This window comes from Ylistrum balloti, unplaced genomic scaffold (assembly GCF_031769215.1).
Source record: "Ylistrum balloti isolate Yb309-2 unplaced genomic scaffold, AGI_CSIRO_Ybal_v1 Utg370184, whole genome shotgun sequence".
Lineage (NCBI taxonomy): Eukaryota > Metazoa > Mollusca > Bivalvia > Pectinida > Pectinidae > Ylistrum > Ylistrum balloti.
In genome coordinates, this window is record NW_026782168.1 from 1143 (window position 1) to 145321 (window position 144179).

At 36.3% G+C, this 144179-nt stretch overlaps 10 protein-coding genes across 10 annotated transcripts; 7 read left to right on the plus strand and 3 right to left on the minus strand.

Annotated features, from left to right (window-relative positions):
- Window positions 1-1403: 1403 nt before the first annotated feature.
- LOC132551174 (uncharacterized) lies at window positions 1404-15159 on the plus strand. Its single transcript, XM_060215281.1, has 12 exons — window positions 1404-1643; window positions 4491-4561; window positions 4659-4775; window positions 5043-5120; window positions 6382-6421; window positions 7074-7352; window positions 7767-7861; window positions 8404-8532; window positions 9046-9120; window positions 10539-10574; window positions 14233-14383; window positions 14854-15159. Exons 1-12 carry the CDS (start codon window positions 1404-1406, stop codon window positions 15157-15159), a joined length of 1617 nt encoding a protein of 538 aa, XP_060071264.1.
- A 10415-nt stretch (window positions 15160-25574) lies between these two features.
- On the plus strand, window positions 25575-32269 carry LOC132551175 (uncharacterized). The gene is made up of 5 exons (XM_060215283.1): window positions 25575-25631; window positions 25890-25942; window positions 28633-28814; window positions 29423-30120; window positions 32111-32269. Exons 1-5 carry the CDS (start codon window positions 25575-25577, stop codon window positions 32267-32269), a joined length of 1149 nt encoding a protein of 382 aa, XP_060071266.1.
- A 1419-nt stretch (window positions 32270-33688) lies between these two features.
- On the plus strand, window positions 33689-48123 carry LOC132551187 (SWI/SNF-related matrix-associated actin-dependent regulator of chromatin subfamily E member 1-related-like). The gene is made up of 12 exons (XM_060215295.1): window positions 33689-33753; window positions 35983-36245; window positions 36753-36850; window positions 38382-38587; window positions 39231-39310; window positions 39625-39748; window positions 41320-41419; window positions 42434-42495; window positions 42870-42978; window positions 43917-44099; window positions 44481-44572; window positions 46816-48123. The coding sequence occupies exons 2-12, from the start codon at window positions 36046-36048 to the stop codon at window positions 46939-46941; spliced, it is 1380 nt and encodes a 459-aa protein (XP_060071278.1). The 5' UTR covers window positions 33689-33753; window positions 35983-36045; the 3' UTR covers window positions 46942-48123.
- A 3767-nt stretch (window positions 48124-51890) lies between these two features.
- On the minus strand, window positions 51891-61797 carry LOC132551183 (protein PBDC1-like). The gene is made up of 6 exons (XM_060215290.1): window positions 61749-61797; window positions 59748-59813; window positions 56689-56748; window positions 56193-56333; window positions 55907-56018; window positions 51891-53923 (listed from the first exon to the last, which is right to left on the minus strand). Exons 1-6 carry the CDS (start codon window positions 61770-61772, stop codon window positions 53817-53819), a joined length of 510 nt encoding a protein of 169 aa, XP_060071273.1. The 5' UTR covers window positions 61773-61797; the 3' UTR covers window positions 51891-53816.
- Window positions 61798-62371: 574 nt separating this feature from the next.
- On the plus strand, window positions 62372-74374 carry LOC132551197 (coiled-coil domain-containing protein 125-like). Its single transcript, XM_060215307.1, has 12 exons — window positions 62372-62798; window positions 64380-64441; window positions 66610-66696; window positions 67361-67420; window positions 67898-67983; window positions 68399-68436; window positions 68818-68859; window positions 69454-69617; window positions 71510-71617; window positions 72469-72664; window positions 73824-73954; window positions 74258-74374. The coding sequence occupies exons 1-12, from the start codon at window positions 62372-62374 to the stop codon at window positions 74372-74374; spliced, it is 1518 nt and encodes a 505-aa protein (XP_060071290.1).
- Window positions 74375-82201: 7827 nt separating this feature from the next.
- On the plus strand, window positions 82202-96417 carry LOC132551184 (KAT8 regulatory NSL complex subunit 3-like). The gene is made up of 14 exons (XM_060215291.1): window positions 82202-82299; window positions 84330-84509; window positions 84714-84872; window positions 85889-85979; window positions 86408-86491; window positions 86818-86919; window positions 87160-87297; window positions 87667-87882; window positions 89271-89342; window positions 89887-89961; window positions 90485-90706; window positions 91472-91582; window positions 92773-92950; window positions 93148-96417. The coding sequence occupies exons 2-14, from the start codon at window positions 84355-84357 to the stop codon at window positions 94803-94805; spliced, it is 3261 nt and encodes a 1086-aa protein (XP_060071274.1). The 5' UTR covers window positions 82202-82299; window positions 84330-84354; the 3' UTR covers window positions 94806-96417.
- A 765-nt stretch (window positions 96418-97182) lies between these two features.
- On the minus strand, window positions 97183-102297 carry LOC132551181 (small ribosomal subunit protein mS26-like). The gene is made up of 4 exons (XM_060215289.1): window positions 101645-102297; window positions 100280-100423; window positions 97649-97772; window positions 97183-97383 (listed from the first exon to the last, which is right to left on the minus strand). The coding sequence occupies exons 1-4, from the start codon at window positions 101872-101874 to the stop codon at window positions 97213-97215; spliced, it is 669 nt and encodes a 222-aa protein (XP_060071272.1). The 5' UTR covers window positions 101875-102297; the 3' UTR covers window positions 97183-97212.
- On the plus strand, window positions 102093-111068 carry LOC132551180 (pyridoxal phosphate homeostasis protein-like). The gene is made up of 8 exons (XM_060215288.1): window positions 102093-102501; window positions 104012-104119; window positions 104273-104308; window positions 104650-104722; window positions 106332-106466; window positions 106984-107126; window positions 108988-109086; window positions 109404-111068. The coding sequence occupies exons 1-8, from the start codon at window positions 102373-102375 to the stop codon at window positions 109572-109574; spliced, it is 894 nt and encodes a 297-aa protein (XP_060071271.1). The 5' UTR covers window positions 102093-102372; the 3' UTR covers window positions 109575-111068.
- Window positions 111069-111800: 732 nt separating this feature from the next.
- On the plus strand, window positions 111801-125093 carry LOC132551185 (probable tyrosine-protein phosphatase F54C8.4). Its single transcript, XM_060215292.1, has 10 exons — window positions 111801-111916; window positions 113712-113787; window positions 114780-114811; window positions 114983-115082; window positions 115435-115514; window positions 115726-115769; window positions 116286-116346; window positions 117017-117063; window positions 117526-117595; window positions 123768-125093. Exons 1-10 carry the CDS (start codon window positions 111900-111902, stop codon window positions 124720-124722), a joined length of 1482 nt encoding a protein of 493 aa, XP_060071275.1. The 5' UTR covers window positions 111801-111899; the 3' UTR covers window positions 124723-125093.
- A 4194-nt stretch (window positions 125094-129287) lies between these two features.
- Window positions 129288-138550, minus strand: LOC132551196 (tetraspanin-33-like). Its single transcript, XM_060215306.1, has 7 exons — window positions 138422-138550; window positions 134545-134733; window positions 133840-134034; window positions 132932-133066; window positions 130318-130371; window positions 130006-130143; window positions 129288-129565 (listed from the first exon to the last, which is right to left on the minus strand). Exons 1-7 carry the CDS (start codon window positions 138497-138499, stop codon window positions 129461-129463), a joined length of 894 nt encoding a protein of 297 aa, XP_060071289.1. The 5' UTR covers window positions 138500-138550; the 3' UTR covers window positions 129288-129460.
- Between the last annotated feature and the right edge of the window lie 5629 nt (window positions 138551-144179).

A 144179-nucleotide genomic window follows, 5' to 3' on the forward strand; every position in this document is an offset into this window, starting at 1 on the left:
GTTTCTATTTATAATAAGGTTTCTTTATAAAGGAATTACACGTGTTATTATGGTATCAAACATGTTATATTGGTATCACATGTGTTATAATGGTATCACACATGTTATTATGGTATCACACGTGTTATATTGGTATCACACATGTTATATTGGTATCACATGTGTTATAATGGTATCACATGTGTTATTATGGTATCACACGTGTTATTATGGTATCACACGTGTTATTATGGTATCACACATGTTATATTGGTATCACATGTGTTATAATGGTATCACATGTGTTATCATGGTATCATACATGTTATAAGTATATCACACGTGTTACCATGGTATCACACGTGTAATAATGGTATCACACATGTTATAATGATATCATACATGTGATAATGGTATCACACGTGTTATAATGGTATCGCACGTGTTTTAATGGTATCACACATGTTATAATGATAGCGTACGTTATAATGGTATTACACATGTTATAATGATATCATACATGTTATAATGGTATCACACATGTTATAATGGTATTACACATGTTATAATGGTATCATACATGTTATAATGATAGCAAACATGTTATAATGGTATCACACATGTTATAATGATATCATACATGTTATAATGGTATCACACATGTTATAATGATATCATACATGTTACCATGGTATCACACATGTTATAATGATATCATACATGTTATAATGGTATCACACATGTTACCATGGTATCACACGTTATAATAGTATTACACGTATTATAATGATATCACACGTTATAATGGTATTACGTATGTTATAATGATATCACACACGTTACAATGATATCACACGTGTTATTATGGTATTACAAACGATATTATGGTATCATATATATTATGATATTTGGCAACACCTGAGTCAAGGCAGTTGATTTTTTTTTAATTTATCCCCATCCAAAGAAAACTTACAGAAATGATATACAAATGACTGGAATTTTATATTTTCCATGAATTTCTACGGAAATCATCACCTAGGTATATTGTCTACCTTTTTGTGAAGTTGACAAAGATGATGCTTCTGTTAATAATTGGATGTAAATCAATCAAGAATGAAATCAACATACATTCCCCTTTCTCTTTATAGTTAAGTCAGAAACCGTCAGGTTCCGTGGGCCACTTGTTTGAAGACCTTTATGGACTGAACATTTAAAACATTTGATTGATTTCACTTTACAGAAACCTTCGCCTAAAGCTAACTTGTTAAAGAAAGCACGACCAGCCGATTGGTTTAGACTCTAGACTGTAATTCCTTTAAAGGGGGTGTTTAGTTCGGTTTGTTTTCATTGCTATTCAATTACGGTCATTGTTGATCAATCTAGGTAATACAAGGCGCTTAGTTCCGATAAGGATAAACATGAAAATGGCGATGGATGCTTACTTTTCCATTGGCAGACACAGTTCAATCAGCATCCGGAAGAGAAATGTGATGATGCTCTGTATTATAATGGTGATGCTATGGACACTACACTCGCTATCGTTTGTGGAGGAGGGTGAGACGGAGAAACATGTACAAGACGAAGAAGAAGCCTACATTAGAGATCTTTGGGACTTTAATGTTGTTCCCGACACGTATGGACAAATACAAATGGTGGACGATTCGGTAATGCTGTTTTTTATTTTCTAATAAGTATCGTATGAACACGAGGTAGTTTTAGAAGTCACTTTGTAAAGATTCAGAGATAAGAATTTAAATCTTGATATCTGTTTGAATGTCTAGGTTGACAGGTCGTGCGAGTTGTATATATATATACTAAATGTTTATATATAGAATCTAGTAAGTAATATCGACGGTATGGTCCAATATTGGTACTGGGTCATAACAAACTAATGTGCGTTGGATGTGTATTACTGAAATAGATATATGATCAATGAATTACTAACGACAGTACGGACAAGCGAATTGTCCAATTTTCAAGTCAACTTGCCCCTTTATCAAAACACAAATATTACATAAGTTACATAACATCGAACATAAAACATATACAAAGTTAAGAAGTTAAATAGAGAGCAGTGGTGTAAAATTTAGGTGTCTCGATAATCCCTTCGGCCATTGGATGCCGAAGGCCCTTTATAAGGGACAAAAAAACATCCTAAGTTGTTGTATGGAAGATGGTGATTTAAATTTAAACTATCAAAAATTGTTTTATATCAACCTTGGTATGTATAAATTCTATATATTGCAGACGTTCAAATTATATGAAGGATTTCACTTCCGTGTCAAATATGACAGAACAAATACCACATGACTGGAATCCCTTTTATTGCTTGGGCCCTGTTTATCTAAAATACCGTAAATACATGTAATGTGAACCAATCTTGATAGTTGTAATCGAAACTTGTCTTACCTTTTCAGTGAGATGGGAATATATATAGAAGATAACTGAAAACACAGCCCAATCAAACGACATAGACAAGGAGCACGTTCTATCTGTTTAAAATGTTAATAGTCAGTTATAAACTATTGCTGCATGTACAATAGAAAAATGTTTTTGTTTTTTTTTTAATTGTAGCTGGTGTAGGTATGTATTGTGATATGTACAATATTGTACATCATTTTTTCTGTCGGAAGTTTGCGTATTACTGGCGTGTGTGGTATTGTGAGATGCACATTACATGTATATATGCGTCCAATATTTCCATGTCAGAAATTTTCGCGCAACTGATTTAGGTATGAATTGTGATATACAGTAGATCTGTGTTCACTAGGGCAGAAGAACACACTACATTCAAAATACATTAATATGCTTTTTTTGCATGGTTATAGTGTTTACGTTAGCTTAGATCAAAGCTTTAAACTTGTAGAAAACACATTTTTAGTTGTCTATCAGAGCGAAAAATTTCCTGCCTAACCACTTGACAATATGGATTTAAATGACACACCATGTTTATTCGCGCCCCTATAATCATATTTCTAGAACGTGGTCTTTATTTACCAATATCCGTGTATGTGCAATTCTGTCAGAGACATTTGTGTGAATGGAGTTTAGTAACCTGGCTTAGCCATTGGCAATATTTGTGTGTAAAGAATAACGTTTAAATAGTGTCCCGTATCAAATGCATAATGTATGTTTACAGAATCACAAAAACTATACAAGACACGAATCCTGGACCGGCTATTAAACACAAACAGTTTAAGGCACGAAAGAAATTCTGTAGGATGTTGTTTAATAGAGGCCATCGATCACCAATCATGTTTGATAGAGAATTTCAATAGTATACAAAAAGCAAAGGTATGGGAATGGGGTGGGAGGGGGAAGCGACTCGTAAAACACCAATTCAAGGAATTAGCAAATTTTAGAACCAAGACTGAATAATTAGAAGTATCAATTTCTTTATCATATATCTATATAGAAAAAAACAAACGTTACAGCAGTTTCATTTTAACCACTAAATGTTTCCTACATTAGACCACGGACTTATATACACATAAGTCCGTGATTAGACCTAGCTTATCCCTAATCTTGAAAATATTCCAGTTTCCCTCCCTCCTTTGCTCCAGAAATGGATTCGACCAGGTATTATAGTTTTATTTCCGATCTACAGAATAAATGATTATAATGTATGTCGACACAATCAATTTTGATTTTTTGTTGTTGAAGAGAATTTTCACTTTTTTAAATGCTGTGTTGAGATACATTCTGATCTCCCAGAGTTACCGTTGCTGCAATAACAATCAATTGTTCTATTCAAATGCATGATCAAATTCTAGATCTTCTCGACGGTTTATTTATTTTAAACCAAATCCAGGAGTTTCTTTATTTGATATACTTCCTTGGCCAAATTTAGATGATTTCTTTGTAAATATAGGACATAGAGTCAAACGATGAGAAATTAGCCCATGAAATAAATGGCTATAGTTCACACCTGTCCAGTAAACCACAGGGGTTCTCGGTATGGAGTTTACTGGCGCGTCCTTCGAAATGTTATGTTTTTATTCAACAGATATTGTTAAACTGAATTATAACGCTGATTTTTTTTATAATAATCATTGAAGATGGTTATTTTTTGTTTGTGGTTTTAAACATGGATATTTATGCTATCACGGATTCAAATTCGAAATAAGTCCGACATGATACGATGTGTAACCTCTATGTAGGCTACAGCAGATACCTATATAACCATGACTGTACGGTCTATGAGTAAAATGGTTCTTACGAAGTCTATATTAGTAATTTGATGAAATAACTCATCCATGACTGGTCCTATTCTACCTGTGCGCTCAACGTGCCTACGATTCTATGAACCCTAATGGGACGTAACCCATGATATCCCGTAGAAATAGCTGCATATGTGCCTTTTGTTTCGAGCGTGTCAACAGATTGGGGCCGAGAATAGAGAGATCTATGCGCCAGATAATTATAACTGGCTGTGTTTAGAACCATCATATACTTAATGAAAAATTCTGCATTTACGTAATCTTCAAAAACATTTTTGTCGTTCTCAATAGATTGTAATGATTCCTGAGAGTTGGCAGCTAAAGATGATGGCGTTACCACGACTCGCGGAATTATATAAAAGGTGAGTTTAGGATATGTCAAATAATATTTCTGGATTTAGACTGAACACTTACAAACTTTAATAACGAAAGATGATATATTTTGATTAACTTTTACAGAAACATGAATAATCTTCAGATATTCTGTCCAGTCAAAGTTGTTTTTGGCGGAACCCATGACGGCTGGACCGTGTGTTCAACAGAGCAGCGATACAAGTGTGTCGCTTACCTCATCACGTAAGTTCATTATCGTAGAGAAATAAGGGCGTGGCTCCGATCTGGTTCCTGTCCATATTCACACGGAAATCATAACAACAAACAACACTATGACAACCGTAACCGTAAGAATGTTAATACTAGTTTATCATTGTCTTAACTCAACGACCTCTTAACAGATTTGGTTCATAGCTACTCTATAGTATCATAATATTATGTACTAATCCGAATACGTTCAGACATTTTTCCTGTTTGAGTCATTGATTTATAGCATTTTTTCTCTTCCAGGAGTAATCCAGGACCAAGTCGATTTTTGTCAGAACTCCGCTCCGTACGGGGATGTCATGTCTTCAAGATAGATCAAAAGTAAGAGCCGTAAGCGGCGTAGCGGCGTAGAACGCGAGGTTGGGGACAGGGGGGAGGCAATTGCCCCCTCACTTTTGCCCCCCACCCCACCCCCAATTTTTTCATTTAAACTTTTAAAAAGGGATCAATTTCTTCATTTTACTAAATAAAAGATTCACACAGAATTTTATTAAATTAATATTGCAAATTCAATTTTCAAAACGTTAGAAAAAATCCAGAGAATCAACTTTTTTCACCATCTGGGTCATTCCAGTGGCGTAGAAAGCGGAAACCGGGGGGGGGGGGGTGTGTGTGGGCAATTGCCCCCTCACTTTTTGACAACTTCCTACGCCACTGCCACTGCCATGTAAACCATGGATAGTGGCTTCTAAGTTGATCTTCGAGTGATCTAATTTCCAACAAAGAATATTTATGGTTACCATCTTGATCTCACAGTAAAAAGTCCCTTTGCACTATGAATTTAGCTGTGTTCGACGGTTATTAATATACCCGTATACCCGATGATTTCGTTATTGACATAGTTTTGGTTTAAGACCGTGACGATACTTAAAGGGTTGACTTAAATTTAAATTTTGTCTTTGTTCTCCTGTTCATATTTTGCCCTCTTTCCATGAATATGATAAATACTATGTTTAAGTTTTGTCATTATTATCTTGTTGTTTTTACCGAACAACACACGAGCATGATTATAAAATACAGAATGTAGTGGGCGTCATAGCAACAGTATCAGTGATAGTATACTACACACAAATTTGCATTTTCATTCCGGCAGTTATGTTTACTCTCAAATAGCAAGGAAAGTTTAATTCAACAAACTGTTTCCCCTGTGTTAAGTAATTGCTTGATAGGTTATATCATTGACTGGCTACCTTTTCCTTCAGGGGTAAATGTTAATTGTATACCATTCAGGAAAGCACGTTCATGTTCGAATAAACATTGCGAGATCACTATAGATTAGAAATACCCGAAACTTCCAATGCGTTATGGAGTGCCATTGTTGTGAGTGTTAAACTTTGGTGTAATTTGAACTCTCTGTGACAGGACTGTCGGTGGTAGGTGTCGACTGTCGGTGTGTGCTTAATGCTTTAAATAAAGGAGCATCATCACATTGCTCTCAGGTATATAAAAGGATTTAATAGGATATATTATGGATATAGTTGTCAACTTTTAACTGGCACTAAAGAAAGTCAAACTCACACATAATAAAATCACTTGTATCACAATAAAACATGATATTATATATAGTTACATCTATATTCAGGAACTGTTCAGAAATGACACTACGTCACATCAGGAAAGAGGTAAGTCATATTTTTACTGAATAGTGTTATATTATGATACAAGTACGGTCGAACCTCATTTTCTCGAAGTCGACGGGACAGTGGGAAAACTTCGAGTTATTCGAATGTTTCTTGGGAAATCTGGTAGGGACCGACGGAGTCTTCGTGTTATATGCGTTCGCGGTAACGAGGTTTGACTATGCAGTGATACGTTACAGAAATTTGTGGTTCGGTAAATATGTCTACTCCTTGCAACAACGATATATAAACCGCGGACTACAAATGCTTGGATAAACCTTATGGCATACTTTTTTGCACAAGTAAATTAAATTTAAAGAATTGTGTTACAATACAGTCGAACCTTGTAATCTAGAACTCGTATAACGCGACGATCCCGTTTAATTCGAAATATTCCGTCGGTCCTGACCAAATTTTATACAAAACATTCGAACTCACTAGAATCGAAGACTCGGATAACGAAAAGTTTTCCCTCGGTCTCACAGACTTCGAGATAATGAAATATTTTCTGCTGGATATGTAACTTTAAATGCTATCACGTTAAGATAGAAATACATTTTAAAAAATACTTTTTGAATACAATATATTGAATGAGACTTTAAATCTAAACAAGTTCATATTGTAATCAATATTGTTTTCCCTCCAATTCAAATAGCACAGAGTCATTGACATATTTGCCATTGACGTTGACGACTCAGAAGACATTTTGTTGGAGAGAATAATATCTCTAGGTGTGATAGATCGAGTGAAACAACTGTTAGTAACGTTACATGGTGACACGGAGGGTTTACTCAACAGTAGACAGTACCAGGATAAGCTTATTATACAGAGGGAGCTACTTCACCGAGGATTTCGAATATTCCATCGCACACGGAACACTCAGTGCACACATTGTGATAAAACTCCAAGACCTGGGTGTGTAACTCTCAATATGGTAAGTGTTTGTAACGCAACGTATCATCTTTTTGTTTGTTTATATATCTATATTCACATATATCGAAGACATTTGTCAATCTTTTGAAAAAGACCGTATGATAGTTACCAGATATTTGAGATGAGGTGACGTTGCTCATATATCTTGACACAATTCGATAAATTTCGTAGTTTCATAACTGATTACTTTTAGAACAGCTTCTAGTACGTGTACAGCACGAGTTGTTTGTTCATTCCTTTGAGGTTGCGGGTTGTAGGAGCTGCTAGTGAACTTTAGTCCTCGAAGTTTGCCGCAATCTGCTGGTCTCGTTTGGTCTTCGGCACAGTTCAGAATATATGCCGTGATAGAGTTGGTAACGCTGTAGAACTTCAATGTAAATTCCATGATACAGTTGTTTTTTTTTCCGTTCAACAGATGATGCCATCACAAGTGAAAGCCCCTATTGTGGTACCGTCGCGGTACTATCTTGGTAACCTTACCTCGAACCAACTTAATCGGTTTTATCACAGGTAAATTCACGTAGAACCAAAATTTATTTCATTTTCACCTTGGTAGTAAACCTGCCTGATTATGTGACTTTCATGTGAAGGATTATGCTTACTTTCTCCAGTGCCCTAATTATACTATGTCCTGACCAAAGACAACTCTTTAACGCCACATATGTTCGCATATACATGTGTCGACGTTTAGACATTTTCTTGTTTACACACGTTCACGTATACATGTGTCAACGTTTACATATATTTACATTTACATACGTTCACTTTTACACGTGTCCACTTTCACATGTGTTCACGTTTACATGTTCTCACGGTAACACATTCTCAGTTTTATTTACACTGCGATGCATTCAACAATTGTATTTGGTAAGATCACTTGACTTAACAAATTCAAACTTTCTTAATTATTTGTCTGTGATTGTCAATGCGGAGAGATCAATCCTTAGGTTTTCCCGTCATTTGTCAATAAAATATAATGATGTCTGATCATAGTTTTAATTACTGATATTGAATGTGTAGATAGCTTAATCTATTTTTTCCATTCTGTTAAGATATCTATTGACGACGCAGACATTTTGTAAGAAGTTGTCCCCCATGGGTGACCTTGCCAAGAATGGCTGGGACGTGTGTGTAGACCAGCTGTACAGTCCAACTGTACCCTGCCTCGTATACTCGTTTGGGTGAGTAGCACGCAAGAATGACATATTCAGTTAGATAATTGATGGAGCATTTAAGATCATTTCATCTTGACTTTTATCCGAAATACTTGACAATATTTGTGTATTGTTTTCATTTACGGATTTATACAAAAGACACGCAAGTGAAAAGCTTCTTTTTGGCGTTATCATTCAGGATCACATTATCATAATCGAGGTTTGTTATCAAGTTTATTCGCCCATGTAATAATTTTGCTTATATGTCACGATTGTAATATCATGATTTGGCAAATGGCATTTCACATGAGATTTTATGAAACTTGTCTCAAAATTTTAATTAAATTTTACTCATTAACGCTGGCAAACATAAAACAAAACTTCAAAGAAGACTTGTCTCATTATGTCTCATATAAAATGGTAAGTCATTGAGCATACATTTTGTAAATAATTTGCAAAACTGTGAAAGATGATATTCAAAGTAGCTGTATAATTGAGCTGTAAAGTAAAGCGAGCCAAACGACTCTTGTATGGTTACAGATCAGCTGATGACTGGCCGTTCGACAATGCAATGGCGAATCATTTCGGGTGTGAGGTGCACAGTTTTGATCCAAGGTAATATAGAATGTGTATGCTGCCTTAGTACGAAATATTGAAACCAAACAAATACAGCTTTGACTCCTTCAAACGAAACCGTAACTCTAACACATGTAACAAGAGCTTAAAGCGCATTTAACCTAGAACAGAAATGAAAAAATGACAAAAGAAAAAAACCGATTTGTTTCGCAGTTCATTGGTGACATATCGCACAGTCTGACTTTGAACTCAAAGGCATTATGGTCTTCCTACAGTTATACACTATTTTTTACCTTTCTCCTATCACACAGCGGCGGATTTCTATGTATAACATTATAAAATGTGGCATTACATATTTGGGATTATCCTCCTCTCACATTTCACATCAAAGTTTAAGAAAATTGTATAGAATATATACCACAATATTCTAACATGGTTATGTTTCCTTTGGATTCAAAGAGACTCAGCCAAAACTAAAGGTTTCAGAAGAGCGACCTCTGCCAAGATACTGCAGAGAAATTATTATTATTTTATTATTCGCAGCGAACTCAATTGACATTAGAAAAAGAGGGCATATAACTCGAAATACTCGAAAACCATTTTCAATGCGACCGTCTTAACCCCGAATCTATAGTGCGGCATCTAAAATTTCGTCAAGTCATGTTCATTGTCATGGTCTGATGTAAAACTGGCGGATTACATATATGGATTATTTATTTTACGGGGTTTAAGGTCCTCGCAACAGCCAAGGTCATAGGAGTATAAAAAAAGACAGAAAGATACCAAGTGTTGAAATAGGGACAGCAGATCTATTTGGTTTCTTCAATATCCCCAGTGTTTGAAGACATGGAAACGACATCCCATCCTCAACGTCACCCCACCCAATTAGCTGCTTCCTATCATGATGCGGTGAAACACAGTAGTCAGTATTTTTGGACTTTATAATGTCCCGTTACAGAAGACACTGGGGAAACCTCCCGAAGTTGTTCGACATTTCATCGCCTATTGGACAATCCAGCGAGATATAGCGGGTCAATTCTTACCCCGTCTGCTGCAGGAGTTAGCATCTTACACTCGCGAACTAGTCATATTACATAGCATGATTTGGACACGAATTAAAGATTCTAGTCGTCACACAAAATCATATGAGGACATATCATGTAAAAAAAAAATAAGAGAAAAATCCGTAATGTTTCCTTAAGGGAGTTGAACGAGACTTCATGTTACTGCCTTTGCAACCTCACAACGTCATGTACTCAAGAACTACATGCATGCCTTGCTGTATTTATGGCATAGGTTTAGTGCAATAAAAAAATACAGATATTCACAAAATATGACATCAGCTTAACACGACTGTCGTAAAATTAAACTACCTATAGCATAAAATAATTCCACTCACAGGGTCAATTTTACATATAATTACTACTTTTTTCTGAGGTGTGTTTCTCTTGTTTCAGATACCAAAATACAAAAATTCACGACAATGATACCAGGTAATGTACTTTGTTTAATATATCTTCTAATTTTCAAACGATATTCCCGAATGATGAAGATCATGGTTTTGTTCGAAGAGTAAACTTCATCATCAAGCTGGTGTTTTGACAAACACACGGTAACAACGCGTATGAATTGAAGCTTGGTATGAATAACCAAAAATAACGTTACGTACGAGTTAGAAATTGTTTGTGTTCATGTATGTACACACAATTCACAACATTCATAATACAAATGTATCACTGTAAATAAGTTATTTTTTCGAATGGGATTTATTTTCGCGTGGAGAGACAATCGCGAATTCAAATGCTTCGCGAATATTTGTACGAAAACAATTACTGATGACATGCATGTTGATTCGGTTACAGATATCAGAGTCTTGCAGACTCCATGTATCTAATAGCTTATCATTCGAGAATTTTAAGTCATTTCTAGATCAGTATTCGCGAACAGGTAAGTTCGTGAAATAAAGAATTTACAGTAAACACTATGTACATTGTATTAGCTTATGTGTGTGATTTTACAACTTTAATATTTTACACCTTCAAATGAAAAGGATTAACGAAAAAAGTTAACGGATTGCCTTAGTTCTATAGATTATTTAAGTAACCTAAGTAACGGTGAGGAAGCAATAGTGTTGCGCCGATTTTCAGATTGTCAAATTACAATTATAACAAACATCAGTAATCATTAATGGAAAAAAAGTATTCACATCCTTTGACAGAAAGGTCTCAACCCGAAGGGGTATTCTAAAGTTTGCGAAACACCAAGTGCTTAGCAACTTTATAATCTTTATAATTATAATAATAATAAGTTATTTTTTTTCTGTTACATACCTGTTTGTAATGGAGGACCGCCGTCCACCCCGCCAGACCCCTGTTCTGTCTCGGTCAAGGAGAAGAGTCAGGAGCCCTTCTTCTTGCCCCCAGGAGGTTTCGTGCCCTTCTTACCTTTCCCCTTATTGCCCTTGAAGCGTGGCTGTGATTTGGGCTGGGCAGAAGCCTGCCCAGCCGAAAACTTAGCCCTCTTCTTGGGAGGCGCTGACCCCTGCGAGGCGCTGGCCTTCTCGGAACGAAACCTCTTCACCAAGAGTGCTGAGGCGACCGAGTCCTCCTTCATATCCTTCTGGACAGAAGGGAGAGCTCCCCCGAACAAGGTAGAGCCAGAGAAGGGGGCAGTCAATAGACGGGAAAGATAAGGTTCCTCGACTGGGCGATTTTTCAAGACTGAAAATCGCCTAGCCAACACGATGTTGGCGAGCAGGGAGACCTGTAAGGCCGCCGATGCCCTCAACGCCGCGTTCAGGGCAGCTGTGAGCCTGTCCTGAATGTCGGCCTGTTCCGTCTCTGGTACCCGACCCTCAGGCAAGTCAGATACTTTGTATAGACTCACTGTCAGGACGTCTATATAAGACAGAACTTGGATGGAAAGGCGCAACATCCTCTCCATCCTGTGGTGCTCTCTAGCCTCGAGCACCACCTGGTCCACCGATTTGCCGGGCCAGGCAGCCAGCTCCCTCGACTCCAGCTGTGCTGGTTAAGGGGCCAGTTGCCCGTCATGTGTGGCGTAGACAGCGGTAGAAGCCTCTGACAAATCCCCAACACCGAGCTGCAGACCGGTAAACCTTGGGGTGCGGGTAGATGAAGAATTCTTCTCTAAAACCCGTGCTCGGGCGGTGGCCAGAGCCGAAGACACAATGGTGCCTTCTGGCAGAGTCCGATCAGTTCGAACGGAAGCCCGAGGAGCCACCAAAGAACCTAGAAGGGTGGTGGATTCAGGCACCGACGATGCAGTAGGCGGTGGGCGTACCTCCGACCCCAGAATCCGAGAGATGTCGGCCCGTAGGGCCCGCATCCCCGAAAGAACATGCTGAGCCTCGGTTTCAGCAATCTCGGAGCCCCCTACCTCCTGGGAACCCTCCTGGTCGGAAGGGTCATCTTCAGATGACTCGGACGGATCAATTGCCGAGCACCCAGGAGACAGATGGATAACATCGTCATCCTCTGCCAAGCCCATGCCCTCAGCGTCCATCTCCTCCTCGCTAGCGACAGAACTCGCCCTGGGAGGAACAGGGGCCGCCAAAGGAGCCCTCTCCGGAAAGGGGGACTCCTCTATACGGCGATTAGACCCCTGAGGGTATGGTAACAGTCCCGCGGGCTGGGAGTGACCCCATAACTGGCCAAACTGGCCTGCCTGAGCCTGGGGCTGGACACCCTATCCAAAGGACCAGGATGAACCTCCACTCCCACCAGGTGGAAACCCAGCCACGTACGGGCCGAGCCCGTAACCGCTGGGTAACTGCTGGTACCCATGACCATCCGCAGGTTGGCCTGGGCGGCCCGGGATTGAGTGACCGCAGGCACCCCTACACCCCGAGCCCGGGGGAAAAGGCGACCGGAAACCGGAAGCCTGACCTTGGACCCCAAATCCCTCGGGGAAGCCCCCTGGGAAACCCTGCACCGGAAAATCTGGACTAGAGAGAAAAGCCCCAGATCCAGAGACCTGTGAGGGTAGGAACCCAGGCCCCGCACTGACACTAGGATTAGTGAACTCAGTGTCACTAATCCTCGTAGCCACTGGCAACCCTGACAAAAAGTCAGTGGCCCCTGACCCCATACCCGAAGGTACCGGTCCGACGTCAAGACGGCCCCCACCAACGACGCCACCTGGCGTGCCGAGGTCCCTGAAAGAATCAGAGACCTGTGACCGAAGTCCCTTTCCGACGGTAGCACCGCCGGCTGTCGGGAGCTACCGGCCGATGCGACCCTAGACTTCGCCGAGTCAGGGTCGGGCTGCTCCCCCCTACACCAGGACGCGCCTGGACAGGGGGAGCCACCCCCTGCTCGAGGGCGGAGCTTAGAGCGAGAACACCCCCAGCAGTGACAACCTCACCCCTCGGCTCAGGGCCGGGGGTAGAAGACCTGGATGGCTTACGTCTCTTACCGGAAGATGAGGACGAATCCCTCTTCCGGCGAGAAGTTCGCCGACTGGACAGGGGAACCTTTATAGCGGACCCGGCGTGCAAACAAAGTTCGCACGGCGCGGTCTCGCTGCAAGGCCGGCATAAGGGACAGGCATCAGGGGGGTCCTGCTCTCCATAGAAATGAGAACACCCATGTGCCGAACCACGACGCAGCCCTGAACTATCCATAATTGTTACGATAATAAATAAGCAAATAACAACAGTTATTAATACAAATAAACGTAACAAAACTAAATGGAGTGAAAAAACAAAACTCCAACAAACAAATACGAACGAAAGCAAAAGCTAACGAAACGTAAAAAAGCTAAACAAAAAATGCGGTCGAATAAATAATACGACCGAAAAATAGCGAAAGTCTGCAAAAGACTGTTAAAGTTAACGATGGGTTTAAGCAACAAGCCGATATATAAATACTCGGCTATAAACTAGACTCAAGCTATAAGGAAAAGGAAGGCACTCAGCTGGATTATAGCACGTCCGCCCGCTCCGGTAGCCATAAAGATAAGAGGAAGGGAGATAACTCTATGTTCATGACGTGAAGGCTCATGGTCGTAGGGAGAGCGGGATTTTTTAATCTTTTGTTTTTGGGATACAAAGATGGGTGTAGGTACCATATTTGCATACTAAAGTTATGGTAATTATTACTGAAATGAAAATGTGTTTTGTATTGACAGCGATCTCATGCCGAGTAACAACAGGGCAGGAGCCGTACGTTACCACAGCGTCGCAGTCTGGGATAAAGATACCCGTATAAGGCGGCCGGACGGACAGACATGGACGGCACTCACATTAAAATCAATTAAGAGAAAACTTCGACATTTGAATGTGAGAACATTTCACTTAATTCTATTGATCCTTCAGTACAGCCCTTTCAGGTGAATTTTAATATAGACTATAGTCTAGTCACAACAGCGACCACCAGAAAACGAGAATGTTATGTACATATATGCCAATATCTCCTTCAAGTGGGATTTCTCCTCAGTACTCCGTTTTCCTTTCAAAATTATTATAAAAACACAGTCATTGTTACATGTTCCGAATTGACTTCATAAACGTTAAATAAAGCACACCGATGGGCCCACCAATCCTATGCGACCAAATGTCAAATTGAGAAGATTTTTATTTCTTTAGAGCATCAATATTTTCTCTCAAAAAAAACTCATATGCTTAGCGCATAATCCTAAATGATTCTGCCTGACAGTTTAGAAATTACTAACCATAACCCTCTGCCATACTTCATGCCATGTTTCAAAGACGATTCTAAACCTTCTGAACAAGTGTTGCGTTTATTTCAGAGACAGATTGATGTGTTACGAATTGATATAGACTCGTCTGAATGGAAAGTGTTGCCGTCATTGATCAGCACAGGGTTACTAAGAGAAGTAAAGCAGCTATTTTTAGAACTTCACGGGGACGTTGATGACGGAGCTGACCAGTACCTTGAGAGACTTTTAGTTTTACGAAACCTTCACGATATTGGCTTCAGGTCGTTTTGGGCTCAAGCGAAACCGGACGATAGGGACCAATATACATCTCAGTTAACTCGAACTGTAGTAACAAAAGTTTATCAATTAAATTTGATAAATATTTATGTCGTATGATTCGTAATTTTAACTACAAAAATTGAATTATGATTTTAGAATGGGATGGTGAGAATGTGTTTTTATTCAATTATGTTATTACTGATAATCACGGTAAATGTAGATACAATACTATAAGTAATTACAGTCGAACCTCGTTATCTCGAACTCGTATTACTCGAAGACCCAGTTTAATTCAAAGTATAAGGTCGATCTCTGCCTAACTTTACACACTCATTTAATGCAATACTCCATGGTCCCGCCGAGTTCCAGACAACGAAGTTCGTCTACATTTAAAATTTTAAGTACTTAACTTATTTTCTTACTTTCTTTTCACTAATATTTACACAAATAATGGTCCATGTGTATGAAGTACATATATATGTTTGAGACTAATATGTAGTATAGATATTTAGCCGTTCAACGTCAATATTTAGTATATACAATCGTAAATGTGCTGCATAATTGTGTAGTTGTTTTTTACTTTCTTTACTTACTTTGTGTTTCTGCGTCTTCAATTTATCTGTGAATCTTGTCTTATCAAAGCTTTATTTTCCTCCTAAGATTTTTGTTTATTAATGCCACTGAAAATATAATAAAATAGATGTTGAAAGAATTTCTGGATTACTTTCTTCTTTCTCTGTAGTCCGTGATGGTGTTTATGGCTCATATCGAGAGGACGTGGTCTTCTTTTACAAAACTATATCTGCTGAATGCTTTCGGGTTTTTCCGGTGTCTGTATGTTATGTCCTTTTTGGACATGGTTTTCAATTTTTTTGTTTCCTAAATCATATATTGACTACTGTCTGTCTGAAAAGACAGGAACTCTAATTCCATCTCTAGTCGCGTAAATATTCTTTAGTCAGATGTTGGTACAACCAAAGTAGATCGTTTCTGGCCCAAAGGTAATCGCTGCAGGAAATGGTATTCGTATAATCAGTATCATGGGAATGGTAATAACGTTGAACCTGATGATGAACAGTAGCGATCTTTCTCTATTTCTGCTAGTAGTCGTCTTTTTCATGGCTTCTCTACGTCTGATGACCTGGAATGTGACCGGTATCATGTCGTCAGCCTCCTACCTTCATGATGCCCTGCAGAAGCAAGATGTCGACATCTGTGGAATCTCCAAACACTGGTTATTTGACGAAAATGCTCACTTACTTAACAGTATGCACCAGACTACCCGTATTTCGCAGTTTGTGACTTCTCGACGCATGCTCTATCTGATCGTAAAACGAGAAAGGGTGGTGTTGCCTTTGTGTGGAAAAAGAACATCTCGAGTCGTATGACTGTCGTTGACTCAGATGACGATCATATCGTTATCTTGAAGCTGGTCTCTAATTCTAGAGTTTGGCATCTAAAACAAGTGTATCTACCTTACACGAGCTACGGTTCAGATATTTTTAACGGCTACGTTGACAAGTTAGACTCTTTGTGTGCCTCGTTTTCCCTACAAGGTTCTGTCATCATCATGGGAGATTTTAACGCTCGCCTCAGTGGCCCTCGCATACCAAACTATCAAAATTATCGAGGTCTCCGTCTCCAACGATGTTTAGACCGATATCAGTTGAGTGCTCTGACTTCTTCCTCCATTTCCTCTGGACCGTTATATACACATGTACACTCTGATGACGGCATTTCATCTCTTGTTGATCATGTGATAATCGATTCACCAAAAACTGACCTCATATCAAACTGTTATATCGGCGACTAAAATTACTTGGACGTCTCCAGTCACAGATCAATCTTCTGTGATGTTCTTTTTCCCACCGCATCGTCCGTAAAATCTCCTCAGATTGAACGCAATGTTTTCAAGTGGCCCTCTGATGGCACTTCTTCAGGTACTGAAGTCTATCGCGATAATCTTCATCATAACGCAGACCAATCGCATCAGTCTTCAGTTATACACTATCTTAGACATCGACAGTTATACAGACCTATTGACTAAAGGTATTTAGGACATATCCTTATCGTCTCTCCAAAAGAGGGAGTTAAGAAATTCTTGAAACCCTATTGGAAAGGAGCTGAAGGAGTTACATCGCGATATGTGGCGATTGAGGTGTATTTGGGATGACGAAGGTCGTCCTCGTGATCCTAACTCTCACTCCTTTTGCTTATACAAGGACGCGAAACGTAAGTTCCGGCGTAAATACCGCCAGTTATCAGAGAACCATCTTACTACTCTGAATTCCGATATTGAAGTAGCGGCGGGTATGAATCAAAAGTAGTTTTGGTCTCTGGTGAAATCTCGTGCTAGTGTTGGATCTCGTGGTTCAGCGGGAGCTGAAGTTATTTTTGGGAACCAGACTGCCAGAGACTCTGCTGCTTTAGCGTTGCACTGGGGGGAGTATTTCTCCGGTATTTACTCCCACTATACTGACCGCTTCTTTGACAATGACTTTAAGTCATCTGTCGAATTCGAGTTGGCAGAATTCCTACGCCATGATGCTCCAGCAACACGCTCTTCCGAAATAACTTTTACAGTGGATGAAGTTAACCTTACCTGTAAAAGCTTCCTCTTGGAAAAGCTCCTGGCATTGACTCCATTGTATACGAACACCTAATGTATGTTTGCCATTCACTTTATCTATGTCTTTGTACATAATTTAATGCTTTCATAAGGTTTGAATATGTACCTGTGTCACTCAAACATGGTTTGATTTGCACGTTATATAAAGGTCATGATAAGCCAAAGAATAACCCAAATAGCTACAAAGCGAATTCTTTTCTACCCATTATTCTAAAAGTGTAAGAAAAACTACTCTTGATAAGATTAGAGTCTATGAACCTTTTTCATGTAAATTCATTACAGCATGGTTTTCAAAAACAAGCTAGTAGCTCTATGACTTCATACATCGTGCAAGAAACAATCGCGTACGCTTCTGAACATGATAGGAAATTGTTCACTTGTTTTTTAGACGCGTCTAAAGCCTTTGATTGTGTTTTTTTTAAACTATCACGTTTGGGTTTTGACAGAAAAAGTGTTAGTATGATTATGTCTTTACACAAGGATATGTATAGTGTTGTTGTGCTGCCTTTGCTGTGGTAGTTATCGCCCTTGATTGAACTCTTTTATATTGTCTCGCGCTAAATCACAATCGTCTGCTTTGATTTTGTGCTCCACAAAAATGTGCTTTAAATATTGTTTGAGCATTTACCCAGGCTCACAGTGTAAGTATTTTGTCTCCCAATATCGCCATATCATTGTCGCTTACCAAATGTTTCATAGTAAGTTTGTAAATTTGCTTATTAGTGAACTTTGAGAAAGAGTTTAAGCCGGTATTTTCCACCTTCGTTTTAGGTAGCGTTAGTGATATAAATGTATAATGTTTTCAACGCGCTATTTGCGCGTTCTTGTGATTGATTTTTTAAATATATTGATTGATTAATGTGTCCTCAGATCGATACAACTTGTATTACGATCTCATAAGCGAGAATGTGATATTTTCTCTATTTTCGCATATTGTTTACCCCAAATGAATTACGTGTTAAAATCACGGTGTATGCAATTTGTGTGACTTGTAGTTTAATGAAGCTCTATTATATCGTCGCGTTATTTCGTTGATAATTTTAGATGCATCCATATTGCATTTTCTGTCAGTTAATCATTTATTTGATTATTTCCTATGACGTTAATTTCAATTCAATTCGAAAGTTATTTTGAAGGTTACACCTTCAAGAGTTTGACTATACTTTTGTAGTATTGAGTGTGTTATGTAGTTCCTACATATATTTGTGAAAAGGCGTGTAGTTTCTACATATTTTTGAGTGGTTTGTAGATTCTACATCATTATTGATTTGCAAGTCTGTGTAAAAGTAGTTCCTACATTGTTTTTTATTTTTATCTCTTTGTAGCTTTTTACCGCTCAAGTGTTCAAGTATGCTCACGCCATGTATCCATGTTACATGCTGAATAAAGATAGTACTACGTCAGCTATCAGGCTTTGCGTACTGAATAAAGATGGTTATACTTCTACTATCAGGCAGATTAGTTGTTATGTATCAAAACTTTGTGTCTGAAGTGTTCGAAATAAGCCAGGGAACACGTCAGGGCAGTATTATCTCCCCTTGGTTCTACTCTGCTTATATCAACGATTTGCTGAATGATCTTAGTAGTTCTGTATACTCGCTAGCTATATCTGATGTTAATGTCACGTGCCCTACGCAAGCACATGCTATTTGTCTTCTGTCACTTACCAAACACAATTTAGATATGCTTATAGATATTTGCTGCAAGTATAGTTGTAAATGGAGATTTAAATATAATGCCTCCAAATCAGTAGTTGTTGTCTTTAACGAAAGTAGTTATGTTCGGTCACAATCGTATCGTACTTGGTATCTAGGTGACAATGTTGTTAATCAAAGCACGTGGGTATTAATTTGAATATCTAAACCAAGTCGGCCTGATGTCGACGATGTTATCCACAAACTACGAGGTCAGTGTTTTGCTCTACTGAATTGTTATTTATTTGGTCCCAGTATCAATCCCTTGACTGGAGTCCATCTGTATTTGTCTTTTGTACTCCCTAGAGGTATGTTTGGTTGTGATCTCTGGAACTCTCTCTCCAACTCTGATTGGCGTCGCCTGGAATCAGCAATTTATGTGCAAAATAATGCAAAATTTCCCACTTCGTACTAGGTCTGATGTAGCATTGGGAATGTTAGGTTTATCTTCTATACATCTTTACGTAGAGCAATGTAAGCTTCGTTTTTTTCGGGGCTTTGTGTAATATCAAAACAACTTGTACTTCAAAGCAACTCTTTTTGTTGCGTTTACACCAAAAACATCTTGGGGTAAATAACGCTAAGAAAGGTTTCATCAACAACATTTGGGATGCTTTACACAAATACAACTTCCGAGACATCTTACTTGATTTTCTTAATTCTGGGAAATTTCCATTGAGACTTAGTTGGAAATATCTTGTAAAAAATGTCCTTCTGTGTAAAGAATCTGACGACTGGCGTTTACGTACAAACAGTTCATTAGAATTTCATAGATTCAAAATTCTTCATCCTGATTTGGTTCCTGCAGTAATTTGGTCATTTTCTAAACGCCATCCAAATTTTAACAGGACATGTAAAACTGTGGCAAAAATGTGGATTGCCCGTCCTACTTGTGAACTTTTATGTGCTCGATGTAAAGGCACTTTTGAAGACGCAGTCGCCCATTGTTTACTTGACTGAAACTAGTTTTGTGGACAAATATCCAGTTAATGTGTATGTGTCATTTGACAAGGTGTACAGAGATGTCCAGATAGCGGCCCTGTTGGGTGCTCCCAGTGAGGACATTTATGAATCATTTTATGACGATTCATCTTTGTTTACATTTTTATTAAAGATTGTCTTATGTTTTCTGAAAAGGCCTACAGTATGACTTTTCAGTAAAGGCCATCTCCTATCTTATGTTTGATGTGTTCTTCTAGAAATCTCCGTTATTGATGGATTGGTTATTCACATTCATTGCCAACAAAAGTGATTAGTATAAGCTGACATAACTTGTTTCGCAATTGTTGTAAAATAAATGAAGTTTATATTTAATATTTATATACATATATTCTTGCACTTTTTTTTTCTTTTTTTTTTCACCTACATTTATCATAATTATCTTTTTTTGTTTTGTAATTGCTCTTTAATTTTGGAGGAAATAAAGAAATGATGATGATGATGATGATGATGATGATGATGATGATGATGATGATGATGATGATGACAGGCTCCTACGGACACAGTGTTCAGTGTATGTATGGTGCTCACGATATGATGTTCATTGTAAGATGTTCGTTGTATGATCACGTTATGATGTTCACTGGATGATGTTCACGGTATGAATTTCACGGTATAATGTTCACTGTATGATATTCACTGTATGATGGTCACTGTATGCCATTCACGATATGATGTTTACTGTTTGATGTTCACCGTGTGAGGTTCACGGTATGATGTTCACGGTATGCATTTCACGGTATAATGTTCACTGTATCATGGTTACTGTATGCCATTCACGATATGATGTTCACGGTATGAATTTCACGGTATAATGTTCACTGTATCATGGTTACTGTATGCCATTCACGGTATGATGTTTACTGTGTGAGGTTCACGGTATAATGTTCACTGTATCATGGTCACTGTATGCCATTCACGGTATGATGTTTACTGTGTGAGGTTCACGGTATAATGTTCACTGTATCATGGTCACTGTATGCCATTCACGATATGATGTTTACTGTGTGAGGTTCACGGTATAATGTTCACTGTATCATGGTCACTGTATGCCATTCACGATATGATGTTTACTGTGTGATGTACACTGTTTGATGCTCACGGTATGAATTTCACGGTATAGTGTTCACGGCATGATGATGTTCACTGTGTGAGGTTCACGGCATGATGATGTTCACGATATAATGTTCTCTGTATGATGTTCACGATATAATGTTCACAATATGATGTTCACGGTATGATGGTATTCACTGAGAGATGTTCATGGTAAGATGTTCATGATATAATGTTCATGGTATGGTGTTCATGATATTGTGAACTTTTATAAATTATGTTGATAAATGCTTCATGAATGCTGTCAGATGAATTGTATCTTTATGGCGTTTAATTAAGAAATAAAGATATGTCAATCAAGCTGAAAACTAGCAGTAACTCACCAGATATGTTTACAGGTCTCGTAATTAAACATTTGTGAAGTTATTTCATCTGTGTCACTGCTTGGAACACAATAAATGCCTGAGTGCCCATATCAAATGCTAAATAAGGACAGAGGCGGTAAGGGTGAGCGACAGCGAGACATTCTGACAGAAAGATAGAGCAACGGACGAACAGACAGAGAAACAGAGAAGGGTTAGCATCTTTAATTCAGCAGAAATAAAGAACTCCCTATTCTTAACATGATCAATGAAGCACTATTTCTTTGCACGTAATGTACGATACAAGAGGGCGTGTGTTTAACAATTCCTTCTCGCTTAAGGTCGATGTCATTCAAATACACAATGTGATTCAAAACAATGCGTTTCGTGTTTTGATTTTTTTATGTTTTCTTGTACAACAAATAATTACATATATATTAAATGATAAGTTATCGGCACAATAAAAAAATCATATAATAAAATCGACAGTGATGGAGTATTTCATAAAAAGTTACCGACAAAATAGTTTAATAATTTATTATATAATATTATAAGTTATCAACACAATAATATGATAAATTACCATAAAATAATGTAATGTATCAACACAATAATATAGTGTTACATGATGATATGATAAGATAACTACGGAATGATATACATGTATCTTGAAATAAAATTTCTATCAAAAATGACGTTCCACTTGTATCAAACTTATTGTATATGATTGATTATGACCTCTCGGACAGGTTATCTAAAACAGGAGTGAAATGCCAACTTAAATTGTCTTTATATGAACACATGTCTGTCAGCAGACATTTTGATATGGATTTTGTTGTTTGTTTGCTCACGCGGGAACAAAATCAAAACGTCCCTATATCGTTGTCAACAAACAACACTGTTCTCCATGTAACTTATGCCTAAAACACCAGTCTGCGTACTATCCATGACAATCACGAACTGTTCCTGAACAAAACGAGAAGCAGGGCCCCAGACTAGCGGAACAAAATAATTCGGACAACGTTTCATTTAGGTCCTGCAAATTTACCATATGAGATAATAATGTCTGTTACCTGCAGCTACATATATAGTGACTTTATCATGAACGGTTCTCTGGTTGAGCATAGAGTTCCAACCAGGTTCAACGCAATAACACAGACGTGACCTATAACAGATTTTTGACTTTGCGGTAACCTCCGTACTATAAGGGGAGGGGCGTGACACAATTGTGATGAATTTAGCGGCAATCTCAATACTTACTGGAATGGATGACGACAGTAAACTCAGGCAGACGCAACACTTTAAGAAAAGATGTGAGGCCGTCGCAACACTTTGAGAGAACACGTGAAGCAGACACACTTTGAGAGAACACATGAAGCAGACACACTTTGAGAGAGCATGTGAGGCAGACACACTTTGAGAGAATATGTGAGGCAGACATACTTTGAAAGAACACATGAAGCAGACACACTTTGAGAGAGCATGTGAGGCAGACACACTTTGAGAGAACATATGAAGCAGACACACTTTGAGAGAACACATTGAGAGAACATGTGAGGCAGACGCATCACTTTTAGAGAGAACGTGAGGCAGACGCAACACTATGAGAGAACATGAGAGGCTGACACACTTTGAGGGAACATGTAAGGCAGATACACTTTTAGGGAACATGTGAGTCAGACACAACACTTTAAGAGAACATTTGAGGCAGACACACTTCGAGAGAACACGTGAAGCGGACGCAACGCTTTAAGAGAACATGTGAGGCATGTGCATCACTGTCAATGAACATGCGAGGCAGACGCAACACTTTCAATGAACATTTGAGGCATATGCAACACTTCGAGAGAACATGTGACTTTGCTGTCGCCGTAATACTCTAATGAGATCAATTGATATTGACTTTGCAGTAGCCAGGATACTTTATGCTGTAACCGAACGAAGCATCAATACTTGAAAAAGGGATGTAGCTTGAGGAAGGAACACATCTCAGTTCAAGCGTGGGTGTGATCTGCAGAAGCCATAATTCTTTAATGGGTTTTTGTTGATTTTTTTTATTATATAGCTATTGGCAATTGTACTTTATCGGGAGATTCAACTTGACAGAATATGCGACCTGTTGGTTGTGTCGACACTTTAGGGTAGATGTGACATGGGAATATGTGACTAGGCGGTTAACCACAGGACTTCACAATGGGAGAGGTGTATTGTATAAATGTACATGGTACATTCTAAGACGTTAGTTACGAGTAATTCAAAGTGTACTTTTTTAGAATAATATTTTCATTGTAATCTTTTATTTTTCAATCATACTTCGCCACGCATGCATGAACTCTGAAATTTAAAACAACAGAGAACGAATCCTTTAGGTGTTATCTAGGGGTGTAACTTATTTATATGTATCGTGGGTAATATGGTTTGCACATACCGTGCGATGGCTTCGGAGGCAAGTGCTGAGTAAAACGTTTCATATTTCTCAAGCTCTTTCAATTAATTTGCCACGACAATATTACATTTTGGATTTTCAATGACAATTTTTCCCAGTCGTGCCACAAAATATAACTTTGCTTTTTATTCTATATGTTAATGAAAATACGCTCGTTTGACACGGAAAACTGCATCTTAAAGATTCCATATGTATCACTTAATGCGGTTCAAACACATTTAGTGGCAAGTTCATCGAACACTTTATAGTAGTGAGTATGGTAATTCAAACCAATACTAAACTGTTCATACAATCAAATCTTTAAAAGGAAGTGTGACTTGAACTTCACTACCCACAATACATTTACTGCAACACGCAATGAGAACTGTCAATCTGTTGAATAGATTACAAAATATCTTTCATTTTTCATTTGGATATGAAATCAAACCAAGACACTTACACAGTTAAAATAGATTTATTAAACATATACGCTGACGGGTTAAAACACCAAAAATACCATAAAAGTATGTTTGATCACCTGATTTCTGAATTAAGGTTCGGGATTTTTAGTCACTTTCCGTAAACAGGAAAAACATCGTCTCCTAAACGAAAGCAGCTGAAAGGTCCTGAGTTGGCATGAAACCTGTCTCATCTCCTGACTGCATTAAAACTGCAATATTTGTATATACTTACAATATATGTTTCATTTTGATTGTGATTAAGTATTTGAATGTTTCGTAAATACCTATATTGCACAATGATATGATAACTATCGGTGGTGAGATAGTTTTCTTTCTTTTCTTTTTTTGTTTTTTTGGGGGGGGTTTTTCAGAAAAAGGCGGTTAATGAAATATTGGTGACTTTATTAAGAATTTCTCATGACAAATTAATTAAAAAATACAACATTTATACTGAGTTTCTAAATTACTGTGTATGATAAAATAGTCTCGGCAGTATTTACAAAATTGTGATGTTTGGGAGCATGAAATTTACCGTTCTGTCCTACCATGGCCGGTTAACACTGCTTAAAAAGCTAAAGTTTCAATTACAGTTGATGATTTGTCAAACAGAAAGAAAACTGTCGAACGTTAAGGGCAAAGAAACGGCAGGGAGAACTTAGCGTTAATGATGAAAACTGATAGAGGTATCAATATTAAAAAGTTCTATCCACATCCCTGAAATTCTCATGCACTGTAACGTTATTTCAATCTCAATTGGTTATGACATCACAATAAAAATAAGGATAACCCATGTATGATATCACGTGATGGTGACTATGACGTCATAGTTACTGTGATGTCATTTAGTTACTTAGTTGACTACCGAGTAATTAGTAGCTTTCTTCATTGCTCTCTTTTATCTAACCGATAATGGGAAAAACCTTCAAGCAGAGAATTCAAAATTTGTTTTCCTGCTGTTCAATCAAGGTAAGGAAATGAAAATTGAACTTTTTACATAAAGTGTAAGCCAAAGCTGATGAAAATCTACAAAAGACTTCATTAAGTAAGTTACTCGCAGAGGTGATTTAATCTGCCAACAGGTGAGGCAACTATATCATTTTAAACGCAGATAAACCCAGATGGTAACACAGAGTTCTATGTTCGAATTTTAAAGTTTAAATCACAACAAAATAGGTACTGAGAATCTTTGTAAACATGTGAATCACATATAATTCTCTTTTTCAGCCTAAACGACCAGAAGAAGTTGTGAGTTCGCCACCATATTATCCCGATTTACGGTATGTATGCTGTAATCACGCATTTTTTACTGTTCTGCATCTGGTGTTTGAAAATCACTTATTTTCTATTATTTTGATTTCTCGAATTTCATTCCTTTAGCCTTGTATTACTTTATTGCTATCTTAGCTAATAGAAGTGTATCCAAACTATTATGATTTAGTTCTCTTGGTGGAACCGTTTGTATGAACGTATAGTAATTATAACTAGTGTACAAAATCCAGCAATGTTAATAACATCAAACGGACAGTTGGTCAATGCAATTTACAACTTTATTTAAACAGCACTAATTCATCATTAAAATTGTACAAACCAACATCGGTACAAACATCTAATACAGCAATAAACATCGTTAAAACATCTAATACCGCAACCAACATCAATACAAATATCTAATACCGCAACCAATATCGGTACAAACATCTATTACTGTAACCAACATCGATACAAACATCTATTACTGTAACCAACATCGGTGCAAACATCTAACACCGCAACCAACATCGGTACAAATATCTAATACTGCAATCAACATCGGTACTAACATCTAATACCTCAACCAACATCGGTACAAACATCTAATACCTCAACCAACATCGGTACTAACATCTAACACCTCAACCAACATCGGTACTAACATCTAATACCTCAACCAACATCGGTACTAACATCTAACACCTCAACCAACATCGGTACTAACATCTAATACTGCAACCAACATCGGTACAAACATCTAACACCGCAACCAACATCGGTGCAAACATCTAACACCGCAACCAACATCGGTACTAACATCTAATACCTCAACCAACATCGGTACTAACATCTAACACCTCAACCAACATCGGTACTAACATCTAACACCTCAACCAACATCGGTACTAACATCTAATACTGCAACCAACATCGGTACAAACATCTAACACCGCAACCAACATCGGTGCAAACATCTAACACCGCAACCAACATCGGTGCAAACATCTTACACCGCAACCAACATCGGTACAAACATCTAACACCGCAACCAACATCGGTACAAATATCTAATACCTCAACCAACATCGGTACAAACATCTAATACTGCAACCAACATCAGTACAAACATATAATACTGCAATCAACATCGGTACAAACATCTAATACCTCAACCAACATCGGTACAAATATCTAATACTGCAATCAACATCGATACAAACATCTATTACTGTAACCAACATCGGTACAAACATCTAACACCACAATCAACATCGGTACAAACATTTAATACCTCAACCAAAGTCGGTACTAACATCTAACACCTCAACCGACATCGGTACAAATATCTAATACTGCAATCAACATCGGTACAAACATCTAATACCTCAACCAACATTGACACAAACATCTAACACCGCAACCAACATCGAAACAAGTATCTAATACTGCAACCAACATCGGTACTAACATCTAATACCTCAACCAACATCGATGCAAACATCTAACACCGCAACCAACATCGGTACAAATATCTAATACCTCAACCAACATCGGTGCAAACATCTAACACCGCAACCAACATCGGTACAAACATCTAACACCGCAACCAACATCGGTACAAATATCTAATACTGCAATCAACATCGGTACAAACATCTTATACCTCAACCAAAGTCGGTACTAACATCTAACACCTCAACCGACATCGGTACAAACATCTTATACTGCAACCAACATCGGTACAAATATCTAATACCTCAATCAACATCGGTACAAACATCTAATACAGCAACCAACATCAGTACAAACATCTAACACCGCAACCAACATCGGCACAAATATCTAATACTGCAATCAACATCGGTACAAACATCTAATACAGCAACCAACATCAGTACAAACATATAATACCTCAACCAACATTGACACAAACATCTAACACCGCAACCAACATCGAAACAAGTATCTAATACTGCAACCAACATCGGTACTAACATCTAATACCTCAACCAACATCGGTACAAACATCTTATACCTCAACCAACATCGGTACAAACATCTAATACCTCAACCAACATCGGTGCAAACATCTAATACCTCAACCAAAGTCGGTACTAACATCTAACACCGCAACCAACATCGGTACAAACATCTAACACCGCAACCAACATCGGTACAAATATCTAATACTGCAATCAACATCGGTACAAACATCTAATACCTCAACCAAAGTCGGTACTAACATCTAACACCTCAACCGACATCGGTACAAACATCTTATACTGCAACCAACATCGGTACAAATATCTAATACCTCAATCAACATCGGTACAAACATCTAATACAGCAACCAACATCAGTACAAACATGTAATACCTCAACCAACATTGACACAAACATCTAACACCGCAACCAACATCGAAACAAGTATCTAATACTGCAACCAACATCGGTACTAACATCTAATACCTCAACCAACATCGGTACAAACATCTTATACCTCAACCAACATCGGTACAAACATCTAATACCTCAACCAACATCGGTACTAACATCTAATACCTCAACCAAAGTCGATACTAACATCTAATACCTCAACCAACATCAGTACAAACATCTTATACCGCAACACACACCAGTGCAAACATCTAATACCAAACATGAACCTTATTTCGAATTCATAGTACACTTCGCCTAATTGCTTTCTCATCCACAGCGGACCGTACTTCACAGCCGAGTCGGTCGTAGGCATTCGAGATATCTCTGGGATCGACCTGTCCACTGTTTCTCACGTGACATGCCCAGAAAGCTACCCTGTTCCTGTAGCACGTAATCAGAAGAAATTTTCCCTGTTTCGTCGTCGAAACAGAGTAGCACCGATGCCAGAAGGAATGGAAGGTCAGTTTACATAATTTGGTCTTTGTTATGTAAACTCGCAATTCATAACAAAATGTCATATCATAAATCTCAATTCTAAAATTAACTTTTTCCTGCAGATTTCTAAGTATATCATATATATTAAAAATGTATGCCTTCATACCAAACTCGTCAGCTTGAGGGAATGGAAGGTAAGTTTACATAACTTGGTCTTTGTTATGTAAACTCGCAATTCATAACAAAATGTCATATCATAAATCTCAATTCTAAAATTAACTTTTTCCTGCAGATTTCAAAGTATATCATATATATTAAAAATGTATGCCTTAATACCAAACTCGTCAGCTTGAGGGCAGCAATATCTCAGTCGGTTGAGCATTGACTCAACAAATAAACAAACAATTTGTCACCGTTCACCTGTTAAAATGCCTCACCCCACTCATCCCGATGTAGATCCAATCCGCATCAAATCAGATTTATGTTGTCAAAGTAATGTTGTGGTGGGAAATGACCTGTTATTGTCTATTTATTTATCTGAGTCTCTGGTTGTTTCGACCATTTATATGGTTGGACAAACACATGAATTGAGAATATGTCATATTTGTATTTTTTCTTGTTTTTTTTTCCAGACGTCATAGTCAGAGGAACACTGTGTCAGGACAGCATTGGGCCCTTATTCGTTAACCGTCAATGTACAACCATGGCATACGAGGCGTTGGCTTACCAAGCCAGACGAAGACATCCAGAGACCTGGACCTCCATGGATATCGACAATATCATCCGCCTTGGGCACCGCCAACACAGTCAATTCCGGATTGTTGATAAACTGAGCACCCACATAGATCAAAAAGTGGGGGTTTATCAACTTCCTGAAGAATATCAAGTGCGTAATCTCCCAACGTTTCTGTCCATGGGAAATTGTGGCAGCAGCTTGGAACGAAAAGGAGTCACCGCTACGATGCTTTCAAGTGTTGACGGTTGCTTCCAGTACGAAAACAGGGACTTCGCCGAAGCATTATCTGCTGTGTCTCCCGAATTTCCTGCTTTCATGGCCAAGACGTTCGAATCAAACCCCAAGGCAGCCGTCCATATGGTTCTTACTATTGGCGAGTACTCAATGGCAGTGTGGCGAAGAAAGGACGATAACAGACTGTGGCTCTTTGATAGCCACCGGAGGGGCCCAAGGGGAGATAATAATGTGATCCCGACAGACCCAGGTGCTGCCCTCATGCGTTCGTTTCGGAATCTTGACGCCCTCATGACGCACCTAATTATACAGTGTGGAACCAATTTCTCATACAGCGCCGCGTTGATCGGCTATGATGAGGTAAGTGTAACACATTGTAACACTTGAGAAACAAACGCTTCCATATTCTAAATTATTTCTTATTGACGTAAGATACAAATTATTTTAGTATTTATGTAAATATGAAACATTAGCTCTGTCTTTTCCTATAACTAGAGATACAACATAAAGTCAATGAAAACTAACCATAAAAAGTAGCACTACTATAGAACAAGATATAGGGATATTCAAGAGAGGAATGATATCTACACGGAAATGAAGTATTACAAATCTAATATCATATGTATCTTTATCTTGTTTATTTACAGGAGTAAGATCATCAAACACACACAAAGATAGCATAGAGTCCCAGAAGTACGGGACGGGGGAAGGATAGTGAACAAGAGGCACGGGGCGAGAGAAGGATACTGAACCAGAGGGATAGGACGAGGGAAAATAGTGAAACAGAGGTGCAGTACAAGGGAAGGATAATAAAACAGAGGTACAGGACGATATCATGATAAAGTCTCGAAAAGGTAGAGGGGAGGATCATATGATAATGAGACGAAGAGGCATGTATAGGACGAGAAAATGAGGATGTACAAGGAGTAAGGATGAGGAGGCAACATGTTTTATAGTCACAGGACGAGGAAAGAGTCATGTACTAATAGCCGGGACGAGGGAGAGATGTCCTACATGTATAGGACAAGAGAAAGATCATTTCCTGTTAGTCAGGACGAGGTGTAGACATGTCTTACACTTAAAGGATAAGGGTAAATGCCATATCATTATTATCAGGTCCAGGAAAGGACATGCATGTCCTATATGTACAGGATGAGGGGAGAATCGTGTCCTAATAATGAATAAGAGGTAGAAATATGTCCAAGAGGCACAACACGAGGGAACTATCATGTCAAGCGGTAGAGGACAAAGAGGCGTTCATAGGGTATAAGACGAGGCGGCTTCAATGTCCAGCTGTACATGACGAGGAAGACGCCCTGTCATGGTCTGCATTGTGGATCGTGTCACAGCAGACAGTGCCCTCTGATTTCTTGCGTTCGATGATGAAGACGGAACAGTTTTATCTTTGCTGTGTTTACAGAACCGGGTATCTGTAGTTTGCTTCAGTCACGAAAGAGAGAACAGTTTTGGATGCTACCATCACAAAAGAGAATTTTGGTTTCTTACGGTCAGCAGATACAGTACTTTTGTCGATGTCTACTTTCACAATCAAAGAGGTCCTTTTACTGTCTTGGACGACACAGAAGAGTGTGTTTCTGTTGTTGTCTGCAGTTTTCTTACCTTTTAGTCTTTAACCAAGTGAAGGTAGATGTCACATAAGAACTGACAAGAAAGCTTTCTAGCAGCGAGATAGACTGGCACTGATCCCGAGAAAACACAGATTACTGTACAGGAACAAAGACCAGGTAACTTAAATTTTCTTCCGCGTTCTAAAGTCCGGTAGTTATTTCACTGAAGTGAATCAATCGGCAATACACGACCCAGTAACTTCTCTTGAATGTTTTTTTTAATTATAATTTACTTGTGAACAAAATCTGCTGATCCGTTCAATTTTCGTGTCTTTATTCTGATTTAGATAAACTCTTGAAGATTTAGGTTTACTTTTAAATTCACATTGTTTTAATGTTACTAAGTTCCATAACCTCATTTAGCGTATGAATCGACCTTTTGAACAAACATTTCCTGCTGGAGAGTTACCCCTTAATATGGAAATATCTTTCATATCGATGACGAAAGTTTTCTTTGGCAAAGATATAAGCAATAGGCACTGATTCGTCTACATAGTCTTGTATTGTAGATTCCTTATGCATTCAGCTCCAGATTGTCAATGAAATGCAAAAACCTAAAACTTGATCCTGTATAAGTCATTACTTGTGTGTGCTTATCGCGGTAGAATCTCCGCCTGTGTATATCACGACGCAAATATCCGTCTTAATATGTTGTAAATCACCCTTCTCGAGGAGGATAGCTAGATATATTGTTGATGTGCATTTCGTTTTACTTCTTGCAGGTAAAGTCATGTTCCTCTCAACAAAATCACGGCTTAGAGATTGCCAAATGCGAGTCGAAACTGGGAAGGATGAGTCACGCGTGGACAGAATGGAGATATATTGCTAATATCATACCGAAGTCAAACACCACTCACCCAGCAGGGTCCTACACAGAATAACGAAGAATTTAGAATGATGATCTAACCTGGTAATCAACACGGTGCCATATACTTCTCAACCAAAATATCCATTCTGTTATGATATTTCTTTTAGCTATGGTGGTAAAGTTATAATGATAATTGTGATAGGTTCAACGGAGTCCTTTTCATATGTACCGGCACTTTTTAAATAAACATTATCACTGATGAATTGTTGTTCTGTCTTATGTAAGGTTAGTGTTTCTTCGTCTTCCTAAAAATCACAGAGATTTGGCAGGAATTTTCGACCTACGGCGATTTATATATGTATGTACTATAGTCACTATAACACATTTTCATGTATATTATCGTTGGTCGAGATTCCGTGCCAAATCCCTGTGCCAAAACTATTCATTGGATTTAAAATGTAGATTGTGTCACATCTTCATCATTCTTATGACATTAAACTACAATCTGACCGTAAATGGCTTCAATTCGTGATAATTAATATTTCGTTGTTTGTACGCAAAATGCACTGATTCGTCTTTTTTTTCTTTTCGTTTCTCAATGAAAAATCGCCGTCTAGCTTTATAATGATTGGAGGAGTCAATGGTTACAGGCCACTTTGAGGCGTTTCAGTGGGAACTTACTTTTTGTATGAAAGGAATAAGTTTTTATCCTGCAACTGGCACTACCGTTGTCGAAATGCACCTTCACTCTCACCAAAATACAGCTGATACTTTCAGACTCTGACCATGCATTCTCTAACATTCATCTATTGTGTGGATTGCTGCTATTCAATGATGTAAACAAAAAAACAAAAAATAAAAAATGGACAACAACATCATGAAGTATCCTGGTTTTTTTTTTCGCGACACTTTTCCATTTAGACTGGCATGGGACCACTCAGCAATAAAATTTTGAATAACTTAAAATGGTGCAAATTAACTGTCAATGACGTCACGTTATATCACGCCAGCTCTTCTACCTAGTTATTTGTTATATTATCATCCCATGAAATAATCAAATTAATAAAATTATGTAATATTGTCGTTTTGTAACTAAGAAATAAATTAACAAGCTTTGATAGGATTATCTTTAGTTTCATGCTAGTATGAAAAATAATATATATGCAACTTATCACGAATGCGCTGTTTGTGAAAAGGTCACTCTTTCATACTAGCTTGAAACTATAACATCCCTTTGTGGTGTTTAGGACGTATTTATGAGGTTGTGGTATCTCTAGAGAAAAGGGCAAAATATTTCATAACTTAATTTAAGGACCTCAATTCATCCCATTGTGTATCTTCTTGAGTACATTTGGATCGCTTATTGCCTATTTCATATTAAAGTAAAATGGGTCCTTTAATCATTGGTACATTCTACCTTAAGATATTTTTAACAACTTAAAGGGATATAACTCCATTAGTATTTCCGGTTTCTCGACTGCTGTCACCGAGATGTGAACTGCTGATGGCTGCTGCATTATAATGTGGATTTTTTTTACTGATTTTCACTTAGCTCAGGTTGGTTAATTAATACCTCATTTTTAATTAACATTTTCCCTTTTTTATATTGCTTTTCTGTGCCAATATTGAAGCAACTGACAACACTATCTGTAAATGATAGTCCGCATTGTGATACTCTCCTTGCACCCTAGTTGAAGTTCTATTTCTGTTCCTCTTTTTATCTCGTTAATTCAATAGTATACATACCAAATCAAAGATATATCTATATCACAGTACCGGTAAAACAGAGGCATTATGACAATCACGAGTTTATCAAATATAATTATACAAGAAAGGAGAATGGAAAAATAAAAATAATTAATTTACTCTAAAACATTTGCTACTGCAACCACAGAACTGAAGCGTATCACTATGCCTAAGTGTTGGGCGGTGGGAGGACTAATGACCGCTTACCTGTAGGTCCCTATTGCACGTGGTCTGTATTCTGATTTGAATCTATTTAATATAAATAGATTCCAATCCTAGTAGAATCTGTCACAGTAACCTTCCAAAATGTCAGGTATACTGAGAAACTGTCACTACTAATATTATATTAGTAGAGTGTGTGCAATACTGCCATCCGCTAGAAGCAGAAGATAAGCTCCCAACACACGTCCGTACTCGTCAGTATTCGCATGAGAAGAGAGCCTCGGTCCCTGCACGGGCAGTTTCACAGTTGAGTGGTTTCCGGTGTAACCTAAAAGGTATACATCGCCAGCGACACTACACTCCTCCCAACCTTACAATGAAAGTCTCTTGCTGAGGGTGGAATGCAGTGATAGGTAGAGGGTCTTCCGTATCCAGATCGAGTTTAGAGTTCCAGACTTCGCACACTAAAAGTCATTGCTTACAATGAAGTCCAGTACTACTGGTGATTAATTCCCCCAAAATGAGGGAGGGTTTTGAGGTAAAACCTCACACAGTCAAATCCAGTAAAGTGGGTACGGGCTGCCCAAAATGGAAACACAGCCCAGTAAAATACTAGGTGCTCCCCGTCCCAAAAGGTTTTGCCTAGAAGGTAATCAAGACACTCTAGCAACGAAACAGTCGGTGAGCATTGGTCACAGTTGTATTGAGCAGTGAATCCACCAAGAACTTGAGGTGCTGTGCTACAGCTTCGGCCGTCCAATACAGTTGATTGGGGGCACACCATTTAAGGCCTGGCCTGGTGAAGTATGGAGCATACGTCTCCAGCAACAGTCTCTCAGAGTTGATACCTCTGAGGGCATGAATCTGGTCTGCGGTGAATCCAGCGGCCATACTGGTGAACCCGAAGTACAGGTTGTCAAAAGCGTGTGACACTACAGAACTATATATGCAGTGTGTTTCGACTAAGAAACCAAATCATTCTCTAATCCCACCACAAAGTTCTTCTTGCTCTAGATTTGTCTGCTCTTGTACTTGTTTTTCTTATTATAGCTATATGTGTGTATGTTTATAAGATAATTATAACGGCTGTATGTAACAAAGTCAATTATATATGAGCTGGATTTCTTATTTCAGCAATATAATATTTTATGCTTGGAGCATCAGGAGGGTGAATAGAATTAGAAGACAATTTTGAAAAAGATATTGGAGTAACTGTGGATGAAGATCTAAATTTTAAGACAAATACATGCAAAGAAATGTAAACAAAGCATACACTGTCATTGGTCTTTATCAGAAGAATGTTCACCCATCTGGATGAAAACTTGTTTAGACTTTTGTTAGACCAAATATAGAGTATTCCTCTAGTGTATGGAGTCCATATCAGAGCAAGGATATTTATGTAATTAAAAATGTTCAAAGATGAGAAACCAAGTGTGTCTGCAGAGACTAAATCTACCCACCTTAGAGCACAGTCACATGTGATGAGGTCTGATAAAACATTTCTAAGATCATAAATAACGCATTTTTTGGACCTATAAGAAAATATGTCCCACCCTAGACCCTCCCTATTGCTTCAAGAGGCAAAGAATTTTTTAAAATATCATTTCTTTCTGACAAATTAATTGTTTACAAGGAATTGCAGCAAATATTCTGTTAAGATATTATTTGGAGAGTAGTGACATCTAAATTATAGATTACATTACTCTTGTAATATATGAGACTGCTTGTCAGCTGATTTATTATTGGATGGCATCATGTTGAGTTACGAGGCACCTGTCATAAATTTGTCACTGTGTAAACCTCTAACATGGTTGGAATAGCAATACATAAAACTGTCAGATTTGTAGTTGAATTATCAGGACAATGGTTACTTTTCAGTTTGCTGTCAGAAAGTGGAATGTAGTCATATAACCCTAAGTAAACTGAAAATCAATTGTTAATATGGATCACCATGAGATGCTGAACATAACAGACGGGAACTCTGCACACCACCCAGTCCTGGCTGTTACTGAACCTGTGGCAATTGATGCTTTGGGAGCCACTTCTAAAGGTGAACAAGGAGAAACACTCATCTCTACAACCACAGCTGCCACTCTCCTTCCAGAACATGGGGGCTTGGTTCTGGTCGAAACATCACGAGGGTAAATCTTTTAAAAATTTTCTTTATTATAGACTTTTACAGTTACCTAACAACTATGTGGTTCCCTTATATCAGGTCAATATTGAAGAAATTGTAATAAGACATTCCTCAGCATTAGATATCAGCATTTTTCTCGATTAATGCTAACCTTAACATACAGTTATGCTCATTTCTATAATAAACAGTAGATAAAAACTGTGATTGTTCATATTTTGTTGATCTGTAATGTAACCATTTATGATATTACTTTTTAGATCAGCAGTAAGATTTACAAAGATCAAAGTCAAATTAAAAAAAAAAGTAATATGTTCTTCCCTGCACCTTGGTTAGTTCTTCATCTATCAACTTATCAATGTGAAATGTATGCTCTACCACTATGTTGATGGAAATTGACAATAGACAGTATTAGAATCAAGGCTCAATGTAAGTGGTTCAAAAAATATATATCAGAAGAAATTCTAGAATTTTTTTGCTATTTATATGATAGAGTTTCTGTGTTTTTCTCCAGGAATTTGCTCCTGTCAGTGAATGGTGATACTCTAGGGACTGTCAGCTATACAGATGCAGACATCCAGGGGAGACAAATCCTAACAACAGCTTTACCAAGTAATTCTATTGAGTATTCCCTAAATTGCAAAATTAAAATATAAGTGCAATATGTACCTATTTTTACTATATTTTGGTATTTTATTTGTATTAATCTGTACATTCTGCATGTGAATTTATTCAAAGACCTTGCTGTGACAGGGCACACAGGATTATTTTTAATGGATTATTGTATTAAAGAAAAAACATGCTTGTTTTCCCTTGATTAATTGGTACCTAGCTGATGGCTGACCCAGTGTAGATTCCAGAAATATTTTTAGGATGTCCTACCATTTTATAGTTGACGTTATGTTACCCATATCTATTGCATCCCATTCTATTTTGTCCCATCCTGTTCTGAATGATCAGTTATATTTAGAGAACCGCTCAACAGATTTAGTTCATAATGTACCCCATATCATCATAAAGTCTAATTCTACACCTTTTCATAATGAAGGTCAAGGGTAAGAGGTCGGATGTCACTACATTTGCAAATTCGTCAAATGAGTATACTTCCATGCACAGAAGCAAGGGTATTCATGTCCTACAGATGTTTTCTAGCTTTATATAGTAATTTGTCTGTATATTTGTCTTTTAAATCCCCTACTAGATTTAGTAAATGTACACTTGATGAGACTAAAGGTCATCAGTCAAGGTTAAGGTGTTAAAGATGATATTCAACTACTTTTGAAACCAAAACTTTATTCACATGATATCTCATGACCTAATTAATGGTTTTGATTCATACTTACAGAGGTGCAACAGAATAGCAAGTTAAACACCTCATTAAGTCATTAGTGAAAGCAATTGAATTTAAATTTTGTGTTCATACAGAGTTAAATTAAATCAAATTTAGTTAGATTGTGACGGTATGGTAATAAGCCCATCCCAACTCTGAATCGGACCTTGTGTGGAATGTTGCAACAAAATAATAAATGTATGTGATGTATCACTCAGTCATGGTATTTATGACATTTACTATTGCCTATTGGACAAGGTATGTAACTTCATATAGTCATGTCCCTGTAAGGCTTCCCATATGAAAGAAAGAACTCGTTTATTTTCCACTGCCATACATCATTATGTAAGTTAAACACTATAGTGTCATTGTTGCATGACATGTTGTGGTGTCTTATAGAGTACACATAATCTCACTTTCATTGAAGCAAAACTTTCATGTCATGTATCACATGACCTTGTTCCATATTCAAAGTATGCATTTTCACCAGATTAACTTAAAGGGAATGGGACCAGCTTTTGCAGTTGTCTCGTGTGCTGAGAGAGACAGGATACCACAAAATATACATTATTGTGCCATTTTAGTCTGAAATATGTAATTATGAAAAATCATGGCCAAAATCCTTTTAGAAACCTAATATATCTCTACATCATGATATACCTGTGTACATCTCTACCTACTTTGCTTGTTGATCTACTTAAGAGTACTTATCGACATGTATTCATAATAAATAAATCAGTAGATCAGTGACAGACTATGTTACAAATATTTTCCACAAACTGCCATCTAACGTTTAATGTTTGTTTTGTTCAGTGACTGGAATCTTAACCCAGAATGGTCTGGTCGAGTCACAAGGAACAACTCTACTTATCAACCAACCATCCACCCCAGGAGATGGAGCTGTTGTATGTGAGGGCACATTTGACACATCGGTGTCCACGCTCCAGACTGACCAACTGCTGACCTCAAAGTCCCCACTGTCAAATACTCCATCCAGTGGTGACCAGTCCACAGAAAAGGTATGAAGTTGTAGTAATAAAGTTTTGTTTGACAAATGATCAGAATTCAAAATTTCATGTTGTAAGTTTAATGCTTAGTATTGTCATGATTAGTACTGTAGTGAAATGGGTCTCCCTTGCAGTATACCCCTACAGTATGCTGACAGTTCATTTGGGCAACTTGTCTTGTAAAAACCGAGATGCTCAAGGGCATGTCGGCCGCTGCTTGACATTAGCGCAAGATCCGTTGTTAGACTGTCTACAGTTAAGCACATTAGGAAACACACAGGTTTTTACAGCTCCACTCACTGCCATACTTGTAGACCATTATAGTCTGTTTAAGATTACAGATAACTTGTATAACAGTACTGTTTTATTTTGTTCCAAGAATTTGACTGAAGTGTATGATTTCTTATTTCTTGGTTCTCTTGTTATTTAGGCATGTAGTTGAAAATGAAATGAATGGTTCTTTATTACAAGTGGACACTCAAATGATTCAGTTCTCAGTCTGATTGATTCGGACAAGGAAAGTTTGTGGAAACATATCACTTCCATGCAAGAAGTACATAATATACCATAATATACCAGGTAGTGTCATCATCCATTGTATCATATTCCATGAAGATACATCTGGATATTGTCTTCTTTTCATTGATCTTTGTAGAAAAGGAGAGGTGGATGGCCCAAGGGTAAGCGACGTAAACCAACACCAGATTTCAGTACTCCTAGGGCACCTGCATCTGGGTGAGTGATAATACAAGTTTTGAATTCAAATTCTTTAAAGACTTCTCACTGGATTTTTTGCTCACCTGGTTTAAAGGACAGCCATCCATTGTCCAGCATCTTTTGTTTCCATCTATCATTTTCTTCTTAAAATCGCAACAAGTCATGAAGAAATTTTGACCAAATTTGGTTGGAGGCATCCTTTGGAGAATTGACATCAGTTTTGTATAAGTGAAGGATTTTTCCCCATGAAGCCTAGGATATTGCATACCCATAATTCTACTTCAAGAAATTTGCTTTGTATAATACTAATCAACATTGTTCTGTACTTCCAGATATTTGCTGTATGCTATAGAGCGTCGACAGGAAATAAAGGGAAGCAACCCAGAAATTCCATTTTCAGAGGTGACAAAAATACTGGGTCAGGAATGGTCCAGCATGTCAGCAGACAAGAAACAGGTAGGACAGATGAAAACCTGGTAATGATTTATCTTATGATATAGGGGATGATTTACAGTTTGTTTTGTGAAGATAAAATAAAAAGTAGAATGATATCTCTCATTCATGATGAAAGTAAATTAAATGATGATGTTATATTTCCTGTTAAATCATTCTGAAAATATGTAATTTTACTTCATTTTCAGTTTTGTATCAGGAGCTAAATGGTCTGTGTCCGATCAATTTCAATTTTACATGGAATGGCACATTGTGACAGTGATAAAACATTATGTTGTATGCTTGTGCAAGTGTTCTGTGTTGTTGCATAATTTCAGTCAATCAGATTTGTTGAGCAAAAGTGCAATATTGGGTTTTTAGGTTATCTGACCCTTTGGTCAAGATGACCTATAGCCATAGTGCTTCGTCCGTCGTCGTCCGCCGTGCGCTGTCCGCCGTGCGTAAACTTTTCATTCAAACAACTTCTTTTCAAATTCTAGAAGGCCTAGGGGGCTAATACTTGGCACAGATGATGCTGGCATGGAGCTCTACCGAGTTTGTTCAAATGAATGACCTTGACCCACTTTAAAGGTCACAGGGGCTAAATATGTTAAAATCTTTAAACGACTTCTCCTCAATAACCAAAAGGCTCAGATTGCTGATATTGTGCCTGTGGCATGCTGGGATGAAGGGCTATCAAGTTTGTTCAAATGAATGATCTTGAACAACTTTCAAGGTCACAGGGGTCAAATATGTTAAAATCTTTAAATAACTTCTTCTCAAATACTAGAAGGCCTAGGGGGCTAATACTTGGCCCATAGCATGCTGGCATGGAGCCCTACAAAGTTTGTTTGAATGAATGACCTTGGCCCACTTTCAAGGTCAAAGGGGTCAAATATGTTAAAATATACAAAGGACTTCATCTCAATAAGCAAAAGTCTATGAGTGCCGATATTGGGTCTGTAGCATGCTGGGAGGAAAGGCTACCAAGTGTATTCAAATGAATGACCTCGACCCACTTTCAAGGTCACAGGGGTCAAATATGTTAAAATATACAAACGACTTCTTCTCAACAAGCAAAAGTCCATGAATGCCGATATTGGGCCTGTAAGATGCTTGGAGGAGAGGCTACCAAGTTTGTTCAAATGAATGACCTCAACCCACTTTCTAGGTTTGGCTTGCTTTTTGTCAGATGACCGTTAAGGCCCATGGGCCTCTTGTATCAAAGACATAATATTGATGATGCAGTGATGAATATTATGGAATAAGATGCAATTTAAATGACCTGGGATCATTCTTCAAGTATTCTGTGTGCTACTTTTGATACTGAAATGTAATAAAACATTTGTGATACTTTGTTTGAATCTGTATGAGGATTTTACGTGGCTCTGATATTAGGCGATATTAACGTTAGCCTCCGGCTTTAGTCATGTTGATTTGTTTACTATTATGATTACAAACATTGAAAGTCTTTTCAAGGCTTGGCAGGAATATTTTATCCAATGATATACCTATTTCATAAACAAATATTTTATGCAGCATGAGACAGGGATGTAGCTCTAGTTTACTTATTTCATTGTTATTTCACTGTTTAGAAATACCTGGAGGAAGCAGACAATGATAAGAAGAGATACATTGAAGAACTAAAAACTTATCAGAACACAGTCAAGAAGAAAATGAAAGCTGGCATCAGAGGTAAACTGAAAAAAAAATTAAAGGATTTTGACAAAGTTTTCTTCTGTTTGTAAACAAGGATTTGATTTTCATTCTGAATCACTTATTGTTCATGGTAATATAGGTACAGATATGCCTGTTACAAATGACTGTTCACAAACAACTGTTTGTTTACTCCCTTCGTGGTACAGCCAGAAGGGCAGTAATCACCAAAGCCTAAGTTACTGTAGAAGAAGCAGGTCAATGTGACTTGGTAGAGTCAGTTGATTATCACACCAGAGACCTAGGTTTTATTCCAGGGCGGGGCACTCGACAGAAATGTGTGTTTTCCCTGTTCTTCACGTTACTATGACAATGCACCATCATTTGATTTTTTAAACACCACTGTTAAATTTCATCTTCAATAGCGAAATTCTGTAGTGCCATCACTTTTTTTTTCAGAGCTTATTTCAAATTTTCACATGTTGAATATATCATATTATATCACCTCAGTATTCATATTTATGGCGGGTTGTGGATTTCTTATGTCGCTGCCCATGTTTGACAGGTGGTTGTACACTAAACATTGGTTGCAGTACTTTGTCCTGTTTTGGATGGGTTGACATGTAAACATGTCAATATATATACAGACCAAGGTCCAGCGCACCTTATATCATACTTTCTGATCCATTTTCATTCATCCTATACAGAACCAATATATGTCAGGTCACCAGATATTTTAATAGAATCCTAAAATCTATTCATTTTGTGAATAAAAGCATTTCATAATTGTGAAAATACAGCTTTTCAGTAAATATTATCAAAGCACTGATAGTGTGCACCATGTTTTTAAACTTTATCTGTAATATAAACAAATCTCCAGTTTATGAGGAGCTAATCGGGTATATTTATTATACATGTTTACAAATGACTGGTTTAGAAGACAAGTTTGTTTTGAATCAACAACATGTATCCAGCAAGGGAGGTAATTATAGTATTGCCCCAACAGAAATAAATTGTGATAACATTTGTTAAGAACTTGTTTTCACTGATCAGGGGAAGAAGGTGACTGGGAGAACGAAGAGAATTATTCCCAACTGATGTCTGTTGATATGGAGGTAAATATCCTCTCATTAGAGACCAAATGATAAAAACATTTCACTTGTATTTAAATTGTATGTTTACAACATATACAGCCATCAGGTGGTATTCTGTATAACAATTTCAGAAGGCTTACATTTTTTTCCTTGAATTATTTTATTAAGACTTCCAAACACATGGAACATTTATGCAATTCTTGTGTATTGACCACATCAAATCTAAGACAAGGATACAATTCTAATAATTTGAATGCTTACTTCGCAAAGAAGTGTTAAAGATGTTTTATTCAAAGGTCAGGGTCATATAAATTAAATATTGTTTTGATAGACTTGTAGATTTGATTAACCTCCATACATACTGCACAATATTTGATCATGTTATTTTGATCCAGGAGGATGGCCTGAATGATTTGTACTGTAGAATATGTGACAAGTACTTCAGTTCTCTACATAATAAAAAGGAACACATGTTGGGACGACAACACGTGCAGAACATGGCAGGTGAGTCTCAATAGGCAACTCTATCACAAGCGAGTATGTATATTATATAAGTGAGTCAACATCACAGGTGACTCACGATAGCTTATTCTTTAACAAGTGAGTATGTGTTTTGAATAAGTGAGTCAACATGTCAGATGACTAATGATAGATTACTCTTTAACATGCGAGTTTGTATATTGTATAACTGAGTCAACATGGCAGGTGACTCATGATGAGTTACTAGTTAACATATGAGTGTGTATATTGTTTGTCAACATGGCAGATTACAAACACTGTTTTACAGGTGAATATGCATGTTATAAATAGAGAGTATGAATGGTCAGTGTCTTATAATATAACCTGTATATTGGCGAGTGAGAAGAAAGACAAAAGTAGCCAGTTTCTTGTGAACCACTTTTGTCTTTCTGTTCTGAGCCAAAATGCAGCATACAGTTTTAAGTTACTGACCATGTATTCTATTTATCCTTCAACACTGGTAAAAAAAATCAGACCATTCAAAACTTCAACAGTTTTGTCATTCAATCTTTGTTTACCTGACGTTGATATTATGCTGAATTTAGCCTGGTGATGTACGCCAAAATAATTGCTCTGTGCAGAAATGTAGTTCCAAACTTCAGAGGATATGACATCAATTTCAAGATTTTTTTTGTAAATAAACTTGTTCATTACAACATATAAAATAACTTATTTCAACAGTTATTTATATTGTTAAGCATAATATTTACATAAATTCTGAAAGTACCGTACTGACTAATTAATGTATGTGGTAAAATACAGCTGTTTTTTGTTACTGCTGAATGATGCAAAAATATATGTGGCAGGTGTATTCTGACAATGGCAGCACTAGTTGCAAGATCAAAGAGTTTATAATGGCACAGGGAAGTTAATCTGATACTCATTATAATTATACCTCATATTAATAGAGACTTATGTTGCAGGTGAGATGCATAAAGACACTGCTAGTACATCCCAGCCTGCAACTCTGTCACCTACACAACGCCCAGTTCCACCTGATCTTGGTACTGACAGTAACCAATCAGACAGCCTTCCTGTAGGTGACAAGGAATCACCACCACTAGATATTGGAGGATTTATACAGAACTTTATACATGATAATTATGGTGAGTTTGACTACCATGATGCTATAAAGAGCAGTTCTTGATATAAACATGGAGAAATGACCTAGTGAAAAATAGGACTACCATAATATTTCAAAGTTTTCAAAAATTGAGCATATTGTTAGATTAATTTATACGTGACTTATATGCAATTTTATTTTTTTCGGAGGTGGTTGTTTTTTGGGTGTTTTTTGTTTTTGTTTTTTTATTGTTTGTTTTGTAGTGTTGTTTTTTGTTGTTTTTTTTTCAATACTTTCTGACAAAAGCATTATCTGTAAAAATCTTCTTAAATTTAAGGGTAATCAGAGTATTCTTTTGATCTGTCGATCTTTTTTAAACAGATAATTATAAGAATGTCAATTAAAGCTTGTGTCTTTTTTGTAGAACGTGAATTAGAATTACAAGAAATAAGAAAATCCTTGAAAAATCTTCAGGAAGAAAACTTATCCCTTTATAAACAAATTAATGAATTAAAGGTGAGTAATGGATATCAAATTAATTAGATTATTCCAGTAAATTATCTAACTGCATGTAGAACTCCATATTATTCCCAACAAGAACCAATAACTGAAGCAATATGCTTATTTCTGGAGTCCTTCGTGGGATAGACATTTTTCAGAAATAGCCATGACATAATATCAATAAGGCAGATATGTGTAATCCAAGACTTTTAATAAAATTAGGCTGTAGTTTTTTCCAATAATGGCATAATTCATTGTGTTAGTTCTGTTCTTGTTATAAAATAAGAGGATTATTTAAAGGCTGTTGTTTGTAAACTGACAGTCAAACCTAACAGTGTATGATTTGCGTATGAGAGAAGAACCTGTCCACCTGTGTGTGATTTGTGTATGAGAGAAGGGCATGTCCACCCATGTGTGACTAGTGTTTGAGAGAAGAACCTGTCCACCTGTGTGTGACTACTGTATGAGAGAAGGGCCTGTCTCCATATGTGTGACTTGTGTATGAGAGAAGGGCCTGTCTCCATATGTGTTACTTGTGTATGAGAGAAGGGCCTGTCTCCATATGTGTGACTTGTGTATGAGAGAAGAACCTTTCTCCATATGTGTGACTTGTGTATGAGAGAAGGGCCTGTCTCCATATGTGTGACTTGTGTATGAGAGAAGGGCCTGTCCACCTGTGTGTGACTTGTGTATGAGAGAAGGGCCTGTCTCCATATGTGTGACTTGTGTATGAGAGAAGAACCTTTCTCCATATGTGTGACTTGTGTATGAGAGAAGGGCCTGTCTCCATATGTGTGACTTGTGTATGAGAGAAGAACCTGTCTCCATATGTGTGATTTGTGTATGAGAGAAGGGCCTGTCTCCATATGTGTGACTTGTGTATGAGAGAAGGGCCTGTCTCCATATGTGTGAATTGTGTATGAGAGAAGAACCAGTCTCCATATGTGTGACTTGTGTGTGAGAGAAGGGCCTGTCTCCATATGTGTGAGTTGTGTATGAGAGAAGGGCCTGTCTCCATATGTGTGAATTGTGTATGAGAGAAGAACCAGTCTCCATATGTGTGACTTGTGTATGAGAAAAGAACCAGTCTCCATATGTGTGACTTGTGTATGAGAGAAGGGCCTGTCCACCCGTGTGTGACTAGTGTTTGAGAGAAGAACCTGTCCACCTGTGTGTGACTACTGTATGAGAGAAGGGCCTGTCTCCATATGTGTGACTTGCGTATGAGAGAAGGGCCTGTCTCCATATGTGTGACTTGTGTATGAGAGAAGGGCCTGTCCACCCGTGTGTGAGTTGTGTGTGAGAGGAGGGCCTGTCTCCATATGTGTGACTTGTGTGTGGGAGAAGGGCCTGTCTCCATATGTGTGACTTGCATATGAGAGAAGGGCCTGTCTCCATATGTGTGACTTGTGTATAAAAGAAGGGCCTGTCTCCATATGTGTGAATTGTGTATGAGAAAAGAACCAGTCTCCATATGTGTGAATTGTGTATGAGAGAAGAACCAGTCTCCATATGTGTGACTTGTGTGTGAGAGAAGAACCTGTCCACCCGTGTGAGTTGTGTGTGAGAGGAGGGCCTGTCTAAATATGTGTGACTTGTGTGTGGGAGAAGGGCCTGTCTCCATATGTGTGACTTGTGTATGAGAGAAGAACCTGTCTCCATATGTGTGACTTGTGTATGAGAGAAGAACCAGTCCACCCGTGTGTGAGTTGTGTGTTGGAGAAGGGCCTGTCCCCTTGTGTGTAATTTGTGTACAAGATCAGGACTCTGCAGAAGAGAGAGCATATGACAACCAGCCTAGATCTTATGTAATGTGACAGAGCAGTGTCCAAGCTTGGCAAAGTGTCTGACTCAAGGACACAGCAGTTCCCGGAATACACCAGAGGAACTTGATTCTGTATATAGGCATACACACTATACTGTTCTAATATTCAGCCACAAGTACCTGTCACAATGTATTTGTCATAGCATGCTAGCCCTGCCACTTCTATTGGTTTCAGTAAATATGTGAAGAAATGTTATATCATTGCCTTTGTATTAAGGTCACTTCCTTAAGTTTAGCTGTTGAGTTGTTCCCCCTTGGTTTATAAAAGGATAGATAAGGTATTTTGGTCTTGTTTGGTTTAGCTACTTTTTAATGAAGGTAATTAACAATGATCATCTCACTGATGGACTTTTTTTCGTTTTGTTTTTAAAAACTGTTGCCGTTTTTGTTCCTGTTTTTGATAACATTGTCTGTGTTTTGGTTCCTGTTGTAGATCTACCAGAACAAGTTAGAGGATGACACTGCTAATCACAAAGCTATTGGAGCTAATCTCTCCTCCCAGACAGACACTCTCAAGATGGTGCTGACACTCTTTGGTGTCATCAACTACCAGGGCTGATGACATTATTACAATGTCAGAGAAGGAAAAATGGTTTCAGAATCAACCTCAAACATTTTCCAACTTATTTCCCAATCTTCAAATATAAGATACTTCTTAAAGCAATTTCCAGAAAAAGGATGCACATTCTTTTTAGTGTCACCAATTTTAAAATTGAAACAGAATTTTATGACATTTGTGAACAGTGCATACAATTTTCTGTCTCACCAAAAACAACAAACAAACAAAATTGTAAACACCATTACATTAACTTCAGACTGTGTACTGACTTCCACTTTTCTCAAGAAAAGGATAAGTGTGCTACTGTTAAGATGAATTATAAATAAGTCAAGAAATACTGGTGAGACTGAGATATAGTATCAACTAATTGTCAATTACCGTATTTCTCCGCCAATAAGCCCAGGGGGCCTGTGCATGAAATTGAGTAAAGAGTAGGGGGTGGGCTTATTGCCGGATAAGAGCCTATACCTGACCGATATCCTCGGTCGCCATCTTGGATTTTTCACTACTGTTATCGATGAACAAATCTATTCAGGCAAACGAAGACTGGTTACTGGATGATTAAAATAAGAACAAGAAGAAATATATATAAAAACAGGTATGAAAAAGTAGAAAAAAAATCAGTAAACCAACACAATTTTCTGGCATGAAGATTCTGTGGGCAATGGTCAGTGGTCTGTCTGGTATCGGAGTCCAAGGTAAATATCACAAGGATATTCAAGGAGACCTCAATTTAGGAGTAATAAATTCAATAAGGTAAACGAAAGAGCAACAATACCCTGGAATCTGTTACTAGATGCTTTATTGTTGACAGCATGTTTTGGGTAGCTAGGTTTACCTGCTTTGGGTAAAAAAAATTGACATTTCTGACTAGTGTTTATTATATATTAAAAAACATTAACAAAATGACTACTATAACATGTTATAAAAAGAACCATGAACAAAACTGTGATAAATCGCACGAGGGATTGAGTTTTGTATTGTCATATTGAGTGTATATCTTATGTAATACTATTATACACATATAACAGTACTGTTTAATTAATCATCATACAACAACACAGGAATGGAATTGAATGAATGAATGAATGAATGAATGAATACAGGTGTGAGTATGTCAGAAAAAGCTGAAAATTCTTCAATGTATTCATAGTTGTTGTCTATTTAAGTTTGAGTGAGTTATTATCCATGTAATAAAATCTTCATTATAAATCCTTGTTATCTTTTTGACTTCATCTGACTGCAATTTTTTCCAGACGTGTGCTTCTTTGTGTATCAATTGGTATTCACTTAAAAATTTGTCATCAACAGGCAAACTATGTTGTTTTCAAACGGCTCCTGTACTGTGGAAGTTTAAGTATTATGACTTGAGGGAATGTAAACATTTGCACTAAATAAAATAAGATCAGTGAGTATCTGAGTGATATTACCGTTGGTAGACAGAAGTCCTCAAAACTATCCTGGTATCTACAAGTTTTCTGTAGATAAACGGATCCAAGTTAAGGAGGTGAAAACAGTAGTGAATGTACTGATGGAAAAGTGCAAGTCTTGAAAATTTTAAGTGTATGAAAACACTTCATGAAATTCTTAACAATGTTTTAAAGAAAGTGGTTGAATTTTTGTGTGGTACCTTTTTTCAGTCCCCTGTCTGGAACCAGAGGGGACTACAGTTTTGCATTGTTTCAGTTTTTCTTTCTGCTATCATGTCAAGTCCCTATCTTCTACAAAACAAATTATGGAAACTTAATATTTGGTATATGGGTTAACCTTGGTGAAACAGCATGTTGCAAATCAATAGTAGCTTTTTTTACGTAGCTAATCACAGGAACCTTAAATAGGTCACACTGACTTATATTTTGACCTTTGACCACATGAAAAGAAAAGCTTGCCCTATCTTCTACACTATGCTAATCACAGGAATTTTATACTTGGGATATGGGTTCACCTTGGTGAGATGGTGTGTCACATATCAAAATAGGTCACTCTGACCTATATTTTGATTTTTGACCTACATCTAAGAAAAAAGTTGTCTGGGCCCTATCTTTTGCACTATTAATCATGGGAAATGGGTTCATTTTGGTGAGGCGGTTTGTTGGTGGGTATCACTTCTTGTTACAACAGTTACAAATACATATGATCTTGTACAGTAGAAAAGCACGTCCAACATACTGATCATCAATTGAGAATTGAATGGTATCTTGTTAAATATTCATGTAATATCCTGCTACATATACAAAACTCACAAATCAAGTATGATTTATGTACATGTATATTGGTCAGAATAGTCCCTGCCAAGTGCAAGTAGATTGGAGTCAAGTACTCATTTCTTATTCTTGAAAAAAATGATTTCTGAAGTACCATTGTGGCAGGAATGGACAGACTGGAAAATGAACCAAGGACCTACAAACTCAAACAGATGATTGACCCAGACCAGTCCTTATAAGTCAGCTACTAGGTACCCCATCCTACCATAAAGTCTTTGGCTCCAAAGACACAAAACACTACACCTCTAACACAAGTTTACTTATCTCGCCACCAAAGTTTCTAGAAAGTATGAGGGCTGATTGATAAGTTGTGAGCCTTGTATTGAAGAAATTGAGCAGGGATGTCCTTTTTCAACTCTACTTTTCCCTGACTGTTTCAGGTTGTGTACCCAAAGACTGGTGTAATTTGGTCAATAAAATTCAAAGAAGTGGCACTCCAAAGTAAATAAGACAATTGACTTTTGCAAAATGGACAAAATCACTGAAAGAGCAGTGATTCAATATTTGCATAAGAAAGGTCTAGCACCTAAGGATAGCCATACTGATATGGTAGCAACACAAGGGAATGATATGCTACAGTGAAAAGGTGGATGGCAGAATTGAATGGTGGCAGGCAGAGCCTTGGGGATGACGCCCATCTTGAAAGGCCTGTCACTGTGGCTGACAGGTGAGTTAGAGATATATAGCCAATACAGTTGGAATTTCACAGGAAGAAGTGCAGTCCATTTTTACGGAAGATCTTGCAATGAGAAAGCTCTCCGCCAGATGGGTCCCCAAGATTTTTGACAGTTTATCAGCAGCACAGACTTTGGCGCATGCTAATATGAACCTTACAAAGGCAGATCCAGCTAACTTTCTGCAAAGATTTAAGATTATGGATGAAATGTGGATCCATCATTTCACCTCAGGGGCCTGTCCATTTAGTCAGTCATGTCATGATGTTCTAGGATAGAAAATCCCTTCCATTGATCCTTTTCATCTTTTTAGGATTTTCATGCACTTATTGGAAGTTTAATTCCCCGTTTTTGTCATAAAGATTGCATACAAAACAATGAGGTTCATCATACAGAATCTACTATGAAGTTTAGTTTCTTGATGTTGAGTACATTTATTCTTATTAAATTTTCAGTGCAGCGTCCGTCAAGGCGGGGTCCTCATCAAAATAATATCAACAAGTTGAACATGGAATTCATATGTAGCGTAAATGTCATTTGACTTTATAACTGTTTTATTATGGCAAAACAACATAGTATTAGTTACTATGGTAAACAAATCTGAATACCCACATAGCCAGTTACATACAACTAAATCTGAATACCCATACAGACAGTCACATACAACTAAATCTGAATACCCACACAGCTAGTTACATACAACTAAATCTGAATACCCACACAGCCAGTTACATACAACTAAATCTGAATACCCACACAGCCAGTTACATACAACTAAATCTGAATACCCACACAGCTAGTTACATACAACTAAATCTGAATACCCACACAGCTAGTTACATACAACTAAATCTGAATACCCACACAGCCAGTTACATACAACTAAATCTGAATACCCACACAGCTAGTTACATACAACTAAATCTGAATACCCACACAGCCAGTTACATACAACTAAATCTGAATACCCACACAGCTAGTTACATACAACTAAATCTGAATACCCACACAGCCAGTTACATACAACTAAATCTGAATACCCACACAGCCAGTTACATACAACTAAATCTGAATACCCACACAGCTAGTTACATACAACTAAATCTGAATACCCACACAGCCAGTTACATACAACTAAATCTGAATACCCACACAGCTAGTTACATACAACTAAATCTGAATACCCACACAGTCAGTTACATACAACTAAATCTGAATACCAATACAGACAGTCACATACAACTAAATCTGAATACCCATACAGCCATATACAGCCAGTCACATACAACTAAATCTGAATACCCATACAGCCATATACAGCCAGTCACATACAACTAAATCTGAATACCCATACAGCCAGTCGCAAAACTAAATCTGAATACCCATACAGCCAGTCGCAAAACTAAATCTAAATACCCACACAGCTAGTTACATACAACTAAATCTGAATACCCATACAGCCAGTTACATACAACTAAATCTGAATACCCACACAGCCAGTTACATACAACTTAATCTGAATACTCACACAGTCAGTTACATACAACTAAATCTGAATACCCATACAGCCATATACAGCCAATCACATACAACTAAATCTGAATACCCACACAGTCAGTTACATACAACTAAATCTGAATACCCACACAGCCAGACACATACAACTAAATCTGAATACCCATACAGCCAGTCACATACAACTAAATCTGAATACCCATACAGACAGTCACATACAACTAAATCTGAATACCCATACAGCTAGTTACATACAACTAAATCTGAATACCCACACAGCCAGTTACATACAACTAAATCTGAATACCCATACAGCCAGTCACATACAACTAAATCTGAATACCCATACAGCTAGTTACATACAGCTAAATCTGAATACCAATACAGACAGTCACATACAACTAAATCTGAATACCCATACAGCCATATACAGCCAATCACATACAACTAAATCTGAATACCCATACAGACAGTCACATACAACAAACAAATCGTACAATGTACAATCTTTTTTTTTTAATATCAAAGCACATAGCAGCAAGGACAACATATCATAACAACATAATTATTATATTGAAATAAAAGAACATGCTCTCAAAGCATGTCGGTGAAAACTTTGAAACAATCTGCACATACAAATATCAAAATCATGATATTTCTTGCACAGTTTTTTATATTTTGACTATAATGTAAAAGTAATGTCTTTATTTCAAAGCATGTCGCATTATACTTAAAGGGACGAAATGGTTAGATTTTCATTTCATAACTTGTAAAAAGCATTGCAACATTTCAATATCTGTTAAAAGTTGTGCACTTCCTGTTGATTATAATATTTAATAGTTTGGATAACCATTCTATTAAAACATCAACAAATTAAAATCAAATCGTCAAAAAATTAAAATGAAATAGAAGCAATCCAACACTAATTTATATCATTATCGTTTGGAGAGTGTAAACATGATGAACTCTGCTATCAATACAGCAAACTGCAGTAGACACAACAGCAAGTGTTCACCAGTGTTAGTTTGAAGCTGATAATCTTTATCGACTTTTCTTAAAATTGCTATAATTTTGTGAATAGTCTAACTTTAGGCAATGCAACCCTTACCCAAAATAATACGCATAGAAAAAAATAAAATCTTACCATTTAGTCCCTTTAACACATCAAATGCACCATCAACTAGAGAAGGTTTGCGAAACATGAATGCCTCGACTGCAATTTTCATTGCAATGAAACTTAAAACAAAAATCTACGAAAATATCAGTCTGAAGTCTAGGGCCAAACAAGGTCAAATGTCACAGAAATCTGAAACGAAAAACTGAACTCCACTGAACCATTAAGTGCCTCCAGGCTATAAAACAACAATCATGAACAATGAATGACAATGGAAGTGACACAAATTCTTGCTATATAAGGATGGAAGGAAGCTGGGAAGACATTGATGCAACTGCACTTGAAATAGGAAATTTCAAACTTGTTATAAATAGTTTCTGTAAAAAAAAATAATTTCTTCTGTTTTGATATCTATGTCAGAAAAAAGTTTCTATCATAATAGATTATCTGACTGACCTGGAAATTTTATTTCTATTTTTCCATCTTTGGTAGATCAACAGCAATAAGGCAAATTAGAGATAATTTATAAATCATCAAACATACTGTTTCCAGTATGTTTTCCTGCATCAAACATACCACAAAGCCATAGAGAAAACCCTACAAAAAGTCATCACATGCAAATGAATGCAAGTGTTCAAGATTTCTGGCGTTTATTATGAACATTCAAGTATAGGAAATAAATGTATCAAGTTACAACACAATTCATAGTCTTCATGACATGTAGAATTATCACAGGTGTTTTAGGTGTAGCCAATAATATGTCCTCTGATTTCAGTGAAATAATAAAAATTTTCAGATGAAATTTTACACACCAAAACTATTCTGTATAGGACACCATTGCCTACAAATGTAGAAACCCTGTGTATGGAGACTCGGAGAGGAACCAAATACAGAACCCACAAATAAAGGGAAGGCTTTCAAAGATAGGAACTGACAATAAACCAGTTACAGCATATTTGATAAATCAAGTCATTATCATGCCAAGTAAAGTCTTAACCCTAAAAAAACAGCAGGAATCGAAGTCATACAAATGTGTTCTAATATAGACACAAATATGTTTGGAGTAGCTCCATTCTGGCTCAGTTTGTTAGCATTTCACATCTGTTGGGTTGAGATTCAGTACCAAGGCACATCTTCTCAGGTAGTCCATGTTTCATACAGCAGTGAAAAGGAGTCTTTACTTCTCTTTTGTTAGGACCACAATGTTTATATCAAACTACATATGTTTGCAATAACACTATAATTTGTATGTCAATTGCAAATGTCATTCAAATTATTCAATTTAATGAAAATGTAACAATTTTTGTGCTATGAACTTGATTCTTCTTTCTGTTTCTTTGCATTTTCCCTTACAGCTACATTGTGACCTTCACGATTTCTTGCTATCTCAATGGCCAGAAACTGGACTCTTAAAACTGAAAATTAATAACATAATACCATCAACAACAATAACCGATCTTAGACAAAGCATTATGGCCTGAATAATGACAGATTTGATTGCTTAAATAAAGGATACTCCTAGATAGTATTCAGTACTCATAAGCAGTGTTAAGCCTGAACAATAACAGATTTGATCATTTACACAAAGGATAAACCTGAACAATAACAGATTTGATAGTTTACACAAAGAATACTGCTAGGCAGTGTGAAGCCTGAACAATAACAGATTTGATAGTTTACACAAAGGATACTGCTAGGCAGTGTGAAGCCTGAACAATAACAGATTTGATAGGTTACCCATGGGATATTGGTACTCATAGGTAGTGTGAAGCCTGAACAATAACAGATTTGATAGTTTACACAAAGAATACTGCTAGGCAGTGTGAAGCCTGAACAATAACAGATTTGATAGGTTACCCATGGGATATTGGTACTCATAGGTAGTGTGAAGCCTGAACAATAACAGATCTGATAGTTTACACAAAGGATACTGCTAGGCAGTGTGAAGCCTGAACAATAACAGATTTGATAGTTTACCCAACAATAACAGATTTGATAGTGTTACACAAAGTGTGAAGCCTGAACAATAACAGATTTGATAGTTTACTGCTAGGCAGTGTGAAGCCTGAACAATAACAGATTTGATAGTTTACACAAAGGATACTGCTAGGCAGTGTGAAGCCTGAACAATAACAGATTTGATAGTTTACACAAAGAATACTGCTAGGCAGTGTGAAGCCTGAACAATAACAGATCTGATAGTTTACACAAAGAATACTGCTAGGCAGTGTGAAGCCTGAACAATAACAGATTTGATAGTTTACACAAAGAATACTGCTAGGCAGTGTGAAGCCTGAACAATAACAGATCTGATAGTTTACACAAAGATACTCCTAGGCAGTGTGAAGCCTGAACAATAACAGATTTGATAGTTTACACAAAGATACTCTGAGGCAGTGTTAAGCCTGAACAATAACAGATTTGATAGTTTACACAAAGAATACTGCTAGGCAGTGTGAAGCCTGAACAATAACAGATCTGATAGTTTACACAAAGAATACTGCTAGGCAGTGTGAAGCCTGAACAATAACAGATCTGATAGTTTACACAAAGAATACTGCTAGGCAGTGTGAAGCCTGAACACAAAGAATACTGCTAGGCAGTGTGAAGCCTGAACAATAACAGATTTGATAGTTTACACAAAGGATACTGCTAGGCAGTGTTAAGCCTGAACAATAACAGATTTGATAGTTTACACAAAGAATACTGCTAGGCAGTGTTAAGCCTGAACAATAACAGATTTGATAGTTTACACAAAGATACTCCTAGGTAGTGTGAAGCCTGAACAATAACAGATTTGATAGTTTACACAAAGATACTCTGAGGCAGTGTTAAGCCTGAACAATAACAGATTTGATAGTTTACACAAAGGATACTGCTAGGCAGTGTCTGAACAATAACAGATTTGAGATATTGGTACTAACAGATCTGAGTCCAGATAGTTTACACAAAGGATACTGCTAGGCAGTGTGAAGCCTGAACAATAACAGATTTGATAGTTTACACAAAGGATACTGCTAGGCAGTGTTAAGCTTGAACAATAACAGATTTGATAGGTTACCCATGGGATATTGGTACTCATAGGTAGTGTGAAGCCTGAACAATAACAGATTTGATAGTTTACACAAAGGATACTGCTAGGCAGTGTTGAGTCTGAACAATAACAGAGTTGATACTTTACACAAAAGACCCTAGTAGGCAGTGAAAAACCTGAAATGAGTACACAATGGAGACTCAGTCAATGTGACATTTATCTCTCTTTATCCTCTCATTCACTAACTGAAATCTCACAATATCTAGATGTATATTTGTGGCTTCAGCTACCTCATCAATATTGGAATATTTAAGCATTATTGATATATTACGGCACATTATCAATAAGAATATCATGTGTATACCTAGCATTGTGTTGTTATCAGAGATATCTCCAGAACTATCTCTGCGTAACAGTGTTCCAAAATTATAATCTTCTACTTCACCTTCATAGCTCTGTACAAATTCACGCCATACCTGTAAAATATAATTTACGAAAAGATTTATCTATTATCTTATTTAAACAAGTGCAGATTAATTCATAATTAGAATCTGATAGGTTGCATCACAGTATGAATAGAAATTGAAAATTATTCATGAGTAAACAGGTTCACTTGTATATCATTCTTGTAAGTGTAAATGTTAACATACAGATTTTGCATCACTTGTTTTCAAACTAGTCTCATCAATGACATCAATCGCCATGTCTGGGAAAGTTTTCCGAAAGTGTTCATACATCACATCATCCTTGTTTGTCAGTCTCAGCAAGGGAGTGTCAACGGAACACAGCAACTATATCAGGTTAATGTAGGAAAATGAATTTATTTTCAAAATATTACATTTAGACTAAGAAACATAATTCGAAAGTCAGATCAAAAATATATTTAAAGCCTCTTATTTTGTCAAATTAACAGCACCACCACATTCAAATTTCAAAAAACACTGCACTTTATAGCTATAACCATATAATACTATCACTAAAGTTCACTTATTAACCAATAACTTTAGAAATAAGCATACAGAAATTTAAAAACACCTTGCAAAGTTGCATGAAATTCATTATACACCTTCTTATTGTATATTTTCAATATCGTAAGGAAATGTGAGGCTCATAAAACGATATCAAATTCTTTGATATTAAACTTACATTAAAATAAACTTCTGCATGACTGTAAGCTTTCATAGCCCACTGCATTTCAAGATTTACCTAAAGAAAAAAAAACATCATATTCTTTGATCATAAAAAGAAGAGCTAAAACAATTAATAATCTGTATGAAAAAACAGGTGCGCATCCTCAGCTCATAATAAAACTGTTTACCAAACTTTATCTGTACTACCGTAAATTTGTGGGTATAGTGTGCACTCGGGTATAGTGTGCAGGTACTTTTTTGGGGTCAGATTAAAAAAAAAAAATTCTACAGAAACATTAATTGATTACTGGTTACCGCGATGAAACAGTTGTGGTTTGATCCATTGATAATTAGGAAACCATAATCATCCTGACCCCAACATATTTAATTACCTTATGTAAACAAATTCACACCGGTGCCTGACTTAACAAGCATGAAAGGCTTGGCTAATTGGATATTTAACGGTTCTTAACAGGTAACAAACATGTTGAGTATGAGCAGATTGATGACACCTGGCTTCGGCTGAATGCGCACTATTGCTCAGAAAACGATGTTGTTTTAACTGCCTGAAAAGTAACTGGGTAACTGAAATATTTAGAAAGGCCATAACTCCATTGAAATGAGAAAGAAACAACAGTGCATGTCCTGATGTCATACTGATGATGCATATCAAATGTGAAGTGAATCTAGTTTAAAAACCTCATCTGGCATTAACTTTTTCCTTTTAACAACTTCCCAATTACCATTGGACCAAAGTTAAACTGTGAAAAGAGTTGATTTATTCAGCTTTTTATCAGTAAAATTCCAAAAGGGTCATATACATCTGTATCTGCTGTATAATAATGAGCAAATGTGGTTAAAAATGCAAAAGGAGTTGGTATTGCAACATTGGAATGAAAGGTGGACAGAAAGAGGATTCACTTTATCCTTTCATTCATTCAACTGAGAGATAAAAAAGGGTCATTCCTACAAGACTGCTATTTTTTTCCATTCATATTAAACTGAAACAAACTTCTAGACTATAATGAAAACAATAGGAGATGCTTTTCGAAACAAGAGATCCCAGAGGGATCTTGGCGCCCACCATTTGAGGATCTGTTTTCAGTTCTTGAAGATTTGTTTATTTTTCGTTTGTTTGTTACAGGTGTTGTAAATGTTCATGTTCTGGTCTTCACTGAATGTACTCAATGATGGCACAAGATATTTTTATTAAGCACCTATTAGTAAATATCATTTGAAAAAGATCCCAAAGTATTATTAGATAGCAGTCAGTTACAGGTGGATAATGGACAATATGCTTGTGCTGTATTACTGTCGACATCCAAGACGGCTACCTGTGGGCCACCTTGATTTCAAATCAGTCCAAAAAAGGTACAATGCATAACTAGGGACCAAGGGAAACCAATATCTATGAAATATCAGAAGGATCCATCCAGTACTTCCTCAGATATAGCAGTAACAAGATTTTACTCTCAAAATCCAAGATCGTTGCCTGTCAGCCATCTTGATTTCAGATCAGTCCAAAAAGGTATAATGCACAACTTGGAACCAAAGGTAACCTGCATATGAAATTTGAGAAAGATCCATCCAGTACTTTCCAAGAAATAGCAGTAACAAACTTTTACATTCAAAATCCAAGATGGCCACCTGTCTGCCATCTTGAATTCGAATCAGTCCAAAAAAGGTACAATGCACAACTAGGGACCCAGGGGAAACTGCATATGAAATTTGAGAAAGATCCATCCAGTACTTTACAAGAAATAGCAGTAACAAACTTTTACTTCCAAAATCCAAGATGGCTGCCTGTCGGCCATCTTGAATTCGAATCAGTCCAAAAAAGGTACAATGCACAACTAGGGACCAAGGGGAAACTGCATATGGAATTTGAGAAAGATCCATCCAGTACTTTCCAAGAAATAGCAGTAACAAACTTTTACATCCAAAATCCAAGATGGCCACCTGTCGGACATATTGAATTCAAATCAGTCCAAAAAAGGTACAATGCACAACTAGGGACCAAGGGAAACCAATATCTATGAAATATCAGAAGGATCCATCCAGTACTTCCTCAGATATAGCAGTAACAAGATTTTACTCTCAAAATCCAAGATCGTTGCCTGTCAGCCATCTTGATTTCAGATCAGTCCAAAAAGGTATAATGCACAACTTGGAACCAAAGGGAACCTGCATATGAAATTTGAGAAAGATCCATCCAGTACTTTCCAAGAAATAGCAGTAACAAACTTTTACATTCAAAATCCAAGATGGCTGCCTGTCGGCCATCTTGAATTCGAATCAGTCCAAAAAAGGTACACTGCACAACTAGGGACCAAGGGGAAACTGCATATGAAATTTGAGGAAGATCCATCCAGTCCTTTCTCAGAAATAGCGGTAACAAACTTTTACTTCCAAAATCCAAGATGGCTACCTGTCAGCCATCTTGAATTCGAATCAGTCCAAAAAAGGTACAATGCACAACTAGGGACCAAGGGACAACTGCATATGAAATTTGAGGAAGATCCATCCAGTCCTTTCTCAGAAATAGCGGTAACAAACTTTTACTTCCAAAATCCAAGATGGCTACCTGTCGGCCATCTTGAATTCGAATCAGTCCAAAAAAGGTACAATGCACAACTAGGGACCAAGGGGAACCTGCATATGAAATTTGAGAAAGATCCATCCAGTACTTTTCCAGAAATAGCGGTAACAAGAATTGTTTACGGACGGACGGACCACAGACGCAGGGTGATTTGAATAACCCACCATCTATTAGATGGTGGGCTAACAAGCAAATATATATATATTTTTTTTAAATTTGTACATCATCATATACAAAGATGTATTAACTACAAATATAGATATTTCTTAAAAAAAAAATTACATTTATTACATGTACCATATAACAATGAAAATTTTAAGACCTTTTGTCATAAAATGAATTAATAATTTTCCAACTGATTCAGAATCACATTACTTTAATTATGTCACTGCAACGATTTCAACATGCATTAATCCATTAAAGATTTGTGTAAATGTAATTCTCAATCTATAAACATTCAACTGTTATATACTTACATCGTTCTGATATTTTGAGGCATCAGTACTTGGTGCATTAGCTGGTGCTGTCATCTGATTCACATTCTGTCAAAATTACAACATACAAAATAATTCAATGCCATTTTTCTCTATGTGACTAAAATAATGATGTATGGGTCTGTTAGTTCTAAAATATGTTCATTTCACAGCACTAGAATGTATCATACAAGGAATGGAATAATGCCCAGTGGAAGCTAATGTGATGTACCTGGTATGCTTTAGAGTTTGATCACTAAACTGTGATATCATCGAAGCCCCCATTTGTTGTTATTCAATCTTATCTACCTTACCTGTGCCCCTTTCACTTCTAAGGTATTATTTATGTAAACTTAGGTCTGACAAGTGAAAAGTGAAACTCATTGTTTAACAAAACAATTATAAAAATAAATTAAAACTAAGTATCATTAAGTTACTTATGTTAAATGTAGAATAACTCAGCTTTTTATTGCCATTCATTTGAAAACAAATTTCTTATAATTTTGGACTAAAAGTGATATACAATATGTGTTTTTTGTTTTCAAAATACATAAAGATAATAAAAATTATCAGTTACAATAGTAACCCTTTTCAATTTGAAAATTATCCAGCTTTCTACTACTATTCATTTTGCAACAAAATTAAGCATATGAACTTCATGATAAAAATTGCATGTAAACACAACAATGCTAGGTAACTCACATTGATTTGCCGAAGCTTCACAAACATATACAAAAGTGTAGCTCCTGAATGCCTGAGTGGAGCTCTTCAAACGCTAGAGTTTGGGAATTAAAATTTGTGACTGGGCAGAGTTACCATCCCTCCCACATGTGTTGCATTTATGAAGAGATCAAGCGACTGTGTGGAAAAGATATGTGTTACCTACATACCACAATTATCGCTGTGGTGTATGCTTTGTTCCAATATTTGCTTGACACAATTTGTGATTTAAATCTTTCAGGGTTAGAAAAATCCACTCGTCCACTCCTCTAGATGAGTCAAAGCTACTTGCGGGCAAGTGATTTGTTTCAGCTACTTGTCCGGCGGGCGAGTGAAATTTGTAGTTCTGACTATTGAATATTCCATAAAAAATTATGTTTATCAACCCTTAAAACTAATTTAAATCCATTGATGTAGTATCCTTGTTTACACGTGTCAAGACTCTGGCTGATCCAGACTACGCGAAAACCTATTACGTCACCACATATTACTTTATAATAGAATCATGTCAACTGCATACTGACTATCATCTGTGAGAAGATAATACAGTAAAGAAGACACAAGTAGAAAAAAAATTGACCAATCAGTATCTAAATCCAACTCTAGATTTTTATCTACGACAAGACTCCTACTTTTTATTTGCTTTATAATAAATACAGTATGCTGAATCTTTACCTTGTTTCTGCTCGATTTCTCTGCTCCAGTGATTGTAAATTTATTCACTTAGCAAATGCTACGCTCTTTTTAGGCTTTGCCTTTTTCATATCACTAACATATGTAAATGTAACATCCCTGATTATTTATCATGATACAAGTTCATGTGAACAGTCATAGTTATAAGTAGCCCAATGTTAAGTCTATTTTGCATTGGACCGAAAAGTTTTGTCTCTAAAATGTTCAAATGTTCGATGTCAATATTCAAGCTAAATGCTATTTACATTACATTTTCACTTATAATGCCCATTTCGAATGTGAATATTGACGTTAAATTAGAATGTTAAAGACAGGACTTTTCAGTCTAATTTCATTTTTTCGATAAAAGTCTGACATTCTGTCAATCAGAATATAAAATAATTGGTATAGAAACAACCCGAATACTATAATACAAGCACGTGTCCGACTCCCATAGTATCTGAGGCACTTATGTGTGCATCTGTATACAGGTGCCAGATTTTCGAATGTCAACCTATTAAACGTTGACATGTGGTCGTAAGAACGGTCAGAAAGTTAGGTAATAAGTTTCAGACATATCAATCCATAATATAACTTAAGAAAGTTATTTACCAATCCTTCCAAATCGAACGACATGCTGCGATTTTTGGTGTTCTGCGTCAAATGAACGCTCTCAAATAAATGTATTGAAAATCCGCCCAAAACAAACCCATATCTGATTGAGATGATTGGATGGTCTAAATGCTGAATGTAAGAATCCGCTATTTCACTATCATAATTATAAATATGAACATAAGATATTGTTTGCTATATGGATATCATTCATTCACAGACATAAATAGTTTTATAATATATCAAGGGATTCGGATACAAAAAGATCAGATATTATTAGATATCCGGATAATATTCATCCTGATTTGTTAACTAGATTAGCCTCGACTGTTTACATTTGAAAATCGATGAAATCCATACGCATTTTAATACTGACGCTTAAAACGTAACAATGGCGCTTAAAAATATCATGTCATAAATTCAGTCTGACGTATATATTAGACATTTATCAGGAAAATGATTTATCATCTGATTGTTTTTGTATTTTTTGAAGAACTATATTTTTTGTAAGGTCTTCCTGTTTACAGGTGTTGTTCGGTCTTCCACGACTGCCGATTTCCCATATGTAATCTGCCGTTGTTTACAAATGAAATTAACTACTACGACTGTGTTGAGGCATCGTCATGTCGCTTGATGCAACTTCAGAAGAAAACAGTTCAGAAAATGGTGATTTGGGGCTTGGCGAAGGGTTGCGTCCCGGAGCCCTCCCAAAAATATTAAAAGATTGGAAGGTGAAGAAAACGCCGAAACAATCGGAGAAATATTTACCAGATGATTTTTACTGCGATGAATTGCATGCGCCGATTCAGAGTAAATCACGGCTGATATTTCCTAAAAGAACGAAAACACTTAGTCAATCTTCAATCGAATCTGATAATGTGAGTGAAAATGGGAATGACGATAACTTTCCAACGTTTGCAGATATTCCTTATGGAACTTCACTTAAACAACAAAAGAGGCTTTTTGCAAAAGATCTCTCCAATATAAGACAGAGATGTGTTTCTTTAGATTCCTCATCACAGATGTTTATTCCTGATGGTTATTCAAAAAGTAAGTAGTGATAAGTCCATTTCTCTTGTATTTGCAGTAATATTCTTGACCACTTTTTGCTGTTAGTACAGTAATATTATGTCTGATGCTGACCACCAGAATCCCCTCCAACATGGATATCAGCAATTTCAAGTTTTGGAAATTGAACCCTTGGAACTTGTTGAAAATGTTACAAAAATATTGAAAGTGACAAATGTGTGGATGTATTTTCTGAAATTATTTACCCCTCCCCAACCCCCACCTCAAACCTCTCCCCAAAGACCACCAAAAGGTTCTTAAAGGCTTGAGAGGCGATCAGATACCCAAAAAAGTAATGTTTTGGTCACATTCACTTCAAGAGTATGAAATAAAAAGCATTATATTGATTTTTGTGTTGTCTCATTTTTTATCGTTTTCTGGAGTTATTCCCCTTAGATGATAATGTTCTATGGAAAACTACATGGAATTAGCTTCATGTGTTCATTTTTCACTACAGTATTTCTTTTTTCTTTTTTTTTTAAACTTTGTTTTTCTTCTTTTTCAAAAGTTCAAAATTGTTTTTTTTGCTTTACGTAATTCAGGGCATTCAACTGGATGCTTTTGTGGGGGTTTGTGACCTTTTAAAGGACCGTTGCGTGTGCCGATTCAGAGACTTCTAATTCTTCTGTGCAGATGCAACAATTCTTCTTATTCTGCAAATGTACTGCAAAAGCATTCCAGTGTGGTAGGGTCGCCAGCTCTCTGGTTTGAAGGTGAAATAAGTCAGGGAGGTAGTTCACTGGATATTTCATATTCCTAAACTTCACAACATGGTGACCAAATCTTTTGTGTAGGAGTTTGTTGATCCATATTAGTTGACTGTCAAATACCTTCATGGTTAGGCCTGAAACTGCTGAAGTCTTCCTGAGTGATGATTTCAGCAACCCATACTTCTTTGGTTCTTCCGGCTTTAAATGTCGCTTCCAACTTCACATTTCTCTTGAAAATGTCTCTGGGTTTGGATGAAGATGAAATGTCATTTCTTTCAATATGGAAAATGGCACAATCAGCTCCCATTGCCTTGGTTTGTCATAGAAATTTTGGGTTCATTCTATCTGTCCTTAACCCACCTTGACCAAAAAAATATTGGTGTCAACTTCAGAAATAGGGCATACGTCTGATAATGTAGCTGCTCCTAAGTAGTATGAAAGAAGACATGGTCGTTCTGTTGTGATTTTTTTGTACTAAAGATACCACTTTTAAACAGGTATTTTTAGGTTGATTAATTTTTTTTTTAGTTTTTGTTGCTCCTGTTTCACTCCCTAGTCACACCAGTGGTTATTCCTGTTGTTTTTATACACCTGTACCCATTTAACCAGCTTGTAGGTGATGAGGCATAATCAACAAAACTCATGTATTTCAAAGTGTTGCAATAAAGAAACAATCCTCTTTTTCACTATTGTCGCCAAGCTATGAGGATGCCATCAGTAATTATAGAATTAGAAGAATTTGAAGCATAGATGAAATAAGATTAAATTATTTAAAAAAAAATTTAAGCAAGATGTATTGCTGTCATCAGTTGTAGCTTTAGAATTTTACATTATTATTTGCTCCTTTTTTCAGCAAACCTTCAGAGAAGTCTTAGTAGAGATGCAATAGAAAAAAAGTTATTTGAGGCAGAACAGGTGAGAATTTCTTGTGACTTGCACAATTATATCAATCACTATTTGTTACTATCTAGATTCACAAAAATACACCTGGCACTGAAAAATTCCAATAATGACTCAGTTTAGTAGATTAAATGTTTGAAATGTCCAAAAACAACTATATAATTGATAGTATTTGTAGGGTTAAATTTTAACAGTCATCAAAGATAGCACAATATTAAATACCCAGCAATCATTTAACATCAATAAAAATAACAGGAAATCTGTGTTATGTGCCTATATAGATATACACAAAACCGAATATCTGGAATCGTACCATCTTCATCCGCAAAGATGCCTTTGCCCACAAATAATCCCTTCCTCATTTTTCTGATTTTTATTGAATTATTAATACTAGAATAGTAAGCTAAAATGCTGAACTTTGTGTACTAGGGGAGGGGCTTATTTTAGGATAAATAGAAAATGTATAATTTATTGAAAGCAGTTATAAATAAGTTGGTCCTGATTCATCTGCCACCAAACAATATGACCTTGAGACATAGACTACTAGACAGGCCTGAAGGTATTTACCACTTAACTAGCCTTCATTCTTCTCCAATGATAAGGGGACATCAGACAGCCCAAATAAGGTTATCGTACTTGGGATCTTGATTCTGTTTCTGTGCTTTTCCCTCCTCATTATGTCCTTCATGGCATTTGCTTCACTACAACGTTGACTGTTGGAAGGATCATGAACCCCACAAAAACAAAATGATATTGAGACATTGGCCACCAGTCTGACTTACCTTGAGGCAGAGACTTCATGGCTGATCTTGAAGCAGTGACCACCAGACTGACATTGATACAGTGAATACCAAACTGCCGTTGTGGAAGTGACTTCCAGACTGACCTTGGAGCATTGACCACTGGACTGTTTTAGAAGCAGTAACCACTAGCCTGATTGTGAGGCAGGGACTACCAAATTTACCTTGAAAAGAAGTGTTTTCCAGATTGACCTTGGAGCATTGACCACCAGACTGAACCTGTGTTAATTTTGATATAAATTAAATTTTGATTGTTATTTTCTTCCATCAAAATTCCTAATTTGTAGACTGACATATGTAATAATAACTTATGACAAAGATCTATTTTGAACAAGATGATAATATTAATGCTATTGGAATGGATTTGACCTTGACCTATTTTGAAAATCATTGAAGAGTGATAAAAAAATCTGGTGAGAAATACAGTCAATTGGCCACTTATTGTTGTATGAAATGTTTCAATTGACTAATAAAATGCTATCTTCTACAGCTCATATGATATCACAGTCTGTCTGTATGTGTTCTATTTCTTGTCATACCATGGCCCCTGACCTGAAACTTTGTAACTTTGTAAATGGATTGAGAACTAGATTAATGTAGAAGGAGTTGGTGTTTCAGTAAAAGAAGGAGTTGGTGTTTCAGTAAAAAAATCACCTCAAAATCGAAGTCATAACAGGTAGAAATAGATATTAGCTTATCATGGCTGTGGCCTGCATATTGGACATATTTTCTAAACATGGCAGTTTTGGCCACAATCGAAAGATTATTACCTCACCAAGATGAAGGTCAAAGGAGAAAGACAGAGGTCAAATGTATGTAATCTGGTAAGTCTGATGTTGAATTGTTTAGAGTCACAAGAAAGCATGTGACTGAAAGACAAAGTCAACAGGCCAAAGGTCAAAATCACAGAAAGTAGTCTTTTTTTATTATTTTAAAACTGATAAATTTATGTTATGAAACACAGCTAAAGACAAAATGTAAAGTCTTAGTCACTGGGAAATTATCAATTATAAGGATGACTCAGATAAAATTTTGTCTTTCTTTAAGGATAAATATTTTGTAAACTTATTAAGAAATAAACAGGTTCACTTGCTGTAGGTCAGAGGGGTTCAATTCGATGCTTGTTCACATGGAATCCTGTTAATTATCAGCCAAGAAATCATTACCAGTTAATGAAAAAAAAAATTCTTTAAAGAAAAAAGTGTTAGTTAGAAATATTGACCTAAATGTGATGTTAAGTCTTGGCACAAAGTTAAAGTTAGAAAAATATAGATAGTTAAAAAATGGTAAAATGGTTATGCAATTCAAAAGTAGATATGCTTCAATAGTAAATATGATGATATTGAACATGGAAAACTGAAGTATTTTGTTTTGCAATTATAGGAAGTTGAAGAACTGAAGATAGATTTGGAAATATATCACAAACGACTGGAGGCAAAATATCAAGCTATTGCTATTTTAAAAACACAGGTAAGATACATCTATATATATATATATAAAGTCAGGAAAGGGCTGATCTTGTCTTACTCCACACATTCATAACTTTACACAAATCATTTCTTCTATTCATATTTAGATTTTTGATATCCCTAGAAAGTGTAGGAGTAAAACACAGTGTCATCAGCAGAATGGTCAAAATAATTGTAGATATAAAACCTGCTAGATAAGTAATATAATAAATGATCCTACCTTTTGTACTTACAATGATGAGTAAAAACAGGTCCTAATCGAAAAATACTCACACAAAACAAATGTTGATGTAGGATAAATACCCACATTTCTGGTATTGTATAGAGCCGTCCATTGAAAATGTAGTTAATTCTTGAAGTCACCTTTCTTATTTAGTTTGTTTTGGTCATCTTTTAATTTGCATTTTTCACAATTTTCCAGAAAAAAGTACCAACACTGTACTATGTTGGATGTATTAACAGATTTTTTCATGATGGTTGTCTTTAGTAACTTGAGATTTGAAATTTTTCAAGACCGATGCATGTACAGTAATAACTGAAATGGAAACTAGTACTTTATTTACTGTAAAAAGTAATGAACTTGGAATCAAATACAGTAATTTGATAAAAAGTGTGGAATATGCAAAGCTTTAAAAAAAATTTCTCAATTTGTTTCTTTACAACAGGTTTCAGAAATTGAAGAAAAGGATCAGAAGACAAAAAGCTATAGTCATTCACTTGAGAAGGTAAATTACATAGTTACTATGATCTAACAATAGTATATAAAAACAATAAACCATTTTTGTTAACAATAACCTACTTCACGCAAGTTGACTATGATGTACAAACAATTTTTGCGAAAGTTTGAATAAAAATTTGCAAATAAGCCCATCCCTATGAAAAAAAAACAAATAAAGAAAAAAAGTTTTCTTTGCCCTTCAGTAAGGCAACTCTCTGGCTTTGACCTGAGTCTGTTGTATGATATAGTGGCATGGAGAAGGAAAAAAGTGGACAATAATAGAAATTATGAATGTATAGTTATGAATTTAAAGTGAGGAACACTTATCGATTTGCTATCTAATACCTGATCAGCACCAATATGGTATTTTAAACTTGATGCATGAAAATATCTTGATATATAAAGACTCAGTTAATAAGTTGGTTATTTATTATATGCATAGCAGACATCATAAGATAAGTAATAGAGGATAACTATATTGTAGGAGGTTAACAAGCTGCACTTTGAACTGGATAAACAGGGCAGTAGTTTGGAGGATAGTCAACAGATGTGGGCTGTTCGCTTTGACAGGTCGGTTCAAATATTAATATAACATAGTCCTACAGAACTGATAAATCTAATGCCCTGGCCTATATAGTATTACAATTATTTCTGAACAATTATTATAGAATTATTTGATTTCCTCATGTTATCTCTGTATCCTGTATAATCAGGCAATCTGATGTCTCGTCATCATTGGTATGATCGTTATTTGTAAAAAATTTCAAATAGGATTAAGAATAAATATTCACTTTCGTTTTATGTTTTCTTTGTTAAAGGTAACAGTTTGTACTGCCTAAATATATATCTGGATAACAATGACAAATATTAATAACTATCATAATTGTAGGAAGGGTAAAATATTTTACATTAACCACAATCAATACACATTGACCTGTTATAAACAAAGTGTTGATACAACATGGTAACATGATTTCTATTTCAGTGTATGCAGGGATAATGTAGCTTTAACAGTATTTCAGTGTATTTGTGTGCAGGGATACAAATGTTTGAGTTAATGGCTTTAACAGAATGTGTGAGTACAAATGTTTGAGTTAAAAGACAAATGTTTGAGTTAAAGTTCACAGAATCTGTGTGAGTACAAATGCTTGGCTGCTGGTTCACAGAATGTTGTGTGAGTACAAATGTGTGAGTTTAAACGCTCACAGAATCTGTGTTCAAATGTTTGAGTTAATGGCTGCTTGTTCACAGAATCTGTGTGAGTACAAATGTTTGAGTTAATGGCTGCTTGATCACAGAATTTGTGTGAGTACAAATGTGTGAGTTAAACGCTGCTTGTTCACAGAATCTGTGTGAGTACAAATGTTTGAGTTAATGGCTGCTTGATCACAGAATCTGTGTGAGTACAAATGTTTGAGTTAAAGGCTGCTCGTTCACAGAATCTGTGTGAGTACAAATGCTTGAATTAAACGCTGCTGGTTCACAGAATCTGTGTGAGTACAAATGTTTGAATGAAAGGCTGCTGGTTCACAGAATCTGTGTAAGTACAAACATTTGAGTTATAAAGGTCACACAACGAGTAGTTTTGTCTGTGGTATTTCTTTCTCTAAAATTTTTTTAAGCTATTTCTAAAACACAAGCAAAAGCAATTGATTTTATAACTTTTAAAAAATAACTAATAAGAGTGAAACAAATAGTGTTCAGGGATGAATGGACCTGTTCTGTACCAACTTGTGTTTTATAAATTGTTGAATCAGTTGGGGCTTGATTATATGATCTGTCGTAAAATGCTGCTAATTTATATGTAAAACTGACAATTTAAAAAAATACGTTGTATAGGGAAAGATCATAATTCACTACAAATCATAACAAGTAAAAAATGGGTTTGCTGTCTTCAAAGTAATAAAATGATAGATAGACAAGTGTGGAGGTTGGGGCTATAAGTTCACCATCCTTGAAAACAGACAAATTTCTCATTCTCATTGTGTGGTAGTTGGGGAATAGATTGTGGTGTCTGATCAGTGCTTGTTCTTCATACAGGTCTGTGCCGGGAGCGAGATGAGCTTATCGCTTTGTTAGATGTTCAGGAAAGAGGGAAATATTCAAAATCAAAAAGTACGTCTTCAGATGATCAGGAGTACAGCCAATACACATCAGCTGAGGTAAAGGTCGAAGGTCATAGTAAAGGTCAAGTGTCACCTGAGGTATGTGTATATCTCTTGTTTAAGCATGAGGCATGTTACTAAACAATATGCATGATAAACAAGGGCCAAGTTCAGGTAAGTTGAACATTATACCATCATAATCAAAAGAAAATCTATAACTCACTGGTGACAAAGTCACCCATCATAAAGACAAACTCAGTAGTGACAAAGTAAGCCAACTTAAAGGACAAACCCGATAGTGACAAAGTCACCCATCATAAAGACAAACTCAGTAGTGACAAAGTCACCCATCATAAAGACAAACTCAGTAGTGACAAAGTAAGCCAACTTAAAGGACAAACCCGATAGTGAAAAAAGTCACCAATCACAAAGGACAAACTCAGTAGTGACAAAGTAAGCCAACTTAAAGGACAAACCCGATAGTGAAAAAAGTCACCAATCACAAAAGACAAACTCAGTAGTGACAAAGTAAGCCAACTTAAAGGACAAACCCGATAGTGAAAAAGTCACCAATCACAAAGGACAAACTCAGTAGTGACAAAGTAAGCTAACTTAAAGGACAAACCCGATAGTGAAAAAGTCACCAATCACAAAGGACAAACTCAGTAGTGACAAAGTAAGCCAACTTAAAGGACAAACCCGATAGTGAAAAAGTCACCAATCACAAAGGACAAACTCTTTAGTGACAAAGTAAGCCAACTTAAAGGACAAACTCGATACTGAAAAAGTCACTAATCATAAAGGACAAACTCTTTAGTGACAAAGAAAGCCAACTTTAAGGACAAACTCAGTAGTGACAAGGTTACCCATCATAAAGGACAAACTCTTTAGTGGCAAATTAAGACAACTTAGAGGACACCCTCAATAGTGATAAAGTCACACATCATTGGGGACAGACTCTAACAAATACAATGATCAGTTAAAATGGTATAGAAGGTGCAATCTCCATGTATAAGAAAGGTTTTTTTCAGGAAAATTAAAAGATAAATGAATATATCATAAAATCTATTACTAGGACATGATCATTATCACTGGAATTCTTAATTGACTATCTGGATGAGTATCAGACGAGGAGTGGACCTATTGAGATCCAAGGCTGTAATTGCATGCACATAATCATTCTTTTGTTAAGAATGCTGTAGGTGCCTGACTTAATGCAATGTTTGATTGGCCTATGTATTAAAAATGTTACCTTAGACTGTAGACATAAGCATGGAAGTTCTGATAGTTGATAAATAAGTATATATTGTTTCATCTTTGAAAGAATGTTTAATTAAAATACAATTAAAATTTTTGTGGGACAAAACTTTCTCTTCATGATTTTAAGCTCACTCAGCCCTGATGTGCTTATGGCATAGTGTGTTGTCTGTCTGTCATCCTTCCATTCTTCTGTCAATTTTTTTCCTGATAATGTTGTATAGAATTTCGCCAGAAGCATCCCTTGGGGAAGGGGAACAAATTTTTGGTATAAATGGGGGTCTTGGCCCCCATTGGCCTTAGGGTTGGAGTCCAGAAGAAGAACATTTAAAATTCTATTCTTCTTGTAGGAATTGTATTCGGCCCATATTTGGTCTGAAGCATTCTTAGGTGAAAGGGAATTGATTTTGTATAACTAATTTTGTTATAAATGGGTCTCAGCCGTCTGGTTTGGGAATACCGGGTACCCATTATCCTCTATTTGTACAGCAACCAATGTTTATTATGTTGAAATAGATTCAACTTCGATTTGTTTCCTTATATGACTCATGTCTTAAGTAGTTTTAAATAATACATAGAGGTATTAAAACATAAACTGTCAGATTAATGACATTTTCAAATTCATCATCTGATTTTAAAAAATTTTCAAATAGCTTTGAAATGTACTGGTAAATTGAAGTGAACATGATAATTATAATCATGTACAATATCTGATAATATTTCTTTTGGTACAGTTAGCAGTGATTGGTGCATGTAAATGTCGCGGCACAGAACCAGAACCATGTGGATGTGCAATGGCTGCTGCTCATCTTCGTCGAGAAATTATCAAGTGCAATGAAAAGGTAGTTCTTATCAGTAGCTGTCACCTTTATCATCTTTGAATGAAGATTTGATTTCATTCCGAATTTCAGAAAATAGATCTTTGCTTAGTTGAGTAGTACTGATTACAATTGTGATGAAATGAATATGAATAGAAAGTATTGGCTTCTGTACATTTAAAGTAAGTAATTAAAAGGAAGGGAGAGGTTGCTGTATTATGATATACTGATATCTTTATCTAACAATCCATGTCTGGTAAATCACTTGTGGGATTTATTTTCTCTTTAATATTCAAGAAGAGACAATTGCGAATTCAAATAATTCTGGATAGCATCCATGTTGATTCCATTACCAATATAGGAGTCTTATAGAATCCAGATATCTTACAGCTCATTATCATGAATTTAAAGTAATTTGCTTATCAACATTCATAAAGTCTTGCATTCGTGAATATGTCTGAAGAGGAACTAAGTACCCAGAAAATAAAAGGGATTTACAGTAATATAAACCCATGCACAGTTATATTGGAAATGCCAAAAAATAATGTTTTGTCCAGCAATAACCCCACTCCCCTACAAGGAGTGATATGTTGACACTCTGGGCTGATCATTAGTTAGATAAGGTACACTGATACACGTTGTTGCTTCTGGTTTAAAAAGTGATTTTCAGTTAATAGGATTGCCAGAGTGTGTAATTAAAATTGTAGGTAGTTTTCATCAACCTGTGTATAGAAGCATAGGTATCCCCTATGTATCTATAGGTGATACCTGAAATAGCTCAAAATACCAGACAGAGGATGAAGTTTGAACAGAGAGATTTTTAACATATTTTCTCATTTGCTGCAAGATGTGTTATGAAAATTCATGTCTGATAGAATGAGATGTACCTGCGGAGAAGAGACGAGGCCTATATGACAGCTGATGCCTACCACATGGCCTTTGAGGAGCAATTATCCAAGAGTAAAACACTCATGCTCCACATATCAGACATTGCTACTTCAGGCTCTGGACCATCCCGTGTTACTAAAGCGAAAGCTATTGTTAAACGATTCATACAGATGCTCAATGATGGTGAGTCACTCAGTTTTTGTTAGAGTTGGAAATTATTTTAATATTTTGGGGTTTTAGTGTGTATATTTTATCCCTTAGAGACAGTACCCCGGGAGTCAAAAACATCTTAATTCTACTTCGTTATCAGATGTTTTGTAAAGGGACCTGGTTGGTTATTGCTGAACTATAATGTAATACACGTTTAGGTTTCTGATATGTTGATAGTGACGTCACAGTTAGAATGATGCAGTGGCAGATGCATCCGCGATATTTCAGGGGTTATGGTCACTTTCGCTCTCTGCAGCCCTGGAATATGCCATGGCAAAATTGAAGGCACAAGCAAAGTAATCTGATTGGTTCCAGGAGAGAAAGAAAACAGACCAGTCACAGGTAGATAAGCTTCTTTTGAAGATTACAAAGGAGCGACACCCAACTACAAAGCAATTTCAATATACCATTTTGCAACCCCCTAAATTTGTTTGATGTACGTCAAAGGATCACACTTATATTTTCATCTTGTTCACAAAGCGTCGCACATGTAACCTTCAATTTTGCCATGGTATGTTCCAGGGGTGCAGAGAGCGAAAAGTGATTGCAACCCCTGGAGTATTGAGAATGTGGCAGATGACAAAGGGGAGAGACTCAGTCACATTGCCATCTCTCCTTTCTAAAGTTAATCCTGTATAGGTACAAGTGTAGATAATTTTGACATCAGTAACACTATATTAGGGTTATTATGTAAGAACTACCAACCAAAATGGAACACTCCCACCCTTATGATGTGGTCAGGTGGCGCAGTGGTAACACACTCACCTTTCACCTAGCTGTCAAGGGTTCGAATCTCAGAACAGACATGAAAAGGAAGGGGTCACCAGTCTGACCACCTTGGTTTTACCTGAGTACTCCAGTTTCCTCCCACAATAAGACCTCTCACACACTTAAATCCAGGTCAGCATGAATGATTAGTATAAGCTGCTAAAACTTTTTTCTTTACATAACTCTATAATGTCACAAAACAGACATATTTTAGTGGCATGAATTAATGTGTTCCATTTGAGGTTTAAGATGCTTTATAGAAGAACCGAAGCCTCATTTTATCAATCTGTATGGCATACTTTTATGAAATAGGAACTCACACAACACTAATTATTAGTTTTTTTTATCTGTTATTGGTTTTTAGAGGACTACAAGGCATCAATGAGAAGGGAGCAGGCTTCAGAGCAGGGAACTGACAGTAATGGGACCTGTCCCCTACCCCCAGGTGTACCCCCCATCACAGACAGGGACCTGGTCCTCGCGCTCACTGAAATAGTAAGTCTTCTTTTCATTGTTATAGTAGTTTGCTACAGATGGATAAAATGTATCATCAAGTCATTGGATATACAATTTTTGTCAGAAAGTTCTGCATCAAACATTTTTGAAATGAAATTTTTCACTGATTTTATGAAATAAGAAAGAAGAAAAAGGTACTAGAGATTGACTTAATGTTGGTCTTTCAGGAATGTATTGTGTGTCAGTAATTTCCAAAGTCACATTCACAGTAAACAGAAAATTATCTTTGTCTGCTTCACAGTTTATTGTTTACATAATATAATGTATCTCTGTTTACAACAGTTACATGATAGAACAGAAGCCTTAGCCAACAAGAAAATTGCCATACAGGTACTTGGGGATCGCATCAAACATTTAGAAGAAAAATTGGCCCTTCATGAGGAGGTATTTCAAAGTTAGAGAAATCAGTCCATGAGAAACAGAATTCCAGAGGAAGGCATATTGTTTGGTCAAATACCGTGGTAATTCTTCTGTTTGTTGCTGTAAAAAAAACAACAGCAAAAAATTTCTTTGATTGCAAACAATGAAGTCAAGGTTGGTGTCTCCAAAAGTGTTAGCAGGTGAGAACAAATCGTTTGACTGATGCAATATTGACCTTTAACCTTGATTGTGTTGACTTTGACAGAACTGCCTTCCTTGTCCATTAATAATGTTGGGAGCAACAGTGATAATTAGGTTTACATATTTGTTTTAACAGAATGTATCAAGACTCACAAAAATGTATTGTGTTAAATGGACAATTTTTTCAATAATTTTGTTTTTACTAGAAAAGAATCATTAAATTGTTTTAAATGATCAGTACAGTTATAGAAATTAAACATATTGTTTAATGAAATCTTGGTTTCATAGATTGACATTTTGATGTATTTGACAGGTAGATTTTTTCTATTCTAGGTGTGGAACCACTCCCTACCCCCAAGCCCCCCAACCCCCAATAAAAATTTTCTATGAAGCATTCTTGATTTTTGGGTCCCGAAAATTATTTATTGGATGAAGTTTCTAGTGACCATAGGGGTCGGAAGTTCAGGCAATAATTGGAACTGGTGATTGAAACATGGCATATAGGTTTTTTTTTACATGTTGTTGTATATCTACATTTTATGTACTGTTATTGTAGTGCTAAATTCTATAGGATTAATATATTTTTCTGGGAAGGGGCTTTAGTTATTGTTTTGTATTTCTATAAATATTGTTAATGTTTTAAGAATTATTTCATTATCCAGAAAATAAATTTGAAAATGTTTATAAGTTAATTTTCAAATTATCATTAAAGATACAATTAATTTTACCTAGTTACATAGATGTTATATATTAAATTAGTACTAAGGACAGAAGCCATATATGTGAAGTGCTTTGTGTAAGTATGGATGTACATATAGGGATTGCAATGAACCTAACACAGAGGGAGGCCAGGGACAGTTGTGTGTTTAAAGGGCCTGTGTATAAATGTGAATGGCATCCATCTTGAATTCCTGTTGCAAATTTGCTATGATGCATCCTTGGGACTAGAGAAATAAAACACTGTTTTATGGTAACATATGGGGAAATGTTTAATTGTAACATATGGGGATTGTTTCATGGTAACACATGGGGAATGTTTAATGGTAGCATATGGGGAAATGTTTAACGGAAGCCTATGGGGGATTGTTTAATGGTAAATATTGGGGAATGTTTAGTGATAATGTATGGGGGAATGTTTTAAGTGTAGAGCATTGGGGAAGGTTAAATGATAAAGTATGGGGAATGTTTTATGGTTGTGTATGGGTAAATGTTTAATTGTAACGTATGGGGATTGTTTAATGGTAACACATGGGGAATGTTTAATGGTAGCATATGGGGAAATGTTTAACGGAAGCCTATGGGGGATTGTTTAATGGTAAATATTGGGGAATGTTTAGTGATAATGTATGGGGGAATGTTTTAAGTGTAGAGCATTGGGGAAGGTTAAATGATAAAGTATGGGGAATGTTTTATGGTTGTGTATGGGTAAATGTTTAATTGTAACGTATGGGGATTGTTTAATGGTAACACATGGGGAATGTTTAATGGTAGCATATGGGGAAATGTTTAATGGAAATGTATGGGGATTGTTTTATGGTTGCGTATGGGTAAATGTTTAGTTGTAACGTATGGGGATTGTTTAATGGTAACACATGGGGAATGTTTAATGGTGGCATATGGGGAAATGTTTAATGGTAATAATGGGAAATATTTATTGTAGAGTATTGGGAATGTTTAATTATAGAGTATTGCGGAATGTTCAATTGTAGGGTATGGAGCTGAGAATTTTCTGAATCAAGAATGTTAGTTATGCTTAGTTTTAAAGACTTCACTAGACTTTAACTGTTTCAAACCAAATATGACAGTGTTCTACAAATGAATTCTTTTAACCCTTTGGTAAGGAATTATACCTGAAATGTCCAACAACTTCATATGTAAGTCATCTCCTCCTGAAGGGCTACACATTGAAGTGCTGCAAAAATTGCTTAGGACTTACAGTCCCTTGGTCAAATAAGGAATGTTTAGATTCCCAGCTTGTGTAATCAAGGTAATTAAGAATTATGATTAACTACGAGTGTTAAGTTTCACCTATTGAACAAGACGTTTAACATCATAACATAGAATATGGTGATATCACTGTATTTTGGAGCCTCAGAATCAGTTGCTTTATGAAGGTTGAGGGCAAGATAACAGAAAGAGATATCTGAGTAATACAGGCCCTATGAACCTCTTTGTTTATTATTTTAGCAAATATAGGGGAAAATAAACAACATAAAACAGAAGGAAATAATTAGAATAGGAATTGCTTGAAAGAGATGTACAATTGATAATGTTGTATTCTTGTATTAGTAGAGGTTATATTACATAAACAATCATGATAGTATGTGTTAGTGGTATGCGAAATCACACACTAATCTGTAATTATACGCTACCTAAAGTGTTCTGCCACCAGTGTAAATCAAATATTTATGTTGTTGTTGTTTGTATTCATACAGGTCTGTTGTACAAAAGTCACAAAACTGAACAGGAAATGAACGATGTGAAAAATGTTTTTTTATATACCGGTAACTGTTAGCATTGTTGTTATAGTGATGTATTTAAATCATATACAGTTGAATGTTATAATTTCCATGAATCATAATGTTATGAACCAAATACAAATAGGTGCCATCATTAAGCTTTTGTTTGATCTGTAAATTGTGCTTATGTAAAATTGATATGTTATGACAGATGAGATTTTTATCACTCCAGACCAAAGGTAATAGACGCATTTTTTCACTGCATTTCTATTTGTTACTTGCATCACTTGTGGGAAAATTCCTACCTTTTTGACAAATGTGAAATTCACACTCATATGTATTTATTTTTCTTTATTTTTTGGCTCACCTGGCCAAAAGGCAAAGTGAGCATTAGCTGTGGCACAGCATCTGATCTCTGTCAGTCTATAACTATTCCAATGTCAACTTCTACTCACTAACCAAACAACCAAGAGTCCTAGCTGGTATGTTCCTACGGTAAAGTCTAACAAAATCTGTGAATAGAAATGACCTTGACCCAAATGTAAAAAGAAATAGTCTTGATCCATATTCAAGGTTACAGATAAAAAAAAAATTTCTTCTCATTGACCAAAAAAGTCATGATATTTGAATGGTAAGTTCCTGGGAAGAAGTTTGACAAAATTTACATAACTGAAATGAGTTCAACCCATATTCAAGGTGACAGGAGTCAACTTTGTTAAATCATTCAGTTAACATCTTCTGATCAACCAACTCCTGATTAACCAAAATATGGGTTCCTGGGTTAAAGCCTTGTCAATTTTGTCCCAATAACATCATTTTGACCCATATGCAAGGTTGCAAGGATCAAATTCATTAAACACTCAAATTCCACCTTCTCATTAACCTAAAGACATTGACCTATGATACATGGCTGTTATGTTACTGGGATGAGGCTATAAGAAATAACGTTTACCAGTAGTCAAGGTCACAGAGGTCAGATTTGTTGAAACTCTCATATGAGGAATTCTAATTACCTAACAGGTGATGAAAACTGCTAAAGTTGGTGAATAGAAATGACCTTGACCCATACTCAATGTTACAGGGATGAAATATATTTTCCAGTTCTAGATAAATAATGTTAAATCTTGAGTGTTATAATCGTAGTAGTTTAATCTAATTGTCAATTATGTTAGATGAAAACATACTTGGAAAAGAATTGAAAACCAGGTGCGTGATGAAAGCCCATTGGACCTCTTGTTTAGTACTTTAATCTATGCATTGATTCAATCAGAGCCGTTGTATTTGTTAAATAGAAATGATAAACCTGTGTTTTTGTTTTAATTCAATTTTTTTGTAAATGATACAGTTTGACTAAATAACTATGCAGGAAAGCGATCATATTACTGACCTTAAAGATGAAACTCCAGGTCTAACATTTTAAACATATCTCAGGGTGATTTTATTTCAAGATTTTGAAGCAACTTTAAGGTCAAGCATATACTATAAAGACTTAATATAAAGGCTTCAGCTCAAACTTCATCCTAAGTTCAACAACTATAAAGACAATGGGACCAAATTTAACTGTTGTGAGATACAGGGGTGTTCAACATCCCAGGTTTCTTTCTAGAAGCATGGTGGCAGATAAATCCTGGGATGATGCAGTGAAGTTGTGTAGAGACTCATGACTCTGTGATAGCTTGTAGATAGGAGTTATCAGTTTTTAAGAATTGGTTTGACAACTGTGAATTCTGACATATATATTAAATGTTTCAAAGAAGAATAAACTTCATCAGACATGTCATCCAATAAACGAGTGTTTCATATGCATTGACTAAGTCTTCATGTTGTACCTATACCATCTAACAGTTATACAACAATTGTCTTGTGATTTTTGTTATAAAATTTTAACCATGTGAGTAATAATAACTACATGTCTTTGTTGAGATTGCAATATATGATAAACTCAAAAATCTCTCAGTGTCTTATGTTTATTGTTTTAAAAGAAATCTCAAATTCTTTGTTACTTTTAAAGTTTTGTTAAAGTTGTAACTATTATTAGTAGATTGTAAACAAGTTATTATGCCATTTTTTACACAATGTATGTATGTTTTTTTGTGAATCCATTCTTTGACAGTCCATCCATACATTCAGGTTATTGTCAATTTCTAATAAACAGAGTAAGAACTGTGAAATCTGTAGGAGAACTGTTAAAACATTTGACAAGGTAGAATAAATAGAATGTTTTAGAATCTTTTCAATCATATATCCTTATAGATTGAATTCTGTGGATCTCCTAACCTAGACTTACAACTTGCCAATAATTCTGAAATCAATCAGGTGTTTCCTTAATGCTGGTATGCCTTTTCCTTGTAAATTTTTAGAGTATTCTATTGTGTTCAATTTATTGATAATCATTCCACATGTTGCCAGAACACTGACATTTGTTGGTGAAACGATGCCCGACAGTGGGGAGTAACAGAGTGACATTTGTTGGTGAAACGATGCCCGACAGTGGGGAGTAACAGAGTGACATTTGTTGGTGAAACGATGCCCGACAGTGGGGAGTAACAGAGATGGCCTTTCAAGTTCCTGAGACGAGACGATGAAATTACCAAAAATTAATGTCTAAAGATTGAAAAATATACATTTTTTTATTTTATGCAAAATTGCACAGCACAAAATTATTCCAAGATACGGTATTTTGTTAGTTAGTTTATCTTTTTGTATCTACATGATGAGAGATGATTTTCTTAAAAAGCATCCAAGGAAAGACAACTGACATAATTTCTATAAAAATCTAACCAAAGTCATGTTATTTTTACATTTTTGTCAATTTGTTTCATGGTGTTTGTTTTTGGTTGTTATTATGTTTTACCCAAAAGTAATTTTCAATTTTTGTTATGTCTGCCTCATTATTATGTTTCTGCCAAACTTAATGTGTAATTTGTTGCTCAAAACCAATATATAATTTTATATATATATATCTTGAACAATGATTTGTAATAGTTTGTAATCATATGTATAATTGTATCATAATATGTTTATTTAAGATTTATGAATGGTGTATATATATATGTTATGTATTTTAGAACAACAGGTACAAACATGAATTTTACTGTAATGGTAAAATTGTTAAGATCTGTTCATTGTCTATTACATAGAGTTATCAGTATATTTTATGTAAAAGTATATAAAATGTTACCACAGGGATATTGGAATTTGGTCATTGGATTATCAACTTTACAATACTATATGTTCTGTAATAACACCATTGGGGGCTATCACTTCTGACACAAAGTAGGGGTTTGGGAAGGGGTTTGACTCCAGGGTAATGATATATGGCATGAGATGGCATTTTTAGGCTAAATGTAACACATCAGTTTTAGCTGTTACTACCAATCCTTACTTTCTGATTGGTCAAAATATTCCAACAGATTTTCAGTAACCTCTGGTTCTAAATAAACTATGTAAATTGGGTGGGCTTATTACCAGTCACAGTCTTATTATTGGTTAATGGGCTATACAGTGTAGTGTTCTGAGGGTTTGGTACTTCTACCACAGCCGCTAACCCTAGATACCTTGTTCATGAGTTAGTGATTACAATTTATATTAGTTTGTGCAAGGTAAAGATTATTTTGTATTTTTATTTGTAAAGTTACATATCTCAAAAAGATTATATTCATTCCATGAAAAATATCAAAAGCAATAGTTTTATAAAATATGTTAATTAAAATATACATATTTAATCGTTTAATCTATTAATCACTTAATTAAAACTTCGTATTTTTTATTTTGCTCACTGAATTTTTTGGGAGAACGTATAGTTGCCACTTGTTCAATCATCTGTACTTTCATCATTTCTTTAATTTTGTCAGGACATAACTTTGCCATCCATTGAGCAAGGATCTTGAAACTTGGTGTATACATTGGTCATATTAAGGTGATGTGAAGTGTACCAATTTTAGTATCCATAACCCCTGAATTACAAGGTTATTGTCCTTTGTTGAAATTTTGTGTCCAGTATACCAAATTCAGGGCCCACAACCCTTAATTACAGTGTTATGGCCCATCATTAAAATTTTATGTCCAGAGCATAAGTTTTAATTTCTTGCATTTAAGCTAGGGTAATGAAATTTGGTTTATACATAATCAAACTTAGAAAATGTGCGATGTACCAAATACAGGGCCCACAACCCCTTTATAGAATAATTTCCCTTTGTGAAGATTTTATTTAAACTTGGATAATGAAATTTGGCATATACATAAAAGGCTGTACAGTGTACAAAATTAAGTGCCTGAAACCCCTAAAGCACAGAATTAATGCCCTTTGTTAAAATTTTGTGTCCAATAACGTTGTCTCCGGGGAAGCATTCATCAACTTTACTGATACTCTTGCATTACAACAGTTACAATAAAAATTTCATCCAATTTTCAATAAATCACTGGTGTTGGGTAGGAAACTGTATACAGCATATGCTGTATCCAGACAAAAATAAAGCTTGCATAAGCAAAGAGATGACTACAACCCATTTTAGATACAGCTCTTATCAGTAAATCAATTAAACCCAGATTTGGGTGTAAAGCAAATGTGTCATCTACTTGTGCAACATAGTGCATTTTCAGTTTACTAAAATAACATGTTGTAAACAATAGATAGGAAAGCAAAACATATAGTAATATATAACGCAAATTTAACGGACAATTATGATGGAAATTCAAGGAAAATGTAGTCCAAATTATTCTGACATTCTGTTGTATTTTATATATCGGCTTGGAGTAGATAAAAGTATGTAAAAATTGATAGAATAACACAGACTAGCAGAAAAGATACATGTACTAATTTACAGAATAATGTAGTGAATACTGTATTTGAAACATGATAATATTTATACCATTAGTTTTATTAATTTTGTTGAAGGAATTTTGTTTTTTGCCAGTGATTGTGTCTTTATGTTTGTTTTTAATTATTTTCTGAATAAACATGTTGAAATGATGATTATGACTTGTATTTTATTTGAAAAGAATATCAAAAAGCAAGGTTTTATCTTTTAGCGTCCGCGAAAAAAATAGGTCTTGTAAGAAAAAAAATCCAGACAACGATCGAAGTATATGTACTTTTTCCGGATTTTACAACCCGTCTTTCGCCTCAATCATTATATTCCAGGTGTAGCGCCATTTTGGTGTTGACGAAGAATATATCGAACATTATGTTCTCATACTTTTCGCATAAATACACATTGTGTTGATGGATATAACCAAAGAATACATATAATACAATTCTGCGTCTCTGAAATAGACAAATTTATTTGTATGTATACGTGAAAGGTGAGTCTTTGTCAGCGACCCACGATTGCGTTACCAGTTTCGACGGACGTTTATTGTATATGGGAGTAGAATGCGACCTAGATGGTTGTCTTGCAAATATCATTTTTTTCCTTTAATAGTCTGTAAAGACACATTTTTTAACTTTAAATGGGATGTAATATACCAGTTTGTTGGCTATCATTCTTTTCTCTTCCGGAAATCTAGCTCGGATTAAGATTTATTTGTTTACGAGGACCAGAGACGTAGACGTCTCTGCGAGGACGTAACCAAAACTTTTTTTATTTTTTTTTTACTTTTATTCTCGATTTAGAGGTAGATATTAACATTGTCCTTGATTATGCTAAGGGTTCACACTTTGACTTAGTGAATTTGTTGGTTATCATTCAGGTACTGATCATGAAGTACCGGCAAATCTGGTTATGTATTCAAATTAGATTGTGAAGCTAAATCTGCCTATATAATTTATATAACAAGGTAGTTTGTTTATGTTTCAGTGAAAGTTTTATTTGATTTGCCCTTTGGTAAAGAATATATTGATAATCACTGGAGTAAAATCGTAAAATGTGCAGAGATATTAACTGTAGATGAAACTTCAAACTAAGGGTATAGATGAAGGCCCTGTATTAGGCCTAATATTAAATTCATCTGTAGGACTATATCTATATTCCAATATTATGAGTCTTCTCCAAAATTTTAAAACTACATAATTCTAGCTTGACGTATACCAAAGACTTTACCTACACAGAGTAAATGGCTCTATTAATTTTCCCAACTACTTTAATTATCTGACTTTGAATGAAAATAAGATTATTTTTATTCATGATTTTGATAATCACTTGTACACTATAAGATGTAATTTTGCTTCTCTAGAATGGGAGACCTTAATTATTATAAGCCTATCCCTTTCTAGCATCTGAAGGCCACAGTGACCAAGTGTTAAGGCTTCTGAGCATCTTCATCACTAGTCCTCCACCTATGTCGTGTATTTGAAGCCTACATAGGGTTTTTCCACCAGGAGCTCAGGCTTTCCATCCACCAACCAAACCTGACATGTCCTTAAATGACCCTGGTTGTTAATAGGACGTGAAGCAACAACAAACTAAATCAAACATTAAGCTTATAATGATTATTGAAATAAAGCTGGTAGAGTATGATTATTGGTATCATAGAAAATGTCTTGTATATCATACTTATAACCATTACAGATTTGATATGTGCTGGGAGCTGATGTCATCAATATACAATCTTATATAAGTTTCAAAAATGAATTGAGCAAATTTTAAACTAAACATAAATCTCATATATATCATGTAACCTAGATACTTTTGCCAGAATTCAATGATGTTCAGTTTCTTGATTCGATATCTCTTCAGTGATGTTACAGTGATTAAAATGCAGTTATAATGTTACCATGGAAACCTTCCACCAATCACAACTCATAAAACGTTTGATTTTCTTTAAACATGTTCTACTGTGTGTATGAAAATACAGTTTTCACAAAGTTTACAAAATGAACTAATTCTGTCTTCTTGTATAATATAACTTACAAGATTTAAGTAATGTAAAAAATTTGAACAATATCACTGACTTGAATATTTGATGAATTTTAAACTGAATGGCAATTTATAAGGAGATTCTACAGGCAATTTTAACAGGCAAATTGTGAATTAGACTAATATTTTGAGACAAGTCTGTTGTTATACTTTTTTACATTTTACGATGACAATAGGAGTGGTTGTCTACATTTGAAGATCTTGTTTGGGACTTTCCTTGGAGGTCAATTGAGAAAATGATATATAAAAGCATCATTTCAGTCTTTGTCCTAATTGTTATAGGCCTTCTAGCAAATAAAATTATGTTAGATTTCTCTCTGATGTACTTGTCTTGTGAATAAAACTTTATCCTTATATAGAAAGCCATTTTTTTGCTAATTTATTAAATATACGCTTAACACTGGCTAATTGGTTGGTTTTTTAAGATTATGATGTCATATTGCCATTTGGCATCAAATCCTCTGACTATTTTTACAGATCTGTAGAAGATTGAAGACCAGTTATGTACAGGATGCATATTGTGGACTTTGTGGGGTTAGACCATTGCTACTCCAAACCCTGGAGTGCTCATCCAGATGCTAGCAATGCACGCCCAGTAAAGCTCCTCTTCATGACCAAGCCAACAAAAACACAGACAACTCCAGACCAACTTCTAAGGTACAGGAAATTTAATCAAAACCTTAATAATGTTGATATCTTAGAATTATATTACTTCCACTGTGGAGATGACACAACTACTTCTACAGAACTCTGTTTTAAGTGAAAAGAGGGCTGCATACACAATGACCTTCAAAGGATACAATGTGTGTGTTTGGAATATAGCAAACAGTAAGTGGTAAACATGAAATGTTTTACTTGCAGTGCCCGGGATATTGAGATAGACGTGGTAGGAGACAGTGTTATTCCTCCACCTCCTTATGAGATGGCAAAGGCTCGTAGTCTCATGCATGAATGTGATCGCAGTGTTAACTTTGCCCGGACAGAAAATTGTGCTGATGATGCTGAGGACCATGTTAGCAAGTAATGATTTGTTTCCATATATATAGCTTGTATACATCTGTCATTTTGTATTACTGTTTCTTCCATGTTTACATTCCTTTATTCTAATGAAATGAATAAAGTTGACTGTCAAGGATTTCAGACTATTCTGATTGTTAAGGATCTTGTCATTTTGACAGGGATTATAGTGTAATACTATAAGTATGGTATATAATGGAAAGTAGAATAACAGAAACTAGTGACTTGATACAAAGATAAAGGAGACCTCAAATGTCTGAATATAGCTGTCCTATCAGGACCGGTGTAATTTAGCTCCATAAACAGCTTCTCTTCACTCCAAACCAAAGTAGACCTGTGCATTTCTTTTGAATTAGATATTGATATGTTAACTTCATGAAGTTGTAAACTAAATTGAAGTTTACAGTATTTCAGTTTCTTCCTATTGCATGGGTAGACATCACAAAAGCAGCCTGCAGGCAGATAAAATTTTCTAGAAAATGAACACATCCTCATTTACATTTATGCTTTATATTTTTAACTTTAACCCAAGATTGCATTACATATTTAGAATTTGAATGAATTAAACATGTTTGACATCTTTATAGGCTAAGAACAGTTTTATCACAAACATAGTAAATACCATTTTGATCATGATAAATAATGAAAGTCTACATACTAATTATAGGATTTGTTTCACTTAAAATCATTTAATATCTGATTGTTTTGCAGTCATTACTCAAAATCTTAACATCAGATGTATCTGTATTTACATTTGAAGTTAAAATCTCTCTTTTGTTTTTCTCAATACTTTTTTTTTTCAGTTTTATCAGATATTCAAATTCATTATACAGTAGATATCATCAAATCTGGTTTTTTCGGGGGAGCATATATTCAACACCTTGTCTTTCTTTTCTTCCTGTTACTTTTCAGTTGTTGTCTTTCATTTTCATGTCATCACTTCATTGCTTCATTTCATCGCCTCATTTCATTCATCCAATAAATAAACGAGGTGCGATTTTTAGTGTTGTTACTTGCAGAGTGGGATGGACGCTACAGCAAAACCGATTGTATAACAAAGTAATGAAGGCATTACAAGGTGACAGACTGTCTAGACTAGCCTACCACGGGGTAAGAGTAAACTTAGAAATGATATTTCAACAGAATTCTGAATCACACGTTAATGTTATAAAGACTGTTCAAAATCATATGAAAAGATATTCAGGCATTTCCTTAAGCTTATAGTGTTAATCTTTAAATGAACTTGCCAGTCAACTTGAGCCAAGAATACTAGTAATATTTAGATGTGCCTAACGTTTGTTACTGGAATGTAATTTACAGTGTAATACATTATTTATTAACATGTTATTTATATTATGTTGTACATGGAGAGGACATTGCTATTGAGGCAACCTACATATAGATGTTATGTAGTCATTTTTATCATCATTCATAAACTTTGTGTTAAAGCTGTAGAAACATTGTCAAATCTTTTTCATTATTGTATCCAAGCATCTCTTTGATAGTGATAGAATTCAAACATTGGCGTGTTTCTGTAGCACCACAATGAACCTGTGATGAGACGGATACACATAGACAAGACTGCACGAAGGATCCGACAGGCACTGGCTGGGGTGTCTTGGGTAAGCTTTGTTAGCCAAACACCACCCGGTCTCTGAGTTTCAATATATTATGGAAAAGCAATTTCTTGATTAAAGAATGAGAATATGTGTGATGATCTTTGATATCTCAGTAATTTTTGGGACTCAGATATTTGAGTCTTGGGCTCATGCTTTTCTTGCGGGACTCCCTCAAATTTTGAGAACTCATTTTATCTCTTAGTATTGAGACTCATCAAAATTTTGGAATAGGTATTCTGGACTTGCCTGAAAAAGTCCTACAAAAATTATTGTATGTTTCGTGGTGTATTTATTTGTATTGTGATTGTGTGACTTTCTTGTTTTTTTAGGACCCACGTCTCACCCAGTGGTTACATGGTGTGCTGCTCGACAGCCTCAGTGTGCCAGTCCTCAGTGCTTACCTAGATGTTCTACAGACTCTCAAGTCAAAGGTCATAATGGCAGTCACATTTTGAAAATTATCAACTTCTTAAATGAAATTATTTCTGTTCTAACTGCTCCTATTACATTGAATATGGAAGGTACTCTCTAATTTTTTAAACCAGTGTGACAATCTATTTGAACAAACAAATACTGCTCTAATTGGATGTCATGCATTTTATCAATAAGTTTTTATCAAAGTTTCTACAAATGAAAAAGGGGATTAAATCGTAGTTTCAATATATTTACAGGTACCTTCATTAATTGAGAAAATGATTGCCATGACTGCAGCAGGAGGCAAGACACCTGCTGCCTCAGTTGATGCTCTCAACCTGCTCCTTAAACGACCTTGGGATCCTGTGTATAGTGTCTACTCTCAACAGAAACTGGTAGGTTGTGATTCCCTATGTGTGTACTGTCATGTCAATTGTTTACCTGGGAGGTATGTCTAGCTTATCCAATATTTGAAAGATGAAACTGCTCAAAATTATTTTTCACTAGAAAAATAAACTTGATCTTTGTAGTTTGTAATCTCCAAATCAAGATATTGTACAAATGTAGTATAACAGATTGTTAGAGGCTCTAATTTTCAAAAAAAGGTTAAGATCAGTTTCGATAGTCTGTGGCAGTCAAAATGTCAAAAGTTTGGTCTTTTATTGATGAAATTTTTTTTTTATTCAATATCAAATTATCATCCATTTAGTTTTAAATGAAACTTTATCACTGTGTTTCCAATTTGAGATATTTCTACTTTCTAGCGTAAACTACCTGGTAACCCTCTCATACTCATCGCTCCCTCGGGCCCCACCCACAACAGTGCCTACTCCAAGCGAACACGTTTCTGGAACTCCCAACTATCACACCTAGGGAAGGTTATTCCAGTTACCATGCACACAGTCAGTGGTGGAAGTGGTGTGGGTATTGCCCAGTGTCTGGAGCACATGATTGGTGCTGTCCGTACCAAAGTCTTAGAGGTTTGTAGATAGAAACGTGTCCATTCTTACCAAGTATATCTGCTGGCGATATGTGTAAAATGATGGCCCATTAAAATATATAGCTTATATGGTCACAGACAGCCACTTGGTAAGAAGCATGGCTTAGATATTGGTATACATGAACATACATATATATATACACAGCCTAGTGATATGTACAGATGATAAAAGCCTTGCAATAAAATTCTGTACAGTCAATATGGCTGGCAGATGATCATGTACCTAAAATAGGAAGACTAGACTGAAGTATATTTTTAGCCCACCATCATCATATGGTGGGGTATTCAAATCGCCCTGCGTCCGTGGTCCGTCGTCCGTCCGTCCGTAAACAATTCTTGTTACCGCTATTTCTGGGAAAGTACTGGATGGATCTTCCTCAAATTTCATATGCAGTTTCCCCTTGGTCCCTAGTTGTGCATTGTACCTTTTTTGGACTGATTTGAATTCAAGATGGCCGACAGGCAGCCATCTTGGATTTTGGAAGTAAAAGTTTGTTACCACTATTTCTGGGAAAGTACTGAATGGATCTTTCTCAATTTTCATATGCAGGTTCCCCTTGGTCCCTAGTTGTGCATTGTACTTTTTTGGACTGATCTGAAATCAAGATGGCTGACAGGCAGCCATCTTGGATTTTGAGTGTAAAATCTTGTTACTGCTATTTCTGAGAAAGTACTGGATGGATACTTCTGATATTTCATAGGTATTGGTTTCCCTTGGTCCCTAGTTGTGCATTGTACTTTTTTTGGACTGATTTGAAATCAAGTTGGCCCACAGGCAGCCATCTTGGATGTCGACAGTAATACAGCATGCACATATTTTCTTCGATATTCTATCATATTGATTCAAGACCATGTCCATTATCCACCTGTAACTGACTGCTATCTAATAATACTTTGGGATCTTTTTCAAATGATATTTGCTAATAGGTGCTTAATAGAAATATCTTGTGCCATCATTGAGTACATTCAATGAAGACCAGTTCACAAACATTTACGAAACCTGTAACACAAAAAAAAAAAAAATCTTCAAGAACTGAAAACAGACCCTCAAATAGTGGGTGCCAAGATCCCTCTGGGATCTCTTGTTGAATTTTGAAAAGCCTATTTTTGAAGAAAATGAATGAGGATTTTGCACTGATATAAAACTTTGTTAAATTTTTAACCCTCTTGACAAGATGAAGCTCATCAGCAAAACCTGGATCACCAACTATTAGTACTGTTTTATATCTGTTTCTTCAGTTACAAAGCTGAATTAAGTTATCTTGCTGAAAGGCAATGTGACCTTACTCCTAACATTACAGTAACCAATCTTAACACTTACAGTATCCAGACATCTAAATTTGTATCTCTGATATTTGTATTTTCCAGCTGAAAGGTCATTTCCAGCATCGCCCCATAGTGTTACTAGGGTGGAGTATTGGTGCACTAATAGCCTGCCATGTAAGTAATTCTTCTGAAATTTTTATCTAGTTTTTGGTGTTTTAATCCACAAGTCATTGAATAATTATATAAGTACAATTATAGAATAGAAGTTCTTATAACACAACCAGTAGGCCATCATGTCACACTATTTTCAACCTTAGTGTACATAGGATTATAGTGCAGCTGAAAAAGTTGGTCAGTTATGTACCACCTCGTACACTACGTACATCAGTGCTAGTACACTTCACACTGGTCATTTGCCTGATGAAGGTGACGGTATAGTCATCGAAACATCACACTTCTATTCTACTGACATTACCAAAATGAAGAAAATGTTTCCAAAATAAGTACAATTATTTTACTATATCAGTGTATCTTGATTTGAATAGGTAATGAAAGTTCAAGCTATTAATACCTCTTCCAGCCAATTTCAAATCAATTAGCTTTTTCTTGTGATTAAAAAATTTAATTTAGATCTTTTGACCAGAAAACAACCTTGTAAAGCATGGTCAGTAGATGCCACAACATGCTACTATAATTGATGATCTGTTTCACACAACAGGTAGCCTTGCTAGAGTCAGTCAGTGCAGTAGTCTGTTTAGGCTTCCCTCTTACTGGGACCAATGGAAGTCGTGGGGTGAGTGTTTTACTGTATAACTGAGGTCAATGGTAAGGTGTATTTGAATTTGATATTTTAAGTTCTTTTACAACCATTCAGTATGGTATTAATCAGGTAATGAATTATGCATCACCGAAACAAGAATAAACATGCCAGAGTAGAGATGTTTTAAGATAGTTTTCTTCCTCAGAGATAGTAGGTAGACATGGATGTCTAATGTAAAATTTCATATGTGCTTTGTTTCATTCTGGTTGTAAATCTTTTTGCTGATCTTAAGAATGATACCAGGACATTTTCCACAATTTACTTGTACTTGATACTAAACCATAATTAGACATTAGTTTAGCTCTTTATATGTTACTAGAATATATGAAAACATACCAGCTTAGGATGACCTGAAAGGAGGTTTTTGACCAGCGTTAATATCAAAGACTATGATATAAATCTTGTTTATAAAACTGAATAAATGACTAATCTATTTTGATGATGATCTAAAATTGTCTGGATTTTGACATTGTGATGACTGGTTTTGCAAATTCAGGACATTGAAGATGCATTGTTGGACAGTCGTACACCAAGTCTGTTTGTGATTGGTCAGCATAGCAACAATGCTGGCATAGATGATATGGAGGATCTCCGGGAACGCATGAAGGCAGAAAATGGACTCCTTGTCATAGGGGGTGCTGACAGTAGCCTTCGTGTGAGGAGTGCGAAGAAAAAAGAAGAGGGTATTACCCAAGTGATGGTAGACAGACGAATCCTGGCAAGTTTTAGTTCTAGATTTTGATCTGATGTGATTCTTAAACATTGTTGGTCTTCACTGATTTGTTCCACTGGCAAAAGTACATGTATTTTGTAGGTTTATCTTGAACTGATGATTGACTATGAAATACACATATGACACCATCATTTTAGTCAGATGTGAGGATTATTACTTATTATTTAATACAGAACACCTATCTTTTAGTAGTTGTAATTCCATATCTTGTGTTTTAATTTTGTGTTGAACATTCAATGAAGAAGCAAGTTTACACTGTTGACAGCATTGTTTAGTAGGATTCACTGAGATGTGCCAGAAGTGCTATTAAAATCCAGTATATTTTGACAGGGCAAGATAAATCAAAGTTGTGAAATACTACTAACAGCATTGAATAGAACTTGATTTTATCATTTTGATGTTTGGGATGTAAAAAAAACACATTTATGTAAAGGATGTTTAGTAGTTAATGTTTCAGTTTAATGGCATGATGATATTCTTCAGCCAAATTTTTACTCTGCCAGATTTCTGTTGCATTCCACTTTATTCTGACAGTTATTCGTATGCCTATTTACCCAGAACAAGACAGTTACCTACTCTCATGAGTTTCAACTTACAGTACTTGCAAAGTCAAAGTTTTCTTTCATTTTATGCCAAAAACATAACAATTGATTGTCTTAAGATATTTCTAAACATCAAAGGTCACAGAGAGAAAAGTATAGTTAAATATTTGTGCAATACATTCAATTTTAGATGTTTTTCTTCTGATAGGAAGAATTGTCCGACTTTTTGGGAGGAATTTTATGCAAGTCTGCACACCTGAACATGGAGTCCAATGCTGATGTGTCAGATGCAGAACAGAAAAAGAAGAAGAAAAAGAAGGTCATTATCTCAATGTTCTCCCTTTTTGGAGTTTCAGTATAGTTTGAAATATTCACAGGGGATTTAATGTGTCACCTAATAAATATTTTACATTGAATTAAAATCACAGAAAGTTTAAATTATATATATTGTATTCCTGTATACTTAATTTGCCTTTTTTAAGTGGGCATTGTCGTATTTATCGGTAAGCTGAAATAGCTCAGGAAGTAGAAAATAAAACTTGAGAAACTTCAGATGAAGGTCCTTGGTGTGTGATCTGCTCCCTACCCCTACTGGTTAGTGTTTCTGAGTCGATCTAAGGTGTGTGGTTCACTCCTTACCCATGATGTTTGGTGTTTCTGGGAAGGCCTGATAACATGCAACAAGCCTCCCATCAAATGTTATGTTAGGTTAGCCACTAGCTACTGCAAGAAGAGCTCAACTCAAAATTACCATCAGTTCAATTGTATTCATGTATTGAAATGAATCCAATAGAAGTAAACCCTGGCTATAATGTCATGACAAAATGTGAATTGTAAGGGTACTTCCATCAATTTTTTTTATAAGTTGATATAGCATATCGTAGGGAAGTTTCACAAAACTTTAATTTGTCAATAAGGAATCTCCATGCAGATTGACATCAATACAGCCATCTTTCATCATTTCTGTTCTGATCTGAACACTAGCTTAAACCCAAGTGAATGTTAGCATTTACATTTAAAGGTTTTGATGTAAAGCAGTTAATTATATATTTTAAAAAATTGTCAGCTGGCTGCTTAAGGAAAATTCACTGCTCAATCAACATAAGTTATGCGACATTGTTTGACCGCTATTTAATTACAATCTCCTCTGACAGCCACATTTGGTTGCATGAAGTGTACTTCAAATATTACAACTGCAAATATTTTTCACTTGAAGGTATTAAGGATTAACTTACTCAATGGGGAATGTATAGAAGGGAAGATTGAACCTTAAATCTTTAGATGAGAATTTTCTTGACAATTTCAAAGTCCAGCTAAGGAAAAATATAACAATTTTGCTATGAAGAAAATTCTTCCCCGTGATTTTAGTGTAGGTTCTTATGGCCTCAAGTCTATACCATTCTAGATTGTGTATTCAAAACTAATTAAAGTATATGATGAACTTTAATGCTGAATTGTTCAACCTTTTCTATTATTGTATGCCTTAACTTCTCTTGCTCCTGTTCACAGTATGAGAGGTCCAGTCCTGTTTCTCCTGTGAGCCCTAAAGGCCTGACTGTAGCCAAAGCTCTTAAGTCTGCCCGGCAACAAGGTCTCACCTTTCTCAGTGGCACGTTCACAACTCAAGGCTTCACCACCACCTCTGGTATCAGTGCTGCTTCTGGACCCGTTATCTTCTCAGGAACCAGTAAGTACAGATGAAATCAGCATAGATGCTTAGCTCAATGTGAACAGATCAACAAACCTGGGTCAACTGATTTGTAATGAAGCTTTATATGTGAAAATGTTTAATATGTATTGTCAGTCAAATTATATGGCAGGTTTAGACAAAAATTCAAATGAGAACAAAAAATTTTATCAGAACAATGTATTCTTCTATTTCAGAACCAAAAAATGCACCAAAGAGGAAGTATGTGCGTAGTGCTCCTGGTACTGTTCCGAAGAAACGAATGAAGACGGCACTAGTAAATCAGTCCACACCTGTGACTAGTCCATCCACACTACAAGCAATGAAGAGTGCTCCAGAACTGTCCGGATTATTATGTAGACCAGGACCTTTGTCCTTTAACATCCGTGGGAGTGAGCTTACTCCACAGTCACGTTTACCCTCCACAGTTACCGCTTTATCTGGAGCTAGTACAGATGGGACTAAAACTACTGTATCTTCACAAAGTCCACAGCATTCAGCATCCACTATGTCATCACTAACCAGTAAGAGCCTGGCTGATCGCCTTGCTACGCTCATCAGCCAGAACCAAGCTCTAGACAAAACCACAGCCAAAGTTGCCTCTAAGCCGTTAGCCAAGCCCAGCCATAGTGTATGTGGTCCCTCCTCTTCTGACCTTTCACAGACTGCACGAGATGCCAGACAAGAATTATCAGCTGGTGTGGCACTGTCATCTGCTAACATTGTCTCCGCTCCAAACTCTTCATCTTCCCTGCAAATGACCCTCACTACACTCAGTAATGCTCTGCGTGCTGGTGGTCTGAAACCACCAGTTCACATAACATCAGCATCTGCCACTGGTTGTAATCAGATCCAACAACTTTTGTCCTCTATTGCAAGATCATCTTCATCTTCATCTCCTCAGTCACATCCTGTTGTTGCTCATTCTAACTTGCCAACACTTCTGCAGACTCTGTCCTCTCCCACAGCAGCTAGTGCACATCATGGAAGTAAAGTTACCGTCACCATCCCCACCTCAGCAGCTGTCAGTATACCTTCTACTATTAATGTTACTACAGTTGCTACCACAGCCACACAGATGCATTCTTCTGCCGGAAGTCAGACAGAGTCAGATAAAGTTCAGACAATACAGAAACTACAGTTTCATGATTTTCCTCTCACTACAACTGGACTTACAGACACAAGTTCCTCCATTGTCAAAGCCAAAGTCCATTCATCATCACGCCAAGAACTAATTTGCATGATGAAACCCCAGACAATCAGTACAACGTCTGGAAAGAGTGGAACAACACCTCCAGTCGTCTCATCACTTCCTGTCCAGTCATCTTCTGTCACAGAAAGTACCACTTGCACTCCAAGTGTGACAGTTTCCATGGTAGCCACATCATCACCTTCAACAGGATTAGCCTCGACAGTAGAGAGAACTTTAATGAGTGGTGGCTCCATGACAACTGTTGCCAAGCCAGCACAGACACAAGAGAAACATATTAAAGTAGTCATGGCAACAGAAACATTAGGAAAAGTTTCATCTCTTCTTGAATCAAGTCCAGTCATTCATCGATCAACACCATCACCATTGGCAATGACTGCATGTACTTCTCAGCCAACAAGCACTTCACAAGGAAGTGAGACAGACACTAAAAATGTTGGCACGGCAACAGCAGCTGTAATAGCCATGAGTGGCACACAAGCATCAGTTACTCAGATGTCCTGTGTATCGGTTACCAATAAAACTTTGACCAGTAAGGGTGTAGCATCTCCATTGGTCACAACATCTTATGTAACCCCTACTAAAGTCCATGTAGCCACAACTCGGACAAGACGAATAAGGACCCCCAAACAGTACGATGTGTAAACCCACCACCAACTTGAAAAAAACTTTTAGCAAAACTGTTTAAATGGTAGGCCATATCAGTTCTTGATGGATTATTGTCATTACTATATAAACACTTTATCTAGGGATTTTTCCAAATGTTTATTCTAGTGTCAAAATTTTGGAGTTATTTAACAATATGGAAGCAGGAGAGACAACAGAATCTGCATACCATAAATCACCTGTCTTTCACCACTGTTAATTTTGATGATTTCAGTAATATTACAAGTTCACAGTCTTTCACTTTTGCGAATTCTGAGCCACCATTGTAAAATTCATAGTTTGTAGTCTTCACTAAAATCCATTTGGGAGCCCAATATCCCATGTAAAATTGGCTACAAATAAGCTTATGGTAGAGTGTTTGAGGGGCACAGGTAGGTAGTGACCTGTTCATAGACCAGAATCCATTTTGACACCATATTAACAGCACATGGTATAATACCCAGGGGAATAAACCAATTTTATTAGCATTCAAATTCATGAAGTGATTCATGTTTTTGTTTGAATTGTAATATGGAGGTCAGTCAGTTATTTTAAAGCATGCATGGCTTCATATGAAGGTGATCAAGTCATAGAATTCAAAGACACTCCATATCATCACTGGAGTGTTTCATTTACATTACACAAGCTCCTCAGAATTCAACACAAGGGAATTAATTCTCTTTTACTATACATTTATGAAGCAAGTCGTTCATGTAGTTGTATGTACTGGACACATATATTCAGAATAGCATGGAGATAAATAGTCGTTTTATAACACAACAAATGTTAACTATGACAGTTGGAGTTCATTATCATCAGATAGCTTGTTTTTATTTTTTGCGATTTTTCTTCATTGGTTAACGTAAATGGCACATAAAAGAAAGTTGGTTTATGGTATATGAAATATCCTGTTCCACTGGGAAAGATTCAATACTACTGTTAATGTTAAAAATTTTTGTTTTAGTCAAAGATATATAGAGTGGAGAGATACATCAAAACACTTGTATCGCATGACTTTGAAGATGATTTTTCCAAGCCCTGAGATAGAAGATATATTTATGTCGAAGGGCAAAGGTATGAAAAAAATGGACTAAGCTGTTTTATTGTACTGTCAGCATCTGGACCATTATTAGATGGAGGGGGGATATATCCGATTCAGACACTTTCTGGGACATATTTTTATTGTTAAAAGAAAGTCAAAGGAGACATAATCGCATGGAATTAATTTTAATACTCTGTAATTAGAATTTTCACAAGCAATCAATATTCACTCTCCTGTTGGTCCACAAGGTCTGAATTCGCATTTAAACTATTAAGAAACTTGTCAAATGCAGATTTCATCAATGTTTCCTGATGTTCAAGCATGTGGTCATTAGTTAAATCCACTTATGATATCAGGAAAAGAACATAATTTTTCATATTTCTTATACCGCTAAGTGTCCACTTTGATAATGTAACCTGTTTATGTTGTTCAGAAATATTTCTTTGTTAAAATTTGTTCTACAAAGTTGCATTTGTTATTGTCAAATGTGCTCAATGTTTTATTATGTACAGCGTAGTTACACGGATTAAATATTGATTATGGAATAAATGAAAAGCTGTATCTCAAAAATGTCCTGTCTACAATTTTATGTTTTGTAGTTTTGAACACTCATCTCTTGGAACAACATCCTATCGGGGAATAAATGAAAAATTGCATTTAAAAATTTCTGCCTCATTTAAGAAATAAGATATGTAGTAAACCTCAAATTGCCTTGGATGACAATAGGACATAAATAAAGATTGGATGGAGATGATAGGACAACTTATAACCTTGGATGACAATATGATAAATTACAATCTTGGATTACAATGATAGGACAAATGATAACTTTGAATGATGATGCGACAAATTATAAATTTTAATTTTGAATGATAATGATGGGACAAAATATAACTTTAAATGATGATGGGACAAATGCTAACTTTTGAATGACGATAGGATAAATCATAACTTTGGATGACGATGACGGGACAAATTATAACTTTGGATGACAATAGGATAAATATATACTTGGATGACAGACTGGCCAAATTATCCCTTTATAATGATGATCAGACAAACATATACTTGGACGACGATAAGACAAACTAGATGACATGGAGATGGAAACCATTGTGGGGATACTTAATTGATTGCAAAGACATTACTATATGTAGAGTGCTAACCACTGTAACGGGGGCACTAACTATTACCTTATATGAAGATAGGACATAGCACAAACTCTTGGCATTAAAAATGTCGGATGTTTCGATTTTTCTTTAATCCAATCTTTAAGTACGAAAATATCAGTTAACTACAACAGTTTGTCCTGAACAAAGAAAAAAACAAACTTCATTTGGACTATATCATTTTAATCAAAACATATCACGTTTTTGGCTCATCTGTTACTTTTGACTCCAATTTTTCAGGGTTTGCTTTGGCTCCTATAACATTTCCTGAAAGGTCAACTGCAAATAAGTAGCTCTCAGAAGTGTCAAGTACATCATCAATCACCTCGTCTACATTACTTTCCGTGATAAATTTATCAATCTGGTCCTGAAATCCCAAAAATGCTTTTTTAAGCTAATGTTGAAAACAAATCATATCTTGTACTCAATCTTAATTATATTACTACAGAAAAACTGGAAATTTTTTTAAAGAAACATCAATCATAATACTCAAGGTTTTCCAAAAAGAAACAATTCAAATTATGAATAAATTAACAAAATTTAACATTTTAAAAAATCTTTTTGAAATGATGTTTTTGTACTACCTATGAAGAGAATATCTCTACTTAATACGAGAAGCAGAAGAAAATTACCAATTCATATGCAACCCTTTCTGAAGCTTCTTTATGACGTCTAGTGGCTCTCCTGTCCTGGACAGCCTTAATCCTGTTGATCTCCTCCAATCTTACTGCAGCATCTTTAGCTTGTCTCAGTTCCCTATTGAAAATAAGAAAAGACTCCATCATATGTATCAATTTTATTTATTTTACAACAATTACGAAACAAGCTTATAGCATATATAAATCATTCTTTTTAGCTTGACTGAAGCACAAAAGTTGTCTGTGGGAGAAAATCAAAGGAAAACCCTTGTGGTTGGGCAGGTGAATCCAGACCTTTTCAGAGAATTGAACCCAAGTCATCTAGGGGAAGGCGAGTATACTAACAATATACTACCTGGCCTCCCATAATCATAAAAACATATCTTGACATCACAATCTGATTCTGTAAAATACTTTATTTTTGTGGGGGTTTATTTTTATTTGAGTTTGTGGGAACTCGACAAATGCATATGCCACAAAGTGATTTATAAATACTTCTGAGTTTAAACTTTGCTGGATTTTGTATGTAATATTTAACTATGAAATTTAATGTCAAAGAAAATACATTTTACATAAAACCACAAAATCAGAACCCACAAAAATATCTGATTTTACAGTGTGATCTCATCTCATCCTATCACTAACATTATGGGGTTTAATGCTGCTATATGAACAGTCAGGTTTAGCTTGAGGTAGGATCTCTTTGTAATAGCTGGTAGCTACCTTACTGAACAACATACTGGAGGCCCATCACCATTCAGAGCAGTCAGAATAAAGCATCTTGCTCAAAGACATATCAGGAATACTGAGTGGGTAGGGGGGTTTGTCAGCTGAAATACTATTACAACAGGTAGATATCATCAAACCATGCACCTCGGACATTTACCTGAAGTTACAAAGGCAAACACTCTACCGACTCAGCTATTGTGGCACACTCATGAATATTCTGATATGTATGATTTATACTGGATAATGTGACTTGATGTTTGACAATGATATTGGACAATGTGACATGATTTTTGTTACATTTAAACAAGACAATGTGACTTGAGGTTTGACTTTTATACTGGACAATGTGACATAATGTTTGATTTACACTGGTGTCATGATTGGTAAATACTTGACAATGATATCATGTTTGGTTTATAAATGACATTGTGACATCATGTTTGATTTATAAATGACATTGTGACATCACATTTGGTTTATACATGACATTGTGACATCACATTTGGTTTATACAGGACACAGTAGCATCATGTTTAGTTTATACAGAGCACGATGACATCATGTTTGGTTATACATGATACTGTGACATCATGTTTAATTTATACAGGGCACAATGACATCATGTTTGGTTATACATGATACTGTGAAATCATGTTTAGTTTATACAGAGCACAATGACATCATGTTTGGTTATACATGATACTGTGACATCATGTTTAATTTATACAGGGCACGATGACATCATGTTTGGTTATACATGATACTGTGACATCATGTTTAGTTTATACAGGGCACGATGACATCATGTTTGGTTATACATGATACTGTGACATCATGTTTAATTTATACAGGGCACAATGACATCATGTTTGGTTTATACAGGGCACAATGACATCATGTTTGGTTATACATGATACTGTGACATCATGTTTAATTTATACAGGGCACAATGACATCATGTTTGGTTATACATGATACTGTGACATCATGTTTAGTTTATACAGGGCACAATGACATCATGTTTGGTTATACATGATACTGTGACATCATGTTTAATTTATACAGGGCACAATGACATCATGTTTGGTTTATACAGGGCACAATGACATCATGTTTGGTTCATACAGGGCACAATGACATCATGTTTGGTTATACATGATACTGTGACATCATGTTTAGTTTATACAGGGCACAATGACATCGTTTGGTTTATACAGGGCACAATGACATCATGTTTGGTTTATACTGGACATTGTGACATTATGTTTGATTTGACAGAAATGTACAAGTGATATTATATTTTGCTTGTTCATGACATCATATCACATTTCATTTATTCTAGACAATGTCATGTGATTATATGTTTGGTTTATACTGGACGAAGTGGCTTTTTATTTGATTTTACAGTGGTGGACAAAATGACAAAATTTTTGGTTGACAGTGCTGGACAGTACAACAGACATCATGTTTGGTTTACACTGGACATTTACACTGAAATTTTGAAATCATAACTGGTTTATAGGGGCACAATTAAAGGACATGTAACTTATAACATGTATACTAGGCCAGAAACTCGTGTGAGCTGGACTTAAGACTGGATCCCATTATCCTAACAGCTAATATTTCTGTGAAATTTCAAGTTAAGATAAATATTTACTTTTGGATAATTTGTTATATTTCCTGGAGGCTATTAGCTCACTACAACCAATGGGTAATCTTTTCAATGACCATCTAAATATATTTACTTATCTTCTGTTCTTTATTATAGACTTTCAATTTTGTTTTATTTGTCTAAATATTATACATATGTACCGGTGTTCATAACTGGAAAAGATTTATATAGACCTAGCTTGCTATCCAATCCCATTGTAATGAAATATACTCTTCACCACTTACCGATTTTGTGCTACTCTAATATTCCATCGTTCATTCTCTGTAGTCATCCGTGTCCACTCACGCTCCCTATCCAGCTTTCCATGTGTAAGCATTTTTACTTTCTTCAATTTATTTGTCTCCTCTATTACCTGGTTCAAATGGGATCTAAAACACATGTAAATCATGGTTCAATCTGGTTAGAAAACACTTAAATTAAGATGAGGATGCAATCTAAATAAAAAGTTTTGAAACAGGAGGCCCATGTGGCCTGTATATTTCAGTTTTTCACTTCAAAGCATTTTCATTTACAACTACATTGATACATTGTCCCCAAATTTGCTATAGCTTCATTTCTCATATTGTTCCTTGCCCACTGCAAACCAAGTCATCTTTACCCATTTGAAAAAGAAATTTGGGCAAAGCACTTTCATTGCAAGAAAACATGATGGATTTCAAAGATTTCATCTGTCTACCATAGTGGAAATGCTCTCTGCACAAAATTGTGTTCCATTCATCAAATTATGCTTAAGATCAAACTTGAACAAAATTCTGTCATTTCTATATATCAAGAAGGAATTTTGAGAAATTTCTCATCCTGGACCCATCCCTTATTAGTTTGTCCCTATTCCTCAATCGCCCAGTGTAGCAGGTGGTATCCGAGCAAAGAGTATCATGAACACTCTGAACCTGCACTAATGTAACAGCATTGGCTCTATTCCTTGGTTAGTGTTCAAAACTGAAATGTGACAAATTTGACATCTATGTCCTTGAATACAGATCAAGGTCATTTCTTCATGCGACATTTGTAAGACTTATTCCCAAGAAGGCCAGCTGTTTGCCTTGAATATCTTGAATAAAGACCTTGGTCTTTCACTTAATCATAAGTTATTAATAGTGTTGAAATAAATTTGGAACATGCTGCCTTGAATATGAATCAATGTCATTTCTTTTTGAAAACTATGTTGAACTTCACCTATATACATATCAGTTATTTGTAATTATCGATTAATTAGCAAGCTTCCAAACCTTTTAGTTACTCAGCAGTTGACATATACGACACAGCCTAAGTCAGGGTCATTTCTCTTCGTAAACTTGGCTAATGTCATTATTGTACAGTAAGCATTTTGGTTGATCAGAGGAAGTTGTTTTAGAGTACAATTATTTGACCCCTGCGACCTTGAATATGGGCCAAGGTTATTTCTTTGCTCTAACTTGTTGAGCGGCATAAGCTTAATTAGAGAGGATTATGGATCACAAGCTAACGTATGTGTTAGTAAAATGAATTATGATTTTTTTTCATAATATATTTATGATATTTTTCACAATCCTTTGTAAAATGCGGAGAGCAAATGTCAAGTTAAAGTAATAATTTTATCCTATCTTTACCTGATGGCTCTCATTTCGGTGTTGTAATTTCTATTACAATTTTTCATCAGTTCCGTTTCTTCTGCATCCCTTGGTGTTGGCTGCCTAACGACGTATATCTTACTACGGGCTTTAGGAACGTGTCTTGGTTTCCGCCATCGAACAAATGTTAATGCTGGGAAACATGTCAAGCGAGAAAGAGTTTCATATTGTGGAGAGGCAGAGGAACATACTTTTGATATCAGCGACATGACTTGCGCTCGTATTTAGTTTACAGCGAATGCAAGCCTGAAGCGCGTTACACACCTAGATGAGTTCCGGTGAGGCTAAAAACAAGAGTATTCATTAAAAGTCACAGAATAGCTTTCAGCACAAATTCATTCCGATCTCACAGTTATTGTTGCCTTTCATTTCACTCCTTTAGTACATCGTATGGTATAGTGATAAGCCTGACAGTCGATTGGAGAGGGGGATGGGGGGCGAGAAAATGGTAAAAAAAATGGCTTAATTAGAGACAACTAAATTACATAATATATCTAGCTTCTCTCATTTCATAGCCCACTAGATATTAGTGGAAATCTACGAGATGACGGGGGAGAAACAATTAGCCGGAAGCAATATTGATGAATCACTTGTCCATATTTCATATTTTAACAAATTTATAATTACGACTGCGATGAGATGTGAAACGTTGAAACGACAATGATTTGAAGCGTCACAATGACTATGACTACTGGAAAAACGGGATAATGTCAAAAATCTTCCAGCTACAGTTGACTAGAATGGCATCATCACAGCAACCGCAGATTTCAACAATATCAACAGCTTTAAAGTCGGTTCTATGTAAGATTGAGACAGCCACATCGAAAAGACCCGAGGTAATCACGCAACACTGCTCAAGATGTTATACAATTATATAAGGTGTTGTCTTGGGAGGGGGAAAGGTGGGGCAAGTGGTAAGTTTATAACTGCCGGTGTCTGCCGACAGCTACTGTCTAAATTTACAGGAACAATATATGAATTTCTAGGCAATTAATAGATACCTCGCCAGTAATACAGTGCCTGATATCGAACTTCCATATAGTTTGGAAGCTGACGCTTACATAATTTTCTGTGACGAATAACGTGATATTTTATTGCTTTCAAGAACGATGTATGCGTCTGTGTATCTTTAAGGAGTTATCGTCTCAGTAATATCAAGACTATCAAGGAATTTGGGAAGTTATGTAATCTAGCAAACCATTCCAAGTTCAGATTGCCATTACTTACAACACAAGAACTTTTTTCGTAACTGATAGACTAGCATCATCAGGAATATACAATTGTGTGTGTGTGCCAACAGTTGAGAGATTTGACTCTTCCATTGCCAAGCACGGCTAATAAACACATTGTTCTCTCTACCTCCTGATGCACAAAAACCAGCATTGGTATCTATGACATAGATACAGACAATCACTAGGATCACTTTCATTGTACCATTGCTAGATCTATTGCAGTTAAGCCTGGATATATTTTACACATCTCATATATTATACCACTGAAACTCTACTTTGAGTAATTTTAATATTGTGAGTCAGATGGCTTGTTTTCATTGTTGATTCTGAACTTCATCTCATGTAAAATGAATCTATAAAAGAAGGAGTAAAAGGAAGGTGAGTGATTCAGACCAAACCTGAAATTGTCATTTAAATATTGCTGATATGACATCCATTTATTGTATCTGCTCAGTCTCAGGACCAGACATATTAGTTGTCATTACACTATTTTTATGTGACATCCAGTTGTTATTTATATCCAGTGTTAGGACTATAGAAATGCAGTTGAACCTTGTTATCGCGAGTGCATATGATTAAAAAAACCTGTTAAGTTTGATGTATCTCATCAGTCTCTGTCAAACATCACACTTAGTCTAAACATTGGAACTCTTTTAAGAATTTAATCCTCTGATGTTTTAACCGGAGATAAGACACAATTCAAGATAAATTAATTTGATCACAGTATCTTGGACTTTAGTGTTTTTATATGCATTGTCATCTATGGTTGTACTTAAAAGTTGAAATCAGACGTTATGTGACATAGTAGACAGCGTTAGTAGTTCCAACAATTTCTACATATTCTGGTCACTTAAGTTCTTCTCTTGAGTATAACTCTGGAAACCTTTGAGTGATTTCATGATGTAGTCATGTGCCTATTCACTTTTTTTGGATTAAAGACTCAGTATTTCACAAATTTGTTAACCCTCATGCAATATATCAATTAGATTCTGTTGTTTTTCGTGCAAAATGCCTGGCAATATATATGAAGTCTTCGCAATCCAGTTGACACTTTTATTTTCTTGTTTATTATTTTTTTTACACCATTGAAGATTAGTTTAACTCTTACTCACAGTCATTGCCTGCTGTCCAACCTAGACTTGTGGCTGTCACCAAAACAAAGCCAGCAGAATCTATCATAACTGCATATGAGTGTGGTCAGCGATACTTTGGAGAAAATTATGTAAGTTATAATTATTCAATATACCACATTGTAAATGTGGACTACATGAATGTGGATCATTGTACGTTGGAGTTTATTTTGTAAGTTATCGATTGCATCTATGTTGAATTTGAATGGTACTTATTTAGCACCATATTTCAATGTTTGTTACAGGTAACAGAATTGGTAGAAAAGGGACAAAATCCTGATGTAAGTAATGGGTACATGTATACATTGAATTGTACATAAAATATTCAATAATTAGTTCACATTTTTTTTTATTAAGATACAAAGAAAGTCTATTCAGACTTCACTTTTAATTTGAAATTGAATGAAAAAATAAACTAAAAATTGAAAGAATTTATCATGGTATATTTACTATTTACTTTAAAAAATCAAGATGGCAGATAGCTAGGTAAAGTTTTGTTACATTTTCATCATACCTGTTATATTTGATGACAGAGAGAAATAAAGAAAAAAATCACATGAATAGAAATGACAATTTAATTCTAAGGTGTTGCTGTTGTTTTTATTTTTACTTTCCCTTTCAGCTGTTAAAGCTTTCAGACATTAAATGGCATTTCATTGGACATCTTCAAAGAAATAAAGTTGGAAAACTGCTGTGTGAGTATTGCTGATGTGATTAGTACACCATTATCAGATAATGGGCTTTTCAAGTAATCTCATGTCCATCGTCCATCCTTAAATATTCCTTGTTGTTATGGGTTCTAAAGAAGTCCTGGATTGATCTGAAATAGGATTTGTAGGATCCCCTTGATCCTTAGTTCGAATGTCCTTATGACCCATATTCAGTTTTGATAGGAAAAGCAATATTTCCTACAAGTGGCCAAGTTGGATTTTGATATAATTGTTTTCAAATTATCGCTCTTTCTCTCAGAGAATTTCAAGTGTTCTTAACTTTCATATGTAGGTTCTTCTCATTCCTTAGTTATGTGTGATTAATTCTTCTGATTTCTTAGTTACGTGTGATTAATTTTGTGAGTGATTAAAAAAATCAAGATAACTAATAAATGGTTGTCTGTAGAGCGATATTTAAAACTATCAAGATGAATGGGAGGAAAATATTCCTTACAACATCATGTATAAATTTTCCCTCTGAAGTATTTTCACATGATGGATCTGCCTGTCAGTATAGCCCATAATAAAGAGAAGAAAAGGGACGAGATCAAACTAATATAGAACCTATAAAAGTCCTAACAGCTAGAGCTAAGATCCTTAACAGACCTTTTAGACATTATTAGAGATGTCAGGAATTTTTGTAAACAGCCTAGATCTGCTTACCATGAATAGAGACGTGTTTATGTAACATCCTTTGTTAAGTGTTACTAAATACTAAGTTTCAAGTTCCTCCATAAACATTGAAAAAAGCAGGGATTTAGCTCTGTTTAAGTAATAAATAAATATATCAGGGATACACCTAATACCTCTTCCCCACTCCAATCCCATCTGTACTTAATCATAACTTCTCCTTAATCCCACTTCCCCCACTCCTTCCTAGAGTTGAGGGGATGCAGTTGCTGAGTGGTTAAGGCATCTGACCATCTTTATTACTAGCCCTCCATCTCTTGGTCACAGCTATGAGGCCTATATGGACAGTCATCAGGTACTTGCCACAGGTCATTAGGTTTCTGGGGGGAAATCCAGCTTTCCTCCACCCTCCATACCAGCATGTCCTTAGCTGAAAATATAAATGTAAATAGTAAGTAAAGCAACAATAACCCATACCCCAAACCCTTCACTTCATCCCTTCCTCTCCCTGAACCCACCTACATTTAACTCTACTTAATCCCAATTCCACCTTCATCTCTCACCTTCCTAAACCCAATCCCACCTTTACTTCACCTGTACCTCTCTTTAATATCACCTCTGCCTCATCTCTTCTTTACCCGAATTCCAGCCCCAATTGACCCCTCCCTCACTGTATTCCCTCGTCCACTTCACTACACTTACCCCAGTTTATTCTCTACTTCACCCTTTCCTTTCCCCACTTCTCCCTCCACATCACTCTAATCCCTCCTTCACCTCACCCCTACTTCTCCTCACTCAGTCTTGCCTCCCAATCTCACTCCATTTGATCATCCCCTGTTTGCCTACATCCCTCCACCACTTCACCTCCTAACCCACTGCAATCTGATCTACACTTCACTCGTACTCACACAACCCACATTCATTTATGGATTTACCTATCACTGATTCTCATTTCTTCATCCAGCTGTTCCCAACTTGCACACGATAGAGACAGTGGACTCAACAAAGCTTGCAGAATCTCTGGATAATGGATGGAAAAGACTGGGGAAAGCAGACCCTCTTAAGATAATGATACAAGTCAACACCAGCAATGAAGAAAGTAAGAAAACAATAATCAAGAGATACTTAAAGTACAGGAACTGAAGTACAGAAACTAGGCACTGATCAATATTGTCTCCCACACATGATATTTGCATTCCCATTAATGCTAGTAAATAACAATAGAATATTTCACTCCCCTGGGGGTAAGATAGGGTGATCTCAACTTGAGGAAAGCTCCTTAAGTTGGCAAATGCAAGACTTGTGATCATATGTTTCTTGCCATTTCAGGCTTCTATATTTGTAATGTTGTTGATTTCTCATTCTTATCATTGTTGACAAGACATCATACGTTGCTCTGACATGTGGATCCCCTGTCTCCTCCTAGGGTATAGGGTGGATACATTTGTCCAGTGTAAGAAAAAAAATGTTTTCCTTTCCCTCAGGAAAAGACATCTTCCTTTTTGCATCTTTAAATTGTCTTCAATATTTATTTCCACTTTATTGAAATCTTATCAATTCCTTACATTTGGGTTTCAACTATCAAGGTCTCATCAGGATACAAATGTATTTATCAGATAAAGCTGGCTGTCCTCCGGACCAAGTCGTGGATATTTACAAATTTGTGCAAGAGACATGCATCAATTTGGAAGTGACCGGACTGATGACCATCGGTTCATTCAATCATGACTTATCAACAGGACCGAACCCAGACTTCCAGGTTATACTTTATTTATATTTCATAATAAGCCTGTAGGCCATCAACATATCCCTGCCTCAGAGTCAGATGGCAAGCTTATTACAGGACATTGAATTAATAAATGTTGAAAGTGCTTCTGAATGGTGATGAATCTGGTTGGTCTTACAACATGGTATGGGCTTATTACTAGACATGGCCTTAATATCATGCATTGGCTTATTATCAGGCATGGACTTGTTACTAGACATGGGCCTATTACCAGATATTGACTTATTGCAGGATAAATGCTTCACATCAATTTACATTCTCTGAATAAGTGTCAAAGTCACAGTAACAGAGTTAAGAGGCGGAGGGGGTAGATTTGCTAATGATGGGATGATAATAGGATATATGATGAATTATCTAGCCCTGTAACTTCATCTGATGTGATGATCAATTGTAATTTTTCATAATCTGTATCATTGATGCCTTATTTTTTGTTGTGCTCTAGCAGAAACAAAATTTAGTTCCCAATTGCCAGTAATATTCATTCCTTTGTTAATTCTTGGTAAGTGAAATATTTCACAGTGAATTTACAAAAAAAAAAAAAATGCTAACACAGAGAATGCATTCACATTCTTTGAATATAGAACATACAGTCAGTCAATTACATAATCATACATTGAAAAGCATATGTGATTTTAACCAACAATTGATGATGGATTGTAAGCAATTTCCCATCACTTCTAGTTATTGTTTTATGATATAAATTTTAGTAGTTGTACTAAAATCACCAGGCTGATGTATGTAAAGATAGATATGCATGTAACTGTATGTGGGGTAGCTTTCATGGCAGATTAACTTTCACTCATTTTACCTCTCTGTCAAAACGTCTCCAACGCTGGGCTTCCCAACCCAGGGCTCTCCAACCTAGATATCTCCAACCAAGGGTTCCCCAACCTAGGGCTCTCCAACCTAGATATCTCCAACCAAGGGTTCCCCAACCTAGGGCTCTCCAACCTAGATATCTCCAACCAAGGGTTCCCCAACCTAGGGCTCTCCAACCTAGATATCTCCAACCAAGGGTTCCCCAACCTAGGGCTCTCCAACCTAGATATCTCCAACCAAGGGTTCCCCAACCTAGGGCTCTCCAACCTAGATATCTCCAACCAAGGGTTCCCCAACCCAGGGCTCTCCAACCTAGATATCTCCAACCAAGGGTTCCCCAACCTAGATATCTCCAACCAAGGGTTCCCCAACCTAGGGCTCTCCAACCTAGATATCTCCAACCAAGGGTTCCCCAACCTAGGGCTCTCCAACCTAGATATCTCCAACCAAGGGTTCCCCAACCTAGGGCTCTCCAACCTAGATATCTCCAACCAAGGGTTCCCCAACCTAGGGCTCTCCAACCTAGATATCTCCAACCAAGGGTTCCCCAACCTAGGGCTCTCCAACCTAGATATCTCCATCCACAGCTTAGAGTTCTCCGGCCCAGGACTCCCTAACCCATGGCTGTACCACCAAGGACTACCCAACCCAGGGCTCTCCAACTCAGGACTCCCCAGGCATGGACTGTCCAATGAAGGGTTCCCACCATAGGGATTTTCAACTAAGGGTTCTCCAACCCAAAACTTCCCAACTCAAGGCTCTCCAACCCAGGGTAGTTCCTAACAAAGTTCTTCCTGGGGGAATGAAATGTTTCGGTTCATTTGAAAAAGGACAATAACATTAGTCTGTTCAAGTGAAATTTGCTATCAAGGGAAAGTAGCAAGCTTTTTACTGCGAAGAAGAAAATCTTCATGCTTTTTTCCCCCAGGTTTCTTTTTGAAAAATGTGCTTACAAGTAGCTGTACATTTATCTCTTCATATTAATGAAATCTGTTGTTTTTTCCTTTTCAAACAGTCATTGTTTCAATGTCGAGAAGATTTATGTAAACAGCTGGGAATGAATGTCGGTCAACTAGAGCTGAGTATGGGCATGTCTGCTGACTTTGAACATGCTGTAAGTTGTTATATCTCGACATTTTCATGCCTTTAATATTTTATACTCAATATAAGTTTTTCTTAAAGACTCTCTTGCAGACATCTTATGAATAATGAAAATAGAATTGTCTGAATTAAAGATTAAAAAAGTGACATGGCTTTTTATTGAATGTTTTACCCTAACAAATCCCTGAAGTTAAGTTTGAAGTACTAGCATTTACAAAAAAACACATTGTAAGATGATAGAGCCTATTTTTTGCCTGCTTTACATCACTTTACAGATAACAATAATTACTTCACATAATAAGTTAAATATATAAATACAATTCTTTTTAGATTGAATTGGGCAGCACTAATGTACGTGTTGGCAGTACGATATTTGGATCAAGAGAAGTAAAAAAAAAGGCGACGACAACCAAAACTGAAAACAGTGCAGATTCCACTGAGTCTGGCTCCATTGTCAACATGTCTAATGGTATGGCAGGTCTGGCTGTTGGGGAAAGTTGATAACTGTGGGGGTTAAAGCAAGAGGACATACAGAAACATTAAATATTGAAGGAAATTATATTACCAATACAATTTGTTTGTTACATCTGTAAAGCAGGACAAAGACAGAAGGAAATAACTTTACAAATAGTGGTCACATCTGTAAAGCAGGACAAAGACAGAAGGAAATAACTTTACCAATAGTGGTCACATCTGTAAAGCAGGACAAAGACAGAAGGAAATAACTTAACAAATAGTGGTTACATCTGTAAAGCAGGACAAAGACAGAAGGAAACAACATTACAAATAGTGGTCACATCAGTAAAGCATTACAAAGACAGAAGGAAATAACTTTACAAATAGTGGTCACATCTGTAAAGCAGGACAAAGACAGAAGGAAATAACTTTACAAATAGTGGTCACATCTGTAAAGCAGGACAAAGACAGAAGGAAACAACTTTACAAATAGTGGTTACATCTGTAAAGCAGGACAAAGACAGAAGGAAACAACATTACAAATAGTGGTCACATCAGTAAAGCATTACAAAGACAGAAGGAAACAACTTTACAAATAGTGGTCACATCTGTAAAGCAGGACAAAGACAGAAGGAAATAACTTTACAAATAGTGGTCACATCTGTAAAGCAGGACAAAGACAGAAGGAAATAACTTTACAAATAGTGGTTACATCTGTAAAGCAGGACAAAGACAGAAGGAAACAACATTACAAATAGTGGTCACATCAGTAAAGCATTACAAAGACAGAAGGAAATAACTTTACAAATAGTGGTCACAATTGTAAAGCAGGACAAAGACAGAAGGAAATAACTTTACAAATAGTGGTCACATCTGTAAAGCAGGACAAAGACAGAAGAAAATAACTTTACAAATAGTGGTCACATCTGTAAAGCATTACAAAGACAGAAGGAAACAACATTACAAATAGTGGTCACATCAGTAAAGCATTACAAAGACAGAAGGAAATAACTTTACAAATAGTGGTTACATCTGTAAAGCAGGACAAAGACAGAAGGAAACAACATTATAAATAGTGGTCACATCTGTAAAGCAGGAGGAATTTAGAATGTACTTTTATAGTTGTTTTGAAATCAAAGAGGTTTAAATACATGTAGTTCCAAGACTTCATTACTTTTTCACAAATAAATTTTAGTTATGACTAAAAATAAAACAACATTTTAGTCATCAGTAGAGGTAATTATTGCTGCACTTGTAATTCTATATGAACACTTCCAACATGTACCAAGGGTCATTACTGACAGGCAATAAGGATGTTTTTCTGATAATGTAATGTGTAGAAACTTTGGTGAGGGATTTGACAGAGATTGTGTCCACCATGGTTGGTTAGCTGGTGACCATTTTTCCGTATCTGATCCATATACCTATGTATCTTTCTATGTCTATGTGTTGACTCATCCATGAATATCGGTGTTCTGGTGACATTCACCATTGTTCCCAAGATGAACCTTGATATCAACATAAAGTGGTTTTGCTATGCATTGATTTTTGTTTTGAATCAGAACTGATTGACACATGAAATCCTTTTTCTGAATATCATGATGATGCTGCTGCCCAAGTTCAATGTTTTTTTTTTTTTTTTTTTCGGTGGATTGGGGGGGGGGAGGGGGGGAGGGGAATGCTTTTTACAACTTTCTGTTATCTGACTGATTTATTAGTAAACATAATGATCAATTGTTGAGGAAATATACCCTGCCATTTGTAAGTTGTATCCTTCAGAGAATAAAAGGATATTTATATTATTGTTTTATGTTACATAATTTACCATGTTTATGTTGGAAAGTTGAAGTATATCAATAAATATGAATGTTTAAATCAAGACAACTTGAATATTGTTTTGTATTGTTTATGATAAGGAATTGATCATTTTTTAATTCCTTATTTTGATTTTCTTACTTATCTTTATGGCAAAACTGTTAGGTTATTATTAATTCACTAACATCTCCTGACTATTGTACAACATATATTTTATGGGAATATTTGTTAACTCTGGATTCAGATTTACATCAATTTGTATACAGCTGAACAAGAGAGACTTTTTTGTTTTTAGTTTTTTTGACTGACCAGATATTATGTACTGGTCGATTTCATTTACAATCTCTGTCCATAGCAGTCGCTTAAGGAATGACAACTCTGGTAGGTACATTTACACTGGATGTATTCGTCATCGAACGCTCCCGAAACTCAAGCTTCTGAAAGATGAAGATTTTACAGCATGTCCAACTTCTGCGAAAGAGAGTAATTGAAAGTGTTGATAAAATTGTGTATTTGTCTTCGTCATCGAACAAATCTACGATATACCGTCAAAATATGCCACCCCCAGATCGGTAAGAAAACCATGTCTCACTTTGGTACATTGTAATGATGTCGTGGTGATTTTACATGGATGTGAAGGCGAGAGCTTAGTCTGTTAATTTCGATATTAGTTTATTCAGATTGAAAAGTATGTGTAAATAAACTGACGCAATTGTCGACTCACAGTTTCACATTGAACTCAGCGTATTGAGAATATAACACTCTACTAGTGTTATCTAGATCATTAAATTCAAAGGCCATCTTTTACGCGAGGGAAATCTACAACGAATAACCGTATGTTGTCTCTTGTGTTCCAAGACAAACTGACAAATATATTTAAATGGTAATATATAAAATGCCTTCGTTCTAAAACTAGCAAAGTAGCTTCTAGCAAAAACGTTCAACACTTACAGATTATTTCGATATAAAGTAATATTTTCATATGAGATTGTTCCTGTTTTATTATCTATAGTTTACAGTAAACATAGTTCACACATAGTGTGTCGGAATATAATGTGACTATACATGTATATATACTTGGTAGAATACAGATACTCACGTTCTAAAATCACAACTCATTGTTTTACCTTTAAATGGAAATGAAAGTGAAAGTTTAATGAATGTCATTTATAGGCTTTTACTACTATGCTGCAGAGGGAATAAATGCTCCTTTGAATGGTAAAGTAAAACCCACAAGGAAAAAGCAACATGATATCTTGTAGGGATGTAACTCAATAGACATCTGACACCATCTTCTGTGGTGTCTGGTTGGAATCCATGTTCTAGAAAAGAGTGATCCAAAGCTTAAAACCCAATGCTTTCATTAAAACAGTCATACTGACAACACATATTGAATTGATCATGAAAGCATACGTGTAATGAGTTTCATTGGGAATGATTAGATCAGTAGAAATTCAGAATACTTTTTCTGGGGTGTTGAAGGGTTTGGTAATGGTAAACATTTCTTGTCAATGCAGAATACCTAATATCCTTTGAAGTGATTTCCCCCACAGAGAATTTGGGGTGGGGAAGGAGGGGACTGTAGGCCTTCTAAGAAGTTAGGTCATCTGACCTGAAGGGTCAGGATGATCTATAGCCATTGTGTTTCGTCCGTCATCGTCAGCTGTCTGCCATGCCTAAGCTTTCCATTCGAATGACTTCTCAATAACCAAAATGTCCAAGATCTGGATATTTGGCCTGTAGCATGATGGGATGAAGGGCTACCAAGTTTGTTAAAAGGAATTACCTTGACATACTTTCAAGGTCACAGAGCTCAAATATCTTAAGATCTTTTAAACAACTTCTTCTCAATAACCAAAATTCTCAGTGTGCTGATATTGGATCTATATGATGCTGGGATGCAGGGCTACCAAGGTCCATGCTGCTGATATTAGACTTGTTGGGACTGTAGCCTGTTGAGATGAATGGCTACAAAGTTCTTTGTAAGCTGGAGGGTAGTTGAGTAATTTATTGGTCTATTTGCCCTTTTTCATACATAGGTCTTCATAGTCAGCTGACCATTCAGGTCCATGGGCCTGTTGTTGATTTATAAACTGTTAAACTTGGACTGTAGGCCTGCTAGTTGAGACTCTTGTTCACAAATTCAGAGAAAACCCTGCTGATCTTGCTATATTTAGTCAAAATTTTGCTATACATAGTTTTTATTTGTGGAAGGTAAAGTATATATACAGTTACACAAATTTAAATGGATTGTCTATTTAGCAATTAGACTGTAAACACTTTGTGTAATATACTGATGTTTGGTTACATAAGTGTTGTTTTGAAAAATAAAGAAAACATTTAGTGCTGGTTATGTTTTCATTACAGATGGCTTGATTATTCCAATGTTGGAAAAGTTATTCCAGGAACTAACATTTTGTGCTTCAAAGTACCACTGAAAAATGTAAGGAACTTTTCACATCTACTTCATATAACCCAAAATTTAAGCTTCTTTTCATCTCTGTAAAATGTACTTCATTCTTCATAAGAATGACATAATCTGTTGATGTAGGATGTCAAACTTTCTCTTACCTTTACAAGACTTTACATGAGTGGTCATGTCATATTGAATTTATTAAATGAGTTCAATCATTTGACAACATAACACATGAGGCAAATGTTATATTACTAAACAAGTTTGATAAATTCATTATGACATGCCCAAAACTCATAATATTCATAATATGACTCAAATTGATTAGCAAATATAGTGTAACAGAAATCCCTCATATGTTTCTCATAAGATGGTAGATTTTTGAGACAGAGGGGGCATACTAATATTTATTCATTTATATACAACATTACAATAGTGTTATTTTACCTGTATCTATGATATTTATTACACGAGTATCACATACCTGAAAAGGATGGTTATATAATAATAATTATGTTTCCAGACATGTCTTGTGTCCATCACTGCTGGACAGTACTATCTGACCCATGACCACATGTCCAGATCTTTATTGTTACGACATAAAAACTCGTTATTAAACTTTTCATTTCAATAACTCTGATTGAAGGAGGAACTGTCAGAATAAAGTCCTTTATCTTGACACCTTGTTCTGAATCAGCTGGTATTGCTTAAGATTTACAGGAATTGAAACACTTTTACAATGTGACAAGTGGTATGTTGCTTAATGAACAACTGAATGGTACATTTTGTACATCCATAATGACCCAAGACTCTAAAATTATAATGGTAAGCTTGTGTTTTTAGCCAATAACTCCAGTCTTTCTATAGAGATCAGTCGGTTACAAAATATCTGGTATAGATTTATCTCCCCCCCTTTTTTTTAATAATGATTGTTATATTGGTAGAATCAAGGAGGTATGATACAATTCAGTTGTTGTGATGTCAATTTTAAAACAAATCACTGTTTATTTCTCATTTTAAAGGGACTTTTGAGACAAGTACCACCAGATTTGTGGTAAGTATCAAACTGTGTTACCCAGGTAAAAACATGTTAAAGAACTGACTTTCCCAGCTTTATGACAATGGCAGGTTTTATTCTGAGCTGAAATATGTTAGCATAGTCTAAAAACAAAGTTTTCCAAATATCTATTTGTAAAGTTGATGATTTCACACTTTTTTTTGACAGGTTCACCCCGAAACAATTGATTGATCATGTTGAGAAGGAACAGCATAAATTAAAATTGGTCATAGATCTTACCTTCACTACAAAATACTACTTTAAAGATGTAAGTATGGTTTAATGGTAAGGATGACACATTGTTTTATGATGGATCAGTATGTACAGACTTAACACTGCATACAAAGTTCAGAGTCAACTTTTTAAACAATGAAGCATGATCTCAGTAACAAAAGAACAACTCATCGTGTCTTGTTTTGTTAAGAAAATTATACCTTGAACAGAGCAAGTAGAACAAAAATTAAAGACATTGCATAGTCATGTCTTAAAGAATTATAACCATGGGGAATCATGGTAAATTTTGTCCCACCATGAAGTAGCAGGAGCAGAACAGGCAATTCTTTTCTGTTGACTTCGGTGTCCATATTAGATTTCTGAATTCCTGTCATTTTTATTTACAGGAATTTACGAAAAATGGAGTCAAGTACCTTAAAATATTTACAGAAGGACATGTGATACCTCACGATGATGTGGTTCACAGGTCAGTAATTACATTTAATACCTTGTGTTCATTATAGTGTAATGACAATATCACATGTGGTGATGCATGTTCATGGTAACAACTGTAAGTTTATTATGTTTGTTTATTGTAATGATATAACTCTTTGAATAATGATGAATTGTGACAAGATATACCTTAGATTTATCTGACAAATAAAGATGATAAACTGTTTGGTTTTGTTTGTTTTTAGGTTTTATGATGCTATCGAAACCAATAAAGCTATGAGTGAAAAAGGTAACACTTCTGCTTCTTCTGGTGTCTGATATTGTGTGTTACTTTGAAATTATGAACTATGGAAGGTGATGCCATTATAGGGTTAGAAGGTTAAAAGTCAAGGTTCATGACTTCAAAAAAAAATAGTCTTCCACATATTAATTAACTCCCTTTGATTGCAAAAAAATTGTTACATAAAAAATGCATCTATCATTTAATGCCTTCTAAGCTGTTGACTTTGTTAATATATTTTTGTGAAATTCTTATATCTACTGGTAAGTTAATATGTCTATATGTAAATATGTCTCAAAAGTGTCAAGGCCATATGTTTCAAAGTATGCCAAAGTATCATATATATATTCATGTGTCTAGTTGTAGGATATTTTTTTGTAGTGTGACTATTGGTTACAAGTCCATGTATGTCATATTTTGTCAGTGTTTACAGAAATAAAGTGTAAGGCACTGACAAAGTAAATAGAAAGTTAATGAAGGATAACACAAATGATAAATAAATAAAAACAAAATTGCGAATTTCAGGTGATGTGGTAGGAGTGCACTGTACCCATGGTATTAACAGGACAGGCTACATGGTGTGTAGGTAAGTCACATAATATTTATAAATGTGAATAGTCACATTTTATAGTTGCTGTTTAATTCCACATTCAACAAAATTGTAACAAAGTGCTTTATGTACTATGAGAGAGTATTCAGTGATGGTTTCCTGTCATGTACTACTAGAAAACTTTTCTTGGGTTATGTAAAAATATGGTTAAAACAAAGAGAGAGGACATTTTTGGAAGCTCTTTGCTGATGTCACTAATATATTAGAATGTGATTAATTAGAGTATTTCAGATTTGACCTGATTATTGATTTCTTTTTCTCTTCTGATTATATTATAGTGAAATCTGCATAATATCATGCTCCATTTATCAAGGTAAAATGTGATAATAAGTGGAATGTGACATAAACAGTTTACAAGTTTTTTGGACATCTGAACCTGGAAGTTAACTTTCTGATGCACCAAACTGACTTGTTTCTTACAGAATTGGTTGGAAGACCAGAATCTCTAAATCTGCTTTGTTTTCTAATTTGTACAGTGATTTTTCTTAACTTTTTCTTAAACTGTTTATTTATTCTTTGGAATATCTAACCTGTTTCCAAAATCATTATGAATGATCATGTGTATCTGGTTAGTCCAACACTAACACTGTATTTGATGTTAACTAAACCACCGAATGAGATACGTACATGGATTTTTTTCCTACAGGTACATGATAGAACGGCTAGCCTTTAAGCCAGAGGAAGCCATATCAGGCAAGTCTTTTGAAGAAAAATCTTGGTTATCAAATGTGTAACTTTTATGTAACAGATAGTTATCAGTCTTGTAGTAAGAGATGCAGGAGGGCATGGATACACTTTACTGGTTTTATATACTGGAGGAAATATACTTGTTGATCACACACAAATTTTCATACTTTATCAAACATTTTTCAATAACCACACTGATGTTTCAGTAGCAGTTTACAGGAAATAACACATTTGTAAGGATTTAATCTTAACACATTCTTAAATCAAACATTTATCAATTAATCTAACATGTACTGAAGTGGAATACTCTGTAGTTACAGCCCTTGATTATTCAGTGTTGGTTTGGACTTTCCCTCCTTCACTCATTATTTGATATTATTTTACCTTCATTGTAGGATTCTGTAAAACTGTTTATCTTGTAACAGGTATAATTCATTGTTACAACTCTTTTTTTTTATGTCTTTTTAGCTTTCAATGCAGCACGAGGTCATGACATTGAAAGAGAGAACTACCTGGCCGACCTGCACACCAAAACATTGTAAGTTGTCACTTAGTACAGCGCCAATAATTAATGGGACGAACGTCTAACAGTTCGGTGAGATCAGACCGATTTTTACTCAACCAGAGTCTGTACAATAACAGAAAACATACAAGCGTTCCACTAAGGGAAATAACTCATGATCAACATAGTAAACACCAGTGGCGTGATTCCTTTCATCTTTTTCACCTTCAGAATATCAAAAGAATTATCTTATGATATAAGAAAATGTCATAATACGTCATTTATAACATAAGAGTTATAAAACACTGAAACATGTCTTTCTGGCACAGATAGAAATCACTATTAATAGACCACATAGTCTTTCAGGTGTGTTGGCAGCCGGCGCTCCCTCTGTGGTCGAGGTTGAGTGTGCCTGTCAACTACATCAGTTTGGTCATCGTCAGTTTCGTTGTCCTCGCGCATTGCTGGTGGACTACTTGTATGTAACAATTCGGGTGGAGTAGATAGTACTACGGGCGCGGGCATAGAACATGGTTCCGTTGAAGCCATATGAGGGATTGGGGTCTCGGTCCTGTTTTCGATGCTCTGTTCACTATGTGGGGTTATTAATGTAGTTTCTATAACATCCTCTGTGCCGTCTTCACACTTTGACAGGTTCACAGATACGGAAAGCTCGGGAGGTATGCGGAAACATTCATTCGCCTTCACTTTATAAGAACCGGATCGCAGCTGTCTCCCCGCGAATTTTTTGACATAACACCAGTCATCAGATATTGATACTACAATGTATCTTGGGCGTGCCCTTGTCTTATCCTTATCGGAATACAGGTAGTTAATATCTCCTATGGATAACGAAGGCTGCGAATATGGGCCTTTTGTTCCTGACTTAGACAGAGCACTACTCGTGTGATTAGACTCACGGCGATCGATAGTGTGTTGTATGATGTCTTTGTCGACAAATGGCAACTGCTCATGGTTGAACTGGTTGTGTTGGGTATATAATTCACGAGCGGATAGCCCAGCACTCCTGATGCGAGAGTTGAGGCGGGCTACAGCAATTGATAAGGTCAGCGGAGATACAGGTCCACCTCCAGGCTCTTGCCTCAAAAGCTCCTCCTCAAGCTCTGCCACTGCCTTCTCAGCGACAGGATTCTTGTTGGGGTTTTTGACACGGCCAATTTCTAGGTTTATACGGAAACGCTCAAGAAGAATGTCGTCGCGTATTGACATAAATCCAGGTGCCGGGTCGACTCGGACAACAGCGTGGGGCCCATCGAGTGGATGAAGTTCCATGCAGAGTCTAAGTAAAGCATCACACAATGTTTCTGACTTTTCATCGCTGATTATGAGGGCGGTGGTAAAAGCTGTTACAGACTCGCGCAGAACAAATATCATTTGACGATTACGCTTCATAACGTCCGCGGCAAATTTAACACCAACTGCATCAGGTGGCGGCTCTGAAGTTTGGTCAGTGTATGCTTTAGGCAACTTTCGTAACGATGAACAGGTATGACACGAGTCGCACACATGCTCAATCGATGTAGACATATCAAGCGCGTAAAAGCTGTGTTTCATGAGGACGAGCATTTGATGCTTTGTTGGGTGGTCAAGACGAATATGCATAGCTGTGACTAAGCCGTCTAAGACACTATGTGGGACAATAATGAGCTCTGTCAAAGACTGCAGTGGGACATTTTGACGAACTATGAGTAGGCCATCCCTCGAGATAGTGGCTACATTTAAGTAATGTTTAACATCTCGAATGTTTGTGAGCTTTCTGGAGGGTCTGGTTCCTTGTTTGAGATGAGCATGAACCCGTCTCAAGTCTGGACATTCGGACTGAATACTGATCCAGGCGGAACGAGTTGTGAATGGTAGAGATTGAATTGTGGCAAGTGGATCCTGAGACTTTGTGTTGCGAACCACGGAGTCCTCTGTCTGTATGATAAAATTGCAGATCTGACAAGACGGGTCATTGCAGTCGGCTGCATTCCAGCTCGCAAAATCAGATGGTAAATTGGCAGATCCAGCGAGGTGTTGTAAGTCGACTTGGTATCGGCTCGCAGTAGATAGAAATGATGTTACCCTGGGGCTTGCAGAGAATTCACCTCGACGGAGCTTTTGTATGGCCTGCACACACACGGTTTGCTGTCTGTCAAGACACACGCGGTATGGCGTGACTGTATGATAAAGGGGCTGAAATGCTTGATTGCGGCTGCTATGCACAAAGCCTCAACCTCGCAGGGTAGCCATGTAACTAAGTTTGGCGCTAAAGAATCCAGCAAGTGGAATGTTTTTGTCACGCCTCACATAGAGAATTGCCCCAATGCCAGACTTGCTGACTGATCCATCTGTAACTATCCAGATCTGATCGTTTTCACACAGTATAATGATTTCTTTGGCACCGAGGAGTTCAGTTTGAGCAACCTGGAAATATTCTGAGAGTTCATCTGTCCAAATAATCTTGTCTTTTGACTGAAGTCCACAGATAGCATCTTCAAGGGAGCAATGTTTTGTGAGCAACTTCGAAGAACGCGAGCAAGGACTTTATACGCTCCAATGAACGAACGGAGCCCATGAACAGATTCCGGTGACTTACATGACGTGAGCACAGAGATTTAGTGAGGGCTTGCAGAAAGTCGTCCTTGTGACCATATCCATCCTAGGATTGTCGTGGAGCGGGGACAAATGATGGTCTTTGCCGAAGACAGACGGAGACCGCAACTGTTGATAACATTCATTACCGTCGACCAATTGTTAAAAAGTTCGTCTGGAGTATTGCCACCACAATACAGGTCGTCTGCTAGCTTCACGACAATACCAGCCTGTAACTGGTCACCTAACACGCGACACATGAGCTCCTCCAACATGGTTTCAGAACCCGGCATTCCCATTGCACACTGCGTATAAACGCGAACGCCCTTGTACGGAGTTACGATGCCGCAATACTTCTAGAGATTGTCTAGACAGAGGAATCTGGTGAAAGGCTTTGGTTAAATCGGTAACAATCAGATACTTCCATTGGCCAATCCTACGCAAAGTGGAGTCCACATCTGGCATTAAGGAAGGTTGGGGTTTTGAGTAACGACCAACATCCTAGAACGCGGTGACAAGTCTATGTCCACCATTGGACTTGGACACTAAGAAAGAAGGATTGAGATACTCAACTGTTATTCCGAGGTCTTCTGGTTTCTTCAATACCACGAGAGACTCTAGCTCATCGCATTTCTGTTGCAAAAGAAGTTGCTTCTCCTTTGAGTACCGAGGGAGACGCCCTTTTCTCTGAGGAGGTTGTGTGGGGCCCATGTTTATGTTGGCCTCAAATCTTCCAGCAGCGCCGTTGTATCCTTTAAAGTTAGGGTCAAAAAGCGAATCATGTTCACGGAGGAGACTTCGAAATTTTAGCCTATGATCTTCGGAAAGGATGTCATCCGGATCAACTCTGACAGAGTCGGAGTGGTAGGAGTTGCTGGAAGGTCTTTTATTATGACCAGTTTTGACAGCTGTAGGTACATGCGCGTTTGGTAAAGTGTGATGAGGTACAGGTTTCGTCAGCAACACTTGGCAAAAATGGTTGCTCTTCTTGAGACGTTGCGGTTCATTGGTATTGTTTACTACTCGTACCTTTCCGCCTACTGCATCAACAATATTTGGTTCCAGCCACATACCGACAGAAGAACAGCTTACCATTCGAGGTTCAATTGCAACAATACCTTTGGGCGGTAGGTCCTCTGGCAGTCCGAGATCAATATGTTCCCCTGGCCATATGGTGGTGGAGGGGGTTCTCAGGACAAAGGCTTGTGTGCGGCGTACACAATTATGTTGGCTGAGTCGTTATGGAACATTGTATTTAATGACATAGGAGTCGCCTACCATAATTTCATGACGAGCGGGCCGAATGCTGATGTCATTGCTTGACAAGAACGGAATACCGGCAAGAACGTCAACATCAAGATCTTTGACGACAAGGGCTTCTATATGACGAACGGTGTTGTCCCTGGTTACATCAAAATGTGTCTCTCAAACAATTTCTAGAGGAGTACTACCGTCGGCCTGTAAAGCATTTTGATTGGTAGGCTGAATGTTGACACCAAGATGGTCTGCTGTTGATGCTTTAATCATACTGATTTCAGCGCCACTGTCTAGTGTAATACACAAGACACGTTGGCCAAAGTAGGCTTTCATCTGCGGTGACTGTTTAATACTAACACGACGGGAAGTAGGTACGGACTCATCAATCTCAAAGTTCTTGTGCTGGTCCGGTGCAGTGTCTTCGCAGTCAGAGATGATCTTGTCAACAGCGATAGATTGCCTAGCATGACTCATAAACTGTTTGTCCTCAGATGGCAAATATTTACACACGCTTAGATAATGGTCAAACCTTGGCCTGCCTGCTTGCTTGCAAAGAGGGCACATTTTTCCAGGGCTCATCTGTGTCCGCGTTATCGAACCACCAGGCGATGTGTGACCCTTTGTTTTGAAGGCAGTGCAAAGTACCTTTGCGTCATTATTAGAGCGGATTTCCAATAATAAGCTATCTAAAGCCTGTGAGATCTCTGGCTTGAGACTGGCTAATGGCTTAGCCCGCAGCTCTGGGCCGTAGCGTTTTACTGAGGATGGCAAGTCCTTGTTTACGAGCCGCAACCATGTTAACGTGACAAGGTTTTCGAGAGAGGGCGAGCTTTCCTCATTGGACTCAGGAGTTGTGCCATGATGGGTTATCCCCCCTCCTACCTGCAGAAGGTCGTCTTCAATGAAGCTGTTTAACCTCTGGTACAAGTCTTCGGGACGCTCCCCCGGCTCCAGCTTAATTGTATCAAAGTCCAGAAAGTGTGTGCCGGTGGATTGAAATCTGAAGTGAGTACGGATAGCTTGCCAGATTGACTGTATTGACGTAGACTGTTTGACTACTGTGCTTCGCGAGATAATTGGACAATAATTTGCGATTTGCCCTAGCATTAATTCAAGGTGGGCAACTTTTTAAGCGGCTGTGCGACGTGAAGCTTCTGGGACTCTATCGTTATCGTTGGTGAGGCCACAAGTTGGGTTGGTAGCACTTTTCTTGGTCCATACTGACCCATCAATGAGGAATATAGCGAAGTTTGGGTCTAGTGAGAGGGTATATTGTAAATTCTGTCTCCATGCTTCAAAAGAAGTGATAGTTTCATTTTTAGTTAGAGACCATTGTTTTGGAGCACGAGTTGAAGCCATCTTCATATAACTTGGGCACACTGTAGGCCTATAATTACGTAGAGTACATACAATAGGTTGTCTGGACCGGGATAACACACACAGATTTTTTTTTTTTTTTTAAAGTGATGAAAAATTATTCAAACTGTAGCTTTACTTCCGATTTATGTTCAATAATCTCAAGCCACTACCTGGGATATAGTACAGTTACTTTCAATTTCACAACTGGTATATCCGGTGCAAGATTTCACCTACTTACAGCTATTGAATAAACTGCCCTGTTATGCTTCGATCGCTTACAACTCGTCACATTGTTGTAGGGGCGTATGTAAGTTCAAACCGCTGCCACCACGCCAATAATTAATGGGACGAACGTCTAACAGTTCGGTGAGATCAGACCGATCTTTACTCAACCAGAGTCTGTACAATAACAGAAAACATACAAGCATTCCACTAAGGGAAATAACTCATGATCAACATAGTAAACACCAGTGGCGCAGAATGACCAGCTATAGCCTTTCTATAGAAATACCTGTCTATAATAGTTACTTCTGTGTACCTCTCTATAGAAATACCTGTCTATAATAGTTACTTCTGTGTACCTCTCTATAGCAATACCTGTCTATAATAGTTACTTCTGTGTACCTCTCTATAGAAATACCTGTCTATAATAGTTACTTCTGTGTACCTCTCTATAGCAATACCTGTCTATAATAGTTACTTCTGTGTACCTCTCTATGTAAATACCTGTCTAAAATGTTTTTTATTATATGAAAGTCTTAACTGCAGCATTTTAAAGGAAATATCTGTCTATACAGGTCACTTCTTTTTCAGTTTATAACCAAATATATGTATACCTTTTATTCTTACCTGTATAAACCAAATATCTGAAAAAATACTACATGTAACTGTCATACATTACAGAGTTAATATCACAGGTGTGATAGATTATCTTATCACCTGTAATGAATTATCATTTGATGATGTAAATATACACATCTGTTTTGGGTATTTTCAGTTTGGAAGGCTACAAGAATGAAGGAAGGCACACACTTGAACAGAAGAAGCCCAACTGGAATGATTCACATAAACCTGTTGAGAAGAGATATAGGTCAGAGCGTTCTAGTAGTCAAACTAAAGAACATGGTCGTTATGACCAACATGCTGGTAGCCATTATAGAGATGACCGGAGTCGTTATAACCAAGATTTGGGTAGTAGTGGTAGCCAGAGTAGAGGTTTCCATAGTAACAGTTACCATGACAATGCCAGATATGACCCATCCAATGCTGATAGATATCACTATGGTGAATACACATACGAGATTGAAGAAGGACGGAGAGACATGCCAAGTGAATATTCAAATTATCACAGCCACCATGGCAACTCCTGGGGGCACAATGATGGTGATCACAATCTACATCTGAGTCATGGATACCACATTTACCATGATACATCCTGGGGTCAGGACTATAGAGGCAAAGGTGATGGCTATAGAGGTCAAGGTCAACATTATAGAGGTCAAAGTTATGACTCTAGAGGTCAAGGTCAGCGCTATGGAGGTAGATACAATAGAGACTATGGCACTAGAGATCATGATATGGGTTATGAAAGACAAAGACAGGACTACAGAGGTCAAGAATATGCAAGGTCACCCCGTGGAAACTGGCGCAATTCAAACAGTGGTCAACAATCTCACCACGGGTATAACTCTTTCAGTTCAAGAGATCACAAAGGGTTGGACCTACATCAAAGTCGTAAAGCTTCAGACAGACCTCACAGTGGTAGGTATACAAGTAGATACAATGACCAATCAAGACATAGTCAAGATAATAACAGTCACCAAGAAAGAGAAACTGACAGACCCAATACTGCATTACAAGGCCATGGACATCAAGATACTACACAACAAATCCATGGACAGCAGGACTCACAATTTGACTCTTCCGATGCTACACTAGGGCATGGACATTGAGATACTACACAACAAAACCAAGGACAACAGGACACACAATTTGACTCTTCCGATGCTACACTAGGGCATGGACATTGAGATACTACACAACAAAACCAAGGACAACAGGACACACAGTTTGACTCTTCCAATGCTACACTAGGGCATGGACATTGAGATACTACACAACAAAACTATGGACAACAAGACACACAATTTGACTTCCGATGCTACACTAGGGCATGGACATTGAGATACTACACAACAAAACCAAGGACAACAGGACACACAATTTGACTCTTCCGATGCTACACTAGGGCATGGACATTGAGATACTACACAACAAAACCAAGGACAACAGGACACACAATTTGACTCTTCCGATGCTACACTAGGGCATGGACAAGATACTACACAACAAAACCAAGGACAACAGGACACACAATTTGACTCTTCCGATGCTACACTAGGGCATGGACATTGAGATACTACACAACAAAACCAAGGACAACAGGACACACAATTTGACTCTTCCGATGCTACACTAGGGCATGGACATTGAAATACTACACAACAAAACCAAGGACAACAGGACACACAATTTGACTCTTCCGATGCTACACTAGGGCATGGACATTGAGATACTACACAACAAAACTATGGACAACAAGACACACAGTTTGACTCTTCTGATGCTACACAAGGGCACAGAGATGCCAGTTGGTCATGACAGTTGATTGTGCTGATGGATATCAAACCATTTAATGATTTCCACTAGTTTTTACCTTGTCAGATAACTAGCTTAAAGGAAATCATGATTATGCCTTAGATTTTTAATTGAAAGACTTTTATTCAAAACGTCTCTGTAGACTTTTACCACACCCAGTGTAATTTGGCCCATTGGCAAAGCTTGGTTAGAATAAAATGAATTCATATCACGACAATATTTTCATGTAGAGGTTTGACTTCATATCTTATTTAAAATGAATCTCTGATCAAATAGTAGTTCATTTTCTATAAAGATAAATAGGTTGTATGTGGTAGAAGGGGAAAATAAAATTAGTTTGATACCATTAGGAATACTTGGACCCTAGTAGACAAAGAGGATAGGAAATTGCCCAGAATGATGAGTTAAAAATTTGAATGGATTTTATCTTTTCTGGGGAATGGTCATAGGTAGGGAGGTGACTGTGTAGGACCATAGCAGTAGAAATTCAGGTCCATAGTTCTCTTATTCTACATCCTGTTGCAGCTTTAGGTATAAATGGTAGACATAGTGTTACTGGGTGCAAAATGCTGGATATAAAATGACAGCACTTAGCATCAGTATCAGTAAGGTAAGAAATTGTATCTAATTTGGGTTAAAGTATATGGTGCTTTCCTTGCTTAATTATGTCTCCCCTTGGAATGATGGGATGAAGACATATTGTTTTCTATTGTTTTAGTACTACTTCTTCTGGTTCTTTTTCTCATTATTTTGGCAATAACTTTCAACGTGCTGAAAATATCTTACTGAAAGTTGGTGTACACCTTTATTACCTAAAGCTGCTGTGTTAATGACCAGAATATTTATTCAAGGCATGACCCAGTTTGGAACACTGATGAACTCCAGCCAAAGTATTACATGTATAGTCCTTTTTAAGAATTTCAGTAGCAGTAAATGTTCTATAGATACATGATCATTGAGAGAGGATAAGTCAAAACACTTGTTCATCAAATATGTAAAAATGTGAATTAATATTTGATATCCTGCTTGCTTTTTTTTCTTATATCACTAAACCATTCTGACAAAGAACCATACTGTAATTATATATGCAAGAAGTACTGTATTTAGTACATATATTTATCTACACCAAAAGCACCAAAACTTCCCAACATTATTAACAGTAGCACAATGTAAAATGAAAATTCAAGATTTAGAATATTAACTTTTTTTTTCATGCACACCCATCCTACCACATAAGCTACTAGGAGATATACAAATTTGCTTGAAAAGGGGGACGTATATTTCTGTTCACTAAACAAATCTCTAGTTAATTATTGAGATCTATACTATCTGTGTTCATTGGATCAGCTTCATTCAATAATGAAGAATATTGTGATAAATTATATTTACAGTTTAAAGTGAATGATGGATAAATAAAATCCTAAATTATTCTTTTTATGTTTTGTTTTTTTCTTGCATATTTTGCCACTAGGTATGTCTAGAGTGAGGAAAATTTTGTATGTCTTTTTATAGATATATGACCAATGAAATATTAGCAACAGTAGGGCTGTTACTTCATTGGTCATATATCTATTCCAGTAATGCGCTTCCAACAAACGTTTGTTTGTTAGGATCCAGTACCAATATTGGACCATACTGTCGATATTACTTACTAGATTCTATCTTTATATATATATACATCTTAATATAGAAATATATCAATGTCAGTATGACAGAATAACAAATGAAGAATTAGAGTATACAAAACCAATGTTCTGGAGAATCTGATTAGTATTTTTAGCTTACTTGGCCGGAAGGATCGCGTGAACTTATGCCATACTGCACTGTTCGCAGCATCAACAATTTCTTCAAACAAGTACGCTTAATCATTGATGGAAATTGAATTTAGTGTGACCGGAATCATACTTAAGTGGAAGGTATTAAAATTTTAACAACTTGCTGGGATGACCACAACCCCAGAAGCTGAGGGGCGAGGCTAAAAGGGGGGAATTTGGCAATATTGTTATAGACAACTTCATTTTGTAGAACTATGGACTGGGTATCACTCATATTTGCTTTGAAGCATTCAGGGTAGATTAAAAATTGTACAAATATGGGGGATGATTTTCATGGGACCTGAGGGGCAGGCCATAAAACATGATATAAATAAATTCTTTCAAATTTTTCTTCTGTAGCAATGACAGCATTTTGTCTAGAGGTCGTCTGAAGCATCCTAGGGTGGAAGACACTCAATTTTGTCTCGTCCCTCAGGTACCTGAGGGGCAGAGCCCAATTCGGGACTTAATTTTATGTGTTTATGCATTTTTGACCCAATTAAGTTTGAATATTTAAAATTCCTCATCATTTAGGAAAAATATATTGATATATTTTTGAATAAAACTGCTTTGAAGTGATAACTAAAAAAAAACAGGTAAGAGATGCAGGCCTGTAGGACCCCTTGTTTAAATTTTTTTATCTACACTGTGAATATATACTGTTCACAGCCAGCACTTGAACTGGCGGTGCACATACTGTAGCTACTCAGAGGTGAATTATAAGTAAATCTCGATGTACAAAACACGTGAGAAAGATTGAACAGGAGGCACGCAAGTGATAAACACCCTTTAATAAAATTCAAAATTAGATACAGCAGAGCTAGATAATGAATTAAACTACATCATACACGTTTCGTCCCTTTAGAGATGAGGACTTTCGCTACCCCAAAACTTCAATAAATTACACAATTGTTGATATGCCTTAACTTCAAAAAAATATTTGTGTATTCTGAAAATGCCACTGTTCGAATTAAGTAAAACGTGGACAATAGGTTTACTTTAACGTGACGATATCAGACGCAGAATATTCCTGTAGCACTAGATGTGTTTGTGTCATTCTTGTTTGTTCTCACAAAAGCAGTGTTTGTAGAATGGCGGGTGTGAAGCAGATTTATCATGACAGGTAAATGTGCGATCAACATAGTTTCTGAAATCCTCAACCGGCCATTTTCATCCGCAAAATTTTGGATAGGTTGGGAACATCTTCATTTCCTTACAAAATAGGAACGCTTGCTCCTTTTAAATTTGAAACGTAATTGTACTATGTTGTAATACATAGAAATATCTAATAATGCCGAAAAGATCGTCCAACATATGGGAATTGAGATCGTGTTTTTTCCACACCAAGTTGAACTTAACGAAGAGCTATTTTATCGCCACAGAAAACACAACCTTAGTAATTTCATCTTTTGATATACTTTGTATGTCAAGAAAGCATTGTCTTTAAACACCGGATGTACCCTCTAGATAAGAACTTGCAATAAAAAGATACAAACTTCTCCAGACCAGCTTGATCTATTTTTACTTGCACAAAACAACCAAAAGATGCAATAATCTTAATCCAGGGAGATGTCCATCAGCATCACATCTGTCCTATTCCTCATTTACAGTACATTGGTCAGTGTTGTCCAGAAATCGATGTGTATCCTTATTTACTCAAAATTAACTATATTGGACGATCGAGATAGTGAAACGTGTTTTATTACAATTGAAATGTTTGCACTACTTAAGATTCAATACCACACAAATGTGTTGTTTTTGTTAAGGAAACCCTTTCTACATTGTTTTTATCCTTGTAAACACGTTTTGATAAATTGTTAAATGTCGAGTCATTATTTCGTCAGATAATTAATTGGAATTTACACACACAAGCACACAAAAATAGAAATTTCTTTATGCAGTAAAACCACATATTCGTTCTGGTTGCTGTCCTACACGCATGTGATTTTTCGTGGCCAATAGAGAACCTCATAATTAAGTTTCTACTTTTGCTTGAAAACTCGTACTAAATGGAATGTGTGGGACACTAAATAAACGTTATACTGCTTAAAGTTATGTGCACGATATCCCTCAATGAATGTTTATTAGAAAAAAAATACAGAAGCCACGGATATGGCGCCGTGTTGGCGGAAAGTAAATATCCCGTTTTTAAAACGATCTGCCAACACAGGTATATATTGTTCTTTTAAAATTATTATCATTTATCAAGTCGTCCACGTCATTTGCTGAAATGATCGTCATTTGATGGGCGATAACGACGCCATTTTAGTTTCTGTAGTTTGATTTGGTCTCTTAGGGATCTCGCCAAACACATTATGAATATCTGAAAAAAGTAACATCATGATTAATTACTGCATATAACTCTTTTTCTGCTAAGGTGATTTACTCAATCATGATATGAAACTTTCAACACGATACTTCTACACTATTCAGGTCTTAGAAGTCTTAGTCCTCCTGATTGCACCGGCGAATCTCTCTAACATTGTTGGAGTACTTCGACACAAAGTTAATATTTACACAATGTTCAAACGTCTGGTAATCATATTGATTATTTTCAGTGGATAGTGAAAAATTAAAGTTTCCAATTAAAATACAGGACGTTAAAAATTACACTAATATTATTCTGACCTGTCTGAACAAGTTCAGAGTTCTAAAATGACTTAGAATGTTACCAATTTCTCTTCACTGTTTTAAAACAAATTCATTAATCACTTGTAAATTCTAACAGAGCTTTGATCAACTTGTGCCTAACGGTGTATTTACCTGCGGGATGAGAATTCCCAGTATAATACCGCCGAGGACGAGGGCGTTGTCGTTAATCCATTCTCCTAGAGCCCGGAGACAACCAACCTTATAAATCCCTAAAGTTTTGTCCGTTTCCACGAGAGTAAGACTGCCTCCCTTGATATTAGAAATTTGTTTTTCAACACCATGTAAGGAGCAACAAAAACAATAAAGGCAATGGAATGATTTTATGAAGCGTTTTTATAATATCCTAGTAACTTTATCTCGATCAGAAGTAGTGTATATCACATGTATATATACGCTAGTTGTAACATGATCAGGATGCCTTACCGCTTCTGTTGGTTTCATCACTCCACGACCACAGAGGATGTTAATGTACTCCCCCTAAAACAAAATCATATGTTAATGTACTCCAAAAAATCTAGAGCATGTTTACAATCGGATGATATCAATGTACCCTCCCACCCCCTCCCCTAAAAAATAAAATTAAAAAGACAGATAGAATAAATAAAATCATATGATGTCAGTGTTCTCCCCTAAAACAAAATCATATCATGTCATTGTTCTCCCTTAAAACAAAACCATATGATATAAGTGTTCTCCCCCAAAATAAAATCATATGATGTCTGTGTTCACCCCTAAAACAAAATTATATGATATCAGTGTTCTCCCCTAAAACAAAATCATATCATGTCATTGTTCTCCCTTAAAACAAAACCATATGATATAAGTGTTCTCCCCGAAAATAAAATCATATGATGTCAGTGTTCTCCCCTAAAACAAAATCATATCATGTCATTGTTCTCCCTTAAAACAAAACCATATGATATAAGTGTTCTCCCCGAAAATAAAATCATATGATGTCAGTGTTCTCCCCTAAAACAAAATCATATCATGTCATTGTTCTCCCTTAAAACAAAACCATATGATATAAGTGTTCTCCCCGAAAATAAAATCATATGATGTCTGTGTTTACCCCTAAAACAAAATTATATGATATCAGTGTTCTCCCCTAAAACAAAATCATATTATGTCAGTGTTCTCCCCTAAAACAAAATCATATTATGTCAGTGTTCTCCCCTAAAACAAAATCATATTATGTCAGTGTTCTCCCCTAAAATAAAACCATATGATGTCAGTGTTCTCCCCTAAAATAAAATCATATGATATCAGTGTTCTTCTTCTAAAACAAAATCATATGATGTCTGTGTTCACCCCTAAAACAAAATCATATGATGTCTGTGTTCTCCCCTAAAACAAAATCATATGATGTCAGTGTTCTCCCCTAAAACAAAATCATATGATGTCAGTGTTCTCCCCTATTACAAAATCATATCATGTCAGTGTTCTCCCCTATAACAAAATCATATGATGTCAGTGTTCTCCCCTAAAACAAAATCATATGATGTCTGTGTTCTCCCCTAAAACAAAATCATATCATGTCAGTGTTCTCCCCTAAAACAAAATCATATGATGTCTGTGTTCTCCCCTAAAACAAAATCATATCATGTCAGTGTTCTCCCCTAAAACAAAATCATATCATGTCAGTGTTCTCCCCTAAAACAAAATCATATGATGTCAGTGTTCTCCCCTAAAACAAAATCATATCATGTCAGTGTTCTCCCCTAAAACAAAATCATATGATGTCTGTGTTCTCCCCTAAAACAAAATCATATGATGTCAGTGTTCTCCCCTAAAACAAAATCATATCATGTCAGTGTTCTCCCCTAAAACAAAATCATATCATGTCAGTGTTCTCCCCTAAAACAAAATCATATCATGTCAGTGTTCTCCCCTAAAACAAAATCATATCATGTCAGTGTTCTCCCCTAAAACAAAATCATATCATGTCAGTGTTCTCCCCTAAAACAAAATCATATCATGTCAGTGTTCTCCCCTAAAACAAAATCATATCATGTCAGTGTTCTCCCCTAAAACAAAATCATATGATGTCAGTGTTCTCCCCCCTAAAACAAAATTATATGATATCAGTGTCCTCGCCCTAAAACAAAATCATATGATATCAGTTTTCTCCCCTAAAACAAAATGATACGGTGTACGTGTATTGATATAAAGTCTCGGGCGTGTTTACAATCGTGTGATGGTCACGCCCCCTCCACTTTAAATACAACACTATGTTCTCCCCTAAAACACACAAGCTCAGATGTTATATCATTGCGCCTTTGTGATTTTAACTAGACGACTGGATAGATATATCTCCACTATCAGCATTCTGATGTAGTCTACAACACATTCTTACATCACATGTAAACAAATGAAATTATGGCATACCGCGACTTCCCTCGTCCGTCCGTCAAATTTTGCAACAAGTTGGTACTGTTCATGAACAACTTAATAGATTTTGCCCAAATTTGATCTGAAGCGTCATTGTGTAAACGGAAATATGTTTTGTATGAACTTTGGATGAAAGGGCTAAATGATGCATAAACAATGATTCTCAGGGACGGGAGAGGCGAGCCCCGATTTGGGAAATAGGGCATATTCTTTAGAATCATTCTTCTTCTGTTGGAATGGAAATTTGGTCTGAGGCATGCCTTTGTGAAGGTGATCGATGTTGTATCAAGAGTAGGTTTCGCCCCCACCACCCAACCCCGCCATCGGGCGCCAGATGGGCAAGATCCAATCCAATAGTGGAAGTACGGAAAATTTGTTGATAGTCTTTATCTGTAGGAATGGTTTAATTTTGTCCGAATTTGGTCTGAAGCATCCTGTGGTGAAAATGATTTAGTTTTGATTAAACAGTGCATCTAGCCTTCTTGTGCAAAGGGGCAGGGCTTAAAAGTGGAAAAATAGCAAGTGTCTTAAATGTTTTATACTTTAGTGAAATCAATCCATTTCAATAAACTAAACCGGGTGAGCGATGCAGACCCTATGGGCATCTTGTTGCAAGATGCAATTAAAACGTGGCTGAATACAGTCTTACCGGTTTTAATTTGCAACAGGACGGCGGTACAGAGCACTTCTCTGGACTTAAGCCTGACACAGTACAGTTGAAATACTCGTTGTTATTCCAGTCTTTATAGCCGTCCTCGTTGTCACTTAGACCACAACAATGTAGCTGTAACAGACCATAACAATGTAGATATAACATACCATAACAATGTAGCTGAAAAAGACCACAACAATATTTCTCTAACAGATAACAACAATGTATCTGTAACAAACCACAACAATGTATCTGTAACAGACCACAACAATGTATCTGTAACAGACCACAACCATGTATCTGTAACAGACCACAACCATGTATCTGTAACAGACCACAACCATGTATCTGTAACAGACCACAACCATGTATCTGTAACAGACCACAACCATGTATCTGTAACAGACCACAACCATGTATCTGTAACAGACCACAACCATGTATCTGTAACAGATCACAACCATGTATCTGTAACAGACCACAACCATGTATCTGTAACAGACCACAACCATGTATCTGTAACAGATCACAACCATGTATCTGTAACAGACCACAACCATGTATCTGTAACAGACCACAACCATGTATCTGTAACAGACCACAACCATGTATCTGTAACAGACCACACAACCATGTATCTGTAACAGACCACAACCATGTATCTGTAACAGACCACAACCATGTATCTGTAACAGACCACAACCATGTATCTGTAACAGACCACAACCATGAATCTGTAACAGACCACAACCATGTATCTGTAACAGACCACAACCATGTATCTGTAACAGACCACAACCATGTATCTGTAACAGACCACAACCATGTATCTGTAACAGACCATGGTGAACTATCATCGTTTGCTACCTATGGCGATATCACCGATATATGTTTTGGGGTATTACCGTTTTCTGAATGTTGTCTATAAGGTTCACCATATCCTCGTCATCCACGATGCCATACTTCTGGATAGCGTTCCTCATACTGTCCCCGGGAAACAGTCCAAGCTGTTCACGGGCATCCGGGACAAAGTAGAACACGAAAACGAAGATGACAAGCGCTAACTCCCCAAAAAACATGATGGACAGAATAATGTTATACTGAAAATAAATATGTTAGAATATGATAAGTTTTCATTTTGACAGGGTTAATTAAAAAATGTAGAAATATAGCATCGCTAGTATGTAACAATACCGTTCCAATTTCCTACTCGAGTTTCTAGAAAACATGCGGCGTCATTACCCTAGAAATCACGATAGGGGAAATGTGCACTGCTCGTATTCCACAGATCATAACAATCGGAGAATACATTCATTGTTTTCAAAATAAAAGAAGAGAAAGCTAGTACCAGTTTATCAAAACCAAAATTTTCTAAAGACAAAAATGCGTTAAAAATGATAAAAGCCAATTCCCCGAAGAACGTGACGATCAGAAAACAGTTACAATAAAAATGTCAAGTATCACTGAAATAGGATTCACGTGACGTTGTAGGGAAAGTGGACGATTTCTTTCGGTTTGTCGTTATGCTTATTTCTGTACCTCATTTTACGTAAGTATGGAAATCAACTATCGTTTTTATAAGTATTATAAATGGAATTAAAATTTCTTACTGTTTTAAGAAAACACATATTCTCCCTGAGTGCACCCATACAGCCGAAGAACGAAATGAAGACGACGATCGAGCCAGCTGTCACCATGATTGTTGCTGGATCCAGGAAGAAGTCGAACGCATCCTTGACCACTTTTTGTTTAACCCACAACACGTAAGCACCTAGTCCTGTAATGGCCAGTCCGCCAATCTGACAATATACGTCATATGTCCCCAGCATTATATGATATTGTAGACACTATTTTTCAGCAGAAATTGTTTTAAAGTCAGATTGTACACAAAACTCGCTATTTGTTTTTCAGCTACATATTTATTTTTCCTGTCAAAAGTTGTGGGACCATTACCCTTCGTTTCATTAAGCTCTTAATATCAGTTGTGAGACATTTTTTCACTGAAAGTCGAAACATTACGTGACGTAGAGTTACGCTTATAATGTTAAGTCTACGTCTGCTCTTGAACACACGTAAAATTAAACGTAAGTGAAACAAAACAAAATGGCATTTGTTTTCATGCAAAACTGCTGAAACAATTGATTTTCTGTGACAGATCACAAGCGTTGGATATTTTAAGTATGGTATTAAGCTTCACATCGGACATCTGTCTAATACATGGCATAGGGATTAGAAGAAACTCGTGTCATCGGGGACGTCAAGATGGTCGATGCACACCTTCTATAAGCCTAAAAGTTGTGAATTGTTTCTTGTTGTACATCTTAATTGAGTTCTCACAAAACACATGTTTCCGTTATCTCATCATTCTTTGGCATTTGTTAGAGAGGCAAACCCAGCAATGTTTCGTAAATAGTGTATATTCAATCAAATTCTCGCATTGTCTGTTTAAAAACATGCGACGTGTTTGTATTGCATTTGGTGGTTTTCCTAGGGATATTTTTTAGAGCAGTGTTGAGTACATTTTTGTATATTTTAAAATTATTTTCTAGATATGAACTTTATTTTGAAATCACCACATCTGAAAAATCCTAAATTTATTGATTTTTTGTCAGTGACACTCCAAATCTAATTTTGTCGTTTCTTTCGATCATTTTTATCATTTTTCATTACTCGCCACTCAGGTGTCAACACTTTGGACTCTCGCCTTTACCGATGGATTCTAGAAGGATGAAACAGCTGTATGATACTGTTAAATTCACTCTGGTTTACGTAAAGGGTGAGAAGGTACAAATATTGTTCAGACTGGGGAGTAAGGTGCATTTACCCCCAAAATTCAATATATTGCATACTTTCAAATGCTGAATGGTTTTAAATGAATGTCAGATATGTATGATATAAAAAGTGGCATGTAGATTATGACATACTTCGGGGCCAAAAGCCCACCAGCAGTGTCTACCAACAGCAATCCCAAACCTACAAAATATTGGTAAATAGTACCAATACAAATTTAGAATAGAAACTTGTAAAACTCGTCCATGATGTACATACATTTTCATTCCTTTTGGTCCCATACCAGACACATGTTTTATTACACGAAACTTACTTTTTTTAGTTTCTTATAATCACTGAAACGATAAGGTGATGTCATTTTTCATTATGGCAATATTACCTATTTATTGTAGTGATATCAAAAACAATGAACAGGTGATATCTCCACAATGAATAGGTGATATCACCACAATGAACAGGTGATATCTCCACAATGAATAGGTGATATCACCACAATGAACGGGTGATATCTCCACAATGAACAGGTGATCCACAATGAACAGGTGATATCTCCACAATGAATAGGTGATATCACCACAATGAACGGGTGATATCTCCACAATGAACAAGTGATATCTCCACAATGAATAGGTGATATCTCCACAATGAATAGGTGATATCACCACAATGAATAGGTGATATCTCCACAATGAACAAGTGATATCTCCACAATGAATAGGTGATATCTCCACAATGAATAGGTGATATCACCACAATGAATAGGTGATATCTCCACAATGAACAAGTGATATCTCCACAATGAATAGGTGATATCTCCACAATGAATAGGTGATATCACCACAATGAATAGGTGATATCACCACAATGAACGGGTGATATCTCCACAATGAACAGGTGATATCTCCACCATGAATAGGGAATATAACCACAATGAATAGGTGATATCACCACAATGAATAGGTGATATCACCACAATGAACGGGTGATATCTCCACAGTGAACAGGTGATATCTCCACCATGAATAGGGAATATCACCACAATGAACAGGTGATATCTCCACAATGAATAGGTGATATCTCCACAATGAACAAGTGATATCTCCACAATGAACAGGTGATATCTCCACAATGAACAGGTGATATCTCCACAATGAATAAGTGATATCTCCACAATGAACAGGTGATATCTCCACCATGAATAGGGAATATCACCACAATGAATAGGTGATATCACCACAATGAATAGGTGATATCACCACAATGAACAGGTGATATCTCCACAATGAACAGGTGATATCTCCACCATGAATAGGGAATATCACCACAATGAACAGGTGATATCTCCACAATGAACAGGTGATATCTCCACAATGAACAGATGATACCTCCAGAATGAATAAGTGATATCTCCACAATGAATATGTAATATCTGCACAATGAATAAGTGATATCTCCACAATGTATAGGTAATATCTCCACAATGAATAAGTGATATCTCCACAATGAATAGGTAATATCTCCACAATGAACAGGTGATATCACCACAATGAATAAGTGATATCTCCACAATGAACAGGTGATATCTCCACAATGAATAAGTGATATCTCCACAATGAATAGGTAATATCTCCACTATGAACAGGTGATATCACCACAATGAATAAGTGATATCTCCACAATGAATAAGTGATATTCCCAAATGACTCCCAAGTGACAACACCTATCCATTATAGTGATGTCGCCAAATAGGCAATATCTAATAGTGACATAACCGATTGAATACAGATATAACTTAATCGTAATACTGAAGTGGAATAAAAAGTTAACAAGAACCCCATTAACATGCGCGATATACAACATAACCCTCAGCAATAAAGACTACTTCTGTTCAATTTCGACCTCGCTATCTAACACTATAATATGCTGAAATACTGTGAAATAATTTATTTTCGTTGGGACTTTATTTTCGTACACTTTCAATCTACGAATTCAATGTTTATATATATATCGTGGATGTTACGTTTTCCTTTTATAATTCGGATCCATGTAAATTATTATGTGCATTGCGATCCAGGTGACCATACCACGTAATAAACTATTTGCCACTATGGCCATCTCGAATATTTCCAGCTCTCTATCAGTACAACTTCCAAACATCCTTTTTTGGGGAAGTTGTGGTGGTGTGATGATTAGGCAGTTGCATGAATATTGGCTAGGTAATTTGATGCCGTAGATTATTAGTTCAAGGTCCGGATAGGGAACAAGTAAAAAATGTCTTCCTTCGTCAACAGTGTTACCATATACATTATATAATTATAGGTCGACTTATTGGGCTATTATTATTCATGGAATCAAGTCTTCACGAATTGGAATTTTTGTTTAACCACGAATATTAAGCCCCACTAAGATATATGATTTTACAGTAATTCCTGTTATATTTCCTTATTCTTGTTCCGAGTCATGACAGAGACAAGACGATTGTGATACAGTTAAATATCAGAGTAGAACTTCTAGATCGATGAGTCATCTACTAGTATCAATTTAAAGGAACGGCCTCAAGCTAACCGGGCTTAGATAGCAAATCCACAGAACTTAGATCCAATGGAATGATTTAAAGGTAAGTCAGCGGCTTAATCTTATCAAAAAATCGTTACTGTTATATCATAATCCAAAATAGATTTCTGTAAACCTACTTACCCATATGATGAAATTTTCAAAGAACAGGAAATACTTGGTGAGCGGATTAACCGCTGTTTTGTCTCGTCTCCTACCCATCGTGATAAGGACCTTGCAACAGATCCACACTGAGTTGTTATTTCCCTGATTACACCATTTGTATACGATATTCTCGCTTCTGCTTTCTAACTACGAATGTGTCCTGATAGACTGTTTTGAGTGTTATATATATCCCAGCGACTGATAAAGCTGGACAGGGTCAGGGGTCAATCTACGTCCTGATAACAGTATTGTTGACGTATTTTATCTCAATTTATTACACGTTAGGTGGCTGATAGCAAGCGCTTTATACATGCATCATGCAGGTGTGCAATTCGGCCCGGATGTTAATTTCACGTTTGTTATGAGCATGTCGATGAATTTATATTGTCTCTTTTCAGGAACTGTATTTAAGGTGCTGTACAAGGGTATACAATTAAAAAACTCGATTGAAGTTCGGCTTCAAATTTGCTCACCCAAGTCATCTCACAGATAACCACTACTATTCATCTTAACATTAATATAAGGATAGTTCTATTTGTTCTATAGATCTATATAACGTTATTTCTATCTTTTCAGATGACCGTGGTCAATGTTCTACTTCACAAACCAACAAAGTGTTCTTATTTATGGCCATGATTATCTTTTAGAAATCCTCTGCTGATGTCGTGTATCATGGTCTGTCCTATTAGTCCAACCCTGCCATGTATTTCCTCTTGACGAGTCTACTTCTGCACAGCTATACAACTAAGAAAACACAACGCCCAACATGCCCTCAAACTCACCTGTTTCTTAACATTTTCTTCGGGTTGGTAATGTCAGTAGAATAGAAGTTCTTATAACACAACCAGTAGAAGATTAGAGAGTGACGTTTCTATGACTACATGGTCACCTTCTTCAAACAAATGACCAGTGTTTAGAAAAGTAGCACTGCTGTTAAAACAGTCACTAAATTTAGACATTCAAAATGCAACATTTCACCCACGCCTACTTATCAGAAATGGCAATCAAATAATGTTGTACATGTCTAAAATCCATCATTTTGCTTTTACGTTTAGTTTTTGACAGTGATAATTTAATATTACAAAATTGGAAGGATGAACAGACATATATCGATCCCCTTCCTGTGTTTACGTTACTAGGTTAATACTCTTCTCACCAATAAATTCTTGTGTAAGTGTAGTATTATTGTTCATCATTTGCATTATAATAAACATATTAAAACCTTGCTAATGGTGGCAAGTTTCACAAAAGTCATCAACTATTCGAAATCATTTAAGAAGTTAGGGGACCACTGTGCCACTATTCACCGTGTTTCTTCCGTGTTATTACATGTACGTTTTAAGATCCCTCTGGATTTAGCTGTTCAGGCATCTTGTATCACGGAAGATAACTTACTGATATGCTAGGAAACGACAGCGAGACAAGTATACAGTTATATGCGAATTGTTGTTTTATTGCTTGGTGAAAAGCAATAAATCTACGGCTCACTCTTTAGAAATAGACAACGCAAATATAACCGAGTGGCAAGAATTGATCTCATGTTTGACATTGATTTATCTGATATCTGATTTCAAATTGTTGACAGTCTCATATCTATTCATCTTAAAATCAAAGTTATTCTTCTCTACATAATAATTACCTATAAGGAAACCGTGACTATATATATAATCATAATATTAATACAGTTCGGCAAATGTGGCCAAAATGCGTATTTCATTCTTAGATCTGTCGTGATTTTGAAGGGGTCAGCTCTGGTCAAGTGATTAAGACATTTGAACGTCTTCATCACTAGCCCTTCACCTCTGGAGCGCGGGTTCGAGGCCTCAGTAGGGCAGTCGCCGGGTACTGCGGATCAGTACCTGGCGGGAACCCCGTTATTAAGACGTAAAGTGACGATAACCAAATTGTGATTTTGAATACTTGTAACCCTTGTTCAGTATTACAAGCATCTCCACAGTCCACATTAGTTTATGACACGAACGCAGGTAATTTTCACTTAAGCAAACGACTCGCTATATCTCGTTTCACGTTATACGCGTGACTGAGCGAAATAATTTTGACGAAACTTAATCTGAATATTACTCTGAAGAGTCTCCAAGAATTCCTCCGAAATGGAAAGACCATTATGTATGGAAAGTAGTCTTTCAAACAAAACAAACCATGTGTATATTATATAGCAGTTGCACATATCATACACAATTAGATCAATTATTTTTATCGGTTATATATGTAAAGCATTGATCAATTCGGGGGGGAGACTGCGGTCATGGCAAAACGCTGCATTCATTAGGCGTTGCTTCGCGTTCTGGTCAATTTCAAATGTAACACCATTAGTTACTGGTAACACCACCGTAAACAGCGTTGCAGCACGTAACTTTTACACCGGCAAATAATTCCGATTCACTGTTCAATGATTGGGTCAGCTCCTGCAAGTTTGACAGCTCATTCTGATGTTCTATAACTCGGTGGTCAAGAACATCCAAAACGTGCTCAACTGGTGACAAATCGGGCGATTCGTTTTTTTCTCCGGCAAGAAAGTCGTAACTGGTTTGCGCAGGCGCGTCATCCTGTCGGAAATGCTATGATACCTTAGAATTCTAAATTGGTCACTGATCTTAAAATTTCGTCCTAATATCGAATGTCAGTTAAATTTCCCGTTTCCTACCGCCCTATACCATTTTATTTCCTGTTAATATTGGGTTAAAATTGGCATTTTCACTTGGTTTGGACATATATGGGGAAATGAGATAGCGAATACACTGGATTACTTCTTATAACGAATTTATGACCAAGGCTGACAACATCTACAACATTTATCTGTCATCATCAAAATGTCATATTTATAAATATTTTATTTATAATGTTATTTACCATTTCATTGAACTAATTATATTAAAAGAACAATATGTATAACTAAAAAATGTATATCCCCATATCATTTATTAGTTAAAGATACCATAGTACCCCAGTATCTAGACGAATCTTTAGTATGTGCACCACAAGACAATGTATAGAGACTACTACCATTTTATTCTGGAATATAATGTTCATAAAAAGATTAAGAAAAAGTACATAAAATTACTATTAGAAAATTTCATCTGTGTTTAAATTGATTCAGTTATTTAGAATAGAAAATGTCAAAGAGCTGTGTTGTCTGGGGAAAATATATATATACATAATTAATCAATTAAGAAAAAATTCACAAAACCAAATGCATGATTGAATGTACATGTCGTCGCTATGTTTTGTATACGCCATCCTGTATATTTTCTCTTAATCTTATTGACTGGTTAGCATTAAGGCCAAAGTATTAGAATAATTAATTTGATTATCTGATGGAATTTATCCACATTTTTATTTTATATTCTTTTATACAGAAATGATCCTTCTAGATTTCCGTGCGTTGGCCCCATAGAATCCCCTCAAGTGTTTTGTATGGTGAACATTTAGCAGCTGTATTCTGGAATGTTAATCGTTTTTCAGCATATATCAAAAGTCTTTTGTGTATTGTTGGTTATTTTCAAAGGTGAAATGTGCAATATGTTGACAACTGTCACAGGTGTTCAGAAAAACAAGTGCATAGGATTGTTGTGTTGAATTGCACATATCTTACCATTTTCATTTGGGAGGAGGGGAGTAAATTCCATTGTTGATATTTAGATTTTACTTAAACCAAGCTAGCAAAATGATTCAAATGTACCCAAATCTCCAATTAAAGTCACTAGACAGTTTAGAAATATAAGTCGGATACAGTATTTCTGAAGATGAAGATTTCTGGGGCTACATTTCCCTGTTTAACTTGTGATCCAATATTACAGCCATAATTTGAACAAAATTGCAATAATATTTGTCACTGTTATTTAACAGAACCCTGACTGATCAGTCATATTTACTCCACTGAACAAATGACATGGGTACTTCCGTTTATCAACACCAGACAAAGAAATCTCAGTAACTGCTCTTCATTAAATTGATCACATCAGACAAAACCATCACAAGCTACTCGTTACTAAACTCATTGATCTCCTCTATCACCTCCACTACCAATCCGATATCATTCACTGCATTACTTAAAGGGAGTTAACCCTGTGGAATCCATTGATAATTTATAAAGACTTTGCATGTTTTTCTACCTAGCTGACCATACAACCTTCTCAAAATGAAGGAATCAGGGACTTGAAATAATACAGAACTATTGTAAATATGTAGGGAAAATACCACCAACTATGTGTTCGAGATTGATCCCGGACTGATTTTGTAATGTTTTATTCTCCGCTTCACATCAGGAATAAGGTTTTATCATAAATAGAATAAACGTCATTCAATTACAAAAAGACCTTTCTGTATTTTGCTTTTTATATTGCTTTATTCAGGAACCCTTCTTAGATTGCAGAATAGGTTGGATGTGCTATACTCTCTTACACATTGTAAAACAAAAGTATTAAATAATGTTGTAATAAAACCATATGCATGAAAAAACCAGTGACAGATAGAAAATTTAGCTCAATATGATCTCATTTAATCATATTCAATCATATTGCTAATTTTGATAAACTGACAGATGTATATCGTGTCTATGTAAATATGAGATAATAAACATGAAATGTCCTGAACAATGACAGAATTAAAAATTTTTTTTTTAAAAAAGGCAATACATAAATGTATGAAAGTTTTTGTCAATGTAACTAATTACCTGCCAACAAAGATATCTGGTCCTTGTCAGTATGCTAACTGTGCAAGTTCTAAACAAGGCAGCAGCAGATTTGTGTACAATAGAGGTATCAAAATACAGTTCAAGAAAAACTGCTGTTTGAAAAGCAAATATGTCTTACCGAAAAAATAAGCACGGACGGCTAATTATTCATGGCCCGTGTCAATTTTAAAAATTCAGGCACTTTCTGCTTCGGTCTTAACTATCAATCATGGAAAAATGACCAAACCTGGATCCCTCAACAATTAAAGACTTGACACTTGTTTGCACTTGGTCAATGTACAGGTCTGTTTGTATCCAACTAAGAGTTATTTCCCTTTGACATTTAATGACCCCCCCCCCCCCCTACAGGGACTTGACTAGACTACATCCAGTATGATGCTTCTCATATCTTCTTTCCACCACATAATCTTACTTGATACAGAATGAAGATTGAATCTCTAAGATATGCTACAGGTACACATAGCTCAACCCTCACAGTTTGTGTCTTGTGTACCATAAGCATATACAATTGTAATAGGAAGGAGCAATAAAAACATCCTTCCATTGGAAATTCCCACTAGCTGAGGCTAGTAAGACAACTAGTACTCCTAACTTCAACACAATAACGTAACACACCTTCTCCAGACAGAATGGTTTGGATCTGTGTCAAGATCTTGTAAGTGATCGTCAACAGAATTTAGTGTTGGTTATAATCAATACTGACAAGTGGCTACCTCACTGAATTAGAACACTGACAGGTCAGAAAGGGCCCTGTCGTGTGGTTTTATATCGACCCCCCACCTCTGCACCCCCTCATCCTATTCCTCAATAGATCATTTGTCCATATTGCTTAGGATGATGTAACATTTGGGCTTCAAAAACAGTAGCAGAGAAGCAAAATATTCATGTACTACGATGTGAGTCTACAAAACATCACACTTTTAGGAATATTTTATCTAATTTTTCAATGCAGCCCTCAGAAAATTCTGAATACAGGAATATGAGAATGCTTGGCAAGTTTTAATATATTTCTGGGTAAAAAAA

Excerpts from the sequence above, each read along its gene's own strand:
- LOC132551185 (XM_060215292.1), top strand. Across the intron at positions 115,083-115,434 it reads CAAAATACTACTTTAAAGAT|GAATTTACGAAAAATGGAGT; the intron begins GTAAGTATGGTT and ends TTTTATTTACAG. Across the intron at positions 117,596-123,767 it reads GACCTGCACACCAAAACATT|TTTGGAAGGCTACAAGAATG; the intron begins GTAAGTTGTCAC and ends GGGTATTTTCAG.
- LOC132551197 (XM_060215307.1), top strand. The coding sequence starts at position 62,372 with ATGTCGCTTGATGCAACTTCAGAAGAAAACAGTTCAGAAAATGGTGAT. Across the intron at positions 66,697-67,360 it reads TTGCTATTTTAAAAACACAG|GTTTCAGAAATTGAAGAAAA; the intron begins GTAAGATACATC and ends TCTTTACAACAG. Across the intron at positions 68,860-69,453 it reads TGCTCGTTCACAGAATCTGT|GTCTGTGCCGGGAGCGAGAT; the intron begins GTGAGTACAAAT and ends TTCTTCATACAG.
- LOC132551196 (XM_060215306.1), bottom strand. The coding sequence starts at position 138,499 with ATGGGTAGGAGACGAGACAAAACAGCGGTTAATCCGCTCACCAAGTAT. Across the intron at positions 134,734-138,421 it reads TTGAAAATTTCATCATATGG|ATTGGCGGACTGGCCATTAC; the intron begins GTAAGTAGGTTT and ends GTATATTGTCAG. Across the intron at positions 130,372-132,931 it reads CCTGTTGCAAATTAAAACCG|GGGGAGTACATTAACATCCT; the intron begins GTAAGACTGTAT and ends ATTTTGTTTTAG.
- LOC132551187 (XM_060215295.1), top strand. The coding sequence starts at position 36,046 with ATGGATCACCATGAGATGCTGAACATAACAGACGGGAACTCTGCACAC. Across the intron at positions 38,588-39,230 it reads GTGACCAGTCCACAGAAAAG|AAAAGGAGAGGTGGATGGCC; the intron begins GTATGAAGTTGT and ends TGATCTTTGTAG. Across the intron at positions 42,979-43,916 it reads ACACGTGCAGAACATGGCAG|GTGAGATGCATAAAGACACT; the intron begins GTGAGTCTCAAT and ends CTTATGTTGCAG.
- LOC132551174 (XM_060215281.1), top strand. The coding sequence starts at position 1,404 with ATGGCGATGGATGCTTACTTTTCCATTGGCAGACACAGTTCAATCAGC. Across the intron at positions 5,121-6,381 it reads GTCTTCAAGATAGATCAAAA|GAACTGTTCAGAAATGACAC; the intron begins GTAAGAGCCGTA and ends ATCTATATTCAG. Across the intron at positions 7,862-8,403 it reads CTTAATCGGTTTTATCACAG|ATATCTATTGACGACGCAGA; the intron begins GTAAATTCACGT and ends CATTCTGTTAAG.
- LOC132551175 (XM_060215283.1), top strand. The coding sequence starts at position 25,575 with ATGGGAAAAACCTTCAAGCAGAGAATTCAAAATTTGTTTTCCTGCTGT. Across the intron at positions 25,632-25,889 it reads TTTCCTGCTGTTCAATCAAG|CCTAAACGACCAGAAGAAGT; the intron begins GTAAGGAAATGA and ends TCTCTTTTTCAG. Across the intron at positions 25,943-28,632 it reads CCATATTATCCCGATTTACG|CGGACCGTACTTCACAGCCG; the intron begins GTATGTATGCTG and ends TCTCATCCACAG.
- LOC132551180 (XM_060215288.1), top strand. The coding sequence starts at position 102,373 with ATGTCAAAAATCTTCCAGCTACAGTTGACTAGAATGGCATCATCACAG. Across the intron at positions 106,467-106,983 it reads CAACACCAGCAATGAAGAAA|ATAAAGCTGGCTGTCCTCCG; the intron begins GTAAGAAAACAA and ends TGTATTTATCAG. Across the intron at positions 107,127-108,987 it reads GACCGAACCCAGACTTCCAG|TCATTGTTTCAATGTCGAGA; the intron begins GTTATACTTTAT and ends CTTTTCAAACAG.
- LOC132551183 (XM_060215290.1), bottom strand. The coding sequence starts at position 61,772 with ATGTCGTTCGATTTGGAAGGATTG. Across the intron at positions 59,814-61,748 it reads CGTTCGATTTGGAAGGATTG|AATGTGAATCAGATGACAGC; the intron begins GTAAATAACTTT and ends TAATTTTGACAG. Across the intron at positions 56,019-56,192 it reads AAACAAGTGATGCAAAATCT|GTATGGCGTGAATTTGTACA; the intron begins GTATGTTAACAT and ends TATATTTTACAG.
- LOC132551181 (XM_060215289.1), bottom strand. The coding sequence starts at position 101,874 with ATGTCGCTGATATCAAAAGTATGTTCCTCTGCCTCTCCACAATATGAA. Across the intron at positions 100,424-101,644 it reads ACCGAAATGAGAGCCATCAG|ATCCCATTTGAACCAGGTAA; the intron begins GTAAAGATAGGA and ends CATGTGTTTTAG. Across the intron at positions 97,384-97,648 it reads AAAGGGTTGCATATGAATTG|GACCAGATTGATAAATTTAT; the intron begins GTAATTTTCTTC and ends TTGGGATTTCAG.
- LOC132551184 (XM_060215291.1), top strand. The coding sequence starts at position 84,355 with ATGTACAGGATGCATATTGTGGACTTTGTGGGGTTAGACCATTGCTAC. Across the intron at positions 84,510-84,713 it reads ACTCCAGACCAACTTCTAAG|TGCCCGGGATATTGAGATAG; the intron begins GTACAGGAAATT and ends TTTTACTTGCAG. Across the intron at positions 89,343-89,886 it reads GTGCACTAATAGCCTGCCAT|GTAGCCTTGCTAGAGTCAGT; the intron begins GTAAGTAATTCT and ends TTCACACAACAG.